The 144,179-nt window shown below is 37.6% G+C and overlaps 11 protein-coding genes and 1 pseudogene across 18 annotated transcripts; 5 read left to right on the forward strand and 7 right to left on the reverse strand.

The window, feature by feature from the left end:
- Window positions 1-3,380: 3,380 nt before the first annotated feature.
- On the reverse strand, window positions 3,381-27,271 carry LOC136249135 (histone acetyltransferase KAT2A-like). Of its 2 annotated transcripts, XM_066041080.1 has the most exons (17): window positions 27,075-27,271; window positions 26,662-27,021; window positions 24,635-24,825; window positions 23,610-23,798; window positions 22,121-22,458; window positions 21,418-21,519; window positions 19,153-19,226; window positions 17,803-18,011; window positions 13,965-14,091; window positions 13,474-13,584; window positions 13,336-13,416; window positions 7,788-7,962; window positions 6,240-6,276; window positions 6,103-6,175; window positions 4,922-4,962; window positions 4,359-4,443; window positions 3,550-3,659 (listed from the first exon to the last, which is right to left on the reverse strand). In XM_066041080.1, exons 1-16 carry the CDS (start codon window positions 27,201-27,203, stop codon window positions 4,359-4,361), a joined length of 2,322 nt encoding a protein of 773 aa, XP_065897152.1. In that variant the 5' UTR covers window positions 27,204-27,271; the 3' UTR covers window positions 3,550-3,659. The 2 variants fall into 2 exon arrangements, with proteins under 2 accessions (XP_065897151.1, XP_065897152.1); XM_066041079.1 differs by lacking the exon at window positions 4,922-4,962 and having other exon boundaries at window positions 3,381-3,659; window positions 27,075-27,266.
- LOC136249139 (partner of Y14 and mago-like) lies at window positions 27,091-28,034 on the forward strand (annotated as a pseudogene).
- LOC136249137 (CWF19-like protein 2) lies at window positions 27,915-30,358 on the reverse strand. The gene has a single exon (XM_066041081.1). The coding sequence runs from the start codon at window positions 30,314-30,316 to the stop codon at window positions 28,016-28,018; it is 2,301 nt and encodes a 766-aa protein (XP_065897153.1). The 5' UTR covers window positions 30,317-30,358; the 3' UTR covers window positions 27,915-28,015.
- LOC136249138 (N-acetylglucosamine-1-phosphotransferase subunit gamma-like) lies at window positions 30,301-36,551 on the forward strand. Its single transcript, XM_066041082.1, has 8 exons — window positions 30,301-30,475; window positions 30,519-30,651; window positions 30,857-30,900; window positions 30,958-31,012; window positions 31,350-31,527; window positions 34,732-34,929; window positions 35,216-35,347; window positions 36,289-36,551. Exons 1-8 carry the CDS (start codon window positions 30,331-30,333, stop codon window positions 36,490-36,492), a joined length of 1,089 nt encoding a protein of 362 aa, XP_065897154.1. The 5' UTR covers window positions 30,301-30,330; the 3' UTR covers window positions 36,493-36,551.
- A 1,138-nt stretch (window positions 36,552-37,689) lies between these two features.
- LOC136249147 (uncharacterized) lies at window positions 37,690-39,647 on the reverse strand. The gene has a single exon (XM_066041091.1). It carries the CDS (start codon window positions 39,581-39,583, stop codon window positions 37,787-37,789), a length of 1,797 nt encoding a protein of 598 aa, XP_065897163.1. The 5' UTR covers window positions 39,584-39,647; the 3' UTR covers window positions 37,690-37,786.
- Window positions 39,648-39,662: 15 nt separating this feature from the next.
- On the reverse strand, window positions 39,663-42,056 carry LOC136249146 (uncharacterized). Its single transcript, XM_066041089.1, has one exon. It carries the CDS (start codon window positions 41,979-41,981, stop codon window positions 39,717-39,719), a length of 2,265 nt encoding a protein of 754 aa, XP_065897161.1. The 5' UTR covers window positions 41,982-42,056; the 3' UTR covers window positions 39,663-39,716.
- LOC136249150 (peroxisomal sarcosine oxidase-like) lies at window positions 42,008-53,520 on the reverse strand. The gene is made up of 8 exons (XM_066041098.1): window positions 53,330-53,520; window positions 48,799-48,947; window positions 47,075-47,288; window positions 45,980-46,112; window positions 45,400-45,599; window positions 43,890-44,051; window positions 42,302-42,377; window positions 42,008-42,248 (listed from the first exon to the last, which is right to left on the reverse strand). The coding sequence occupies exons 1-8, from the start codon at window positions 53,450-53,452 to the stop codon at window positions 42,103-42,105; spliced, it is 1,203 nt and encodes a 400-aa protein (XP_065897170.1). The 5' UTR covers window positions 53,453-53,520; the 3' UTR covers window positions 42,008-42,102.
- Window positions 53,521-54,163: 643 nt separating this feature from the next.
- Window positions 54,164-74,913, reverse strand: LOC136249149 (uncharacterized). 6 transcript variants are annotated; one of them, XM_066041094.1, is made up of 10 exons: window positions 74,813-74,913; window positions 69,175-69,364; window positions 69,006-69,126; window positions 66,846-67,078; window positions 65,606-65,798; window positions 65,060-65,197; window positions 58,064-58,193; window positions 55,615-55,730; window positions 54,949-55,092; window positions 54,164-54,440 (listed from the first exon to the last, which is right to left on the reverse strand). In XM_066041094.1, exons 2-10 carry the CDS (start codon window positions 69,288-69,290, stop codon window positions 54,324-54,326), a joined length of 1,308 nt encoding a protein of 435 aa, XP_065897166.1. In that variant the 5' UTR covers window positions 69,291-69,364; window positions 74,813-74,913; the 3' UTR covers window positions 54,164-54,323. The 6 variants fall into 6 exon arrangements, 5 of the variants coding, with proteins under 5 accessions (XP_065897166.1, XP_065897169.1, XP_065897165.1 ...); XM_066041097.1 differs by lacking the exons at window positions 69,006-69,126; window positions 69,175-69,364; window positions 74,813-74,913 and adding exons at window positions 68,562-68,667; window positions 68,717-68,824; XM_066041093.1 differs by lacking the exon at window positions 74,813-74,913 and having other exon boundaries at window positions 54,165-54,440; window positions 69,175-69,383.
- An 8,839-nt stretch (window positions 74,914-83,752) lies between these two features.
- Window positions 83,753-109,647, forward strand: LOC136249144 (uncharacterized). Its single transcript, XM_066041087.1, has 15 exons — window positions 83,753-83,861; window positions 85,943-85,984; window positions 86,038-86,229; window positions 87,954-88,082; window positions 88,464-88,550; window positions 101,076-101,317; window positions 101,376-101,469; window positions 102,195-102,392; window positions 102,443-102,894; window positions 104,871-104,976; window positions 105,787-105,950; window positions 106,046-106,124; window positions 106,704-106,835; window positions 108,939-109,103; window positions 109,156-109,647. The coding sequence occupies exons 1-15, from the start codon at window positions 83,843-83,845 to the stop codon at window positions 109,434-109,436; spliced, it is 2,382 nt and encodes a 793-aa protein (XP_065897159.1). The 5' UTR covers window positions 83,753-83,842; the 3' UTR covers window positions 109,437-109,647.
- Window positions 89,467-99,300, forward strand: LOC136249148 (uncharacterized). Of its 2 annotated transcripts, XR_010698087.1 has the most exons (3): window positions 89,467-91,571; window positions 91,624-92,169; window positions 92,214-99,300. XR_010698087.1 is itself a non-coding variant. In XM_066041092.1 (2 exons), exons 1-2 carry the CDS (start codon window positions 90,480-90,482, stop codon window positions 91,903-91,905), a joined length of 1,374 nt encoding a protein of 457 aa, XP_065897164.1. In that variant the 5' UTR covers window positions 89,467-90,479; the 3' UTR covers window positions 91,906-99,300. The 2 variants fall into 2 exon arrangements, 1 of the variants encoding a protein (XP_065897164.1); XM_066041092.1 differs by having other exon boundaries at window positions 91,624-99,300.
- LOC136249142 (uncharacterized) lies at window positions 91,431-95,384 on the reverse strand. Its single transcript, XM_066041086.1, has 7 exons — window positions 93,962-95,384; window positions 93,864-93,911; window positions 93,113-93,816; window positions 92,837-93,064; window positions 92,530-92,758; window positions 92,423-92,476; window positions 91,431-92,256 (listed from the first exon to the last, which is right to left on the reverse strand). Exons 1-7 carry the CDS (start codon window positions 95,160-95,162, stop codon window positions 91,937-91,939), a joined length of 2,784 nt encoding a protein of 927 aa, XP_065897158.1. The 5' UTR covers window positions 95,163-95,384; the 3' UTR covers window positions 91,431-91,936.
- A 16,000-nt stretch (window positions 109,648-125,647) lies between the features above and the next one.
- On the forward strand, window positions 125,648-140,538 carry LOC136249145 (uncharacterized). The gene is made up of 15 exons (XM_066041088.1): window positions 125,648-125,793; window positions 126,770-126,808; window positions 126,875-127,072; window positions 130,480-130,614; window positions 131,780-131,863; window positions 133,451-133,599; window positions 133,662-133,749; window positions 135,000-135,203; window positions 135,263-135,696; window positions 135,974-136,079; window positions 137,285-137,448; window positions 137,529-137,607; window positions 138,155-138,286; window positions 139,738-139,902; window positions 139,955-140,538. Exons 1-15 carry the CDS (start codon window positions 125,778-125,780, stop codon window positions 140,248-140,250), a joined length of 2,289 nt encoding a protein of 762 aa, XP_065897160.1. The 5' UTR covers window positions 125,648-125,777; the 3' UTR covers window positions 140,251-140,538.
- Window positions 140,539-144,179: the final 3,641 nt, after the last annotated feature.

The raw sequence follows: 144,179 nt of genomic DNA on the forward strand, positions 1-144,179 counted from the left end.
ATGAGTGTACAAGGAAGTCACCATAATTATACACATAGCCTTGCAAATTCACTTCCTGCTAGTGAGTATAAGGATAAGTCCTTTATATTAGTACCTGCACTCATTTTACAAATTCTTGAACCTCTATATGTACACACTTATTATTGTTATAGCATAACAGTTGACTGGAGTACTTAACATAGCAGCTATACGTTACATTTGCAATGTTATTAGTATTCCCTATTTTTGGTTCTTTGCACCAAGATTGGCGAATAGCAATTGAATATTTTGATATAGTGACTTGTCTATATGGTTATGACAAGCTCATCCCTTTAGCTTCCCCAGCATAAGGGGAACAGCTAACTCACTTCCTATATAGTAATCTCTAAACATAGCTGAGGTAGGAAAAGCTTGATGTCATGTAAAAAGTCCCCCATCTATATTACTTCCTAAATTTTGTTAGTTCGTCAGCAAGTACACATTTAGTATACTGTGTCAGACCAAGAATCTTAAATCTTGGTCAGGTAATACATGCATCCAATGGGAATGTATATAGCTTGACTAGTATGTTTTAAAAAAAAATCTTTTGCTAATTAATGATGGAACATAAATTTTGACTTGAAATGCTGAATTAAACTTTAATGGGGGTGGCAGTCATCACACTTCAAAGAAACAGCTATAAACTATCAACAAAGCTACTGGCATAGCTTAAAGTGTGTGGGATGTGTACTTGGAATCCATTTTTCTAAGTGACCGCATCCAAGATATCAAAAAGTTTATAAGTTAGTAGCAAGAGTTCATAATATTTCTTGCTAGTAGGGAATGGATATTGCAGTAGAAAGTGCTTAAACAAGGGGGATCATCACCTGAAGTACAAATTTAAATAATTAGCAATAAATGGCTAAGTAGGGATTAAATCTATACTTCAAGTGATGGTCCCCTTGTTTAAGCACTGATCCCTACTAGCTTGTAAAATTCCTAATTCTTCCTTACACTTACTTGTTAACTTTGTTGTAGCATTATATAGTGGACTTCTGTTACATCAAAACGGTACCAGATGTATACAAGCCACAATAAAAGTGCACCAATATAATGAAGTCAGCCCCCAAACAATCTGTTTACTTCGACTGTGATACAAAAATATTATGGATAATTTTTTTGTTATATTCTTACGTGATAGGCCCATTGATATATGCTACTGCAAATTGACACCTTGTGCTGTCAGTGAAAAGAAATGGGAGGACAAAGTGATGCAGGTATTGTATGTACTGTGATAACGTGCCAAAAGGCACCTATCGGGTTAGATTGATGTCTGTAATTTTAACCTTTGTCGAGCTACATTTGTCTGAAGGCATCAATCTGTCAGTCAATAGAAAAACTTATTGGGTCACACCAAGCATTCATAATATTTGAATGGGACCTGTTGGTCACACTGAAGGCACTTTTGGGCCTAACCAATACTGCCAAGGCTCTGTGAAGCTAGTTTCAATTTTTTCATGGGAAGGTGCAAACTTTATGATCCCTACTACATTAAATAGTGAGCAAGAAAATGTTCAACAAACACATTGTGTAAAGTAAAATATCACCAAGCCACTTTGTTCAATAGAGAAAGTATAAAGGATTCACTTTATTTGATACTTATGAACAGACCAGTGGAGGTGTCAGAAGCTGAATTTTACACAGTTCAAACTTTAGGTTATACTGGCAGTTAGACAACCTCCTTTAGTGCTATAATATCATGTCCCAATTATAACATGAATAATTCCCTTGACAGTATTCTATTTGCCTGTGGGAGAACCCATCCACACCCTATAGCCACCATCAGATAGAGATAACTTAGTGACTAGACCTATACTATGGGAAGACATCCCATAACCCTTTTATTACAAAGGATGCCCATTGTTATACCATCACACAGTTAACAGCTCATATTATTTCTACCCAAATAAACTACATGGTACCTGCTGCTGGGATATCGATAGGGCTCACAATTACTACTACAGGGTGTGACTATTTTGATGTTTCTTTACATGGCAGAGAAAGTCGTGATTCATTGCCATACAGACGACGCAGTTACACACAAGCACCTTACAAAGGACAAGATCTAGCATCATATGACCCATTAATGTTTTGACTATTAACTTCTATTCGAATGAATTTCAGCAATTTATCAGTGTTTCTATCATAGCAACGCTAACAGTAACATCAAGAAAATGTTATTAAAGTCAGGGTAACCAGTCTATGACACATTGTCAAACACGACCACACAAGAACAATTCAACTGAACATGATACATTAATTATAAGTTACATCCACAGGAGTCAAAAGCCTATAGCGAGATAAAAGCTAGTTCGCCTTAGACGAATGTCATTAACTACTAAGATATTATACTCCTATTGTGTCAGCAGATGTCACTATGATTAATATATCACATTCAGGCGTATCGTACTTGTGTGTTCGTATTTCACAGACTGGCTTTTTTTGCCTTAGTGGGCTGTGATGCAATTAGCTGCTGTTGCTGTTCTTCCTTTTGAGCTCACATCAACACCTGTAATCTCTTTTGATCACAGAGATATACCTATAGCAGGATATTTACACATGATTTAATTATACGTATATAGCCAGGTTCACTAATGCACCACAAGCTGGTTAATTTTGTGGAAGTACTTTTTTGCTGCTGCAGTCTTGTAGCTATTCCTGCCTTACTTATAAACTTCATATTTGTTAGCTACATCATGAAATACACTAAAAAAAATGGATACCAGCAAACATCACTGGCTATACACTAACAAAAATTATAACTCAACTTTTGTTATACAAGCTAACATATACTCCGTCAATAAGACCACAATATACATCATTATACCTCTGCTACACAGCCTTGTGCATTAGTACTAGTAATAGCATGGGTAGCAGTGAAATTTGGGATAAATATCACGAGTGTTGTATTGGAAATTTACCATTTCCAATACAACAAGAGTGGAATTTCACTGCTACCCATGCTATTCCCAGTTAATACCATACTCGCTGCATATGCTGCATTAGCTTTGCTATGTACGCAATTTGTCACTGTGTACTAAACATGCGTCGACACTAATTGGCGCTACATTGTTAACATAAATTCTAGCCAATGAAATTGCAATTACAACTTTTTCACTGCTGTCAGTGAAATACGGGATAAATTTCACTGCTACTATTGAGACTTTTGTACGGGCAGTGAAACAGGTGTGGTATTATATCAAGAATTGAATACACAAGGAGATAAATTTGATACTCTAGCCACATATAATTTATCCTTGCCTCTATAGTTACAAAACAGCCATTAAAATATTTTTCCATTGTCAATGAATTTCTGTTTTTATGTATCTATATCACTATGTTGCTGTTATAATCCTATGTGATTCAGTAAAAAAATGTATCATTAATATAGTGCCAAACACTTTTGTACTTTGAAATGATAACAGAAATATAAAACGATGATCAGGTCATGTCTACCATTGCTCCAACTTCTTTCATCTTGTTGATGAAGAACCTTTCTACAGCGTTGGCATACTTGTAATAGTCTGATGATTTTTCATTGTATGTACGACAGTTTCTGAATATTCTCAACATGTCAGCTATGAACAATCTACAACATGAGTAGTATCCTGACTTGAGTCTCTCTGACACAGTGTGTAAATCTGTAGTAATAGAATTATATATAACATTAAGACTTCATTGTGGAGAAATACACTACATAATGGAGGCAGCCATATCAGTCTGTTTTAGTGCAGTGCAGTGATGTTTGGGGAACAAGGCAGTTATGGTGAATACACACCAGGTTGAAACAAAGGGGATTACCTCTTGTCTTAATGTTCTGATTTACGTGGCTTTTGTCACCCTTATTATTTGTCACACAGCACATACTTCAAACTGTAACTACTGTAGGATTACCTGAGCTACTGCCATTAATATCAGAGAGGTTCATTGGTGAACTTATATGTTTATCAAAGTACTTTCTTGATAAACAGTTGAAAGAGCTACTATGGTCTCTTTAATTTCCTATTGAAAGAGTACTCCCAGATTTGATTGTAGACAAAAATGTTTATCAACATAATTATAGGTACTGTATTAAACACAACTACTAGGTGTACGACATTTAAACAAGTAAACAGACATGCCATAATAGAGAATAAATTCAGCAGGGTAATGTTTTACATACGGTGGGCTCAATAACATAAAAAAAGACTACGCCGTGTGTGTTGAGCACATCAGCACTATGAAATTTTTTGATCGAGTTTTATTTAGACAGAATTAACATGCTCAGAACTTTTCTGCCATAAAATACTTCCCATTTATAGTACTCCTCCTACAATTCATTATCTGATACACACACTTACCTATGGGATATCGGATTGTTTCATAATAATCTGGATACTCATCTTCTTTAACTGGCTCCTTGAATGGCCATACATTGGGATGTCCCTGTTTACAAGTATTGATTACAGTGAAACTATAATGAGTTGATCAATGCTAGCACAAATCAATGGCGGATCCAGGATGGGGCATTTGGGGCAAATCCTCCCCCCTCCTTGTGGAGGAGCCAGCCATGCTTCTAATTAAAATAGCTACTGAACTTTACCAAGATCAGTTTATCAACTCATGAAAATATGTACATTTTACTAGCATTATCACAAATCACCTGAAACCAAAGCGAACCAAAGTCAAACTAACTGTAAAATAGTCACTCAGCACCTCCGTGCGTACTAAGTGCCTTTAAAAAAAATTATCGTGTTGCTGTTGTTTAAGACATTCAGAGCCTTTTTAAGACTTCACTACCATTTGAAAAGGCCAAAATGGCAAGAATCAACAGTGAGACACTACTAAGAGGTGATTATTTGCTGCTTCAAAAATGCAGCACTGAACTAGAGAATCTGGCTCTTCCCAACCATCTATAACTCACCCTATTTGTGCCCCTCCCCTTGCCAGCTCCTGGATCTGCCCCTGCAAATTATGTTCAATTAGACATTGTGATACTAAAATCTGACATTTGCTATAGTCCTATTGTATTAGTTTTTCATACTGTACATAAATTTAAATTCAGCCATTTTTGAACTCAAAATTCAATACACGATGAATACGTCACGCAGCACACGTGCAGTTAGCCAGTCATGCATTAGTAAGGAAAATGAGTAAGTCTCATACATGTGATCATGTGTACATTAAACTGTTGCCTGATGAACACCACATGCACTTTATGGATGAGCCATACAAAAGCTTCCACTAGTTCATGCATATACACTGTGTAGGAAAAACCATACGTATGTATCCCTTAGTATAAGCACAGGACACCGTCTTGATAATCAGGACACTTTAGGTCAGTATTGAGGGAAGTTTTACTGTATACTTTAAGAATAGATCTAGAAGGCAGTGATCTGTATATGTGACCCAGTCTGAGAAAATTGGTCTTATCGCCCATATCAGCAGATTCAATTTTTCACCCAGGACACAACGCTAAATGAATAAACTATCTAATTCCACAATCAAGACTTGAGTAGTCTGGTTTTGCTGGCTGATTTTCCCAAGCCCAGTGGCAATCCGTACGTGCAGTGTGGGGCCTTAATGGAGCTCTGGGGATGACTGTATGTGGCTGTACAGTTCTGTGGTGTTGAATAAGTACCTCTGCTGTGAATGTCCTTTCATTTAGCCAATTTTGAGACCTCAATGGCCCAAAACTTGGCCTAATTCATCACTACATCTTCCTTTTCAACTTTTAAGCACCATCTTGCCTGCCTCCCACCCCTTTTGCAGCTCGCCTGATATAGTCAACCTCAGTTTTAAAACTATCTAAAATGGCAGGAAATGGCTACTTGCACAGTGGATGCTCTGGAAGGTAAGGAGTTGGTGTAAAACATGTAAAAATTTGGTACACATAGCTTCAAGCATTGGCGAGCTATAACACACTAAATACTTAAAACCGGCATTTCTCGATACTTTTAAATAGGCTATAAGACTGGTTTTCCCAGACTGGGTTACATATATAAAAATGAAATTGTGATATCCTAAGTGTGGATGGATTGAATAGTTCAAAGTAGCAAGGTAACAAAATCAAATACACCATGATTTCACCCCACAAAGACATACCTTGACTTGGTTGAGAACATTCCTCAACACAACAGACAGTTTTTCTGGATCCTTGTCCAACTCATTGTGTTTGCTGTGGGAGAACGATCAGTGACAAGTAACAGGATGAGAAGAACAAGATACAATGTGAGACAAACCTGCTGTCTTCAGGTGAAGGCTTCCAACCAGTCTCAACTGAACAAAGAAAGCATTATGATGACAAATCATGCCAATAAATATATATATATCCCTAATAAGTGGTTATTATTACATGTAGTAGTGAGTCAATAAGGTGGCTTGGAAAAGTTTTTGTATGGTTTTACCATGAAGTTAGGGAGGTCTAAGATACATAATGCCATAAAGCAACATATGCTACCAGATATGTACAGTGGAACCTTCCTTAACGGCCACCTGAGTTGGCTGGTCACCTGCCCCACTGATTCCCAATCAGTTTGTATAGAAATAGTTTGCATTAAGTGGTCACCTCTATAGTGCCAGCTTTGTACTCCCAAGCAGCACTTTTCTATACAAAAGACATCTCACAAACTGGTCAACAACAACCATGATGGTGAGTAAACTACGTAGCTGTTCTACTTCATACTTCTACAACACAAAGAATGGCTTAATACTCACAGTTGTCTTCCTTATAGATAAGCTTACAACCACTCCCTCACTGTGGGACTCTAATTAAAACCCATCATAGAATCAGCAGGTTAACAATCGTGTTGTTATCAGTTCACTGGCCCAAAGATTAAAGGGCAAGTTCTACACTACTGCTACTGTATGTATAACCTGAGTATATAAGTCCTTGGAACCACAAAGGTCAAACCAAACATATTGCTGGATATTCACATAGGCAGCCACCTCTCTATCATGGCCAAATATTTGTGGCCCAAAGGTGACTGCTGTAGACAGGTTACACTGTATTAAGTTGGGATGCATGTAGCACAAATTTTAAGTTAGAACGAATGCTCACTTTACGCCTGCCTTATTGAACATACTGTTTCCATGGCTATTTATATCATGAAAACCTACCTTTCTTATCACGGCCTTAGCTCAAACTATACGTATATCAGCTTTTTCTCACCATTACCAGGCATAAGTGAACACAAAAAACTGGCTTCCACATAAATGCAGCTTACTAACATCCAATTTCACAGACAGCCTTATCATGAAAAGATGACTAGTTTATTGTCATTGTTTATAAAGCTTATAATAATAGTACAGGTAAGTCTTGTTAATATAAGAGTTCACTGCTAAGTAACATTTACATAAGACAGGAACCATAGTAATGACAATCATTAAGCCACAGTTTACACAACACTATTGATATCCATGGTAACTATTAGTGTGGTCAAGTTTTCACACATACACACACATACACACAGGAATGGTTATTCAGAAAGATAAAATTTTGAAACTAGGGAAGCAACAGATTTTCTTTTTTTCCATATGATGATGGATACATATTATACAGACCACTTCATTTACAATTGTTCAAACTATTGTACTACAATGTACGTATATCTTCATAACAGTACTCTAGTCCCTTTTTCTTTACAAGTGGGACAACTACTAAAGTATGCTAAGCTGCTTTATGGTTGTTTACAAGCATGGAACAATAGTGTTTGTTGTATGTAAAATCATTTGTTACCCAACATTATAATTACAGGAGTCACAAACAGTACACAATCTCACAGACTCACGTATCCCAGGAATCTCTTGTATGTCAATCCTATGGATTCCTTGGCTGAAAGTTAACCCAGTATGTACTTTTCTGATCTCAGCTTGCTTCCTCTCAATCAACTGTCTTATCACTTCCTTCTGTTTCTTGATGATTATTGAGAATTGAGTGTATGGTACTCTTGGGTTTAGTTCACACTGTGTAATGCAGACTTCATCAACATAAGATTATACACTTGTACTTATCTATCTAAATATGAGGCTCTACAATAACATATGTTCTATAGTATAAAAGACTTGTAATACAACACTTTTCAATGATGCATAATGAGTACTTGCATATTTAACAACAACTGTTAAACTAAACCATGACAGAACATGCTACAATTTCTCCCACAGTTACACAAATGGGATTGTTACTATTTAACATTCCATTATAATTTATATGGTTGCAATGTGTAACACTTAATTTTTGCATCACTTTTACATTAATACAAGTGGCCAGTTGTTCATACAGGGTGGTGATAAATTGATATTTCTACAAACAGCATAGAACTGTCAGAAATGTTGTCAAATAAAAAGTACACCAGTAACACATTATTAGTTCTATTCATGATAAAGATAACCTACACAAAAAATACCCTAACTTTTATGTAGATTTTAATGAAGTGACATGCATAAGCACATCATAAAACCAATTAGTCACATCATGACCAATGACAAATACATATAACTGATCATCAAAATGGTTACACAGAGAGATGGGATAACGCGTTACGTAATATATATTACAATACATGATTCTGAGTAATACAACGCGTTGCTTTTGGAAATGCAGTAACATAGCTTTAAGTTACTTTCGGAAACTATAATTTTTTACTAGTAATAATATTACGTAACAAGTAGCTAGAAGCGAAAAGTAACGAGTAACTTTACTGCGATGTAACAAGTGATAGTACAAGTAACGATGAACAAGTAATGCATTATAAATGGATTTTACTGCCAATTACCGTATAGCCTAAATATTTCGAGGGGCAAATATTTCGAGGTTGAGCAGTGTTGCTAAAAATAATTTTTTTTTGCGGATTTGCAAACACTCCCAAAATGTATTAGACTATATGGAGGTCTAAATATTTCGAGGGTAAAATTTTTGCTGTTAACACCCAAAAACGTGAAATCAGCGAAAATTTCTTCCTTCGAAATATTTAGGCTATACGGTATCCATTTTAGTATTAATCAATCACCTTAACCCATTAACCTTTCATCTATAATAGTGCTCAGGTGTTGCAATACGTGTGACTGATGTGCATCACGTAATTGCACGTGGTTTATATGTTAACATAACTTAGTTGTCTTAATAAAAAAGTAACTTAGCATGAATATAAATTAGTAACTTAATATTTGTAGCTAATACTATTAAGTTACTCTTTATTCTAAGTAATATGTAACTGTAATATATTATACTGATATAAAAGTAATATGTAATATATTACTTTCATGAAGTAACTTCCCCAACTCTGGTCAAACATAATGTGGCAACTCATTTACAACCAATTCCACATCTACATGCACTTCACATTGAACATAAGGTCATAATTTTACTACAACACTGTGTTAGTGACATGCAAATACGGTGATCATGAGGTACATCATGAGCTAAATCACAAGAGGCAGTAGTCTCACTATTACAATAATACAGCATGTTGAACAAATGAAATCAATGAACAAGGAAGGAATCTCTTCATATAAAAGGTTACCTGAATCATTTCACTGAACCAAAGGTGAGGGTATCTATGGTTACAAAATGCTACTCATTTACATTTTTAAGCTTCATACTTTATGACCTTATTCTGTTTCTAAGATATATATCATTAAAGGTTAAAACAATGTTGAACTATACTTAAACAATCAATTGATCACTAAGGTGAACAGAACTACAGAACTTGGTTCTGGTTACATATACAGGTACTTATAACATCTGTCCTTATAAATAAGTGAAATATTTACCTGCACGAAACAGACCAAACTTGGTTGAAAAATCTCACCAAATGTAAACCAACAAATATGTTTAAAAAACAACAATGAAACACGAGAACTGAAGTAAAACATAGTTCTGAAAAACACAACTTATTGGATCTAGATTGTTTAAAAAAACAACGACAACAAATCCGTGGTTTCTATAACAACAAACCATAAACATTATTGCTTAGCAACAAGTCAAAGATAGATATATACAAAAAAAATTATAGGGTAGCAACAGACATCCTCAATTGGTATCGCTAAATATGGGTATTAGAATATACATGGTGTTCCTATAAAAATAAAGGACATCATTCCTAAAACTACATCCTTTTACAATTAGTACTATATTACAAGAAGCAAAAAAAAGAAAGAAAAAAAACTTCCTGATTAAATGTAGTCCAGACGTCTATTAATTGTTAAGTTCATACATGGAATTACTATAATGAAATTGTCTCAAATTAGACTCCATTCTTTCAAGCAACCTTTTAACCCCGGCTACTAAATGAGACCAGTGACCAAAACCGGCATTTATATATGTGACTAGCATTCATGAATAAATGTCATACCTTGGTGTTGTTAGTTGCTACTCTCCTTGATGTTTTTTCTTAGCATATATACACTAGCATTGGTATCTGCCCTACGTGCAGGACCATTTCCATACTAACTAAGCATTAAACATAAGCACATTCATGACCCACAGCAGTGTTGAAACCAGGTAGGGTCATCCGGGTCAACCGGGTCACATTTTCTCCAGGTCATCCGGGTCCGGCCCGGTTTACAAATTATCCAGGTCTGACCTGGACTGGATCACGTGAGAAACAATACTGTTCGTTTGACGTAAATGCTAGTCGCATAGCTCTTTCGTGAGCCATGCCCACCTATCACATTACAAACATACGCTCAGCCACACCCATTTATTATTAAGCGCTGTCTGTAGCACGAAACCGTGTCTGTTGCTGTCTGCAAGCTTACGTGGAGCCACACCCACTAATCAATTATTGTACGAGTTGTATATAATCTAATCTTGTAGCAGGATAAGTACTTTTGTGAGCCACACCCACTTTAATATATCGGCAAATTGCAATACTAGGTATGCACGAAGCCACACCCGATTGCTGTCTGTAAACTCACAGTAGCTACGTGGAACCAAACCCACTGACTGATTTTAAATTATAAACTTTCCGGCTTAGTTTAAATGTCATATAACTTTTTAAATTTTTTTTATTTTAGTTATCACATAACTACTCGTTTACTCAACACGAATCCAACTCTCTAAACGTAGTCTCGCTCGCTCGAGACTACCTGAAACATAGCTCTTAACACATGCCTCGGCTTTAATTACTCCGGGTCAAATCCAGGTCTGACCTGGATTGCTATCCGGGTCAGTGAGTCATCTGGGTTAGCAAGCAGTAGTGACCCGGTTTCAACGCTGACCCACAGCATGCACCACTTTGAAAGTACATGAGCCTGCAAGAAATTATGATGAAATGAAGTGAGCATGCAGGTACTCCAGCAGTACTACTTGTCACTAAGCTAAGCTAAAACAACTGTAGTAATGTGTGTACCTACACAAAGGTGCAAACACATGGTGCTGTCCTATAGTATTAGGCTATACACAACTTGTATTTCCTGGCTTCTATTTGCCAAACAAAATTCCTACATTGTAGGACAGGTACCAATACTGTAAACCAGCTAGCTAGGTATTCTGATGCTACATTATATTTCTTTGTGTTATCAGTAAGCTAATACCTGTACGACCTACATACTGCACTGTGTGGCAGATACCAATGCTTTATCTTCTTGATGCGAGGAAATACAGTCAGTTCTCTCTTGCCAATATTAACAGTGTTTTCATAATCACATGAATTTCTCCACAATACAAATCCCTTTTAGGATACCCATATCCATTTATGCATGTTAGAAAAGCAATGAACTATGTAAATCCACACCAAAGACCCTTAATACAGTTAGTGACCAATACCTAGAAATACAGATGTCTTCATTGTTGTACTTCTGTATTTGAATACTTACAGCAGGTAAGGAGCCAAGCATGACTGTATGTGATGTACTAGTTGCATACTCTATTGTAAATGACACATGACCTATACTGAAAAACAACAATATTTACCAGTATCATGTCACATTCACTCACAGATTTCCAAACTACACACAAACACATTGCCCAACACAAACTAGGGTATGTACTCCAATTCACATATAGTCAAGGTGAAACAGCAATATACCAACATGTACCCACCACCAAACACAATGTAACCCTGACCCAAAGGACACTGTATACCCAATCCCACCCCCATCCTCCCCCACATACAAAGGACAGTTTCTGAGGTCCTCAAACCCACCCCTAAAAAAGGACAACCTCAGTAAAATTTAGAATGTCGAAGTGCCACTGTGGACCACACATACATGACCTATTAGCATGTGGTATTGTGGGATGACACATGGTAAACCCACAGGCCACACTGCTATCACACTAAGCTAACTTATCAGTTACCAAAAATATAATTTCTATTTTCAGAAAATTACACATGCAAGATACCAATCAAGTGAAGGTCAGATTTTAATCTTGCAAAGGTTAATATAACATGTTAATTTTTCATCTATGGTATAGAAAAGGTAAAAAATAATAACATAAGCACCCTGAGCAACCATCAACTTTAATTCATATCATTTGGTTCATGTACTCTTCTTTAAATTACCCTCTATTCACTCATTAACTTTGAACCTTTTAAATTTACTTTCTATTTGTGACAGTTCTAGACAGAAAGACTCAGCCAGAATTTGCTGCTTAAGCAATTACACAAATCTGACTTACAAAAACAGGAGTTAGTAAAAATGCGGAATGCGGAATAAGCAGAACTCATCTTTACAGATTGTACAAATACTTATATACTCTATAGTAATTGTACTTTATTTACCTTGTAACAGTTCTACATGGTGCGCCGTGGTAATGGATAAACAGCAACTGGGCGAGCATTAAATAGGACGAGCACACAACAAATCATCCTACATTCGCTAAACTTACTATAATACTTCTAAATTGATATTGATACAAAGCACTAAAACCTAGTTCTATTCTTAGGTCAAACTAGATGGCCTGCACGTGCATCCGACTGAATTTATTAGAGTCATACTATCGGTTAGTGGAGTGCAGTAGTTGTGTGTTGTCTTTAAATGGATTTCAAAACTCTTCAGGTTTGAATCAACAGTATATATAAGCAAGTTAAACAAAGGTAGATCGTTCTAGGATGATTGGTTGTGTGATTGTCCTGTTTAATAATGCACGCCCAGCTGCTGTTTATCCATCACTGTGGCGTTCCATGCAGAGCTGTTATAAGGTAAATAAAGTACGATTACTATGTAGTATATAACTAATTGTACAGTCTGCAAAAGATGAGTTTTGCTTATTCTGTTATTCCACAATTCCGTTATTCCGTGTTTTACTAACTCCCTACTTATTGATGACTGAAGAACAAAGTGATGATTAACATTTATTACTAGCAACATAAATTTTCCCACAATACAACTTACTTCCATAAGTGTAGCCCCTTCGTAATCTTTGATGTAGCCAAGATAAGCTTGTCGGGAAAGCTTTATGTCACGAGAAAATCCCTGAAATGATTTCAAAAGTACATGAAACACCTTGCAAGACAATATAGCAAAATTCACCTGTTTCCTAAAGTACCCAATAGCAGACTCATCAGCATATGTTAAGAAGTGTAGTATATTGTGTCGTATTGCATAATCCTTGAGGGTGTTCATCATGTGGGTCCCATATCCCTATAGATTAGCAGGAATTGTATAATATGAGCACAGTATGAATACATGCACATACGCAGTAGTACAGTACAGCAACTATATGATTATATGGTAATGTTTCTTTTAGAAAGAGATTGTAATATTATCTTGGATATCAAAACTTTGGTTAATGATTTAGTACTTTAAGTGCTACTAAGTAAAACTAAACAGATGACATATTACCACACACAATAAAGTTGCACCATAAACCCTCACGTCATTTCTAGTAAGACTGATTAGTTAAACGGTCATTTTATGAGCTACATATACAACTTTAATAACACAGATGGCATTTATATGAAGTAATACTTTAAGTAATGATTTACAAAAACTACTCTTACAGAATGGTTTCAATGGCTGACCTTGACTTGCTCATTGGCAGCAATGGCGCAGAACACAATCTCCAAAAAATTCTGCGTTGGAAACATCCTAAAACAAATCCCTCCAATCACGGTGTTCTCCTTGATAAGGCCGAGTGATTGGTGTTTTCTACATGACCAATGAAGCATATGAAAACTCCACTATTATGTATGCCAGGAAAACAAATTCACAAGAGAATACATGCTGAGTTGTGATAGTACTACCTGTGGATATATGGATAGTTAACTACACTAACTTTACATGTGAAGTACATTCTATCTTTATAAGCACAGGAATTGTATAATCTAGTGTTTCAAGCTATTAAAATTATAGGATGGTAACAATGACAATGGGGCCTTAGTATACGCTATGAATGGTGTTATGTTCGGCCATTGTAATGTTGAATATACTACTACCCACATATCATATTCTATTGTACCAATACTGGTATATTTACATTACAGTGGGTGGCATTTATTAAGTTACACACACAATGACATTTGTTCCTCAGGATGCATTACTTTACAAACTGCTTTTCACAGAACTACAATATAGGTGGGTTATCAAATAACATCTGTGGGAACCAGATTTAACAAAGAAATTTTAAGAAGACAAAAAAAATTGGATAATCTTTGTGTGACTATAGTACAAGTATCATACAGCTATTGAACACATAAAAAAAAACAATACCATAGAACACAATGCATGAGAAGCCTTTATTCATTTGATATAGGTGTTCTTAGGGTGTGGTGTGCTTTGTTATATACTATTAGAAAACCATTTCTATCACGGGCAACTTAGTCTGGCCAAAACAGTTGAATTGAGGTTAAGTAGGTGATTAAAAGCTAAACACGAGCACACATCCCTATCTGTCATTACCATTATTAGTCATGCTAGATAAATGCATGTCAACCACAGACCATGTTATTAATCAATTACCTACTAAGAAAAGGGGATGGACATATGTGGTCGAGTTTCCTGTATAGTTTTATCCATAATTGTCTTCAAAACATACACTGGTGTGTCATATGATAAAGAATCACATGAAAGACAATCAGGCTATGACAAATAGCCTATGCCCCTAATATGTGCAACCATTTTACGTTTTCATAAGTGGATTAAACACTAAAACTACATACACATTTCAAATAATGATAAGAGTATTAGACTTTATACAGTACGTAATTAGGCATTTGCATAATTATCAAATGGTACGGTCGTACCATTTAAGTAGGAATCCCGGTGAAATTTTTGCGTGCTGCCAAAAATTCCACCTTTAAAAATCATCCTAGAGATATCTTACGAGACGAAAATCACCTTTACGGAATAGTACTAGTCCATATTATATAGTTATACAACGGCCACGAGTGCTCTGCCTGATATAAATGCACGAACCTGAGGGCCGTCAGGCCCGAAGGCAAGTGCGTTTATACAGGCAGAGCACGAGTGCACGTTGTATAACTGTTATGTACCACTCACCTAATAGGTGGGGAGAGTCTCACAAGACAGCTGTAACACCTATAAAGGCCAGGTTTCTAACATCGATTGTGGGTAACCAAGCCGGACGTTGCGATGACGTTCCCCTGCAGTACTGCAGCCACCTGAGATACTGAAAGCTAGTACGCTAAGGGATAAATTATATCACTAACCTGCATTTGCTGTTCTACTCTCATCATGTAGTGCTCAGCATGCCAGCGTGATCACTCAATCGCCATATAGACTAAGCACCAGACTAATCACCAGACTAATCACCATAGTGATTCTCTCGAGCGAAAAAAAGCAGCTAAATAGACGGTTTAAGTAAACAAAACCTAACTACTAAATGATACTAGTCTAATTCTTACTATTCACACTGGCTAAACTTGAATCTGGTGGCATGACAAAACTGGGTACCACAATCGAACGTAAAGGTTAGTATTATTTAGTTTTATTGAGTAATTGTCGAAGTGGACTACAGTTTAATCTGGGCTAAGATGGCACCGACTAGTAAGGTGCATAAGTACGTTTATATATGTAGACTAGAGTTGTGGCCACCCACGTTGGCTTTTTCGATCGCCATTGGCTGCTTGTAAACATTATACGTATTGGTGACGTTATGGCCCACAATCGACCTTTACATGTCAGGCTATAAAAGAATTCGAGTGATCTGTGAAGTGTCTTTCCACCTATTAGGTGAGGTGTCGTAGTGGTCTTGGCTACCGGCACTTGTGCTATGCTGCACAAAACCGCAGCCAGTGCAATATCTGTATATTGCACTGCGGTCGGTGCATTATAACTTATAATGCACTCGTTGCAGTCTACAAAACCGCAACCAGTGCGTTATAAGTTATAATGCACTTGCTGCAGTCTGCAGCAGTGCAATATACAAATTATGGCACTGGCAGTGCCTTTGAACTTCCCACGAAGAGTGGTACATAGTACATAAAACAGCATTAAATACAACAAAACGCTTACAGGTGGCCGGATATAACCTAAAAAAAAATCACCCTGACTCAAATTTTAGCCTCACTGCCTCACTGATTGACCACAGTCGCAAGCCTAGAGCCCAAACGAAGCACGCACGGCCACCAGTTTACGCCACAATAACAAACTCACCAGTGGGATGTGCCTTTTGGGGTTCCAACGAGTGTGTGCCCTCAGCGCCTTGTCTTTTCTTTTATCTTCAATCAGGCTACTTGTCTTCTTCATCCAACGAAACCATATCGAGGCATTAATTTTCCGTATCAACACTTTTTTAAACAGCATAATAGACACCACAAGATTATTTAAGGCGCTTAGACTATGCTACTACTGTACGGAGGAATAGATTATATTCCTTACTGATATTATCTATGACAGAGGGTACTGTACGGAGGTACTGGTACTAGATAGCTTCACAATAGGTCACAAGATCATGCCCATTCTTCATTCTACGCATTATCGATCTATCGATTGAAACCACGATGACACACCCCTTTTGCACTACCTGTATTTCAGTGACCACGCACCTTAAATTTGGAAGGCTGACTCGACATACTCTATAATCGATCGAAACCACACCCTTTTTTTGGCAAGCGCACATCTTGCAGGCTACCTCGAGATACTCTAACACAGCAGTCACCCTAATAGAACAGTCACATGTTTATAGCTAGCTGTATGCCTTAACAAAAAAACTAAACAAACTAGTACATTAAAAATTATAAATTTAATCCAAGCGATAAAAAGTAGTGAAACAAGAGAAGAACAACGGTAGCTATTACAGCATAGCTCAGTGGGAAATTCCTACTTTGGCATTGAACACAAAATAATGGCTATATCATGCCAAAGTAGGGATTTCCCACCGAGCTATGCTGTAATAGCTACCATTGTTCTTCTCTTGTTTCACTACTTTTTATCGCTTGGATTCCTACTTTATTTTTAAATTTATAATTTTTAATGTATTCCTGCTAGACGATATCAGAAGGCCTTTAGACTGTTTCTTATGCTGCCATAATACTTCACAAGACCATCATTGATGCGTGAAGTGTTGACAAGGGTGCTGAGAACAAGTTGCCAATGAGAACTGTACCTTTTTAGATAAGCACCATGGGGAGAAAAAGCAGTCCTTACACTACTCTAATAGGGAAAGCCACTTGCTAGCTGCAACACATAATCTTAGAATTTAAAGCCCACAACCGCATAGATCATTATGTACGTAGGTGAGTTTTGTGCTTATAGCAATGCTGGGAATTTCTAATGTGTATATATATCCCACATGCAGGGGTGGCACATCCTCCAAATATACCCACAGTACCTACATCATTATCAAATCACTGGAAGTTACACCCACAAAGGACGTGGTAAACATTTTGTACCACTCACGGGTCAAACACAATCCTAGTAATGTACTCCTTAGGCATCCTGGGTAGCTGATGAGAGAAGACGTTCTTCAGTCCAACTAGCCATATCAGGTGTTGATCTGGAGGCTTCTCCTTCAAGTTGTTGTGTAGTATCTGAAACTTCAGAACTCCAGTACGTTCCTCTTCTTTGGGTAGCTGGTCCCTCGACACTTGCTCATTGAAGAATCCCGTCTAAAACAGCAATCATATCTAACACAGCAAAACTGTATGTACATATGAAACTTTACATTATTAGAACTAAAGTAGGCAGCGAGGGTGCTAAGTAAACCTAGGCAAAGTATGTAGCATACTGTACATCTGAAACAGTGTATTTGTATCTGACAGATATGTAGACGCAATAACATACCATCAAGAGTTCATAATATATATAGGAGGAGGACAGCCAATAAACTCTCATTGTTCAGTACTAGCTATTACTCCAATGGAACTCTTATATAACAAGCTTAATAATGGGCAATTATTCTGCAAAAAACCAGACTATGGGCGTATCATATTTCTGCGATAACGTAATCAATATGCAAACATGCATGCACGTACACAGCTACAGTATCACGATAGTCCAATGTATATGATATACATTGCACATCTAGTTACAAGTAATAGTACACACAATACATAGCTACACAACTTTCACATTATTCTTTGTACTTCAAACAATGAAGATGCTACACACATGATTAGAACAATTATCTTGGGAAAATGCAAGTGACACTGAAATATTTACAGTTTAGGGATTCAGTTAACACTTGCAGTTCAAAATTTGTTTGATTTCTTGAAGGATGCAGATGGACTGAGTTTACAAAACATATAGCAATTTTGTTGTCAAGATTTGTCACGGGCTTTTAACCTTCTTGTAGGTTCCTGTTAGGAATAGCAATTCCAATGAGAAGGTGAGGAAGTCAATGTGTTTAAGTGTAGGTTCTAGGTTGAATATAGAATTTCTGGGTCCCGGCTATTGTGGCACCTTTAGCATGTGTTTAGATACTACAAGATCAAGTCACTACTATAGATTTTCACTCTCTGCATGCATTTACAGGCTTTAGTGGGCTATACTATATAGCAGTCCTAATTCTTGTACTGTATCACAATACGGCCTTCTGCTTGCTTATTATACAGTTACTATGTAGGCAATGTTACACTTGTAACACTATAGTATATACAGTTACTCAGTTAGTCACAATATATGTATGTATACCATTCCTATGATCTACACCCTTAAGTCCCTCATATACCCAAGACCATACACAGATATTACCCACACATAGCACACATACACACCCATACCCACACACTACACGATTCCCATACACACCTCTGGACCAACCATGTTAGTTGACTCAGTTAGAGTAGCTACTATCTGCGAGGCCAACTCCATCGGGTCCTGACCTACATAAACCAGTACATACTCAAAAACACATAAATTTACCTACTAGGTATATGGTAATACACAATATGCATAGTACAAATATTATGGCTCTGGGACTATTCAGTACTAGAAATAAGAAACTGGAGGGCAGTTTTGTAGGCTATCAATGGCTCTATTGAAACTGTACAGTAAACTTGTGCGACAAAGTAACCAACCATTCATTTGGCCAAATGCATAACACCTGGTGCATAACTAGCATTGCTACAGACAAAAATGTCTTCTAAATATTTTATGTAGGTTTTATGAAAAAAAACAAGTGTTTGTGAGAAATGTGTCTGCATGTGTGCACGCATATCTGTCTGGTAGGGATGTGGGAATTATGCCTGGAATAATTGTAGGGTAGAAGAACATAAAAAACACTTTCGATATCAAGATACTATAATAGAGCAGTTATTTACTCTAAAGAACAAATGCCTGCCCAAACAAATATATCTTTACTGTCAAATCGTTATACCTAGACTATAACGTAATATAAATATATTGTTTCAACTATACATTTGGTTTAGAAAAGTGAAGAAAAGTTACAAAATTTGGGAATAATTTTCAGAATGATGAGTACTTTTTGGGAAAAAATAAAAGGATAATATCAATATCAACTTCTGAAGAAATAGAATAATGCTGAAAATCTTGAATATAATTCCCACAAGCAATCCACAAATTCTGCACATGTGATACAGACAAAGGCTTCAAATGGGTAATTTTATGTGCAAAATAATTCTCATTGATAGTATACCAGTGGGAATAAAGGAGGGCTTCAACGTAAATGGTACAGTGACCCATATACTTCACAAGCGGTATGTAAAAAATGTACAACACGATACAGAAAGTATCAAGTAGCTGAGAAGACCCGACTGTGTGCTTGTTTGAGAGTTTAATCCTTCTTTGTTGGAAAACACATAATATCCGGTTTGATTATACACAACTAATCTAATCAGTAAAGTAATTATAATTTTGGTGATTTAGATTAATATCGACTTATAATTGATGCAAGATAAATGCACGATTGTTCTTCTATTAGTTGCTATGCATGTTTTTGTGTTGAGTAATAATTTAAACCCACTAGCTGTAAAATCACTTTACAGTAACTATGACAAAAACAATACTAAAGTGGTTCCCTTTATTACGAGCTGTATTGGTACCACTTGATGATCACATACATTATCAAGGCTATTGGCCTCAGTCTGAGAATCCAAGCAGTAAATCTTTTTGCAACTGAGAGATAATTTCTTACTATACATCTTGTAGCTTAAGCACTGCCGTAACCAATTGAAAAGCTTTCTCACAACCATAACCACTGTTCATACAGTGTACTAGTCTGGCGTAGCCGACCCGCGCGCGTAGCGCGAGGGTCTGGTGACAGCCGCATTCAGTATCTGTGCAGATGGAATGCAATTAAATTTGAAAATACGCGCGAAACACTTGGACAATTTCCGGTAACAGAGCGCGACAGCTACTGTACTTGTACTTGAATGACGTCTATTTCCTCTACAAACCCTTACATTTGTGCTGGTTATAGAAAAGACATAAGAAGCTCGCCATAATCAGTGGCCAAATCGGAATAACGTCATAGAATGTTGTTAATTGGTCACTAAGTGATCTGATTGGACGCACCAGTTTTCCGTAAGGCTGGCACAGGTACTGAATGCGGCTGTCACCAGACCCTCGCGTTACGCGCGCGGGTTGGCTACGCCAGACTAACTGTGTACAGTAGTCTACAGAGATGTACTAACACAATAGGCAAGGTACTTTATCATGACCAGTCAGAGGAGGTTGGTCATAAGTCACAACCCTATGATATGAGAATACACAACCAAGGTGCTCAGGCTTGTTTAACAGCTAGGAATGCAGTGCATTGTACTGAGAAGGCTTGTAAGAGCCCAATTGGACATGGACACTGGTATGAAATATATGTCCCTTGGTCTCACTGGCATGCAATCTGTCCTTTACAGTATTACGAGGTGTCAATGTTGAATTAGAATGAACACACAGTTCACCACTTCTTTTGAGATCACGGGATGAATGATGACGCGTGACCAACCTCCTCTGATGACCACTCATACAGGTATTAAAAATTTATTGTGTCAATGACACTGTTTATCCTATACCATACATTAACATAATATTGCTGACTACTATGTACAATGTAAATACCTTCTATTTTAGGTCTCTTTGGTGGTGGTTTGCTGCCATCGTCTTGCAACAGTGCCTGATCAGGAGTGAAGCTTGTCATCAGCGAACTAGAGCCAAGTGAAGCTAGATAGAGACAATAAAAAGTACCAGTGACTAGACTACATCCTTAAACTAAGAATACTAAACAGTGTGCATCACCTGAAGAATGGCATGCTAGCAAATTCTTCAGAAAAACAAAGTATCACCTAAGAGCTGCAAAATATTATCCCATGCTTATAAACAAATACCCTGCAAAAAAAAATAGTACTAAAGTTTGGCTTGCATATAGGAAAAGAGTCCAATAAACCATTATAGGATGGCAGAAATGCTTTAGGTACTAGTTGAAATATATCATATGAACCTTAATAGTCGCAATACAAAACCATATTCCTAGATGGGAATATTTTAACAAAACAATGATGTCACACTTTTTTACATTGCTCACACATTTCGAAAACTGATAATTTTAACTAAATCGTTTCCACCCGGTCATGTTTTCATGACATTAATTATCCAATGGCTAGGTACCATAAGAGAATACAACATTTTAGTGCACACACCAAATAATCAGAAGACTACATCATTCAGCAACTATTCTCAAGAAAATACGATAATGTAGCTAGCTGGCTTGTTTTCCCAGTTTATGAGGAGTTGGCTAAAATTTTGAATACCACATACAGCTCACCTGTTCTGGCTATGGGATGGTATCGAGGTGAATCGGAGCTGGGAAACTCCTGAGTAAATATCTGTGGAGGTCCTGACCCTATCCCGGCTGGAGAACCAACACTGGTGAAGGGGCTCAACATAGAAGGCATTGGTGACGGGGTCATGGAATCTTGTTTTCCAGGCCCTGAGGCATTAGGATCATGTGATACACGGATTGATGATGACGTAGCAGGGGAAGGCACAGGAGCAGCTGGTGATGGGGTCTTGAGTGATGCAATTGCCTCAGGTGTCTGGTTGAAATCCTCTCGCCAAATTGGAGAACTGTTGAACAACTCTGCTTCCAGCAGAGACAGAAACCTACCAATAAACCATTGTCTATCATACTGGTCTAGCACATACTACTAATCTACTGAATAGTTATAGCATAATGCTGTACTAATTCTACTAAAACCAAAAAATACATCCACAGACATATATATTTCAAAATAATGTCACTAACATAAAATTAAAAACTACACCAATGAGGCAAATGGATTTACTACTGTGGCATAATGAGAAAACAAAAAAAAGTGATTCTGTGTAAGGACACTTACAATAAATATGCAAAAAAACCATTGAGCAGGATAGTACCATGCAATGGCCTGCAACAAACCTTTGTACCTTCCTACCTGAAATTTGAATATATATGGTGCTTGTATCATGCATGGTACATGCAATTTACGTTTACTTACCTACATGCCAATAGTTACGCTTGTCCGAAGGCATGAGGCAGGCAGTTAGTCAATCATTAATTATTTAAAATTTCATTGCTACTTATCAGAAGTATTTTTGGCTGCTCTGAAGATACTAACCAGTACTACCAAGGCACCATGAAGGTATTGCGAGGCTGGTTTTTCTGTCAATATATTTGTGAGAAAGTACAAACCTACATGATCTCTAATATTACAGCACTACCTGATATCACAAAGAGGTTTCTAGACTACACACTAACAAACTTGAACCCTGAGGAATCTGAAAGTACCAGAAGTCCAAAGGATAAATAATGACATACTGCACGGCATGCAGAACATATAATTGTATAACATAACACGTCATCATGAACTATAAAGAGTACTATGATTTCATTTCCTAAGGAAAACATATTATCATTACTATTTATCCTACATTGTGACATTCAGAAGTCAACTGATTAAATATTTACTGGTAGGCTGATATATCCTGTAAACCTCTGTAGTTCTGTTGGAAAACATGTACATATAGAGCTACCTTGGACTGGCTAGCAAACACAAGTACACCGTTTATATTATATGAGTAAAATGCATGTATGTTTTGTTTGTTGATTAGAACTAGTGGAGTACTTTAAGTTATGTATGCAGGACTGCAGGTACAATTCTAGACTGTTTGCAAAGGGAGGCCATCTCTTCCAGTGGCTTGTTGCACTCTAATGTATTTTGATTTTTCTACATGAAAATTTTCAAGACACAACACACTAACACACAAAAACTGACTTTGGAAAGTGACTTAGTAACAGTTTCTTTTCTCGTTGAAGTCTCTCCTGCTCAACACCGAACCTCTCAATCAGTTGCAACTTCATGATGGGGAAGATGGCACTGAGGAGGGTGCGACCGAATATTTGAGTGGCCTCAAACTTCTGTAGGCAGTCACAGAAGATGGGAATGTGACAGAAGCAGAACCACCTGTGTTAGACATATTGTGTAAAATGTGCACACAAGCAAACGAACATCACATTGCCTCCAGGTAAAGTAAAATTCTAAAACTGGACACTTTGTGACCTCATCAAAATATGAATGATAGTTTACTATATTGTCCATATTTGGATGGTAATTGCCTACCTCTCTGTATATACAGTGAGAGGATGCCATTATCATACAGTATAGTAGTAGTACTGCATATTAGGGACAAGCAAGGTTTGGACATGATCCACGATAAAATATCACCTAAAAACCTGCTTCGATTTTCCCTTACAATGACATGACAATATTGGTTGGGCAAAATCAAGCCTAAAAGTGCCTTCAGATCAACGCGAAACCTTTCTGTCAGTTGGTACAGAATTAAAATTATTATTTTTGGTTTCTATTGCCTGCCTACCTGCCTAAATGATATGTTCAGTCAAGCATAGCAGAAAACTGGCTGCAGCTACAGCCCTAGCTACTTCTACAGTAGAGTACTCCATGCTTCTGTTGTTTTTTCCTACTAATAGGTACTTCTGTCACTTGGAACCACTTGACCAGTTTTATTTTAGCCAAATGCACAGCACATTACACATCAGGGAACTGTAACAGGCTATCATAAAAAATGTCTACATTGGTGGCTAATTTCTTGTCGCAAAAATACAGAGGGACTTTTATAACTAAATGACTGCTCAATTAGAATGTTTTACTGACTGTAGAAATTTGTGTATGTTGTATTAGAATAATTGAATGTACTGCTGCAAAAACCCTTAAACAATCGATGGTGAAAGGATAAGAGTCTACTATAACACCTTGTAACAATACAGCACTAACACACAAACCTTGTGTAGCTCTCCCTGTAGATCTGAGCCATAGCATTGTCACCATTAGTAACTGACTTAGCATGGTTGGAAGGTGTCTCCAGTCTCCAGTGGTTAACACAATGAAGGAACATTTTTGCTAGTTCGTACATAGTGTGCCATTCATTCTGCGGCAGGTGGCCAAACTTGTACATTACAAAGTTGCTTACTGCCTGCAAAACAAATATATATCTGCTATCCCTTGATATAGCTATAGTATGTATGCATCAGGCTGGACACTCAAAAACAGTTAATAACTCACGGATGCAATTATACATGATCTTGAAATTTGGCTCAATTCCCGCTAAAACTATTTCAAAATCTTTTTTGTTCAAATATCTGACATAATATTTACAGCCAATCAAAATTTTCACCATACATTTCCTATGGAGAATCTATAAAAGTGCAGTGTTCGGTACAGCCCTTTCCCGAACTTGAAATGGAATCAAACTGTATGTGTCTGCTGTTGACACCTTTGCCGACACCATTAACCATCTGGCTGGCTGAAATGTTTAGTCTTTTGAGAAAAAATCCACTTTTTAACTGTTTTTCAGGATCCAGCTCAACTTGTACATACTATAGACAATGTGTCAATCATGTGTAAATAGTTTAAACTTGTGGTAAACAGTTTTTTGTTTGCTTGTTTTGTAGTACACACAACATTAATGTAGCTGGTTACTTTGTATAGTCAGTTGCAGACATGGGGACAAGTACATTTGAAAGTACTTAAGAAAAGTACAAGTACCTTTGAATATTCCAAGTACAAGTACAAGTACTCCAGCAATAACCAAGAGAGTACTTAAGTAAAGTATAAGTACATGCTGGAAGTACTCAAGTAAAGTACAAGTACATTTTGTTGTAGTAAAATATATACTGCATTCAGTGTATTGTGGTATGTAAGTGTACCTAGTGGGGTTGGTACTTTCAGGTTTTTGTCAACCATTTAATCTCTTAACCTCTTAAAATGCACTAACTTAAGCAGCAGAATTGCTTTTGTTTGCCAGAATGCTATGTCATCATTAATCGTGGCTACATGATACATAGTAAGGTTAGGGAAGGCACTAGAAAAATTGTACACTGTACCTTCATGCAATTTTGTTATGTACCCACTGTGTACAAACTACATACAATGTTTGCAGTACTTACAAGTACGTAAGTACTCAAGTACATACAAGTACTTAGCAAAGTACTTGAGTATAAGTACAAGTACATTGGGGAAATTAAGAAAGTATTTAAGTAAAGTACAAGTACTTTCAAATCTGTACTTAAGTGTACTACTTAAGTATAAGTACTCATGTACTTGGCCCCATGTCTGGGACTCAGTTGTGTTCACCTCTTTTTTTTTGTTACACGGGCTAGGTTGTGAAGCCCTTTAAAAGCCTGACTGTTTTTTGAAGAAAAAAATCACTGATACAAGCAAGAACAAGCGAGTTATGAGGCTTTAAAATATCCCATACATTTAGTATAGACGATTCAGGCACACAAAACATGTTTCCACCATTGGGAGTGAACACATGTTCCCCTCTTTGATATCAGTGTATTTGGCAGGCTCAGGTGAATGTGCCCTTCATTTTTCTTTGCATGCATAAGGGACACACCTCCTTTTAACACACCTTAATAGCGCATTATGGCACTTTTCAGAAACTCACTTTACCTGTATTTCAAACCTATGTTAAATGACCACCGTATTAGCAAAAATTGTAAACCTGCCTAGGAGATAACAACCTGTTTCTCATTTAGTTTTGCTCACATGGGTATGGAAAGACAAACATAGATACAAAGAAACATATGTACATTTTTCTGAAAACCATTTCAGGAACCCAGGCACGTGCACGCAGCTGGCTGGAATAAGCATGCGTCTAATTACAAACTTTTCCAATACAAACAATTTCAAAAACCAGGCATGTACCCATAGCCGGCTGGAGTGGGTATGTGTCTAGTTAAAAACTTAGAAATTTCTCTATTACAACAAACATGAAAAACTCAGTAGTATACAATAAAAGGCATACTTTGGCAATGGTGGGTTTTTCAAAAGGCGGCGTACCCAGGTTGTCACCAGCAAGAGTTGGTATCTTTGCTGCTAACATATGTTTCCTCAAAAACTGAAACAAGAACACATACATCCTCTTTGTATCTTGGTCCTCCTTCTCATTCTTCATCTGAACTAACAGGTTCTCCATGTCAGTCACAGTACATACTATCCTATCCAAGTCTTCTGAACTTAATCCTTGTAAGTCACTGACGTGTAGATCATATGTATGCTGACAAGCCTTACACAAGTCTAACGAGTTGTACAGTGGATTATCTGAATGTGTCTGACCACTAGGAGGATGCATACTACGCCATCCTTGACAGCGACAGCCATCTTGCTGTGAAAAGTTTATGGTTGATAGAAGTGCGTTAATTATTAGAATACACTAACCTTACAGTTGTTATACACCGATATACTTTCAAGCTTCTTCCATTTGGGGTACTGTTTTAGTTGGCTTTTTCTCTGGGCTATCTTCTGTAGTGTAGACCCACTGCGTCGAGCTTCTTTGGGCGCTGACATCTATGCTGACATGACGTTATTTTTGTACCCGCTTGCCCAAAATTTTAGCGGGGAATCGCGCTAGGATTTAGCGGGGAATCGCGCTAGGATTTAGCGATGGCAGAAGCAGGGGCCGAATTCACCAGAGAAAATGTTTTCAGGGGACATGATGGTCACTTGTACCTACCTGCAACGCAAAGACCTGACGGATCGTGGAGAAAGCCGCGGAGAGTTAAAGAAGGTTACATACCGCAGGATGAGGTACCAGCATATGAAAGTAAAGGCAAAATGCTAACCAGAGAGTTAGAAGAAGCTGCTACCGTACCCGTGGGGTTTAATTTTGTGGAGCAGCCTAACACAGAGGCCAAACCATTGACCAAGTCGCAGAAGAAGAATGCAAAACGCAGGCAGAAGGCGCCGGTGATGATGATAAAGAAACCACTAAAACTAGTTTACAACCGGTTGATCCTACTGAACAACTATCAAAGGATGTTTCAAGCCTGAAATTACAAGAGGAACAGGACAAACCACCTGGGGACCATACCCTGGATAATCCTGTACCGTCCGAGCAACCGAACCCATTGTCAACTCCTGTACAACCACCAGTGGTGGATAAAGAAACTCTTAAACGTGTCAGAGCTCTGCGGAAGAAACTAAAACAGATTGATGAACTACAAGCAAGAATTGAGTCTGGAAATATAGCAGTACCTGACCAAGACCAATTTGATAAAGTCGCCAAAAAGGATGAAATTTTAGCTGAATATGTGTCATTGACAGGAGAAGTCACATACTAGTTTAGTGCTTACATTTTGTGCATGTGTTTGATGAATTAATTATTTTTTAAGCTGTTGAGTCCAGTCATAGGGTTTCCACCACTCTGAGAGTTGGAGGACTTTCTCTTTTTGTCTCTCAAAATTCTCACGACGAGGTTTTCTCCACAGCCTAGTCTCAACATCTAACATTCCTCCAATAATTTCTTTACCAAAATAATGAGGAAATTTTGCTTTGTCTTCAATGACATGTGCGTAGCCTCCACTTGTACCAAAGTCCACAGCGAAATACGGAAAGCCAGGTGGAACAGAATTTCTGAGGCCTTTCTTACTTGTGTCAACCAGCTTCTTATTTTGTGCCCACTCTTCATCAGATTCCATGATTGCTTTTTTGAAGTACATCGGAGCCATAAAGCCTTCCTCCTTAGGAATAGGGATACACTCAATCATCATGTGTGCCTTCCTTTTGGTATCAGTATATGACTCAATATAAACCATATCTTGTTCCAGGTCACTAAACATTCTAGTCAGACCTTTCTTAAACACCTCAACTTCACTCCAAACATTCTCATCCAGGGCAGTAGAACATACTACATGTTGCATGGGGACTAGTAAACAATGTCCCTCTGTTAGTGACTCATAATCTGGTGCCGCAAGGTAGACATTGATACCTATGGCTATCATTAGATGTTTCTGTGCTCGTGAATTATCAAAGCAGTATTTACAATTGTCAAGTATCTCTGTCATCTGTTTGCTCTCAAGTACAGCAAATTTACGTTCCTTTTGTCTATCCTTCTCTTCATTGTGTTTACCTTTAGTGACATAGTCCAATGCATCATCAACAGTTTCGTCAGAGTTGGCTGCTCGTACAAATTTGCCAGCCATTTTGGCAATGGCAACTTGAGTGTCCTCGGCTGATGTGCTCATTTCTTCTCTCATGAGATCTTGTAAAGAGTAGTGATCATCGTCTGCAAAGTACCTCTCTCTTTTTCCTTTCTTGTCATGTGAGTGAGTAGCTTTACGTAACTTGTGACTTTTGCTCCGCGAGCTGTCATCAAAATCAGCTGGCCTTACATTACCCACCCGATCTGTTTTAGTAAGCACAACCACCTTATCTTTCTGTCCTCTCTGGCCTTCCTTTTGTCCTCTCTGGCCTTCCCTCTGTTTGCTAGAATATTGTTCCTTCCTGGCACGTAAAGTTTCTAATTCACGTTTGAGAGTCTCAACTTTTGCTGTATTTCCCATTAACTCAGCTCTCATTATTTTGGCCCCAATGGCATTCAGTTCAGCATCAGTAACAGGAGCAACCTCAGGACTGTCTGGGGGAGCATCATAATCAGTAGTCTCCATGGTAGCATCCTCCATGGGACTGTTCCTATCAGGAGGACTATCAGGTGCAGCAATAGAGTCATCATAGATCTCATCTGGTTCAGGAGCTTGTTCAGTTTTACGTCGCCAGCCCCGACTATGTTGTGGTGATCTGGTCGATGAACCAACACCAGCAAAATGAGATTTGGGAAGATGAAATCCACTAGTTTCTTCACCTGGTTTAAGAAAACCCCCAGAACTAGACTTCTTCTGTACCACTTGATGTCTCTCTGATGAGGACGTCTTTAAATGGGAGGTTGCTTGGGTATCTGAAATGTGGCCAGGATTAATACCAGCTGCTCTTAGCATGGAATGAATCCGATCCAGAGATCCCCAACGTTCAGCAGCTACTTCTTCTAAAGACCGGTCTTCTTCAGCTGCCTGCTCAACAGCTCTCTTGTATGCTCGTCTTAACCAACTTTTCCCTCCATCACCAGCTACAGTTTTGGGTTTTATTTCAGGAGCAGATCGTTCTTCAGGTAGACCTTTACCACCATCTTTCCAGAAGGGGTTTAATTCACGGACATGACTTCCAGGTTTTTGCTCTGCTTTTTTTGCTTCTTCACGTCTTTTTAGCTCTTTTTCCTCCCTTATTTCAGCTCGGCTAGTTGACTGTCCTGCAATAGAACTAAGTAATGGCATTTCCATCCAACTATCTCTTTGTATAGAAACGTCCTCTTCCATCTTAACTGGGCTAGATTCTGAAGGAACAGTACTAGTGTCCGGCTGTCCAGCTTCTGCCCACTGCTCTTCTCCCTCGGAAGATTCGCCACTACTGTCCGACTTATGGCGGGATTTTTTACTGTGCTTGTGTTTCTTGTGCTTCTTTTTCTCTTTCTTCGCCTTCTTTTTGGCCACTAGAGCTCCTGGTCGGTAAGCACCGTAATCATCACCTTCCTTCCTCCACCCATCTCTCTTTCTATTCTTTCTAAATTCTTCACGAGTTTCCAACAATATTTCGTCTTTAGGTACGTGTCTACCTTGTTCTGAAGACATTTCAGGAGCTACGAATGATCAAAGTCAGTTCGATTGTGGGATTTGCAGTGTTGCTGTTCGATTGTGGGATTCGACTCGGTGGGATTACTCCAGTGTACTTAGCAATGAACGATCTATTGACTTTACTTGTTGCGTTGGCTATCTTTCTAGCAGTGTCAGGTACGTTCTTCCACACGAGCTTGTTGTAAACTGTTGTGTGCAGGGGAGAACAAAACGGAAACAGTCATACAGTCAGAACCAACCAAAGAGTCAGAGCCAACCAAAATGCCAGAAGTCAAAATGGTCTCCTTAAAGATAGTACAAGCACCAGCTTTGAGCAGATTTACACCACTTCAGTAAGGAATTAGTCTATCCTATAGACATGCTTAGCTCTTTAGTTTGATTCTTGCTGCTGTATTGTGTCATTTTGGTTTTATGTTTGTATGTATGACCCTTGTATGTACAGGCTAAGCCTTTTAGTGTAACCATCTTACTTAGTACAATGATTATGAACTAGTGTATACACTGTCCTAGAGCTATGATGTTATCTTAATATTTTAGAAAGAAGGTGTTAGTGGCTAGGATGCAACCATGTGAATTAGCAGGTATGCAGTAAAAGTACTGTTATATTACAGTAACTATTCAGTGTTGTATTGTTGCAGCACCTAAACACCTCCTACTATTGAACAACACTTGCTACAAATTCAAACACAACAAGTGAGAGCATGTGTAATGTTTAGCCATGCCAGTGTTAACACTTATGATTAAGCATATCCACTAAATTAAAATCCCTCCAATGTCTTTATAACAACAGTGCTGTCAGTGAATAGGTAACCTATTCACCAAATTACCGTATTTATCCACATAGACACTTAGGCATTTGTTTCTTATAATACACTCGTGATCCAGCTGAAACACACGCACGCACGCACACACACACACACACACACACACGCACACACAATTATGAATTCTTACTGTAACAGTATGGTTTGTTGTATTAGAGTGTTTAAGTACTTAAATATATATTACCACCAAATTCTAACCGATCTAGTTACATTTACAACTTGTGTCCATTCCAAAACATTACTCAGAAGGAGGACACCACCCGGATATCTGGTTATCATGGCGTCCTGGGAATATGGAGTGACTGGATTATCGAGAATGACACATTTGTTGGAATGGTTTACTCTAAAGGGGAGAAGTGTGGTGTGATGGACCGACAAGCAAAAGTACAAATATATGATGTGTAATATACGTATTGTGCTCTAGTAAAAACAGGTGGTAGCCATGAAATATGGTTTGCTATGAAAATAATAAAATTGTGATTATTGTACTGGGTCATCTTTATCCCTTGTTTCCTGTAATCCCCCACATAAAATAACCACACTACATTTTAACTACTTGGATGCTGTAGAAGTTGAGGGAAGTAATTTTTGTAGATGGACAAATTTCAGGATTTTCGCAGTTTTATTTTCAAGGATCACTCGTTTTTCACTGAGGTTACCTATTAGAAAGCATAGAGCTAACCTTGATAATCATTAATTTTTGAGGATGAAAATTTTATGGACAGCCAAGCAACCACAAAATCCGTGAAAATTATGCCCCTCGAAAATTTGTATGAATATGATGTGTGAAAGTATTATTTTATGATAGAGGAAGGTATGAGTTAAGGTAAACCGGTTAGCTGTGCATATAAACATGGTGGCTAGGGGAGCTCCTCCTTTGTTTCATAATGCTTTTCAAGATCAGAATACTCTAATAGAACAGTCATATATATTCTAACACAGCATGCAGTTACATAAGTCAGGAGCTCATCGAGTCCGAACTTGATGAGCTCCTGGTCAAGTATAGCCACCCATATATTGTCTACAGTCATCTAGAGATGAATATAGAAGATGGCTTTAACATCACTGAAGCATTGCTCGTATACCAGGTCATGCCCTCTTTTACAGCTGGTTTAGATACCACTGGCTTATACAACAGTAGCATCTATCCCTCAATTCCATTCTATGAAGTACTTTAACACATGTGCAAAATAAAGGGCTACAGTGGATCAGTGCACCAATGAAATTAGGTATGGAGGTCTCTCGTACAAATTCACAGCAATCTTATGCTCAATGTTTTTTGTGTACAATTTTCATTCTCAATGACTGTTCTATTAGGGTATTTGCGTGTTTCTACATATTTATTAATAGAGTTTGTACCTTGGTAGCTTCCTGAGTCTACAAGAAATGTTTAGTGTTTAGTTGGCATGACAACACATTGTACTAATTGCGCAGTTTTAAAATCACAGAAAATCGCATGTAATTTCCTGTGCTACATGTATCAGGACACATGATATGTCATGCGGCCAAGTACAGCTAGTGCGGATGCGCAACAGACAACTGTGTATTTTACAGGAACCAAGAAAACACTGTTTTCATGTATTCGTAGCTCTATAATCCCTGAACAGAAATTAACTAGTTTTGCTGCGGAAACTCCCTCGGGGTAGGGCACCTCCTATTCCAAATTTGAGCTAAATGCACCCAGCCATAACTGAGACATATGCCTGTTTTTCTTCTTACTTAATCTTCTTGTGTAAATTTTCTTTTTGCACACTTTATAAAATTGCAACAATACGTACATGCTTAAGTTGATTTGCTTCAAATTTGGATGGAAGTAAGAGCATAATACAGCAAATTTACAGCCCAATTTTCATACAGATTGAACAAAGAATATGCAATTTTGAAAATCACAAAAGCGATTAATTTTGTTGTCACATTTACAGGGTAATCTACTTAATGGAATAACTTGAAAATTGGTCAGTGCATGAAGCTACTATCATAGTGCAAACCTTTTGTGGTTTGAAAGTACTGAAAGTATTAGCTAAGGAGATATAAGTAAAACCAAACATGAGAAAAAGCATGATTGAGATACACTAATAGAACAACAGTCAATGAGAAGTAAAAACATGTGCAAAAAAACATGGGAAATTTTTTTTTTCCAAGAGTTGAACCAGAGACCTCCACACCTATACCCAAGCCCTTTACTACTCTACCACTGCTGTCAGTTGCTCACCTCACTTAATTTCTACCTTATAAATATAAGTTCTGGTGTAGTACACTAGATATATATGAAAATAACCTATATCAAGTGTGTAGTGCGGCCAAGTATATCCAGCGTGGGCAAGCGACATACTCATTTTACAAAACCAGAAAATGCCGTTTTCATGTATCCATTGCAGCCTCTTACAGGTGAGACTCTTTGATATGCAACAGCTAATAATGAGGATGGATCTCATGTAGACGTTTCTGCTTCAGGATTCTGGGGAGGTAAACATCAGAAGGCAATTTTTGATGTCAAAGTGTTTAATGTTATTAATGCACCTACACATCGTGGTACCCAAGTATCCTCAATTTTCAATGTTTGAAACAATGAAAGTATGAACAATGTATTAGGGAAATTGAGATGGGTTCCACTTCTATTTTCAACATTAAGGGGTGGTATGGCTGCTGTACGTTACAGAAGACTTGCTTTCCTTGTCTCTCTTATTCTTATTAAAATTTTTACAGTGTAATATACATTGGCGGATATCTTCAGAAGGAGATGTCATATAGTTATGTGATATTATGGCTGCATTGCAGGATTAGTTATTCATTGTTACGTTCTGCTGTTATGTGTTTGAGAGGAGCTGGATCACATCAGGGCTATCCACTTTCACTAGGAGCACTTGACCTTGCACTAGCTAAGGGTCAGATGGCTCTAGCTCATTGATTGACATTTGATCTTAGTATTTGTCTAGCATTTGTCTAGCACTTAGTACTAGGAGGGTGGAAAGTTTTCATGTATCTGTAGCTCCATAGTGCTTATGTGCATAATTAACCATTTCTGATGTGGAAGCAGGAAATCTCCCATTCCTAATTTGAGTCGAATCTTCCCAGCTATCATCACGCCATCAAAATTTGTCTTATTTCAGTTCTTGACGATTCCTATAAGTAAAGGGGGAAAGGTTAAAAGGAATTATCAAGGCCAGCCATTGATAATTTCTGATTTCTGATACACATGTTATTTCATGGTAGCACTAGCTTTCTGTGTGTCTTGATGTCCTACAAACTTATTCTCCTTCTATTCCTTAGTTCACCATATGCTGAAAAGGATTGCCCATTATCAACATGTAATCAAATTCATCAGTTATATAGGTTCCATTAGCCTACAGTGTGTTGTGATTTATTCTTTATCCCTCCCTTATTCAAACTACAGTATTTGTATTAGAGACTCCCATAATCTTTATGGTCCTAACAGATCTGACCCCTTAATTTTTTGACTCTAAAACTGGATAACTTGGCTCTTTATCGCATTGGTCTGAAAGTGTCTGTTGCTACTAACCATTCTTCTTTAGTAGCTGTGTGATAGATATTGTTTATTCTTCTTTATCTAATACTATTGTTTTGCAGGTGTACTTCAATTGTAGTACTGTAGTTCAGCTCACTAACATCACAGAACCAAAGACATGTCATTATGAGATGTTCTTTCATACACCATTGGCCTGCTTCAAGGGAGCCATGCAAATATTTCAGCTACTTCCCTCTAAAGTCATGAAGAAGTGGGAAACTCTAGAACATGAGTACTATGGAGGAGAGTGGACCCTGCAGGTGAGTGTTTGTGTGTGTGTGTGCGTGCGTGTATGAGGGATGGGAGTAGTGCATGTGTATGGTTTGTACACAGATGAGTTCGGGATTATGAACTCGTGTTTGTACATGTGTAAAATTTTTGATAGACAAAGTTTTTGAGCTTGTTACTTAATGAATTGAACCTGCTATTAACAGAAATTGTGTGAAATCAGCATTACATAGATTTTTATTATGTAGACAATAAACAATGTGATAATTAGTGAGTGGGGTCTGGACAAATTGGTTGTAATATTTTTGTTTGAAATAGGGATTTAACAAAAAGAAGCATGAATTATTGAGAGAAGCAAACTTGCTAGTTCCTCTGCCTAGCAACGAGAAACCAACTGATCCACCTACCAGAGCTCCACCTGTAGTGACAATTGATTCATCTTGTGAAAAGGTCAGTAGTTCCGTAATCAGGTGTGTGTTTGTGAGTGTATGTGATTATAAAATGGAACATTAGTGATCCAAAATTCATGGGGACATCACCACGGTTCTAGTGATTGCAATGCATGTGTATTGTGTGTGTTGTAAGATCATCATTATTCATAAATCATACATACTTTTAAACATAAGTGTAAGGAAAATATTTTGAAACATTATACGGTAGCCTGCATTAGAAGTTTGTGAATTTGTCACGAGCATTCATGATACCTTCTTGAAACTGTAATTGCGAAGATGAGATGAAGTTTGTAGTTTTTCCAAAATTGTAGGGCTGCTTTGTATAGTTATATAGCTGTGGTTATTCTTACCATTAATGCCTACACAAGCTGGTAGGGTTTCAGTGTAAACATTTAAGTACTATTCATACTGCATGAACATTCATGAATATATGGCAACTAATATACAAGGTACTGAGTATTTGAGTAGGGACCATAGAAATAAACTGCAATAAAACAAGGGAGGTCATCTACACCTGCAGAGCTATACACTAGTGGACATTTAATCCCCACTTCAGGTATGAATTAAATAAACGTCCACTAGTATAGCTGTAGGTGTCGATGACCTACACATCAGAGGAAGGTATGGCACCAGCCTGACATATTTTAAAATCAATTGAAGAATTTAATGCTCACCCTGATTATCAACTACTGGAAAACATTGTTGCTGTTCCAGCTTTGTTTCACCTGTTATACAGCATTGCAATATGAAGAACAGTACGAGAATTGTCTCTGAAGTCAATCCAGTCACTACGGAAATTGTGACTAAACACGCACTCCAACTATCAACTACTGAGAAGTGGATGGCTATTCCATTTCCAACAAGTTTGAAATTATGTAGTGTTTTATTCAAGTTTAGAGTCAGTGTTGGTATTGTAATTTTTTGTTTTTTTATAACTAGGAAAAGGAGGAACTCTTAAAGGAGGTGGTTACCTTGAGAAGTGAAGTTACAAGGTTGACAAATATTCTGGGACTAAACACAACCAACACCACTGTTGATACAGCTAACAGTACATTACCAACTGTAAATACTACTGCTTCTGTCACTACAAGTTTAAACACAACTTCTGAAATTGTCAATGTTACCAATAATGATCCAGAGTGAATGTATATTTATTTGTTTGTGAATTTATATGCAAATAATTCGGTACTCACACTTTTGAGGCAAGTGAAATATTGGAATACATTGCAACCCTGTCTTATCAGGTTACCATGTAATGTTGACACTACTACCAAATGACGTCTTTGCAGCAGTAATTATAGGCAGACCCAGAGTAATGTTGGGAAATAAATCATTAATATGATTTATTTGGCATCGGTATACTGAGTGAATATTGCACACAATGGTAGCAATTGTAGATACTGTCACCCGCCTGCATGGTAATTTTAGAGCTGCATGCAAATTTATTATTGCATTTGATAGTCATGTGATCTGATTATTTTTTGTTTATAAGTACTGGTATGAGCACATGGTGTATTAATTGGAAAAGTAGTGAGTTTCTGGTGTTGTTTAGTGCCAAAAAGCATGGATAACTATGTAGTTTGAGTATCCATTCCAACCTCGGGCCAGATTTACAAGCAGTGGATCTCTTCAGGTAGCCATTGGTGAGCGAGATACATTAATGAACAGGAGTCCCTACTCATCTGACAATCTGTTATTAACATGTGTGGAACAGATGGAAAATTTGGACTGCATGCTCAGAGAAAATGAGGGGTCTGCAACACTTCGAATCTAACCTTCTATGAGATTTGAATCTTGATGAATCCCAGTGAAATCACAACAAATCTTATATCTCTACTAAATTTGAGAGAAAAGGCAATTAGTATTTAATGGGCTCCCTTTAATATTAAATAATAGATTTTAACAAATAAATAACCACCTGCCCACATGGTATTTTTTGCCTGATTAGGATGGGAAACAAACATTTTACAATTGTTGGCCTAACTCAGATGATTGCAATTACTGGTTTTGATGATACTCAATATTCAGCAAATAAGGTCACATAAACTTAATTATTAGTTTATCATCCTCCTGCACTCAAAATAGCAGTGCGGGAGGGCAGATTTTTATTTTTTATTAACTAGATAGCTGAATTAGCCAGTTAAAATGACTCAGAATGCAGTTGTCTTAGACTGCTCTAGCAAGGTACCAACTTTAAAAGGTGCTGGATGGCTGCACTATGCCATCAGTGGTGCAAAAAAATCCTTGATGAGGTAAGAAAAATGGTGATGCAGGCAGGGATGAGAAACTAATACTTAAGTTTATGTGGTCTAAAGAGTGCATTTCCTTCTATTAAATTCATCAACGTATACATAGTGCTCATTTAAAATGCAATACATTATGTAATAATTACTATACTGATACAAAAATTTACATATACAGCAAAGTGTGTAATGCTTTACATTATAGAACACTTATTAACAATTTTACCTACTCCTTTGGCTACACTACCTACTCCGTTAGCTATGTCTGCCAGAGGGTTGCTATCCTCTCTTTGGTGACTAACTGCAAGTTGTTGGGGTTGTTGGGATTGTCTCATCTCTCTCTTTAGTTCCCTGTTCTCTGCTTGCATATCGCGCATGTCTTCCTTCATGCTTGCAACACTTCGCTCCATTACAGTTTGGTTTTGTAGTTGTAGTAATTTTTTTTCTTCTGCCATTTGGTGATCGTGATTTTGTCTTATTAGTTCCATCGTGTCACGTTGCTCTTTAATCATTTCTCTCAGTTTTCTGTTCTCTTCTTGTTCTATTGTTTGTTTTGCTGATAGTTGCTGGTAAACTTCATTTCGGTTTTCAGAATAACTGGTTTGGTGCTGCAGTTGCTGTTGAAGAGATTTGATTTCTTGTTGCAGACTATCAATGGATTCTTGTTGTGACCTTGTTGCTGTGATGCTTTGCTCCTCAAAACTCTTAAGCAGATCTTGATGCTCTGATAAACTCTGTTGGCAGTTTTTAAGCATCTCTTCTTGCTCCATTTTCTCTCTTCTTGCTTTATCATATTTCTCCTTTGCCCATTTGAACAGCTTATTGGTATACAACTGGCAATGATTCTCGTGATATACATGTTCCACCATGCCAAGAAACTCCCTGCATTTCTGCTGACGGTAAGCATTATCTCCCCTCTTCATTCTTGACTCAACTGTCACAAAACGGTATTGGACATGCTCAAGTAGCCACTTCAAACGATCGGGGCATCTGGGGTTACTCAACCATTGAAAGATCTGCTGTTTCTGTTCACTCTCGTTGCTGCCCATGTCATCTGCATGAGTGTATAGGATGAATGCATGAGGCCAGAATGTACCAAGTTGATCTAGGGCATTTACAACACTCTCAGTGGAAAGATCAAACCTTGCTGTACCATTGAAGCAAATCACAATGGCATGTACTCCCTCTTGAGCATAGTAAAGAGCCTTTCCCAGGTCAGTCATACGCTGCTCTTCTGACTCATAAGCATCAGAAAAACCAGGAGTGTCGATTAGAAGAACTTTTTTGTCCAGTACGTAACAACTATGAGCCTCACTCTTGGTTGTCACAGATACTGCTCCTCCCTTTGTGTTGAACACATTTTGACCACAGAAGAAGTTACAAGCTGTGCTCTTCCCACTACCAGTAACACCAATCACCATGATAGCATAGTTGTGGTCTGTAGGGTAATTGTCCTCCATGCTGAGAGACTGTGCAGTGTTGACGGAAGCAGTGTGGCCAGTTGTGGAGTGGTATGGTGTAGAAAGAGGGGGGTGGGGCACTCGTCCTGAGGAAGGCTGAGTCATTGACGGGTAACTAGACGACAAAGGAGGTTGTGTTGTGCTAGGATATTGATGGGAATACATTAGTGGTCCAGTGTGAACTTCGTTTGGAGCACTGTATAATCTCTCCGTCCTTCCCGGTGGCATGCTGTATGGTTGTGGGTTGCGGTACATCTCCCTCGATATTCCCGCACCTGTTGGATTTGTCATTGGCTGGGATCTGTAGACGTACCTTTCATCCGACCCGTACGGAGGTGATAAAGGATGGGAGCGATGTTCATTCTGTTGCTCTTCTAATACGAGTTGTATTTGTTCCTGTGAAAGTACTGGTATAGGATCCCATCTCCCGCCTGATTGCGATTGTCCGCCTCCGTAAAGTGCTACGATTTGTCTTTTCTGACTAGCAGTAAGGCCGGCTACAACGGGATCAACTCTACTCCTGAAGGACATGCTTCAACTTAAACTTCACCGCAATGCATCAGCAAGAAGTGCAAGGGTAACTTTAAATACAAATTTTCACGTGATGCATATATTATATAATTGCATTATATAATTATATAATTTATACTCCTTTTAAAAAAAATTACATAATTGAACACAACCATTTTGCTGCTGCCTTGCCAACCGTGGGCAACATTATTTTAGCTCCCTCCACCATCATCCCGCTCATTGATGAAGAGCTGTTTTCTTGTTTATGCTGATGACCTTTTTCTTCTTGCATCATCTGCAACCTAGCATCCATGTAAACAACTTTGTCTCTCAGCTCCCGTCGCTCCTGATTACTAACCATTAGCTCATATCTTAGTTCGTCTAAGAAAACATCAACAGCTTCTTTCTTAGATTGTGATTCTAACTCAGCAACCTGTTTGGAATCTTCATTATACTTGGCTAACATTTTTTCTTTTGATGCATAATGGTCACTGACAACATGTTGGTGTTCTTGTCTGGATTGGTCCATCTGTTGTTGCACTTCTGCTACATGCCTCTGATATTTCATCCTCTCATCATCACGACAACTTCTCAGCTGACTCTCAAGATTATAAATGTATTGCTGCTGCCTTCTCATTGTATCTGTGTATTGCTGGTCCTTACGATGGAGGTCTCCCTCCATGTCCTGCACAAAGCTCTGATATTGCCACAAACTTCTCTGTGTCTCTTTCAGCTGTCTCTCATGCTGAATTTTTTGTTGTTTCACATGGTCATATTTCTTTTTAGCCCACTGGAAGAATTGGTTGGTGTACCGTTGGTAATGGTTATGAGCAGAGATCACCTCTATCATGTGTAACAACTCCTGACACTTGTCCTGGTAATAGCTTGTACTCATACTGTAGTGCTTGGATTCCACAGTCATTGTACGATGGGATACTTTGTTAAACAGCCACTTCATACGTTCAGGACATTTGGGGTGGTTTAGCCATTCAGTGATTTTGCATTTCCGTTCTTCTTCATTGTGTCCCATATCAGCAGAGTGGGTGTACAGTATAAACGTGTATGGCCAAAATGCTCCCAGAACTTCAAATTCTTTTAACAAGTTAGCAACAGAGCTATCAAATCTACGGGACCCATCAAGACACAGGACTATAGCATTGACACCATCTTTAGCAAACAGAATAGCCCTACCCAGTTCTGCCATACGAACTTCATCTGAAGCAAACTCATCCCCAAACCCAGGTGTATCAATAAACAAGACCCGTTTTCCTAAAATAGTCTGGACGTGTGCATCACTTTTAGCAGTAACAGCAATGGCACCACCTTCAGTTTCAAAAACGTTCTCACCAATAAAAAAGTTACAAGTAGAACTTTTCCCACTTCCTGTAACACCAACAACTAACAACGAATAGTCCACATTAGACATGTCCTCAATGGAAGATAACTTAAGAGTAATACCAAGAGATGTCAGATCAGTGCTTAACTGGGAGACACAATGTGAATCTGATGTGGTCTGGTGTTCTTCATGTGTTGATGACTGATTATTATGAGAAGATGTTGATTGAGCTGGCATCAGATGAGAAGAATAATTGTCACTCCAGTTGCTATTTGAGGCAGTAGATGGTGGTTGAATTGATCTCATTTCATGTGGTGACGACGCCCTTCTTTGGTCAGTAGTAAATGATGGCTGCTGCATGGAATGCACTTGTGAATACTGTTGTACATTTGATGAACTAATGGATCTGTTACTAGATCCCCTCCAATTACTTGATGGATACTGAGAGGTCACTGGTTGAGTGTAGGCTGGAATGTTAGGTGATGATGATCTCTTAAAGCCAGTGGCCTGAGATGGTGGCTGCATGGAATGGACTTGTGAGGTGCGCACACCAGTCATCTTAGTTTGATGAGGTTCGGTCCAGTTGACGTTTGACGAAGGTTGGTACACTGATCTGTTAGGAGGAGCACCAGTTTGAAGTGTACTAGAGTGCGCCTGCATGTAGTGTTGTGGTGGTAAAGTGCTTGGCTGTGCTTTAGTGATGTAATCAGTCACTGGTCTCCTAGGACCACTAGTAGTGCTTACCCCAGACCGTTGAATGGAGGGAGAATATCGTCCGCTATCAGAGTAGTCGACATTGGAAAAATTACTTGAAAATACACTTGAGGTGTGCCGTGGCACATTGTGTACATTTGATGAGTCTGTCCGTTCTACAGGATGGTTAGAGTGTACTTGCGGTTGAGACATCGCCGTTTTGTTTTCTTCCATTCTCTGTTCATATTCTTTCAAAACTTGTTCGGTCTCCGCCTTCGTGAGGCTGGGTAGTGGTTCCCATGTGCCTACCGGTTTTGGCGCTTTACCGTACAACGAAGCAATCTGCCTCTTCTGTCTGGGAGTTAATCTGTTAACAGAGTAGCGATCCATTACACCTTCTGCACCCCGTTCTGTTTATAACGTCTACAATACTGTGGTCACGAGATCGGCATAAAACTGGGAATCCCCCCACCATTCAGAATTATTTTTGTAACAACGATTTGGTGTTAATTTAAATTGTGTGACCTTGATGTGTGTAGTAGTCAGATGGTTTGAATCTGTTAATGGCGAATGGAAGAATATCATATGATAGGGGTAGATTCATTGTCATTTCACAGAGTATCTTGCCCACGACCGGAGCCAACTTGAACCCATGACCTGTAGGTGCAGTTATCTCATTTGTATTACACACAGTAAGTTGACAAACTTACCAGAAAATCCTACTCCAATCATGATATTACTGTATTTTGGATGTTTATCGATGATAAAATCATTATCAGGAGTTTTCTGCAAGTAAAATCAAACAGCATAGCTATACTGAGCTCACGTACTTGTCATGCAACACCGAATACCAATCAAAGCTCCTAAAGTATAGACTTGTTGTCTGCATGTAAGCATGTATGACTGTTGTATGACAATATGTAGCTACTAGTTCACAGATGGCTGCACTGACCATGCTGGAAAATTAATAATGTAAATCAAAAGAGGTTGGTCATGCGTCATCATTCATGTGATCTCAAAGAAAAGTTTAATTAGTTAATTAACCCATTCAACCCCAACATCTCAGTATCGATAAAAAGTATTCTAACGCATGAACTAATAACAGTTCCCAGAGTCGCTGCCCAACACGTTGTGTGACTTTTATAACCAAGAAACAAATGATTATGCAAACTTTTCGAGAATGTGACAAAGGACTGGCATAATAATGATGTTAATTTCAGCCGCCATGTTTTATCGTGTAATCACACGTAGTAAGTAGTACGTCACAGGGCTATGACACATGACCAACCTCCTCTGACCTTGAAAGTTCTGCATGCTACAAGTACATACACACATATATAAACAGCTAATATACAGATAGTTATAGGGGTACGTACAGTAGTGTGCTCCAATTGGAGGTTTGTATGGTATCAATGGGTCACATATAATAGCTGGTTTCTGTTGGTGCGATCCAGGTGACTAATAGGGGAAACCTTGTTGGTTTATTAAAACTGACGTTACAAAAACCATTGCATATATCATGTCATGCAACTATATAATTATTTCCAGACACATTTTGAACCAGCCAAAGTAGCTACAATGAAGGATTTATAGTAATAGCTAATGTAGGTGTTACTTATTTCACTTGAAATAGCTGCTTAGATTTTTGGGTGGTCCTAAGTCCTGTTGTAGAGAATAAAAGATGAAGTGAAAGGCAAGTGTGAACAGTGTTGGTAGTAACTATACAATATTAATTTTAAATATAACTGATTTTTGAACAAGGATAAATATGATTTGTAAAGCATAAACTAGCTTTTCATTTCTTCTGTATAATGCTCCATTCACTTGCATTTACTTAATTATAAATCTTAATGGATTGAGCAAGATTCTATTCCATTTACTCATATTACAAAACTCATTTACAATTCAATGGTGTTGGCACATGATATGCATAGGGTACTTAGTTACATGGATTGGAAAAACAAATAATACGAGGCTTGTGCTAAGAGTTATTATAGCCTGATCGCTACTTTTGAAAATATGGGGGCCTTCTAATCCAGGCCCATGAAACAACTAATTATTTGCCTTCATATACTTACGACAAAGATACATACTCAATCACTCTAATACAACATAGCTACAACCTAAGGTAGAAATACAGGAGAAGCTTATCTACATGCAAACATGCTGCACCTTGTGTATGTACTGCTATACAAATAAAGCAGTATCCTCATTATCAAAGTATATCGGTTTTTTTTGTGAGACTCTAATTCTACCATGTATCATCCCACCCTTATCCTCCCAGTAACTACCACTGACCGTAAGTATACATGGCTCCACTATACTGGGTGCAGTACTGATCCCTAGAAGATATTGTGTGATGAACTTCTTTGTCTCTTCTACTCCTTTCTGGTTAGTAGTATCAGCATCTCTGGCATCGGGGTCAACCTCAATGCCTCCATCATCAGTGTTATAGTTTACCTGTGCATGCATAACACCTTCTTTACATTTGAAGGCAAATATACACAGCAAACTTGGGTATGCATTCATAATAAAGTCCAATAAGGAAGTAGTTGTGTAAATTTGCCATTTTATGTGTGTGTGTGTGTGTGTGTGTGTGTGTGTATGTGTGTGTGTGCGTGTGCGTGTGCGTGTGTGTGTGTGTGTGTGTGTGTGTGTGTGTGTGTGTGTGTGTAATTATTTCATGAAAACAGCCGGTTTCAGGATAGCAGCAGTTAGAATTGCAGCAAAACATCAAATAAGATTAAACTGGTCACTGATAGGAAGTCACTTTACTTGAGACTCTCCCCTAGTCTTTAGTCCTGTGTATAATGGTTGCAATTATTACCAAGTCAAACATGGCTTGGCTTAGCTAGCATGTGTTCTCCTTGAAATTAGTCCACTACATGATAACACAAACATCCCAGAAACTTCACAATACAGAACAATGACATAGATAATTCACAAAGCAATTGGTAAGTATACAGAACATTGGAACCAGGGGTCAGTACTGCTGACCTGGTGGACCCAATAACTCGAATAGTAATCTGGTGGGACCCATATCAGACACGGATGTGAACTGAAGCTACCAAAATGCATAATCAACAGTTAATAAGTGGATGTGGATGTAAGTCTACGTGTATTCCCATAAGTAGGCTCACTTGATGCCAGACTATAGTGATGCCATGCATGCTCACTGAGAGTAGCATGCAAAAGTGGGTGTGGTTCTGCATATTCCTATACACACAGCAAACACATCCTATATGGCTCCACATAAGATTCTTGAGTATGTTCAACTGAATTTCCATCAATACTATTGAGCTTGTTAATTTATGATCTCTGGATTAGTGCTGAAATGAATAGCAATTTCTACTATTCGAATAGTTGTGAACAAAATGACCGAATATTCGATTATTCTTTAAGCTTATACTTCTATTGAATAAGTACTGAAACCTTTTGTTAGGGAGCAAGGTTAAGCCTAAACTATTTCTAAAATAGAATTTTTACAGCATACGTAGATACATCACTTCATTCACGATCTTAAGTTTCAAGGCTGGCTTTTCCATCTAAATACAGTGTACAAAGTGCTAACGATTATTCAAATAGTGTGTTAACGAATCGAATAGTGTCTTGCCGACCAAATAGTCAAATAACCGAATAATCGTTTCAGCGCTACTCTGGATCATACAGATGAGGCCCACTTGACCTGGACAAAAATAAGACCCACAAGACCTGGATAATCCAGATGACCTGACCCACTTACAACACTGATCGGAACAAAAGCAAAGACAATACATACAAACATATACTAAATGAAAGCAGTGCATACCTTTACTAAACCAGGATATTCAAATTCTGGTGTGATGTAGCAACCTTCAGATACATCATCATCTGCAAAGATAACCACTTCAAACCCTCTCCCATCATTATCAGGTAATGGAGTGATCTTCCAGTACAAGTGTTCCTTCCTAACAGTTCTCAGTGGAAGATCCAACCCAAGTGGCTTCAGTACCTTCTTAGCCCATGGACCTAATAGAAATAAACATTTAAATATTAATACAGAAAATCACAATTGTTACAAAAGTATTTATATACAGTGAAACCTCTATAATCCGACGCTCATTGGGATAAGAAAATTGTGTTGGATTAGCAAGGACGTCAAATTATTGAGGTAGTATTCCATAGAAAAAGACTTTTTGGTATACAAATTAAACGATGTCAGATTATAGAGGTATTCTGGATTACAGAGGTGTCAGATTAGAGAGGTTTCAGTGTAATTCTTTAGATCCATGTTACAACAGACTTTAGTCTTCCTAGTGGTATGTGTTCATGCCATCACTTTAATAGAGCACACACTTGTCCACATTGTGTATTTCAGACTACAGCACCAGTAGGGAATGCTTACTTACCAACGGTGACAACAATATTCTTTGCTCTAATGTCTTGTTTGCTACTGCTTTTTAGCACAACAACATCACCTGGAACAATTTCAGTTATTGGATGACAGTCAAGTAGTTTCCCTCCATTCTTGATGAACACATTCTACCAAAAGAAATCATAGAGTAAATAATTAAATGTGACTGGGCCTGCGAAAACAGGGCATGTGGGCACAAACTGCATCCTATCACATAACAGATGATATCTCAGGACCAGGATAGAATATCTGCATTCTGCAAGGTGTATTAAACAGTCAATTAAATGTTAAATAATGGCAGAAGATTGTGCAGCCATATATAGTATGATTGCATAAAAAGTTATAAATCATGAAAAGTAGCCAAATTTTATGTGCCCACATATTTTTGTAAGCTCAGTCACAAATGAAAAATCAATGTACTACACATTGCAACACTTATTTATAATTGAGCGTGATCTGACAAACAATCTATTGAAGAATATGGGTGATCAACAAAATAAAACTATCGTATACGTATCTACTTGGTTAAATTCTATGACATTTGTTACCTTAGCTCAAGAAATTGATGTGGCGACTATTCATACTCAACAACTACTTGATATTCGAAAATAATGTTTAAGCCCATAATTTTAAAATTGATTGTGGCACTGTTCAAGTGCGGCATTTAAATACGGAATGCACAAAAACTTTTGTGCCATCTGTCTACATAAACACCTTACAAGTACTACACACAACTGTGGATCTGTTATGCTATAAGGTGAGGATTCTAAAAACATTACAATACATATATGACTGTTCTGTCCGTGCTTCTGCTAGCCAGAGAAGAGTGCTAGAGGACAGTTCTGTTAACTAAATCATTTAGCCAAATTTCACATTGTAATAGTTTTTCCTACTCAACTGAGATTAAATGAGGTAGTTTAGTCAGATAAAAACCTTTACACTCAAAATTGTCATTGTAAGGCTCAAGGTATTAAACAGTGATCCTCACAAAAATAAGTCCTTGGGTCTGTATAATACTTCCCTATCCTCTATTCAAAGGCACATCACATGTAGGCTTAATGCCAATCAAAGACAACATTGCACACATTACCTGTAGAGCAGTCACAGCTTTACTGGCGGCTAATATTCCAGCATCTTCTTCATAAACACACTCAAAACTGTCAGGTAAATTAAGGTGGGGACATCTTTGTTTCATCTGTTTAGAATCCAGTACACTAATTGGTAGACCACACCTGTGCATGCTAGCAATAATTGAGCTCAATGTCTCTGAGTGTTTTGGGGCACAACGACCAAGTCCAGTTTTGCTGTACAACACACACAAAATATTTGTAAATAATAGTGTGTGAGCAAGTGCATACACATGCAGTATCCATATCAGAGTTAAATCTGGGTGTCATGTTTTGTCCAGGTCACATTCATTTACCAGATTTTGTGTGTGTGTGTGTACCAAATTTATTATTACTTGTTTGATTATGGCAACTTGCTTGACAATGATGATGAATCCTCTGCTGGTAAGTATATTTTGAAGATGATGAAAGGATGGGAGCAGCTTTGAAAAATGCTATGAGACTGTTCTATTAGAGCATTTTGATCATTTGGTGCTTCAACAACATTAATGCTACCAGTCTAGTTGGAATCGTGTCCAGTTTTTGCATACGAAAGTACTTCTTGTCGGTGTTACAGTTTGGTTAATATTAAACATAGCCTGCAACTACACATTGACCATTCACTCTTGCAAAACCTCTTAGTTATAAATTAATAGGTCCCAGCCAATTATTACAGTGTAATTTGAAAGCATAACCAAAATCACCAAGCATGGGACAATTTTCAAACTTTTAATTAATTAGTTTTTTAAATAAAAAAAATAGATATAACAGTATATAATAAGCAAAAAAAAAAAAAATTCTAAATAGAAATTATGAGCTTCTGTGACCTACACAGCAATCAGTGCCTCAGAAGCTGGACAGGGCTGGGCACCACAAATACACATAATTGCAGATCTCAACAAAGAAAAGTTTAATGTACATCTTATCACTACACCATAAGAAAGATGATGCTTAACGCTCAAAAGGTTGACCAACCTCTTATCAAACTGAGTGGCGGCATCACCCATTCCACCAGTGGTGGTGAAAATTAAAATGAGTAAATGAGGCATTTTCTATTTCATGAACCCATTGTTGGTATTCATGTCTCTCTTCCCTATCATGACGTTGATATGCAGAATGGAGGGGGCTGATTTGAAGAAAACACTTAATTACAATTTGCAATGCTTATGCCAAAAAAGAAAGCAAGTAATATGAACACATTATTTAGTGCATTTCATATGTGAAATATATGAAACTATGGCAAATAACTGAATTGTCCAAGTGCCCAAGGTAAAATTATACTGAATGAATATTAGAAGTTGTTATCCAATTAGTGGTAGAAGCAGGGGCATACACAAGAATTTTGAAAAGGGATTTCCAATACAGCTAGGTGACTGTTATATTAGAGTAGTTTATATTGCCTGACTGCTTTATTAGAGTATCTCGATCTTTTCACCAAAATCATAATTCAGAACTATTCGATAAGTGTTGCTATCATGTGAGAAACTATTATTTAACTAAGATAAAAGTTTAAAATGTGTCGTGTTCCATAATAGAATCCAGACCTGAAGTTACAATTTCTTAATGTTTCAAGTACTGTGTAAAATCCAAAGGGGTTTCCTGAAACCCCTGGAAACCCTCCTCGGTACGCCCCTGGGTAGAAGCACACTAGATATAAGACATATTTACTGGCATGCCACATGTTTTATTACAGTATTAACAAATTTACCTATACACAGTTATTCCAGACTCCTTCTCTACTTGTTCCCATAATGGGAAGGCCTCGATTGTCATCTTGGTGTAGTAGTCAGTGTTGTAGAGGTGTCTGGTGATCCGGGAACCACCATGGGAACTACCCCTGGTGTGACCAACATCAAACTAGCGATATATATAAAATGATATCATAGCATGTTAGGTATGTGTTTGTGTAAAAATAACTTGTCAGGTGTCTTGATGATACTCAGGTGTGATGAGACAACAACAAGAAATTTACAATTAGAAAAATGACATAGTTTGTATATACTATGAGCTTTATTTAGAACTAGCATTGGTACCTGCCCTATGTGCAGGACCATCTCCACATTGAACATTTTAATGCCACGAAGAGGGACTAAGCATTAAGCACCAGCACTGCTAATGTAGCTATGTAGGGTACATGGTGATGTCACATTTGTTAAAGAGCATGAGGTTTTCTTATGTCATTAATGATGCAAAACACTAAAGTTTATTGTTTGTGGTTTTGACAGGAATGTAGTTTAATTATTCAGTGCATCTTCCCTACCAGTGACTTCAACGTGCTGTATAGAACAAACGAAACTTTTGCTGCTTTACATGAGAACTAATGCAACAATAATTAATATATTGGGAACCAAGCATAAATATTAGTGTCCTATATTTGCTGTGTAGCATGTATGTCGATAGTGCTTTAAAGTACATGATCCTTATGCAGTACATAATAATTTATAACGAAGCATGCATTAAGGCTAGCTAATTAGTTAAACTGCATGTGAGCTAAGGCAATTGTATACAGTATACCCTACATTACATACAGGTTGTGTACACACGGTACAGTTTCAGTTTCTACATTTTGATGTTTACCTTACCGACTGTCACAAAGAGAAATGAACTTGAGCATAATTTAAAGTCAACACAATTTGCAGTTATAGTTACTGCATGGCAAGCAAAAGTTCAGAACTTGTCCTATGCACTTTCAGTCCTGATGTTGCAGTGACACATATACCTCTTGCCATACAAAAACCCAGTTTTGAAACACCTGCAGTGTAATTGACCAATAAGGTAATGTATGAATCTTTAGAGTGAAAGCATGTAAGCAGGATAGTGAAACAGTTGTGCCAGGTCAGATGCAGTTCCTCGGTGTAAACTATGGATCTGCATGGTTCCAGTATTATCATTTTTCAGATGCACAGTAGTATTTGTTCAATAATGCAAGCTGCCTATTACTACAGCAGTATTGAGGTAAGTCTGAACAAACAGTTTTTCATGTCAGTGCACACCTATGTGCTTAAAACAAAGATGTAGATATTCTGGATACTGGTGAAAGAAGCTTTTACCTACTCTAATACAACACACTGGACCAACACACAGATGGACAAATATGTTGGCAATTTGTCTGCCCTGTCCCAAAAGTGCTATAAGAGTCCCTATTATGTGAGGTAATTCAGTGCCAGTGCTGAAAAACTGATCATAAGAGTTTGTAGATGAAGACTTGCATGGAACAGATAGAGCAAAAAGGTGCATCAAAAAGGTCCCATAAGTGAAAAAAAAAGTTATGACCTAGGCGGGGATTGAACCCTGGCTGGTTATAATAACTTGGGGTTAAGGGAGGTGCACAAATCGCCACAGTTGTTTATCAGTGGTTTTGACAGGAATGTAGCTCAACTTTTCAGTGATCCTTCCCTACACCAGTGCCTTCATCGCCCTATAAAGAGCGAACAAAAGCACGTATTGATTTGCTACAACAACACTCGAGTTGCCAGATGATGGGCGTTTAATTTCGCTAAAGTCCCGCCTCGATACGTGCTTTGCATGCCAAGATATGATGAGCTAAAAGTCGTGTTTTAAAAAGGTGTTCACAAAAATGTACTGAGTAGAAAGAAAAAAATCTGTCAACACGTGGATTTGAACCCACGACCTCTTACACGCTAGTCAGGCGTTCTACCACTTGAACAGTATGTGCTGTGGTTTTCAAAGGAATGTTGCTCAAGTTTTCTCTACACCTTGGCCTTCTACGCGCTGTAGAGACCGAACGGAAGCACGCATGAACTCGTGATAACAATCTTAGAGTAGGCGGATGATGAGCGCTTCATTATCAGCACAGACTATGTCGATTCGCGCCAAGTCTGGTGAGTAAGCAGCGTGACCGTCAGACAGACAGACAGACAGACAGACAGACAGACAGCTTTATATATATAGATGTGTGCTAAATGGCTTGACAAAACAACTGCACATTTTCAAATGTATCACTACTGCCATTTACCACATGTATATACAGGCATATCTTATATAGTACATACAAAATTGCCAACAAAATGTTCATCCTTAGGTAAAGTGTTTATATGTGGTTCCCTAAAACAAACCTGTATCCCTCAGAACCATGTCCAACAAACAGTGAAGTTAGCACATAACTATTAGCCAGTTTGTTGTGACTTATACTTACACAGCACAATACTTGGAATAGTTGTGACTCAAACCGTCCAACGACAGCCCGTGTTTTAACTTTTAAGCAGCTGCCCTACTGCTTTAAACCAGCAATGATATACTTACAATACAGGCACAATCAAGTTCTTTCCATTCTGGCCTCTACACTTGGTGAAGTCTTTGCTGATACTCCATTTGTCAAAGTGTATGCTGATAATGCCCCAAAAACAACTGGCATTCCAACTGATCTGCTAATAACTTCTTACCGTCCAGACATTGTGATATACTATTCCTAGAACCCATATCTCCCTGCTGGAGTTAACTTTCCCTCTTGACTCTGCTTAGCATATTCAGGCTGCCCGAGACAGGAAACAGAATAAAGTTGAGTTGCTGGCTGAATTTGACTGCCTTAACATCGCTAATTACTATGAGACAATTGAGATAACAGTGCTGGGCCAATAACAGCTTTCTGCAATCAAGAATCTGCTTAATTTATTAAATTTTGTTCATCCTGCTTTGAATAGTTTAATAATAATTTTTTGCAGCACACACACACAGAAAAACCATCATGAATATGTACAACAAAACAAGAACAACAAAACTGTAAGCACAAATAGGACCACGAATGGAAGCAATGTGGACATCACAAGGAAAGGAAAAAATACAAAAACAAAATTATAAGATACAATAATAAGTACTTAACCTAATTAGTGTTCCACTCCTTACAATCTCTTGCTAGAAATTTTTTTCTAGAAGCCAATAATCTGGCAAAGGAGCATTGTCTAGACATTTCTTGATGGAAGATTTTGATGTACTCAGTGTTGGGAGTAACGCGTTACTTATGTAACGCGTTAAGTAATATTATTACTTTTGTGCTAACAAAGTAATATAACGAAATACGCTATGAAAACAGGTAATATAACGCAAGTTACTTTACTTACAAATGTAACGCGTTACATAAGTAATATAGTTACTGTAACGAGTCTAATATTACGTAATATTATTACTACAAGTAACGAAATTACTAATCTCGTTAGTAATCCTCTGAGTAATGCCTAACCACAACGAAGTAACGAGGCCTACTGAACGAAGCTTATTCACTAGCTTCTTACGATTTGCACATTGTCCAACAACGCAATCATGTCACGTGATAAGGTGGTAGTTTCACATGTAACAGCCTAAGGCTGTGGACACAAAGTAATATAATATGTAATATTATTACAGTTACTTTATTTTATGGGTAATATGTAACTGTAACTAAATAGTTCAGTTGCAAGTAATATGTAATATGTAACTAGTTACTTTTACAAAGTAACTTGCCCAACACTGGAAGAAAATGATTTCATTATAGTTCCACAAATGTAGCTACTTACAACATTAGGCCATCATTATTATATTGCTTGTTTCCCATCACCTAGTGTAACAAGAACTGATGCGGGTGGGATGTGATTATTGATTATAATTAATTATCCACTTGACTCTTACTATTTGAGTACATGACTGCTCTATTAGAGTATTTCGATCTTGAAAGGTGCTCCCTGAACAAGAGTGGAAGGACTCCAACCCTTTACCCCTCTGCTATGTTATATACACAGCTAATACATTTATAAACTTTATTACTCAGTCATTCTGTGCCTCCCTCTATCAAGAAATAGTGCATTCATGTGATCTATAATCAAATAACCAAATTTGGTGCAGCTACCTAAAATTTGATTTCAGGTGGTAATGGGAAACCGGCAAGGGATAAAATAATAATGATGGCCATGCTGGAAATTGAAAATGTTAATCTATAGAAGTATCAGGTAGAAGCCTGCCTTTATGAGTGCCGTCCAAAGACAAAACTACTACGCGATATGCCTGATTTGGCCTCTAGAATAATCCAGGCTGAAGTCTATAAAGAATTTCCAGTTCATGTCATGTAGCTAGTGCAGTGTTGGTACGCCCAGTTGTAACCAGTCACTTTAATAGTGAGGCCCCACCCTTTTTAACAACTATACGTACAGCTAAACCCAGTGAGGGTATTAATACTAGTACTGATAATTATGTAAGCCTAGCTCACTTAATATACCTATTTGCAGTTACCGAATTACAGCTAGCAATACCTGCTCAATCAGGACAACTTTGACTCCTTTCTTGATAATGTGGTAAGCTGCCGCACTGCCAATCACTCCAGCACCAATCACAGCAACATCATACACCACTCTCCTGCTGTGAGTGTCTGACATATCTTTCTGTGTAATTTAACTAAACGGCAATCAAACGTTTGGCGGGATTGATGTGCATTAAATAGATAGGCAATCCGGCATTCTAATAGAACGCACAGTAGTATACCAGTAGCAGTGCAGATCACCAGTACCATGTTTATGGAGACATGCTTCATCACTCCCTCAAAAAGTTTGTGCAGCAGCAATAATATTAATATTAGCTATACATTATGTCTTAAAGTAAGGGGGTCAAATTAATTACAGTGCACCATCATCATTAGTTCAGTAGCTATGTCACTGTCATGGTAGACTACTATGTACATGTTCAATTCTCAACATCAAAAGCTCAAGTCTAGTTAACAATGTTGTAGTGCCAACCGTTAGCTAGCTAGTGGCCACTACACTCTCTCAGCACCTAGGCCTGAATTTGACAGTTTAGCTAAAACACAAGTGGTGTATCCTTTAGCTATTAAAAGACGGCCAGACCCAAACCCTAACCAACCCTTAGATAGCAGAGGGCACGTTGCTATCTATGGAACCAATTTTTATACTGTAGTAGCTATATTTACATCACTGCATTGGGTAAAAAAAAATTGCCTACCGCTATACTGGGATAGCTTTAACAGAGAAATGTTCTAAAGCTCTTCCTTTTTGAACTGCTGTCCTAACATGTTGATTAACATATTCCATCACTGTGTCATCATCATCACTGACCACTACACAGTATACTACTACAAGGTGACACATTCTGTTGATACAATTTCAATAAATGTTGAAACAGAAATTAGCACAGGATGCATATACCATGTCATGATATAACTTTCAAATCTCTATATACATAAAAGATTTGAACAATTTTTTTAAAATTTAATATCTAACAATTCTATTTCAACTATTGGTTGAATCTGTTCAAGATGTGAGTGAAAATCTTCAGACCAATCTTCATGTTAGACAGTGAGCAGTATTCATTGTCATTATGGGCAACAGAACTGTGTCCATAACCACATATCTACAAAGGAAACGATAACATCATTTGACCAAATACACAGTGAAACCCCGGATACTTCAGGAGCATGATGTGAAGTGTCCTTGTTATAGAGGTGCCCTGATTACCATCATGATTATCAAGGTGTGTCCATATTTATGATGTGGTCCTAACAATGCAATAAGTACAACACAATTCCAACACAATATTTTCCAAAACACTCTAATTGAACAGTCGTTCACTGTTGTGTAGATGCTCAGCTTACAAACATGATAGAACTGTTACATTAATAATATTGCACATAACTTCATTGGGTAAAATCATCTCATTGCACACTATACAGCTTTGTGAAGTGGATGACATGCATGCCTTAATTATCAGTGCTGTTGTAATATAGTGGCAGTGACAGTAATACCCAGGAATTAAATATTGAAGGTATTATTCTAGCCAAGCACTTTGAATTTGTACTACTTAAAGATAGCATGTTTACAAATTTAGTGCACAAATTGGTAATTATAGCCCTGACACCAACCTGTATATCAAATCCAGCTTCTTGCATTTCCCCAACCAGAGGTAGACTACCAGTAATAGAGTAAGGTCTACACTCTCCAATCACTGACTGAGTGGCCTCCCTCAATGATGTGTGTCCAACACTATCTAGTTGACAGGCAACTCCCTACAATACAAGATGTAATTGCATATACACAAATGCATAATTTTGTGAACAAATGTGCAAGCAGTATAATCATATACATGCATGAGTGCAACACATAGACCAATTGTATAACACAAAATATTTGAATACGGATTAGGGATTACTGCTTTCAAAAAACGTGTGTGTACTTATGTATGTTTGTCAGTACATACTCATAAGCCAAAAAAAAATTGATGTACTATTGCAAGACAAAACTTATTATCTAAAGGAAATTTAGTAAGGGATTGCATTAACTTAACTGGGTCCCTCAAGTAGCACAATATGAAATTGTCTGTGAAGGTACACATACAGTTGCATGTCTAGAAAAGTTCACAGCTATAGATAAAATCTCACAAAAAATGTTTTATATACATCTACACAAAATGCATGTACAGGAGAAATAAGGCATAATCTTAATATAGGCACTATATATAGAGAGAATGCATAAATTCACTGGCACAACATGGCACATGTGCATCTATATAAAAAGATACTCCCTCTAACTTTAAATGGTTCTCCATCCCAGATAATTTCTAGTTCTCCTTTAAAGTCACCATCTGCAATACTGATGTCATACTTGCTGCATGGACCACGATCGCCAGATACCAGTACACTAATATCTGTAAAATTATTAGTACATTGTAGCCTACAACATGACATTTAGTATGAATTATGTATCATCTATGATCCAACATGGTGCAAGTAAATCACATTACTTATCAGTATGGAATCTGATCTGCTCTCTTCAAGCGAATATCATAACAATTCGCCATGCTGGTCAGCTGTGGACAATCTTTAACATTGATGTTTGAGTACAACAAGGAAAACAATTCAGTGGCTACTCTATGTTGGAGCTGGTTTGTCCCTTGGACATCTAGGATCATAAACAGGACAAAATAGACAATCAGGAAATAGATTATCAAGAGATTATATCAGAGTTGCGGTGTATGGGAGTTGCCTGTTTTACTGAGACATAATTGAATTGAGTGTATTAGACCTCATCACTAATGTCCTTAAAAACTGTATAGGCTAAAGAACTTACCAAATCAAATGGTAGGTAAATATTTGACTTAGTTTTCAACGAGAATATTCTTAGCAAGAAACTGCCCAGAATGGTCAGAGGATGCTTTAATGTCAACTGTATTATGTTTATTATTTTATATTTAATTGTTGTATATAGGTTTTTTCTTGCTGCACTCACTTGTGGGGTAATGCTGCCCCATCTGTGGTAGTATGTGTCCAAGTTATTATTTTTCTGTAGTTGCTTCAAGTTGATTTCATAAATAGTATGATGGTTCTTCCCCTACAACAGACACTTTGGCAATGACTGATTTTGAGCCTTTTGTGGAAGTAAAATTATTAGATTGATAGAGGTCTGTAGGGACTGAGGTTAACATGTACAGTGTCCGACAGCATTGAAACCGGGTCACTACTGCTGACCCAGATGACCCGGATTAATTAAAGCCAAGGTGTTCGCTAAGAGCTATGTTTTGGCTAGTCTCGAGCGAGCGAGACTACGTTTTTAACGTTCGATTAACATATTGAGTAAACAAGTAGTTATGTGATAACTAAACAGGTAAGTTTATAATTTAAAATCGGTCAGTGGGTTTGGTTCCATGTAGCTAGACAGCAATTGGGTGTGGCTTTGTGTGTACCTAGTATTACACTTTTCCGATATATTAAGTGGGTGTGGCTCACAAAGTACTTATCCTGCTGCAAGACTAGGCTTGACCCGACTAGACTATATACAACTCGTACAACAACAATCGATTAGTGGACATGGCTCCACGTAACCTTGCAGACAGCAATGGACACAGTTTTGAGCTACAGACTGCAGCTACTAATAAATGGGTGTGGCTAAACATATGCTTGCAATGCGATAAGTGGATGTGGCTCACGAAAGAGTAGTGCAACTAGCATCAATAAGTTTCCATGTCGTCAAACTAATGAGTTCGTTTCTCACGTGATCCAATCTGGGTCAGACCCAGATAATCTGTAAACCGGGTCAGACCCGGATGACCCAGACAAAATGTAACCCGGTTGACCCGACCCGGTTTCAATGCTGGTGTCCGAGTGTCCTTTATTTGGAGGTCCACTGTATGTTTACGTAGTACTGCAAGACAGCATTAGAAGCTCAAGGGAGGGTTTTGTTGCTTTATCCCTCAGTCTCCATTGTTTGACTCGTGTTTTGATATAACATAATAGCACAATTCATACATTAAAAAATTTTTTTGTACCATTGAATCGTGCAGTGCAGCAGTACTGTGTAGTAGGGATCATAATAATGGTTTTGTTTTCCTACCCAAGAATATCAACAGAAACCAGCCACCTCATGGCACCTTGGCAATGTTGATTGGGTATATATAAAATAGCCAAGATGTGAAACAAAAGTCCAACCCCAGGGTGAAAGATGTGAAATCAAAAGTGGTATACCAAGAAATTGTTTGTATAATCACTGTTTATGTTATCAGTACAGCCATTTCTTGGCCTCTACTTTTGATTTCACAACTTTTTGTGCTTTGGCTTTTTTGGGACCACACCCTAAATTTACTGCTTGGCTGTATTTGTAACTGCAAGCCCCAAAGCTGGCCTACATATGTAGTTGGTTTTACGGCTTTCTTTTTACTTGTCTTTTTTCAAATATAATAATTTGTATGTGACTAGCTATGTGTTACCAACTGCTTGTATAGTATTATCAAGAGTTCATTGTATTATGAACTCTTGGTACTATCATGCAGCTAAATGGTGAATAGTTATGAATAGTTTATTCCAGTATTGTACAACCTATACCAAAACAGCCAAGCAGCTCAATATATATAGAATCAAAGGGAATAAATGCTTTGTACTGCCTCAGCATCAAAATTAAGGTATTTGCAATCAGGACTATAATTATGTTGTGTTTTCCTTTTGATCTGATTTGTCAAAGCAGTATATGTGGATGGGAATAACTCACTTTTATTCAGTTCAGCAACATATCCCTCCAACTTCTTCAAACACTCAGTGATGTTATAAAATGGAGTCAGTCTGATATCACCTTGTACCTCAGTCCAAGGTGGGATCTGGTTTACTCTACCTTCAGCTGCCTACAGTGATGGAGCATGTCTTGAAGTATTAAAGGTACAGTAGCTATACAGTTAAAATGCTAGGGGTCCGGGAATACTTTTGAGCATAACAATGGGGTAAGAAGAAATGAGAATTATTCCAATATTTTGAAGCAATGTTGGGACAATATACGACCTGTACCAAAACAGCCAAGCTGCATGTAAAATGCGTGGCCCTCGATAAAACCAGTTTTAAGATGGTGGCCAAGAAATGGTTGCAATGATGTTAATGCCAATCAATTTTTGATGATCAGACTCATCATTAAAATGGATGGGAATTTATATCATTACAGCTATTGTTTGGTTGCCACCTTTGATTTCACAACCATTCACATAGGGTGACTTGTTTGTAACATAACTAAACTTTCTACAGGGTGACTTCTGAATTCTCAATGGAGTGACTAGTAATGTAGCTGAAATTTCTACAGGGTGCTCTCTACAGGGTAATTTGTAATGTAGCTGAACTCTCCACAGAAAGACTTGTTATGTAGCTGAACTCTCTCTACAAGGTAACTTGTAATGGAGCCGAACTCTTTGCAGGGTGACTTGCAATGCAGCTGATGAATTCTCTACAGAGCAACTTGCTTATAAGTAAATTATAACTGACCCCTCTACAGGGTGACTTGCTTGTAGCTGATTCAGAACTCCCTACAGGATAGTTTGTTTGTAGCTGAACTCTCTACAGAGAGACTTGTTTTAAACTGAACTCCCTGATACACATGGTTGGTTTTCACAATATATCCCAGTCCTATTCTTCTAAACCATGTAAAGGCCTTTCTAACATAATCAATCCATCTACACACTGTTTTTCAGTTCATTCCCCTAAGCAGTTTGTCTGGTAGTTGTGTCACTTTTAATTAGCAAAACTTGATTGTGCAACTGTTACGCATTGTTGGTTTTTGCACTGTATCTTCATGGTCTTTACCACGATTTCTTCCAAGCCAAAAAGGTTTGATATATAGTTAACCTATGCATGTACTGATTTTTAGCTTCTTCCCATAATGACACAAGCAGTTTACCCTGTAGGTGTGACAATATATTGATGTTATTTTTTACAATCCTGTTTATTGGATTCAACCAAAACTTTGTACCAATAAAATTATCCTTTAAACCATTTCAAAGCAATTGGATAATATGTTTACATTCTATGGTAGCTTTTATAAGTATGCGAAAGATGAAGAAGAAAATGTTTAGACCAAGATACGTATTCTAACAGCTAGCAGAATAATTCTCTACTCTACTACTATCATACAGTATGACAGTACTGTTGTATAGTAGGGACCACAAAGGAGTAGGTGTGGCCCATGAAAAAATCACCCAAAAACCAGCCTCACTTTTCCCAGACGATGATGAGGCAGTATTGGTCAGGCAAAACTTAGCCCGAACAAGCCTTCAGATCGACCCGAAATGCTTTCACAGGTTGCTATAAAATTAAAATTAAATAAAAATTTAATGGAATTTTCTACTGACTGACTGAGTAAGTAACTGACTGAGTAAGTAACTGACTGATGCCTTCAGACAAGTGTAACTTGATATCGGCTAAGGCTATGGGCTTTATTTTTTCACTGTTCGACGTCACTTTGGCCTGAGAGGTGTCTTTTGACATACCGCAGTACATACAATGTATTCTTCATGGACTTACCAGTGTCCTCCTTTGTGTCTCATTCATCTTTGCTGACAGCTAAAAGTGTCAATTTGGTGGTAGCACATGATGGTTTCCCTTCGTAACAGAAATCATCCGTATTTTTCATAGTGGCTACTTTGATTGCAGAGGTGCTTTTCGAACAGTTCTTGATTCGTACTACTGTGTAATGGGTTGAGCATAGCTAACAATGAAGCGTAATGGATACTTCACTTTTCAGATGATAATTGATGTAACTGGGGCACCCATTTCTTTCTTTTGATGCTGTACGCATGGATTGCAGGGGTACTTTTCTTGATTCGTAATGCTGTGTAATGGGTCTAACATAGCTGACAACGAAGCGTAATGGATACTTCACTTTTCAGACAATAATTGATAAAGCTGGGGTGCAAGGCGCCATTTCTTTCGTGGTATGCGTGGGCTCACCAGTCATAATAATATATTACAAAAAAAAGTTAACAAACAAGTACACAAAAAAATTTTGAATTTTCAACTAAAGTAGGGACCATAGCACATCAAAAAAAGTACTGAAACAAGCTGGAGTTGTTGCATGATATTAAATCACAATAAGAAGTGTTATGTCCCTACTGTGCATTTCTGTTATGGTATCTTGAGCACAGTAGGGATATAACACTTCTTATTGTTTTACTGTGATATAATATGATGCAACTACTCCATCTTGTTTCAGTACTTTTTATCGATGTGCTATGGTCCCTACTCTAGTTGAAAATTCCAATTTTTTTGTGTACTTGTATATAGTCACTGTCCATATTGGAAACTAAAAGATAGTCTAATAGACAAAACCTTACCATTACAAATATTCAGTACCTTTTAAAGAGAGAAATGGATCCTTGCCGATATAGTAGAGCGGCTTAGCTAGCAAAAATGAGCAAATTGTGCACTTTATACAGAAAGTATGAAACTTGGTACATAGTATCTACCTACTATGAAGTGTATTTTGAGAAGTGGAGCCATCACAGATTTGACCTTTGGTATCCTCTACAGTTTATTTTTGCTCAAAAATAGTGACCTTTGTCTATATATCACCCATACAACACTCAATTTGCTCGAACTAGGTGCCAAATTGAAGACCTTTATCCAAGAAACAAGTTGATACTTGTTGCAAGCTCATAGCTTATTTAATTTCAAAGTTATGGTAATTTTTACCAGCAGCAAATTCATATAAATCCAACCGCCCATGCAATTACACTCTTCATCAACATTCTTGTTTGCCACTCAATTTTTATTTTTTAGCTAATCATGAGCACTGCAGGTTGCATATACAACTGAAAAGTGGAGAGATATCCAGGGGTGGGGCATGTATCCTCCTCTCTTGTGGTAGTTAAATATAAGTTCATAATTATACGTATGTTGCTCTATCAATGGTTTTAACTACAATGGGGCTTCTGTAATAGTTCATTTGTCGGGGGGGAGAGGGGTATGCTTTTTTACCCCCGTTTTACCCTCTTTGACAAATAAACTCCTTAATCTATAAATCAAAATCTCAGTGAATACATCAACAACAACTGTAATACTGAATGAAATACATGACATGTGTATTTTGCCTGGTACAACAGCCCAGAACTGTACCTGAGAATGCAAGCATGAGATTGCTTCTCGTCAATCTCAGGTACTGTAGGTCATTCTCAGGTACTTGAGAAGTTGTAGCTGAGTATGCACCTGAGGGAGACTAAAACATCCTGGGTGCATGGCATTCCCCTTTAGATGCCATGTGTACAAACTAGCTATGAACACAAAGATCTTTATACCATCGTCCCCCATTACTGTCATTGTGTCTCCCTTTTAGTCATTTCCTAGATGAAGGTCTGACTGATAGTACTGTTTCTAAAATCTGTATGTTAAATTTTTATTGCTGTAAAGCTTTGGAAAAAGGCTTTTTGAAGTCATTAGCTTTTTAGTTATATACTTGCAAACATGGAACACATTTTGCTATATAGAACCAAATTGTTAAACACAAATTGTCTAGTTGGTTATGCCCTCAGACTCCACCACATCTTGGGTGTGTGTCTCTCTAAAGGCAAATATATATTTAAGGGATAGAAGATGTAGGTATAGTTCAGGATCATAATCTCCCTATAGTCAGTTCACAAAATTAGCTATTAATATGGTATGTTAGATACGTATAAGGCTTTTAAGGCTTTCAGAAAACGTGACTGATAGTAGCATGCATAACCTTAGAGCTTTACATATTAAAATATTATTATCAAGACACACGGTAGTGTGTCGTGCAGCCAAGAAAGCCAGCGCACCACACCGTGAGTATATTTACAGGAAGAAACAAAATGCGGTTTTCACGCATATGTAGCTCCATGCTCCCTTCTTGAATTGGTACTATTTTTATACTGCAAACGCCCTCCACCTTCAGGACCCCACATACCAAATTTCAGCAAGATTGCTTAACGCAATCGTGAAATATAAGCCTTCAAAATTCGGCTTAATTTCTTCATTTTTTTTTTCTTTGTTTAGGGGGCTCGGGGGGCTAGATTTTTCTTTTCGCACACTTTACAAAAACCATTATAAAACGCAAATGTGTAACTCAATTGTCTTGAGCTTTGGTGCACTTTAAGAACGTATTGCGGCACAATCATGTACCAAGTTTGGTGCAAATCTGATTAATATTCATAGAGCTATGGACTTTCATTTACGTTAAAAAAGGACAACTTGTTGTCATGCCTACAGGATAAACCACTTATGGGAATAACTTTAAAATCGGTATGCACGTAGGTTAACCATCATAGCTCAAACCCTTTGTGGTTTAAAAGTAATCGCATTGACAGCTACAGAGTTACAAGGCAAAAACCAAACAACTGTAAGTCGCGGGGTCGAAATACTCTAATAGAACAGTCACAACAGGTAAAAATTAAAAATGTCAAATAAAAAGTTACTTACTAGCGTTCAAACCAGAGACCTCCATACTGGACACCCAAATCCTTAACCACTGAGCCACTGCTATCACAGTTGATCACCTCACTTTACTTCTACTATATAAAGGAAAATTCTAGGTAAAATCTACTCAATAATCAAGTTCATAATTTCATAGATCTTTCATAGATCTACCAATGGATAATCTAGATTGTTCTAGAACATTCTACAAAAATTATGAAAGCGCCGTGTCGTGCGGCCAAGTATAGCCAGTGTGGGCGGGCGACATACTCGTTTATGGAACCAGAAAATGCCATTTTCATGCATCCTTTACAGGGGAGACCCGGCCTTTGATATGCAACAGCTAATAATGGGGATGGAACTTGTTTAGACGTTTATGCTTCAGGATTCTGGGGAGGTAAGCAAACATCTGAAGGCGTTCTTTAATGTCAAAGTTAAGGCTATTGCACCTTCATATCGTGGTACCCAAATATCCTCACCATAGTTCATCAACATTTTGCTGGAACGTGAGAAGCAACGGAAGTATGAACAATGAAATTGAGATGGGTTATTTTACTCCACTTGTATTTTCAACATTAAGGGGTGGTATGGGTCATGCTGCTCAGTGCTGTATTTTACAGAAGACTTGCTCTCCTTGTCTCTCTTCAGAAGGAGTAGTTTCATATAGTTCTGTGATGTCAGGGTGGTGGCAAGAGGTGCTGGTAACCCTGGGAATAATAAAAAATCTAAATAACATGCATCCATAGCTCCAAAGTGCTTGAATGGTATAATTAACCATTTCTGCAGCGGAAGCTTCCTCAGTGTAGGGCATCTCCCATTCCTAGTTTGAGTCAGATCTGCCCAGCCACCATTGGCACCTTCAAAATTCATCTTATTTCAGCCATGCAGTCTTCGATGATTCCTGTAGAAAAGGGAAAAAAGTTAAAATGAATTATCAAGGTCAACTATGGGCTTTGGAACTTGCAATTACAAAAAGAAGTGATATCCACACAAGCTGTGAAAAAAGGTGCAGCCTTAAAAAGCCTGGGTGAAAAAAGTTGTGAAATCAAAGGTAGCGGCCAAAAAATGGCTGCAATGATGTTAATACTAATAAATTACAGCCATTATTAAAATTTAAAATTTATAAGTGTTAACATCATTGCAACCATTTGTTGGCCGCCACCTTTGATTTCACAATTTTTTTTCACCCAGGCTTTTTAAGGCCGCACCTTTTTTCACAGCTTGGCTGTTTTTGTGTGGATTATATATACAGAAGTAAACAATAGCCATAAACAACCTAAAATTTGAGTTTAATCTGATGACAAAACTACATAAATTATGACGTTTGTTGATTTATCTCACAGGGGTATTGTACATAACCCCTAAGCCTCACTCCTGGATATCTCTCCATGTTTTGGTTGTATATGTAACTTGCAGTGCTCATGGTTAGATTAAAAAATAAATAATTGAATGGCAAACAAAGAATGTAGATTAAGGGTGTAATTGCATGGGGGATTGACTTTACATGAATTTGCTGCTGGTAAAAATTACCATGACTTTGAAATGGAATATGCTATGAACTTGAAACAAGTATCAACTTGTTTCTTGGATAGAGATCTTCAATTTGGCACCTAATTTGAACAACTTGAGTGTTGTATGGATGATATATAGACAAAGGTCACTATTTGTGAGCATAAAATGAACTGTAGAGGACACCAAAGGTCAAATCTGTGATGGCTCCATATCTCAAAATACACTTCATGGTTGGTAGGTACTATGTGCAAAGTTTCATACTTTCTGCACAAAGTGCACAATATTTCGCTAAGCAGCTCTACTAGTAGGCTAAATATCGGTTGGAGCTAGTCTAGTCCATCGTGTAAAGCTTGCAGTGCTCATGGTTAGATTGCTCCTGCCTTTGACTCACATTACCAGGACACAGCTTTGGTAGAGCAAATGTATCTTTCCAGAGTGTTCAGTGATACGGCATGCAACCTTTGCAAATCATGCAATAATGCTTTTTCTCACAGTGCCAAAATATTCACAAATTTAATTTTAGCGAATGGCCTCAAATGCTAAAATTAACATCTCACTATAAACCTGGTTTATGGTATGAACCCATGTTGTTCAAAAACTGTCATCACTTCAAGCTGTGATTACTTACAAATTCACACATTGACAATTTCTGCCTAGATGGTAAAACCACACCTTCATATTTCTGTGATTGCACAGTAAAAATATTAATGTGTGAGAATGCACAGTGGTATTGTGATACAACCACAGTATTGCTACATACATCTGTTAAGGCATATTTGTAACTGCTTACTTTTATCTGAGTTGGCTTCATGGTAGAGGGGTCAGCAAACAAGTAGTCCTTCTCGGAAGAGTGTGGTGGATAATCCTGATAGAATCTCTTCTGTATGTAAGTTACTGCATCCATGGCTAGCTCCAAACTGTTCACACCCTAAGAAGTCCACCATACATGTATGTAACCTTCATATACGTACATAGTGACAGTTCATAATATTATGAACCCTTGATGGTAGTTGCTATACCACAGTAGAGTTGCTGAGATTCTCTCATATAAGACATGAACACAAACTTGTGCTCAATCTCATGTACTCACGTTTAACACACACACACACACACACACACACACACACACACACACACACACACACACACACACACACACACACACACACACACACACACACACACACACACACACACACACACACACACACACACACACACACACACACACACACACACACACACACACACACACACACACACACACACACACACACACACACACACTACTGCTGCTACTACTACTACTACTACTATACACACACACACACTTCACCTTATGAGGCAGTCCAGAATGGAATAATCTTCCATGACACTTCAGTGTCCACATGACAGCAGAAGCAGTACCTATACAAGGATGAATGTCAGCAGTATCCACCCAATAAACTGGTCCATCCTTTAAATGGTCCAACTTTCCATGCTTCAATAACATATCAATCCCAACACCAGGTATCTTTGTGCTCTCCTCACTGTAGGGTCAAGAGAACACAGTAGAGATATAAATGTCATATTCTTGGGAGTCTAGGGGAATAACCCAAAATTTATTATAAGCTCTGAAATATATATATACGTATTGTAGACTATTTTCATTGTGTAACCATTGTTGCAACTTACAAAAGCATGTGGATAGAGTAGTTGACTGCTCTATTAGAGTATTTGATCTGTTGCACAAGCATTGACCAATAAACCTCCCTTTCCACCACCCATATATGTATGCTCTAAAAAACTTCACAGTTGACAGTACAAATCTGGTACACTAGTCAGCTGCCTTTTCTTAGTATCTAAATAAATTTGCACATGTATGGAAGAATTCTGTACAATTGCCAAATTTTATTGAAACACTCATATGATGATGCCAATTATGTCCAGGTGGTTTCATTGAAAGTATTTGTTTGTGGATGGATTTTGAATCACTAACTTCACGGAAAATCCATCAAAATGCCTGGTACTACTTATGCTAGTATTTTTCAATGTAAATAAACTATTATCGCAGTAATATGTTGATAGCAATAGGAGGGAGTAAGAAATAGAGAGCATAATCATATGGCTTTATAATCCAAATTCAGAGATCAAGAAAATGATGGTTGCCCATAACAAAGAAGAATCGCCCTGCTTCCTAGGCACTGATTCACAGATGAGTGATTTAGTATGGATATATATATATAAGTATTGTTTGTGTCTGATATTGAGTTGAAAACTTGTTTTATATCCATGAGCTGAGGTGTTGAAAATGATAAACCTCACGAGAAATTGCAGTGAGGATTGTAAAACCATTGCTACATGAAATAGTGGTATGTTCTTATTTATTTGAGGCATACTTTCTTGGCCTCGCAACTCACTACTGTGAGTCTTGATTGGTCAATTTTTAGCCATTTAATTTTAGATGAATGCTGAATGTAATTCTTGACAAATAAAATTTGGAAAAGACCAATATAGAGCTATAGCAACACAGACCTCCAGATATTCTGAGTGGTATTGTACTACTTGCATACTTACTTAACACATGAACAACTCATGCTGCAATAAATACAGCCACTATTTTACGCTTCAGTTTTGGTTTCTTCTCAGCCAACTGGATAAACAGTTCAGTCACCATGGCAACATGACCCAGACAATCAGTAGTTCCTCGTCCATACAACTTGTCCCCTTCAATTTTCAGTTTAAATGGGTCATGTTCCCAAGTATCAGGGTTAGCAGGTACAACATCAAGATGACTACCAACGAATGACACTGTACCCTTTTCATGTCCCTACACAGAATACATACAAACCAGAGAAACACAGTGACACCTCATTAATAGGACAGCCTTTGGGGCCAAAAAATGTGACCTTTGCCTTAGTGCCCCCATAAAGCTTGTGACTGCCCCAGGGAGTACTGGAAGAATGCGGCCTCTCAGAACAACTAAAGGCTATCAAGGCAGTAGTCATGACGCTGGCCTCAACATCAAAGGGCAGGCTCAGGCCAAAATCAGTGGAGATGTTGCAAAATTTCAACTAAAAAATTCTGCTTCTTTTGACAACATACAGCTATTCACACTGCCACCATAATCATCATTATCACAGAGTGCCTCCTGCTTGGAATGAGGGAGAGTTGGCTCTCAATTCCTGTGGTACCCAATCCCTTGGATGTAGTGGAAGGGCCTACTCTCCCCATGCTATAACTATTACTGCTGAGGCTTGGATTTGGGGAATTACATTAAAGTTGCAGCAAAAGGTGGAGTCCTCTCCATTTCAGTCATATACCCAGTCCAAGCAAGGTAGTTTTGGAAATTAGGTCATGGCAAGGTAATGTGGGATTACTCAGGTCTAGGGTTTGATATAATCATGAATGGCTAGAGTGCCATGGAACAGGCTGGTGCATAGGTGGTGGAAACGTCCCCACTTGGACAATGCTTGCAAGAAAAGATCAAGATACTCTTATAGAGAAGTCAGCTGCTCTAATAAAACAGTCACCTTTACATTTGTAAGTACATATGCAGAGCTAGAATATAGTAAAACAGGCTAAAATAGGTGCTCTGGGCTTCTAAACTATGCTGGGGGCAAGCCTCCAGACCCCCTAGAATAACAACATATCTGTTGTATGCTTCAAATTGCATTGGGTAAATTTTGTTGTCAAAGTTAGCCCCCTCACTCTTTGGCCTGCTTCACCGCCCCTGGGCTGGTGAATATGTGATGCCACTGTATGTTATTATTTACTTACTAACTGCTAGAATATGGAAATATACTATAGCAGCTATCCCCTGACAAACATACACCCATGTATCTGTTGGTTGTTGTGTAGTCTGACCCTGACCATACACATAGTGGCAATGTGGCACACCTTGTTATTACTGCACATCTAGGCTACAGTATATGGCAAACAAACAATCCCTTAAGTCTATGGATTTAGGCTATTGGGGTTAGTTATGTACTCACCTTCTCCCCCACCCTCACACAAAAAGAAAAGTGGCCTAGATAGGATCCCCAATGAAAAAATTGACTTTAACAAAATAAATGCAAGATGCTTAGTTTGTTATGCTGATATTCGAATCACCACAAAACATTAACGTTATGCACAATCATTCTATTGAGAATTGAGTACATCATATTTTCAAGCATTGAATTTACAGTACGTAATATGCAAGGAGTGGCCCTAAGTTTCTATTTTTAGCTGATGTTATCTAGGGCTGTTGTACTCACAAACATGCATAGTAAATATAAACATCTAAAAAATTGAGCTGCTCTGGCACTCACCATACAACAAGAGGTGAGCAGATCTTCCTCATAGCAATGCAATACATATCTGATGTTCACTCAGTCAACTCTGCAAGTTTGAAAATAATTGATGATTGTTTGCTATCTGTATGAAAATGATGGATTTTAGCACACTTTTAATACCTTTTAGTCACCTATGCGTGCACATCAACACCTTCTGTGGCATTATGGAATGATCATGTTGGTAATGCTATCTACAATTCCACCTTTTTATTGCAAATCATGCAATACGTGAAAATATGGTGTGATGATTTCTCAATCTTAAAACATTTGTAGTTCCAGTTTTGCTGATGTCAGCACAAGTTAAACGTCTGGCAGTGGTAAAATATTTATTTAATGAAAGTCAATTATTTTCATTGGGAAGCTTAGCCTAAGCATGCAACTAGATTGCCTTTGGAGTAACACCTCGTACAATGCACTCACGTTGTCATATTCAATCATTAAGTTGCCTCTTCCTTCAACGTATGTCACATGATCCACTTTTAGCAGCCCACCCTTCTCCTTCGTGTACGGCTGTAGAGCATCCAGTAAGTGTTTGACCGCCCTATAGCTCTCACTACTCAAACAACCTTTTTCTCAATAGGATTCAAACCTGTTTTCTTCTGGTACAAACTTCGGTGGGTTGTCTTGTAGATATTTCGTTTCACCAATCAAGTTGGCGAGAAGCTTCACGTAACGTTCCTCATTGAAACCAAATTCTACTGCCATCACTGCTGACCTCACCGATGACGAGGTAAATCGGCACCGACCATTGCATTGGTGACCAAAGAAGTTTTTAGAATCTGCGGCAAAACCATATAGATAATTATTTTAGAGGCGCCTATTGTGTATGATATGCTGGGGTAGCAGTTTCAAGTGATTTTGCAGTAAAGAAATGGTAAAATGAGTATTTGTACTACTAGTGAGTACTTATTTGACTAATAATCTGATTTTTGTGTACTGAATTTAAACTTGGTAGCAGCTCATATAGCTAAGTGTAAATATTACTTGAAGGCTCTGGTCACTGTAAAGTGTTAATAATAATAATAATAAAAGGGGGATTCCATGGAACCCTTTGAACCCCCTTGGATCTGCCCCTGTATCTGTTACTATAAGCAATGTAGCTACCACAGTATTGCAGTCAGCAGTCTAATGTGTTTCGAAGCAGATCCAGAGAGGCACATTTATTATATTCTTCATTCGTTTGCTGGCTTATTTATTAGTCTCATGCCCAGACCACTTTGATCCCTTTTGTATTTGGGTGGGGGGAAAAGGATCTGGTGTAACTCCAATAGCCAATTTGTTCTGCACGAACAAGATGCAACACAGAAACACAAGTTTTCAGTGCTTTGTTTGGGGCTTGTTTGCAACCCTTAAAACGACCCCCAAAATCTGGGGATTCAAAACAAAGTGGCTGTTGAAGTTACACCAGACTCTTTTTCCCCCACCCTAGGGAAAAAGCAGTCTGGGTACTTACTATATGTGGCATCTGCATGGATAGCTAACATGGTTATGCCATCAGTTTGTCTAATTTTGTGCAGCACAATTTCTGCTGTTTTGTATCTATACTTCCTGTAGTTTTGTGCCACTGCTGTTGTTGTTGTTGTTGCTGCTGCTGTTGTTGTTGCTGCTGCTGCTGCTGCTGATGCTGCTGTATCAGAAACTGAAGCAGCACCAGTAACGGTATTTATTGCACAATGCTGTTGCTACCCATTTCTTGATAGGTTGCTTGTGGCTGCTGTTTGCTTGCAGCTGCTGCTTTGCTAGGTTGCTTTGGCTGCTGCTTACTTCTAACAGTTAACAGCATGAAGCAGTATGCAGACAACAGCTTTAGTGGCAGTAAGCAAGCAAACAAGCTGGCAGCAGCTCCATAAGCAACTAAGTCAAATTAGCAGTAAGCAAACATCAACTAGCTAGCAGCAGTGATGTGCAAACAAACACCAGTATCAATAAGCAAGGAAATAACAGAAGAAAGCAAACAAACACGTAAACAGCAGTAGCAGAAACCTATAGCAGCAGAAAGCAAGCAAGCAAACAAACAGCAGCAGCAGCAGCAGCAGCAAGCAAGCACACAGGGTAACAGAGGCGTAGCCACACCTGGGCTAACCCGGGATTAAGCCCTGGTATTTGAAGAATTAGCCCGAGTAACTGAAGATAAAGCCCTAGCAAATTACAGGAAGTATAGTCTTACCGAGTTAACTTAAACACCTAAATCATATTCTAAACTATCTATATACTTACCACAGTCAGTCCTTTTACTAATCCCGCGGTGCAATGCTATACACAAGCTTGCATGCATGAAATCACCCACAATCAAATCTATAAACAGTTCATAATCACGTGAGTTACTAGTTCAATAATTATGTCAAAACAGGAATTGCCAACCAACTTACCCTTCTTGATTGCCAGAACAGAAGAAAGATAAGCATCAGTGATATAATGCAAGGGCTCAATGAATTAATTTAAAGGGACTACCATCCAGTCATGATAGCTTGGCAGCTGCAACAATTCATTGCAGCTAGCTACTCCTGAACTTCCATTTAAATTGTACATGCATATAAGCCATGCTTCTAATTATATAGTCTACTCTATGTACAGCCATAGATTATCTTTAACCTGACAGGCTCAAAAGTAAAAATTTTCATACCTATAATAACTACATGCGGCATTATTATTATTAAGCTTGTAAAAATTATGCTTAGGCTTAAGGCTGGATGCTGTAGCTATTTATACACTCAGAAAATAATTTGAAACTAGCATAAATGTTATAATGCACTGCACACAATTGCTGCTAAGTTGCATATGAAAATTAATGGCTCCTTTTAGCTGCTACATATAGTTGCATAAACTTCACATTTATGCCCTCAATTTTCCTCAATCATCCACTAACTCCTGCATACAAAATACTATTTCAAATTAGCTGTTTTTGATGCAAATTGCATCTGAGAGTATCTAAAATTTCAAAATTTTCCTGGGGGGCATGCCCCCAAACCCTCTAGAAGGCAAAATGCGAAAGTGCCTACTACTTTTTGTCCAATATCTTATTGCTATATACCAATACAACAGGGTACCCTGCATAAATCTTATCTGTAGCCCTGGTCAACATAAATGTCTGGCTACACCACTGCAGGGTAAGCAATCAAATATGGATGCAACAGTAACAGCAAACAAGGAACAGCAGCAAGCTAGCAAGCAAATCTGCAGCAGCAAGCAAAGAGCAGCAGTAGCAGCAAGCAAGCAACAGTAGTGTGGAGTAATTAAGTAAGTGAGCAGTACAGCAACAAGCAAGCAGCAGCAAGCCGTGAGCAAGCCGTGAGCAAGCCATGTAGACTATACTGTATAAACTCACTATAGTAATCATTCAGTAAGGGAATGTAATGGGACTCTGATCAGCAAGTTCATGGAAAATTTACAGATGGCAACTCAGGTAGCTTGTTAAAAAATTGACCTCTGTTGTGGTAAACGGCATGCTTCAAATTAGTAACTATCCTAGGACCACTAATTAGACATAGTAGTCACAGTCAGTGCAGATTCCGAGGCATATCTGGGAGCAACAACAATAAAATGGAAGTGATCATTGCATTGGAGGTATGTGGTCCTAAACATTTATATTATTATATCAATGCAAATTGGCTACTCTCAAGACTTCACTGTACTAGTTTGGCAGCGCCTGCCCCAACAGAAGATACAGATGTCACCTGATTTGTGTGTGAAAGCAGTAAAATAGATAGTATAGTGAAGGAATATACAAGAAGTGGCATACTAACACGTACATTCTCTGTATCCGCAAAACTCCTGACTGTACAGATTTCTTTGGGAGTATATATAAACTATGGAACATTCTGTTAACATCTCTAAAGTAAGCCACACAAATGGGCTAATGTACAGATACATTCATAACAGTACTGTGTAAGGAACCTGTATTGAAAAATTTGGCTGGGCCTATAGTCAAGTTTCGCGCACTTTTATTTCCTGTTCAACTCTAGCTCAATACTCAAAATTCTTTAAATCAGTTAAACAATTGCCTTGCTCTTGCTACACAAAATTCAGCACTCAATAAGTGGTCAAAATATATAGCACCTGTCTTCCCCTTGTGCTATATATAGCTCAATACTCAAAGTTCTTTAAACCAGTTAAAATATTGCCTTGCTCATGCTACACAAAATTCAGCACTCAAAAAGTGATCTCAAGACAAAATATATAGCATCTGTCTTCATCTTGTGCTATATTAATCTTTCGCCTATTCTTTTACGTGCTATATTTTCATATAGTACTAGTGCCAATTGCTTTAACTAATACTTTTAGCTTGTCTGTGCCTGGATTGCTGACAAAATACTGTAGTTACGTAATGTATATTGACTCAAACTTCGCATGTGTATACAATATGGGTTGAATATCTAGCTGTTAGCTAGCTGTCAAAACATTACGGCATCCAGGTGGAGCACGTGCTTAGTGTGCTACCATATGTGGATAGCTTGCTGCTCACATATGCTGTGGACCAATTGAGAAACTGAATAGTACCAAGACTTTTGAATGAGTGAATTGTCTAAATTTTCTTGCAAATTAAGTATATTTTCTTATCAACTTTCCTTATACTCTTGGTTAAACACTGCGGGCATTTATTACCGTAGTTTGATGTGGCAACTATTCAAATTTGCCCATGACCGATGCTCAAAAACAATGTTGAAGCCCTATGATCATGTCACCACTCAAGTGTGGCTACTAGTAAAGGTGTAGCATCTAACCAAGTAGATATGGTATCCTGTAACAACTCTAATTTAAAAATTCTTTTTTCTTCTTTTACTTGTTTGTAAACTTTTTTTTGTAAATTCATGACCACTAACACCCTCACATACCAACAAATAAATGGTTAGTGTTGGTCACACAGGGGCAGTGGAGCAGGCCAAAAAGTGGAGGGACCAACTTTGCCAATGAAATTAAGTTACACAATGAAATTTGAAGCATACAATGTTATATACTTATATTTATGGAGGGCTCATATTTTAGAATCTCTGTGAATATTCACTATGTTTTTGCAAACAAATTATGCAGCTATAAAAGCGACTGTTCTATTAGAATGATTGTTCTATTAGAATGGTTGACTGCTCTGTTAGAAAAGAGAGAAAAATACTAGAGTATCTCAATATTTTCTTACAAGCATTGTCCAATGGAAGTGGGGAGCATTTCTATGTGGTTGTAGCTAAAAAGAAAAAGTCTAGAAATGCAAGCAGTCAGTGGAACTTTGCCAGTAATTAGGTAACAGCACACTAGTACTAGCACATACAAATCGTTTAACGATATAATACATGTGTATTATATATTCTTGGTGATGTAGAACAGCTCACTGCACTGTATCAACTTTGAAAACATGTGTATTCCATTATGTTGGTGCAATAATATTCTCTCTGTATGTGCTTCATGTTCTGTGGGTAAATAGCATTAAAGACTTCTGTGTATAAATTCAGCATTAATTTTGTGTTAATTTCAGTGTTATATAGTATACCAGATGCTTAGCATAGAACAACTGAAGTACAGTTGGTAATTTGTGGATGGTATACTTGTATATATACGATTTTATTTTTAGTGCATTTGCAATAATTTAGACTCAAAAAGGTTGTTGTAATGCTTCATTAATGATCTGGTCTGTGTCTGGCACACATACAGTAGGTAATACATATATGCCCATATGTAGCTGTACGATATACATGTACAATACAAAAGCATATACATAAAAGGATATGGCACATCAATGTCAGGATATATATGTACATGGAGTAATAGTATCAGTACAGTGTGAAGGAATTCATACTCAATTGATATCAATCTATGAAGCCGTTGGTTTCAATAAGAAACCTGCGTGGTCATTAATATGATACAGATAACCTTCAACTGTAAATGAATCAATGCCATACATATATGGGCATCAGACTGCATGTGGTTTGGATTATGATGAATGCATTCATAGAACCTCATTGAATCTTAGCAAGAACTAGCTATATAGACCTATATATATATACATTGGAACCTGTGGCCAGTTGTTCAGAAAAAGCCACCATACCACAAAGGCTAACCACTTGTACAATGCCTAATGCATTGACTGACATATATGTGACTGGATTTTGGAAAAACGATCCAAATCGCACATTAGAAGTTCCGAGATAAACGGTTTTAAAGAATTGAAGCCAGCATAACTCTCCAAGGATAGCAAGCACGCGTATGAAATTTACACAAAAGATGCATCAATCTGTTACCTTTCAAGCCACTTCCAGTACTTGTAGCTGCTTGTACAGTTTCCCGCCAAATAAGATAGAAAATCTGAGCAGTTGGACGAGCGAAGTAGTATCACGAGTGCTCACAAAGGGGTGGAGGTTGGGGGGTGGCGGGGTGGAGGTTGGGGGGTGGCGGGGTGGAGGTTGGGGGGTGGCGGGGTGGAGGTTGGGGGGTGGCGGGGAGGGCAAAAGACCTCAAAATGGAGGCAGACCACGATTGGAGTCCAGACACCAGATTACAGGGCTGTGCTGGCTCCTTAGTGGCTGATATGTAGCAAAATCAGCAGAGAACACGTCTGGCCAACATTATAAGGCTGTCCACCAGTAAACCACTGACTCTTGCCAAGCCAGGTCCTACACAAGGCCTGAAACCGCCATTTGAGCACTCCACACCACCCAGAAAAGACGTGTGTAAAAACCAGCCTCGTGTAGTTTGAGTAGTGCTGAGGGTCAAAACTTGTAGTACGATAGTGTAGCTATCCACTGGTGGTGTTAGTTTGATTTTGCCTGATGTGCGATTTGGATCGGTTCTGTGAAATCTGGTCACATATTATATGTTAATCAAAACTATTGTCTCTATGTACATGACTGGCTCAGACAATTCAATTTCACTGTTCTACACTCATTTTATGTATAAATTCTACAACTGCAACACTGGCTTGTTCTTGTTGGTTATAATTGGTACCCAACTCTCTTAAATTTTTTGCAATTTTTTGTGGTACAGTACCAAATATAGGCAACTTTGGTGCTAATGTAACACCACTTTTAATAGTGAATTCGTTATTAATTAATTGGCTATATAATTTTCAAGGAAAACTAGCTTAACGTTTCACAGACTGGCACAACAGATGTTTATATAGCTGTACTGCTTTGCTAGTAGTTACTGTTGTAGAGCTTATAGTTTTGTGTAATGACACTGACATTGCATGACATCTAAATCAAATATACTATACTAAAAAACCATACTGTATGGTCTTCCTGGTTTTAGATAGTTACGTATATATATACAGTGCATGCTGGCTGTAGTATACATCTATATACTTTACATGATTCATACAATGTCATGCTAATACCATCACCATATAAGCAAGCTATAGAGTTCATTTAATTAAAGTATTATGAACTCTTGATGTACGTAATTAGCTATAATATGCTTGTGTGCATCAGTAAAACACAAAAACACAAAACTCTAAACCATTAGTTAATCATATGTGAATGGCTACAGAATTAAATGTAGTTGTGACTTGCATTGTGCGATTTCTCTAGCCATGCAAAGTCTAGAATTTATTATAATTGATGCTAGCAAAGCAGCAACAATATAAAGTGCCAAAATTTGACTATATAGCCATGCAGTAGCCAAATACAAAAATATATAGTATGCTGATACCATGCTCCTAATCATGCTGGCAAAATCACCTTCACCTCATGATCAGGCCCAATCGTGGGACTTTTATGTGTGTATATATTGATTATTTATAAGGAGAGCCAAAGCTTTTATTAAGAAAAATATGTGGCTTAAGTTAAGCATTTTCAAACAGTGTGTTAAGTATATCAATCAGCTTAATCAAACACTTTCTGTACTATTAGGAGCACCATGAATTCCTTTTAAAAAAAGCTTTGACATAAATGTGGCACTAAAAGTGCTAATTACATTAATTTTGGCAAAACACGCACCAGTTATAATCATGTTACTTGATCATGTCTTGAAAAAAAAACAATATGCAAAATAAACAGCAAGTTTCCTGCTCCATTTTTTTGCAGATTGTGACCCCAGTTACGTATGCATTTTGCAATTATTGCACCTACATAATATGATAGAAGACACTATCCGTATATTCATCCATCAACATTTAGCTGCTTACTGTATAGAGCACTCATTACCTAAATAAAATTTAGCAAACCATGTTGATTTTTGCACAGTGTATTCAGTTTGTGAACTGACTTGTTATGTTTCAGCTTATTACAATGAAAAACCATCAATATATTCAGTATATCTCACACTTATTCATTTAGTAATAATGGTACATGACCAAGAAATCACCCTATTTAAATCAAAATTGTTTACACCAATTAAATTTTACATACGTATACAGTATATAACTATAATTGCACGGTGTGTCCATGCACAATATATTCATAATAATCGGACTAAATTGGTATGTAGAGCGGTGACAACTTTCTCGTGATAATGTAACAATGCACAAAAACACATTTAATGAATTTTGTTTATTACCTATAATCATTATGTTAGAGTCATATATCAGATAAGTTAGTAAATTATTGAAAAGAGCTATTTTGTAACAGTAGTTAATGGATACAGTATATGGTTAAAATAACATTTATTATGGTCAAAAAATAAACAGTTCAGAATTATCAGGCACACATCAGTTTGGTATGAAATACAAGGATTTTTTGAGCTTTGGTTACCAATATAAATTACTGACAGTGCATGCAGGAGCTACCTTCATGCATGAATGCATGTATTATGGCATTGAGCAGTTATGTATAAGCACGACCACATGAACACAAAACTAAATAATTTTTAAAAACCTTGCAAAACTCAAGAAAAAGGCTTGAATTGAATGCATAAATGGATTCTACTCCATGTACATGCAAAAGTAATGGTATAACAGCCATAACTCCATATAGTTGCATGAACAACCCGGCTGGGAAAGTGAAATGCTTATTGTCTTGTGTTGGTTGTGTGATTACCTTGGAAGGTAATCTATTATGCCCAAAATTCAATTGATAGAGCTTTAAAAGAGTTGATGAATGTGTTTTAGAAAACATATAATGAATGAGTATCATGCTGTAAAACTATATCTTAAACTGTTTTGGCCTACTTCAAAGACAGCTGAGCTTTATAGCAACTTCATCACGGCCAAGAACACCTTATACATTTTAATATAAGTAAAATCTTGCGTTGTTTAAGATCATACCCTATTAGAAATCACTACATATGTTCAATGGAAAGATGGAAACTAAGTTTATCCTATCTATATTAGTCTTTAGATGGTAATTATACTACTTTTTTGAAGTTGCTACATTGTTTTTCTTCATCAATCAAATAATTTCAGGATACTTAAGATTATACATACTGTGATACTGGTAAACTTTGTCAAGAAACCACCTCACTCTCCTTCCAGAAACAATTGAATATAGTTCCTAGAATAGAGGGTGTCATCAGGATTTTTTAAAACAGGTTTCCAAATCTGACAGCAGATATGGAGTTTCTGATGCTGCAGGGCACAGCATCCAGCTGCTACGAGACCTTGAACATTAATTTTAAAGGTTCAATTTCGGTGAATCATCATTTACATTTGTGAATAAGTACATTAATGCATACAATCATAAAACTCTCTGGGGGCTATGCATGCAAACATGCACTGACTTGACAAATCATATACGCTATATTTACAAACTGGCCATGGGTTTTCTGGCCACAGGAATAAGCAGACCTCGATCCCTCCAATTATGGTGCACAACATGCTTGAGGGAAATTAAACTTGGTTTTAGCTGGACTGTAGGAGCTCCCACACAGTTTTAATTGAATGGCCTGTATTTACAATTTTGCAATGTCTGGTCTGCAGCTGCATATAAGTATTCTTTCCCAAAAGAAAAAGAAAACCACATGCAACTCCTATAATTGCTTTCCAACAATAGAGCTCCTTCTCACTTTACTATACCTGTTAATACATGTCATTACATGAATGCCCTGAGTATGCTTAACAGCATGCTCTGTTGGAGTGAAACACCTTATAACACACACACACACACACACACACACACACACACACACACACACACACACACACACACACACACACACATACACACACACACACGCACATACACACACACACACACACACATATATATGTTACAGTAATATCTTGTTTACCTTATTAGAGATTGCTACACACTATGCAAGGGAGAAATGGAAACTATAAACTATAATATTATGGCTTCAGATAATAAACCTTATTTATAATGCTACCATTAATGTATGTTTTGTGATGATTTTAAATTGCTACATTGCTTTTATAGAAGTTCCAATATAGTTTCAGGATACTTAAGGTGTCTATGCATACAAAAATGTATACTGACTTAGCTAATAATATGTTATACTGGATTTTCTGGCCATGGGAGTAGACAGGCTTCCTGTATTCATTATGGTGCACAAGATGCATCCTATCAAACTTGGTTGTAGCTAGACTGTAGACAAGTTCTCAATTGAATAGCCTGCATTAACAATGTCTGGTCTATACATGTAAGTATTCTTCCCCAAGAGAAAAAGAAAACCTTAATTTACTACTCCTATAATCGTTTTCCAACAATAGAACTCCTTGTCACTTTAATCTGTTAATACATATTATTACATGGATTCAATGCTCTGAGTATGCATGTTTAACTACTGTGTTGGAGTAAACTTTTTTCGAAGAGGGCTCATATCCCGTTGCTAGCTATCAACTTCATGTTACTATAATTATTGTGTGCTAGTCCTCAGTTACGTATGTTCATTGCTTGCAAGCTAAATGTGGTGTGTTTGGTTCATCCAACTTAGAAATTTCAAGGGGCCGGGGGTGATTTCAGAAACCATAGAAGTAGTAATAGCTGCAAGTACATAGACTAGTATGGGTAGAGGGGTAGAATAGTTAGCGCAACTGAATCACCAACGGCACCATTCCCATTTTCATGCATTGATTATTACTGGTGTTGTAACCATTAGACGTATTGTAGATGATCGAAACCAGTGCCATAGAAATGTAACATGCATGTTGCATGTTATAATGATTATGTAAATTAAAATATAAAATATTTCAGTTACTGCTGACTGCTTTATTAGAGTATATATGACTGCTCTATTAGAGTATCTAGGTCCTCAGGAGCTAAAGCCCTCTGAAATAGCTAAAGTGAAGGAGCTCCATTTCCTTCCCCCTTATTACTGCTTGTAGCCATATTTAGCATTCTATTTCAAAACAGCATGCATGAGTATTTTTAGTTTGTCAAAATATTGATTAGTTGAATCCGTGAACTTTACCATGCCCGAAAGAATGACACTTGTAGCAGGCGCCCATCTACTGTATTGTTAGTTGTCACTGATGCATGAGTCACCTACATTCCACAATACCTTAAAAGTCATTCCACCATACCTTAAAAGTTCCATACAAGTGGATGATATTGATATTAAACATACATAACAATAGACTGAAACAATTAGCTAATTACAGTCAGGTGGGAAGTGGGAGTGGTGGAGAAGAGTGAATACAGGTGCTGGTGGTCAGGGAGGAGTGAGAATTGGTAGCATAGTATGTTTCAGTCAGTGGGTGAAGTGTAGTTCAGAAATGATGGGGTGGTGTTACATTCATCTCTGTAAAGGAACTATTAGAATTAGGTTGAGTTACCGTGCATATTGTTCAAGACCTTTCAGGTATGCGAATTGAATTGGATGAGCTATTGGGTTACAGGAAATGGTTGGTGATGCACAGAGTGAAGTGTCTTAGGATTGATCAATCATGATCATTTGGTCAACAGAAGAAAATCTAGATCAAAAATGGTAAATAATTGCTCTTGGCTTATGATATACGTAGGCTGATGGCAAATTGGAATTTCAGTGAATGGTGAATGTGGTAACTAAAGTGCCCCAAATGATGTAGTTGTTCATCAGGTGAAGTTCCAGAAGAAAGTTTCAGCAACTAAGAGAGACTGAGACCTCTAAGGGTACCAATGTGACCAAAGTTTGTCCTACTTTCTGCTCCATGACAGAAGAAATGACCTCTTTAAATCACTGGCACTTGCATGCATGGTCCTCTTTTCTTCTTCACAGCAACCCTTTGGGAAATATAGAAATCAACTCTCTCTGTGTGAGTTGTCTTTATGAGGATCCATATCTTCAGGCTCCAATCAACTGTGAGTGAAGAATACACTTTGTTGACAGCCTGAGAAACTGCAAAATGAATATATATTATCAGTAGAAAACATGGAAGCCAGATGCTGCTGCCAACTCAGGGTATTTAAAGAGAGTGGCACCAACTCCCTATCCCCTACATTCTTCTTCACAAATCTGTTCACTCTCACTAGGCTGACAGTTACCTCCCTGAACAACATGTTGGGACACTCCTCTAAGCAACCCTACCGGACAACCCAGCAGCCAATCATCCTCAGAGTGAGGATGAAGAGCCCAAAAATGTAATATTATTACATCGGTATAGCTAACATGCAATTGAACACTCGAGATGATGAAATTCCTTGCCTGTAGACAAACCACTTCGCACTGTACCAAACTAAATAAGAAGCCAAAACTTTAAGATGTGGTAAGTTTTTCCTCAAAACACAGCAAAGTTTCTGTGATGTACCAAATTTTACCCTTGTGTAAGAAGCATGGTTCCTGCACGTGTAGGGCAACATTAAGAAACTTTGTAGGAAATATTCCCACACTGTTGAATTTTGTAAGAAAGATTCCTCCTACACATGACATATTGTGTAGGAATAATTCCTACAAGTGTAGGAATTATTCCTATATTTGTAAGAACAATTCTTACACTTGTAGGAATGATTCCTACACTTGTGGGAATTATTCCTACACTGCAAGAAGATATCTTACACTTTGTGCCATGTGTAGGAATCTTTCTTACAAAATTCAACAGAGTGGGAATATTTCCTACAAAATTCTGCAAAATTCTCAATAAAGCTCTACACATGTAGGAATCATGCTTCCTACACAAGTGTAAATTCCTTCCAGCACTTCGCCTCAAAATTATGATTTCTTATTTAATTTGGAATATGTTTGTAGCAATAGAGCAAAGGATCTCTATATGTTTGAAGGTGTCCAAACACTACAACTATAAGGGTGAAAACCTGCCTCCTGCTGCCTCTAATAACTCCTTGTGCCAAGCATCTTTCTCCATTAGTTTTCCCCTCTGAGAGCTGCAAACCAAGTAGTGAACAAGTCAGAACTCCAGAATGGAGTGCACTTCTAGTGAAACATCAAAATTGTGTTGGATGTTCATTGAAAAAATCTGGATGAAACACATCACTATGACCAAGTCTTGCAGCAGATTCTCCGGACACCCGATCAGTACCACATCCTATCAGGTGTATGATTACCAAAACGATCAACCAATTGTCCACAAATATGCAATGGTGAGTCTGCATCTGGAATGCCCAGCCATGTAAAGCTGGAGAGCAGCAGGTAACAAGTGCATATGGAATTGCTATAGTCCAAGTTGAGACACTGTACAAGCTATTAAGGGATCACTTGAAGCCAAACAACTGAGAGGAGTCTGATAAAGCTATAGAAACAAGCCCGATCTCGTTGAAACAAAACTTCTGAGTAAAAATGTCAACAAGACATAAAAGTTACACCGCAATACCGCAATAGCTACTTCAGGTCATTCCACAGTACCTTAAAAGTCATACTGCAATACCTTAAAAGTCATTCCACAATACCTTAAAAGTCATTCTGCAATACCTTAAAAGTCATTCTGCAACACCTTAAAAGTCATTCTGCAATACCTTAAAGTCTTCCACAATATCTTAAAAGTCATTCCGCAATACCTTAAGGTAGGGTTGGGCAATATTGAATTTTTGTGACATGCGATTATTGCATGAGTCATTTGATACGATAATTGCAAGATTGCATGTGAAAATTGAAACACAACTAGAAAAGTCCATATGACTGCTTGTTTTCACTGAGAATTAGTTTACAAATACAATTTCTTTGCTAACAAGTTAACCAATTGACATAATTAGAATAATATGCATGAGCTGCATAAAATATGAGGTCTAGAAGAGACAAAAATTAGATGATAAATGCGATAATTATTGCAATATTCGATAAATATTGCCTATGCGATAATATTGCGAAGGCAAAATGCATGCAATAATGGTATTGCGAGCACTTGCTTAGGCGATATTGACAATTTATTGAAATATTGTAAGTGTCCCTAATATGAGACAGTACGTATTATGGGACACTTTGATAATTTGAGCTATAATTACTATTAGGCACTTACTTCACTGCATGTGCATAGCATGCTATAAAGGTGTTTTGACAAGCCAGTTCTCACTGACAAGTGTGTAAAAATTTTTAGCTAAATAGTGCATAAATCATGGGAGTTATTGAAGATGTCAATATAGCTTAAAAAAAGCTTACTTTTGCTGTCTAAAGATGACCCTGAAATGCAATCGTGTGTAGCATCTTATCTTCATAAAAAAATAATGTTGTTTGAAACATTCAGTTATCTATTATCCAAAAGGTAGAAAAAGTAATCACTCAGCTAAGGAGATAGTTTTGGCATGTTTCAGTAACTTCTGAAGTGAAGGAAACACATACAGTGGTTATATCTGCCTCTGCATTGGTATTGTGTACTGCACTGACTGTTGATATACTTTGTTTTTATTAAAAGATGTATTAGTAAATGTTTTAGTGTACCTTCACATAAATTAGAAGCCATTTGCAACTGAAAGCGCTCATAATATGATCAGCTGTCTCATAATTACGGACATTTACATGTCAGAAGCAATACAAAGAAATCCTGCTCTCATGCAATATCCGTCAAAATTTAATATTCTATATGCAACATATTGATGCACACCTGGTCCAAATTTTCATGCTCTCTGCTCCAAGTTAGAGGATATTGAAATATAGTTTGCATATTTCTTCTGTCTCTTAATACACTGTCTCATAACTATATGTACACTGACAACATTGAGACACCTTACTAGCTCTCATCATTGGATCATGCTATATGAATAAATTTTTGACTGCATGAAGTTAATAGACTAATTGATGAGTCTTTGGTCTGGAGGCTACTGATGAGTTATCTGTGTGCAGTAATATTCAGTCATTTAAAAGTCATTCCGCAATACCTTAAAAGTCATACCGCAATACCTTAAAAGTCATACCGCAATACCTTAAAAGTCATTCCGCAATACCTTAAAAGGCTGCACTTCAATTTTGTTGTTGTTTATTCTCGTCAAGATCGGTTGTCGTTGACCCGGGCAAGAGAGATGAAGTTCCAAGTTTCAGGTACGTATCTATACACTACGCTCGATAGTCTCGCGTAGCCAGACCACTACTTTTTTCTTTTCATCAGTGCATGTAGTGTAGTGGTCAGTATAGTGGTCTGGCTACGCGAGACTATACGCTCGAGGGTTCCGGCGCTATCATGTTGGGCCCGGCCGGTGCTATACTGCACTGTACTGGATTTATACGGTTATCCATTCAGTACGTGATTCACAAAAAGTTTTCGTGTTGTTGGGATGTTGCTAATGGTAGCTAGCTAGCTACAGACACCCCGGCTGAGGTGGTGCAGATATAGTTCAGTGTATTTGCTTAAATAACTGGGTCATTCACCATTCTGCCGTTGCAGAGTCGCTATTCGTAAAAACATGCACACTAAACTGATTTGTAAATGTGTACATGCTGTAGGCAACTCCGTATAGCGCATAGTTGTCAGAATCAAAATTAAGTACAAAATGATGCCATAAAATATTCCTAACTTTATTCTTAATCACATCGATTGGAAGGGATAGATCAATTGTAGGTAAAGAGTTCCAAAGTCTGGGTAATCTTCTGAAATATAAATTCATTATGTAATTTCTTGGAGAGAAAACAGCCATTAATTTGTTGTGTGATGATGATCTGGTGCTACTAGTAGTAAATGATATGTAATCTAAAATATTAAAATTTTAAGCTGCAGTAGGATTTTTTAAGGATTTGATAAAGAAATAAATGTCAAAAATCAAGTTGGTACATCAGAGGTAATGCTTAGCATGCTTACGCATACAACTCGACAGCCATAGAACATTACAGATGCAGTTATGTACATTTAAAGAACTGCACATACTGACACTATTAGCACATAGCGCTTTGCATTGCAAGAAGCAACTTGGAAAACCGCGATATACGTGCCACATCATGCATGAGCTATAGCTAGCTAGCAGCATGGGCTAGCTAGCAGACTAATGATGAAACCTCACTAAGCAGTTAGGTATTGTAAATCAGGAAAAATTCATCGTCAAAAAATTTTCGTTGCTGGCTGTATCGATGAAAAGGTTGTATACAATCACTGGACTGGACTAGTGGACTGGACTGGTGGACTGGACTACTGGACTCAGGTATTTTCCCTTTTTAACCAAATATTTGGGCAACTGGTTGAAAGTATGTTAGTCTCATGTAGTTAGACCACTCCCCCACACATAAAGAAACCCACACACAAACCAAAGAAAGGTGTGATCATGCCAGACTTGTCAACATTGCCCAGCTTCAGCTATGTACAGAGGTTCTAATAGTTCTTGCATGTCAACAAATCTAAAACAGAAGTCACATGCGGTAATTAAAGTTTAAAGTTCAAAATGGATCAATTTGATTGGTTGAAATCTTGTGCATGTGATTTCACTTGTTATTGCCGTTGTGCAAAAACTATAGAACCTTTTTATCAGCTATTGAATAGCAAGACAGTTAACTGTCGCCACTTAATTTAGCTGACTCCATGACTATAACTTGCATGGATACTACAACACTACATACACATGTACTGTATGGTTTGTACTTCATGATAAGACAAATGGTAGTCGTACAATACAGATTATGCCAAGAGAAAGAGAATTGCACACAATTCTAAGATAACAGACAGTACCAAGTAGACAGATTCACCTGCATATTTTACATTCAATGTAGTAATAGCTACGACCAGTTGCCCAAATATGTGCTAAAATGAAAAACAAACAAAAAAAACTGAGTCCACCAGTCCAGTCCACCAGTCCAGTCCACTAGTCCAGTCCAGTGATTGCATACAACCCGATGAAAATGACGAATTATTTTCAACTATAACACATACAAATATTAACGTATAGCTATATAGTTATTCCGTCAAAAAATTTTCGTCAATCATGCTAGCGATGAAAATATGTTGCGTCGAAATTTTAATAGACGAAAATTTTCTATGCCGAAAATTTCCTGATTTACAGTAGATACAGCTGTCATGCTGGCTATGTCATTGTGTCTATAATGTGTTTACTAAAGCTAACTACATACTCAGTTCATGCATTGGCACCAATAGAATAATTGTTAAGGTTATGCCTGCAATTTGAACATCTCTTCTGTAGTGGTGTTAATTGCAGTGTTCTTTGCACAGTGCAAGACACAAGGTACAGTGTGATTAGCTACAGCTGTCTGTCAGTAATGTTACATACATGTACAGACACTGGTGACACAAATAGACCAACATGTCCTGAGCTGCAGCAAATGGACAGGTTTTCTTATCTTGATTGTGATGGAGATCAGTTTGATGAGGAGCAGTGTATCAGTGACTTAGTTTGTTTTTGTGTTGATGAAGTTACCGGTGACAGGACCAGTGATAGAACAATGACAAGACGAGAAATTTCGTGTGATGGTAAATCATAATATATATTATAGTGGATATGTACTTAGGATATGGGAAGCTATATAGTACTATATCTAAGATGTAATAATAACTGAAGAGGAGGTGTTGCAATGATGTAATAGTAATAGTTAAAGGTGAAGAGAGCTGAGATTTCTATGTTGGTTCATCACCACTATATAGCAGTTCATGAATTTATCTATTAGCTACATGACAGCTCTTCAGTTGTGTATGTTAACACTTTGTACTTTGGTAATATGAACTATATAGTCTATAGATACATGTACTTCTGATCATTACACACTTCCTATATTTTTGGTAATGGAATGCTGCAAACTCCTACATATTTGCACTCTACAGTATTGTTTTCTCATGCTAAGTCACATGATATGCTAAGTCACACGAATAAAGTTATTTTGTTCCTAAAGCAAAACATGTTCATAGGTGTTATGGACAGGTGGATAAAATAATATTTTAGGTGGACAATGCTTGTTTATGTTAGATTATGGACAGGTCCTGCACACATGCAGGACAGATGGAATCTCTTGATTTGGAACACTAAACTTTATGCCTGTATTTGAAAATGGAGTCAGACCTGTTAGGACCAAAATAATTTTTTCTTATTATGGAAGTTTTTTCTATTGTTTTTTTAATTGATTGCCTTAATTTGGAGAGTTTGTTAACTGTAGATAGATACCTTGCATAGTTTGATAATATAATCCTTAGTATATATAGCTTCTTCAAGGTTCCCTGTATGGAGCATAGTACGTAATTCAATCCTGAACCACATGTTATGTATGTATGATAATTATTTTTGTATAACAGTACTGTGAATGGGTATAAAATGACTACCTATATAGAAATTGGATATTTAAAACAAGGGATAAGGGTTCGTAAAACACCATGAAACAGAAAGGGATGACTGATTAGGTGATTTAGTAGAATCTGCTGGAAATGAAATGTGACTGGATTTTGGAAAAACAAGCACATCAGAAGTTTCGAGATAAACGGTTTTAAAGAATTCAAGCCAGCATAACTGTCCAAGGATAGCAAGCACACGTATGAAATTTACACAAAAGATGCATCAATCTATTACCTTTCAGGCTACTTCCAGTAACTTGTAGCTGCTTGTAGAGTTTCCTGCCAAATAAGATAGAAAATCCGAGCAGTTGGACGAGCGAAGTAGTATCACGAGTGCTCACAAAGGGGTGGGGGGTGGTGGGGTGGGGGGTGGGGGGTGGTGGGGTGGGCAAGGGCTAGACCTCAAAATGGAGGCAGACCACGATTGGAGTCAGATTACAGGGCTGTGCTGGCTCCTTAGTGGCTGATATGTAGCAAAATCCACAGAAAAAAATGCCTGGCCAACATTATCAGGCTGTCCGCCAGTAAATCACTGGTTCTTGCCAAGCAGGACTGCCACTCGAGCTCTACACACCACCCAGAAAAGACATCTGTTGAAACTAGCCTCGAGTAATTTGAGTGGTACTGAGTGTCAAAACTACTAGTACAATAGTGTAGCTATCGACTGGAGGTGTTAGTTTGATTTTGCCTGATGTGCGATTCGGTTTTGTAAAATCTGGTCACAAATGCTTTATATATACAGTCTTGCATGCTTGCTTCACCTGAAAAGAACTTTTATTCCTTAGTGACAGTTTAACCAAGCTTATAATTGATGCCAGTGTATGTGTACTTAACATTTGAAACAAGAATACAATTATATGTTATTTGTGTAATAGATGATGGTAGTAATGATGGTGACCGATGTCCTAGTTTGGAAGATACTGTCCGAGATTGTGGTGGACGTACCTGTGTCAGAAGACCAGTTGCTAATGAAACATGTTTACAATGTATAGAAGGCTGTCAGGGTGAGTTATTTCATACTACAAAGATACGTAACTTGGTATAGATGGACCACATTTGTACACCATTCAGTTCCAATCACAGTAACAATGAGTCATATACATAGCATATGTACACATAAAAGATGTTACAATGAATGGTGTGGACAGTGTGAATGTGTAATTTGTGTGAATTGGCTAAGCCAGATAGCTACTGGCACAATAGTCACTCGTGTGTTTTTCAAACTGTAAAGCACTGCAGCTGGATTGCATGTTTTATTGTGGTGATTATTTTTTTACTATTTGAACCAGTAAGTTGAGCTTTGTATGACACAATTCAACATTGATTGTTAGCATTAACCAGTGCAGTAAACACTGTAGCTGATGGTAAGTATTGTGTTACTGTAGAGCCCATGGAGGACCCTTGTAGTGACTGTGATGATGATGAAGTGTGTGTTAGAAGTGGAGAACTTGGAGAGCTTGAATGTGAAGAAGGTAATCAGATTTTATGACTATACATGTGACATACATACATGTGACTGCAGGGCTGAGCAAAAACCTGTCATTTCATATATTTTCAAATTATTATTGTTTATTTGCTATCTAGAAGGATAGGGAGTCTTGTATATTGGTATAAAATACAAAAAAAATGCAATTTAATTTGTGGGCACAATAAAGGATATCTATGTGTGCAGAAATAAAAGATTGAGTCTTGTGACCTGGTGAGCATAAAAAAAATGCTGTCATAGATATTATTTCTTATCAAGACTCACGGTAGTGAGTCGTGCGGCCAAGAAACTACAAAGCGCACGCCCATATAAAAGACGCGCAGCCACTACTGTGAGTTATTTACGTGTAGGGAGAGTTTCGCAAGATTATGCAACATCTCTCAATAGGTTTGTATTGCGTTACGTTTTTAAAAAATCTTTGGGAGTCATTATAGTCTTGCGACCTCACTAAAATAAAAAATAGGTGTATTTCACTTTCCTTATGTTACACCTAGCATCACGTTATACCAGTCAACATACCCGTGTTTGTACAGTCCATCTAGCACTGTCATTATCTAATTCTGGTTTGTCCATACGCTAAAGACAAAGACACGATGTGGACACAAGCCCCAATGTCTGATAAACAAGTTGTGAAAACGTGCAGAACCGTAAGTTCCCTAGGGATGGCATTTTAAGCAGAAATCTTTTAGATTCAATTTAGTGCCATGCCCCATGCAAGTGTTTATAATCGCCAGATGTCTTATAAACAAGGTGTGAAGAGCGTTCATAATTTCCAGATGCCTTATAAACAAGGTGTAAAGAACGAAGTCACTAGGGAAGGTGTTTTAAGCATAATCTTCAATTTCTCTATTTAATTTTTAATAGATTAACCACAAAGGTCAAGGTGAATACAAAATTGAGGCAACAAGCCTATAGGGGTTACCACCTCTATGTAGTGTGTACCATGGAGTTTGTGTTGTGACTTTCATTAACCATTATGCACATACCATGGTACAAAAAAAATTTGTAATGGAATGTGGTTTGGCAGTGACTGTATTGTAACAGATTGCTGGAATGTGGTTTGTGGTTTGCCGGTGACTGTGTATATGAGTTGTGGCTGGTTGTTGCACACAACTTGCACAATATTCAAATGTCATGGATAAGATGGCCGCAAAATCCATGAAAATTTCTTGCATTATGGTAAACATACAACAATGCTATTACAGCATGTAACACAACTTCAATCAACATCAAGACATTACTAAAAATAGTTTTAACACCAGTGATGATTTCTTGGATGTCTGCATGATGACACAAGATTAAGTGAGACTTGAAAAAGAACATGCAAGCAGGCAGTGAACTTTACCTTAAATTAAACACACAAGTAACTAACCTGGAACATCGGTCGCAACACCAGAGACACTTGCTTGGATATCTGACGACATAATTGGCCTACAAAAATTAATAAGTGGGCATTACCAATATATACCTAACATGAAAACATTTTTATAAGCACGGCATGAAAACTGACAGGGGTATTAGTTTGGTACCATCATAACAGCACCCCTGATCCAGAAATAATAAACAACTATATTCCTTAGTACTTACATAGACTGACCTGGAAATTCACTACACCCTTGATATCACTACAGTTGATCCATGTACAGTTGACAATTGAGAACTATAAAAAAAATACACAAGATAACACAATTCCTCTGTATGTAAGTAAGCAAGAGTAAATAATGGAGAGGAGAGTGTCTAACTGTACTATAGTCTAGTAAATATGAGCCCGTAAAGTCTTATGGCTTTGCATAAAAAGAGCCGACAAGTGTTAATGAAATGACGTCAATTGTATCTAAGGCATTAATATACTTTCAATACAAGATAGAACGGCGCCCGTGTACAACTGCAGGCCCCAGGAGCGTAATTGTTTAAAATGGCGACAAGTGAAACCAGACGCTCTTCGAGGCTCGCTTCCAGGAAACAGGATTCTTTAGTGCATCGTGAAGAGGAAACCATTCCTGCTCCAGTGAAAGCGACAAGGAAGAGAAAGAAGTCTTCGGTGATAAAAGAGACAGAAGTGGCAGCTGCTAGTAGCGAAGCCTCAAGTGAAACAGTTCATAATAGTAAAGGCGCGACAGTAGGGGAATGCGAGAAGGGAACTAAGACATCGGACGAGCCACTTCCTAAGCGAAAGACTAAAGTAATGAATGTCAAAGAACGCAAGTTGTTGATAAATTATTTGGATTCAACCAATGACTCGATCCTGGCAGCTGCTGTGAGGGACGATTTAAAGCAGCAGTTACTGGCAGATAGCTTGAAGAGTTTAGCAGAAGTGCTGTGTACTCGAGAACAGTTATTGGCTACACTGATATCTTGTCATCGTAAGTGCTTTACTGAATTGTATGTCGACTGCAAGAAGACGTCAGACCCGATGTTGAATTTTCAAATAAGCTGGTATAACCAATGTAGTGCATTTCTGTTGAGTGAAGAGCATGATATTGCAGTGCTTAATTTGAAAGAGCTACCCGGATGTTATGTTAGCAATGCCAGGGATGCTTGGTTGCACTTCTGTTCAAATAATAGTGTGCCAGTTCCTAAGAGCAACCCAGTAATGATGACAGTATCATCAACCATTTACAGAGTGCTTTTAGAACGGGTAATGAGTTTCCAAGAATCACTAAAAGCTACAAATGCAGTTGCAACATCAAGAGAATACACAGACGGCAATGATGTTTATTATCGATTTGGTGGAGCCGCTATATGTGACATGCTCAAGTTGCATTATAAGCAAATCAGGAGCTGTTCTGATGAGCAAAGGGATTGTATTTCTCAAGAAATTGTTGTACTACAAGCTATCAATACAAAAGATAAATCAAACGTTCCAGAATATTTAAAGTACCGAGATCAGGGATTTATGTACTTTCCCCATGTCACTTTTATACCATTTTTGAAGGCTGTTGATGATTGTGTGAAAGGAGTGGTCAATTCAAATGGGTTAGAGGAAAATGGCTCTGATTTAGTTCAGGTGAGCTACATTCCCAAATACCTAACTTTGTCAAATGTGAATTTTTTCATAGGTCGCTCACAAAATTCTTGCATCACGTTCAGACATTCAAGAAATGTTTCAAGCTGCTTTGGAACAGCGATTACCAAATTTCAGTACCATTTCTAAAATAGCAGTTAACAAAGTGTATGATGTCCTAGTGCGAAAGTTATGCAACACGCGGATACAGGAGTTCATCTCATCAACAAAGCAGCAGATTGCAGCAAAAAAAGGATTGGCGTCTACTGTTGATGTGAACCTACGTACAACTTTACTGATACATCGCACAAAACTGGAAACTAAATTAACTACATAAGTACATGAACAGTTTAATTCAACTACAATAGTTAAGATCTGTTACTGCTTTCAGTTTTGTTATAAACTTTTTTCTTTAGTCCCAATTCTGCAATGGAAATGCTCTGGTCACGGTAGCCTGCACCACTGTGGTGCTCAGAAACAATCTGCTTCATCAGATGTGCACCTCTAGCAGTGGTGTAATTGACAGCATCCAATTTACCTCCGGCAATGTGTTTATATTGACTAAAGAGGCTCTCCACCGCAGAACCAGATATCCGTAGTGGTGAGACAAAATATGTTGGGTATGCTGTCAAAAACCATTCGCAGAATGCTTTGAAACCATAGAAATCTATACGCAGCAAATCCCAGGCTAAAAATGTAAAATGGAAAAAGTAAGCTATACATTCAAGGTGAAGAAATGGGTGTGTAGTGTATAATGTGCATGTGTGAGTGTGTAATGTGCGTAGCGGTGTGTGTGCATACATGTGTGTAGTGTAGTGGGGTGTATGTATGCATGTAGGGACCAGTACACATACTTTGCCAAGACAAAAAGGATTTCTGAGTAACACTAGTATGCTGGAAACTGGGATCTGAAAAAAAAAAAAACATTGTGATATAAAAATAAATTGTAGTATCGGCTTACCTTGATCTAAAATATAAGTAAGCCACTTTGAAAAATAAGAATATCCGTCTTGTATATTCTTTAGAACTTTGGAATCCATGCTGTGAATGCGATCATGGCTCAAAAATCCTTGCTCAAATAGTTTGTTGCATGCCTCCAAATAAGACAGAGTTTCAGATGTAGTACTGGCATCATTTGGAGGTGGATTTTGATGTATGTAAGCATACAATTCCATCAAAACATTCTCTTGCTAAAGAAGGAAGGTAAGTAAATGTTAATTAACCATAATATGTTTTTATAATTTATTTACCAACATAATATACGATACCTGCATGATTTTGGCTGGATGAACATTAAGCTTCGTCCATGCATCTCGCAAGCAATGGGCCTCTTTTAAGCGTGGCACCATTCTAGTACATCCTTGGCCTACCCTAGCTATCTCTCGCTTGTACAGATCAGTGATTGTGTTCCAGCCAAAAGAGACTCTGTCACCACGCCTAAATTCTTTAGTACCACCATCCTTGGATGAAAATAACGCATTTATCATGTTCTTTAACTAAAGAATGACACGTATGAATACATCAACCCAACACAATGTATATACCTGGTGGGATGGGCAAATGAGCCAAAATAATCTTTGAGGCGGGTTGAAAGGATTGATCGTCCAAGGCTCAATCTTGTGTTTATCCTCCAGTTGCTCATTAAGCGAATAAGCACCATGGAAGCCATGACAAGCCTTTATGGCTGAAATGTTACTAGATGCGCCATCACACACTACCAAACTGGTTTTAAAACCATGGAATTGAAACAACCTGATTGTTTCTAAAACACACGACATCACAAATTTAGCATCAACAGTGGAAGATGATGTGAAGTATGGCCCAAGTATGTCGTACCCACTCGTCAAGTCACGCCAAAGGAACTGTAAAACATAAGATGTTTGCTTGGAATCAACTGGATCAGTTAGAAGCTTGTAAACATCATTCAGTGAAGCCTGGTCTTTTGCCGTCATTGCAAGTCCCATCAATGCATTGCTTCTGGAGTTCCAAAGCATTTGGCAAGCAACCTTGACCTCGTCAAAAATTAAAACTCTATCGGCCTTTGGTTCTTGCTTTCCGTCCTTAACAGACTGCTCTTTGAAGGCGACATAGTGAGTCACCTGATCTGCTATACAGTCACTTCTGGCACCAGGATCATGCATAAAAGCACCAGTGTAAGCCTTTAATGTTGACTGGCAGGGAAGCTGTAGGATATCAAAACTCTTGAGTGCCTCATATGCTGCAGGACTTCTCAAGTATATAGCCAGGGCTGCAAAAGTACTATCATTTAGATGCACAATAGAAGTATTCCCTTACCCATTCTAATGGTGATTAAGCTCCATCGGTTTCCTCTGTTACTAGTTGCTGCAAGAAAGAATGTAAGAGGCTATGGATGTAGCTACACCAACACTTACCATTAGCTGCTTGATCATTAGCGAATTGTTGAGATTGACGTTTTTTATCAGTAAACCAAATCTCTTTCATCAGATTTCCCACACCATGCTCATTTCCTTCCTTCACCAACTTTTCTAAATCATCCTCCTTAGTTCTTTCAACAATAGAACACATCTCGTCGTGTTGTTCCTCATTTAACGTGACCTCATTTTCTGCATACTTCGCCAATTTCCTAGCTGTTGAATTACGTGCATACTGGGCATTTTGTCTCCTTTTCAGTTGGCTGGCAGGAGACATGTATGACAATCTTGCTCTGGATGATGCACTTTGTCGTTTAACTTTCCTTGAAGGACTTTCGGATATTTTCCTCCTCTTCTGACACTCTAAGTCTGATATCAAGCGCTTGCAGAATCCACAACGGACTTCAGTAGAGGCCTTTTCACTGACTTTAGCATTCGGTGCCAACTCAAACCACAGCAAACATTTAACCGAGTCAACTCTTGCAAAGGGAAACTCCGTCTGGCGGACACTCTTAACACGAAAACCAATAACAGCACGGTATTCAGTTTCATATTTCTCAGGATCTATTCCTGGACAAAACTTGTACTGAGATCTAACAGAAAATTTCAAGCATACCATGTACAAATCATCAAGGCTTGTCAAACTACCTGATTCCCACCTTCTCATCATAATGTAAGCAGTATAGTAGTTGTACTCCACAGTTATCAGAACACGAGATAGCATTCCAAATGGCGGATGATTATGCAAATGCCGCTGACTTATTTGCAACAGTGGTTGTTCACTTCCAGTAGCCATTGAAAAGTTCAGTTCTGGAAAGGTATCCACCAGACTTAAAGACACTGACTGAAGGATATTGGCTTGTTGGACGAATGGTGGATCAGCATTGCTGCTGGAGGTAGCACCCCTCTCGGAATTGAGATTCTCCACAGCGTTTAACTGTATTTCTTCGTCATAATTGTTGCCACCTTCTTCCCTACCAACGCCTTCATGGCCATCCGGTTCATCGATATCGATCACACTCGCCGCTCCACGGTCTTCCTTCTCGTCTTCAATGTCAGGTTCATTTGACGATGCTAACTGTTCTGCGGAAAATCCTTCTGTAATAGCATCATCTTCTTCATTAAGAAAGGTTCTTTCAACTTCTTCAAATAAAAACCGTTGCCTTGTTCGTTTTCTCGACGGCGTTCCTTGAGCTTCCATTTTCCATAAGAAAATACCACAATCGAAATGCACATGTGATGAGGGCCATGCGGCCGTTTAGTAAGAAGGTCCAGTTGTTAATTGACGTTATCGACACTTGGTTAGTAAGCAAAATTATCCTACAGTGCACGTTAATGCCTTACCGCGAAAGCCATAAGACTTTACGGGCTCATATTTACTAGACTATAGTACAGTTAGACACTCTCTTCTCCATTATTTACTCTTGATGTAAGGAAATTCATGACTTCCTACCTGGTCCAAAGTTATGTATTGACCACATACAACTGCTACTGCATACTATGACCAGATTACCTGTAAAAACTGACAGGCAGGCATTAAATACAACACGCCCAAAATCTATGTCACTTTTCACAAATGACACATTTGAGGATTACAAGTTGGCCCGGCAGCGACCTTACTACACAGTAGACAGGTTTCACTGTACATAATATTTAGTTATTTAGACCAGTATGCAATGCGGATTAAGTATACATTGTTTTGTACAAGCATCATGTACATTAGTAGGCATTCCAGCCTGATTTTTAAATTTTGGAAAATGGACTTTTATTATGCTCAATAGATAGAGTATTGAATGCCGATCTCAGAAATATATAGTTTGTTGGGTTGGAATTAGCTGCTTAGGCATGCACACTACTTAAAAAAGGTATATTTTTTCTCCGGGGCTCCCCATACATTTTAAAGGAAAAATGGCACAATTGAATCAGGAAGCCATCTAGCAATCTGGACTGCCTTGAAACTGCAGTTGCTTCTAGCTGCAAGTTTGTACATGTAATGAGAGTAACTTGGGGTCTTATCAGATCTCGGTGATCTTTGTATGCTTTGTGGTGAGCAAATTTGTTTCACCTATTGCACACTTCTCAATACAATGGTGTATACCCATAGGCAAGTGGCTATCTCAAGTAAGTAAAAACATCAAGTTAACAACTTATAAAGGTAAACAACTAAAGTGGAGGTACCACAATGATGCAACAATACCTAAGTTTAATTACAGCATTGTTATGCCGACTTTGAAGTGGTTTGTATTTTTGAGCTGATGACACAGCCATCAGAAAATTACTCTGGAGCTGAAAATCGCTAACCTGAGCGAAGTAACTATGCACTTTAAAGTAAGCACCAGTGACTACCTTCCATCCGACAGCATGTTTTTTAAAGTTTTAAAGTATTCTACATACATTACCAGGATTGAAAAGATTTCACAACAACACAAAACTTACTTATATGTAACACGCACGACAAAACTAAGATTTTCATGATGATCAGCGTGTGGACAAACCCCATAGCGATTTTCATCCTCATTGGAGCTCGCACTACAGAGCAATTCCAAGCTAAACATGAGTTGTTATTTTGTGCCAGGGTTCTATTGGGGAATATACGGAGAATTTTTTTAATTTAAAAATCTCGGATACTGGAATGCCTAACATTAGCTTACTTCTTCCACCTACAGTTCCAGGACCAGGACTTCTAAATTGGCACTATAGAGTGACAATACTGACTGAAAGTTATTTGGTCTGTACGTGTACACCTTGTTGACAATCCATCCATGAGATAATTCCAAGCCGGATAATACTGGTATTTGCTGCTACTCAAGTTGGTACTATCAGAAGTTTTCAGCTTGGTCTCAGCGAATTTGCACTAGTCAGTGCAGACATCTGACAGCTAGTCTAAAAACCAATCGCATACACGTGGTTAATTAAAAAATATATATATATTTTAATTATTTTATTCCCGCCTACCACCCCCAGCACAAAAGGCATGTGTGCTGGACACAACTGAAACAACAATAATGGGGACAATTAAAAGTCCCTAGGGCCACTTACAAGGCCCAATTCTGGGGAAGCATCAGATGATCTGTAAGAGATATGGAATGGCTTCCCCGGATGCACATAGTTGTAGACCTTAAAAGAGAAAAGGACAACAAACAACGAAGCCACGCAAGAGTACTGCTGTGGTTAATCAGTGTGAGGCGATGTGGCACTTTACATACTAGCCTCGATCATCTTTCTTCACTCCTCCTCTCGTTTATACTGAACCTCCACTCCTCGTTTCATTACTGAACCTCCACTCCTCTTTTCGTTGCTGAACCTCCACAAGAAGCTGAGTACACCAGTCTTGACTTTTAATATCCATTCGACTTCTTCAAGCGGTGTACGTATGTTAGTTTCAAATTAAAGACGCTTCACCACTCCATTTAAATCTAGTTACAATATGACAAATGTTTATCATTCATACTTCCCCTCTCAAGACATGAGACTGCCATCAATAATTAAACCGCGTATCACATGTGTTCACTTGACGTGTTACAGGGACTTTCCATGAGATTCCCCTAAATAGGTCACGTGATCATTGTCAGTAGGGTGGAACCGTATTTAATATCTATGGTGAAACTTGTTCTTAGTGATGGCTCTACAACGCGATACGCGTATTTATTATTTTAGTATAAGCTGTCAAGAATTGTTAGTGCACTGCTGAATTATTTTTTGTGTTTGTGCACTGCTGAAGAAATGTTTAATTATTATTTGTACTTCCCTTTCAAGACATGGACTGCCATCAATAATAATGTAAATCGCGTATCACGTGTGTTCACTTTTCACTTAAGGTGTTTAACAGGCAAGAGATTATCCCTAAATAGGTGAAGTGATAATTGTCACTTGTCAGTCAGGTGGAACTTATTTATTTCCAATACTGCACCATGGAGCTTGGCTTTCATTAATCATTATGCACATAACGTGGTGCAACAAAATTTGTAACGGATTGCTTGAATGTGGTTCATGGTTTGCCGGTGACTGTGTAGTGGGGTTTTTCCACACAGCTTACTTTTCTGTGTATCATGCGGCTCCAATAGTGAGAGCATCTGTGTAGAGGCAAATTTGTAGGGTAAACAGGATGTCATGTGACATTCGTGATACAATGATATGTGGTAGCCTGTTAGCAATGATCTGTGATCTCTGATGTTATTGTTTCCTTGAGCAAGAAATCACCCAGTTGTCCCTAAAGTACTGACTCAGCCAGGCCCAAGATGCTGTTATAGATTTCATGGATGTCTGCATGACGACACAAGATTAAGTGAGACCTGTAAAAGAACAAGCAGACACTGAACTTAACCTTAAACACACATTCAACTAACCTGGAACATTGGTCGCAACACCAAAGACACTTGCTTGGATATCTCTGATGACAATCTAGCAGTCACTGAATTAAAAAGAGAATGTATATACAAAAAAATCAATATTCCAGGCTGGTAGATCCTCATGGCTTAACTATATATGGAGTGACATGTGTAATAAATGGGCACTAAACAGAATGTACAACACAATTATCTTTTCTGTAAGACTTTTTAACATGTAGTAAGGGTACTACCAGCTCACCTACAACTACAAGAGCATTTCAAGAGATGTGATATTAACTTGTTACATCAAGCACAACCAATATGTGGTGTATGTGTGTGAACATGCGTGTATAGTGTTTGCATCTTTTGTGTGTGTCTTGTGCCTGTATTTGATGTGTAAGCATGTGTATGTAGTGAAATAAAAATAATAGTATGATGTATGTGATCTCTTTTTTAACCCTCAGCAAAGCATCTTGCTCTATGAGTGACAAACCAAGTTGATAAGTTGTCCGCAAGACACTACGGCCACTATGGCAGTGGCCGTAGCAGGTTTTATTCATTGAAAAGTACAGAATGATTGATATTCTCTAATAGAACAGTCGGGCAATAAATACTCTAATAGAACAATCATCGAACAATATAGCTGAATATTTAAATCTCTGTCTGAAAGCACTCCTAGATCCCATGCAATCTCAGAGTTGCTATTTCAAGATGGTTGCATTCCCCAATATTACCTAGAAAAGCATGCTTTGCAAAATAAGTGCTGTACACACATCTTTGATAACCCTGACTATAGCCATTACTTGGCCTGATCAGTAAATCGTAGTAATTTCCACTGGATCTTGTCATAATAAAAATTAACAGCTACTATAGGATTGTATGTTATATGCTCACCACTTATCAGCAGATTTGTGTTTGGTCGCAACACCTCTACAAGGCAGAATTCATCATACACCCCCATGGCTTGAACATTGAGTCTATAAATTATATAACTGACAAAAATTTGTGATATCCCCCCCCCCCCCCCCCCCAAAACATCTTTGCTATAAAAAAAGGTGCGTCCAAGAAACTACAAGTATCTGTACTCCTAACAGCTCAACTGTAGAAGAAGAGTCCATGATATTAACTGATAACCAAAGGAGCTGATATCTGGAGCGGCCAAGAATCAATGTTACTACAGCTGACTATGATTACCAAAGATTTACCAAGTCCATGCAAAAATACCTTGGCTGTAAAACAAGCAAATAAAAGTAACTGGCAACCAAAACAGCTGATATCTGAAGCAGCCAAGAATAAAATTTAAGTTGATACAACTAACTACAATTATTAACTTGCAACATTGAATCTTAATCATTCGACTGTCATTCACCCTTGCTACATCCTAAATTAATTCTTTGTAACTCTAATTGGCTGGTAATTTGGCCGCCTTTTTTTCTTTACACTGACTATTGAAAAAGGCTGCCAAATTACCAGACAATTAGAGTTACAAAGAATTAATTTAGGATGTAGCAAGGGTGAATGTATAGAACACAGTTGAATGATTAAGATTCGATGTTGCAAGTTAATAATTGTAGTTAGTTGTATCAACTTAACTTTTATTCTTGGCCGCTTCAGATATCAGCTGTTTTGGTTGCCAGTTACTTTTATTTGCAGCCAAGGTATTTTTGCATGGACTTGGTAAATCTTTGGTAATCATAGTCAGCTATAGTAACATTGATTCTTGGCCGCTCCAGATATCAGCTCTTTCGGTTACCAGTTAATTTCATGGACTCTTCTTCTACAGTTGAGCTGTTAGGAGTACAGATACTTGTAGTTTCTTGGACGCACCTTTTTTTACAGCAAAGATGTTTTGGGGGGGTGTACATTACTGAGTACTGGAACACATTTGTTATCCATATTACGGTACCGCTCAAATGTAATGTCGTTTCGTGCAAGTGCAAGCAATTACTAAACTTGCTAATTAAAGGGTGTGCCACCTGTGTCTTTCAGCGTTGAAACCGGGTCGGGTCATCCGGGTCACTTTTTCTCCGGGTCATCCGGGTCTGACCCGGTTTACAATTTATCCGGGTCTGACCCAGATTGGATCACGTGAGAAACGAAATTGTTCGTTTGACGACGTGGAAACTTATAAACGCTATCGCGTAGCTCTTTCGCGAGCCACGCCCACTTATCACATTACCAACATACGCTCAGCCACGCTCATTTGTTAGTAAGTGTAGTGTGTAGCACGAAATTGAGGGTATCTATGGTGAGGGGTAGCTATTGTCAGTAGGTGAAGACCTTTTTTTTTTTTTTTTTTTGGTCTTCAACCTACAGCTAGGCTGAAGTTGCAATATTTACTCAACACGAATCGAACGCTCAAAATGTAGACTCGTTCGCTCGCTCGAGACTAGCCAAAACACGTCTCGGCTTTAATTAATCCGGGTCAAATCTGGGTCTGACCCAGTGGGTCATCCGGGTCAGCAGTAGTGACCTGGTTTCAACGTTGGTGTCTTTTGCAAGTATTGCAGACTTGCAAACGAAATGGGTGCCACGCCCTTCAATTAGCAAATTTGTTAATCGTTTGCACTCATGTGAAGCAACGTTACATTTGAGCAGTAGTGTACCTGGGTTAGGATAACTATATCAGGTGGATTAGAGAATTGTGTTATAGAGTAGACTCTTTTTTAAGTGCTTCATTATTTTTTTGTTATTTCAGTTAAAAGATAACCAGTATTTGATTCCACTGGAAGTATCACCGTGATTCTGTCTTTGACTTTTAAATGTTTGTGGTTAATTATTTGTAGTGACCATTCCGGATGGTGGATTATGTATTCCCGAGGATTTGTATGATGATGATGATGATGATGACTATGATGATGATGATGATGATGATGATGATGATGATGATGATGATGATGATGATGATGATGACGACGACGACGACGACGACGACGACGACGATGACGACAACGACGGTGATGATGATGATGACGATGATGATGACGAAGAGTATCTTCTATCAGTTCTTCGGTTCCGTGAAATGCAGGTAATGCACACATAAAAGATCCATCCAGGTACATGTGTTCTTATATTTGATACTATAGGATGTTGATGGTCTTGAATGTGGAGATGGACAAGCATGTATGAGGGCTGCCAGTGATGCAGATGGTCCAGTCTACAGATGTCAAAACAGAACAGGCAAGCTTAAGTACCTGTTTCTTTGCATTTTTATGACTAGAAGGTGTTCTAGCACAATCTGTGAATATTATATAGTTATAAACACACTCATACGCATATTTTTTATTGATGTTCAGTTTCTATTTTTTAGCTGGTTGCTATATTAGAGTTTTCATTTCTGTGTGACTGCTTTCTAATAATATTCATTAACCATTTCTGACTGTTCCATTAGAGTATCTTGATCGAATTAAGCAATCTACAACTGTTAAAGCTTTATAATCACCTCAAAATGCCAGTATAATTCCTAATTCCTTACATACCTATTATGCACAAAATACATGATATTCTAATAGAGCAGTCATGCACATGTGTACACTGTATGCTATAATAAAAACTAATTAAAGTTAACAATGAAGTAGGGATCCAATACAAAACATATGATGGCATCACAGCATAGCTGTGTTTCATAGTGACCCTTCACATCCTATCTAATCCAGATTGTTAATGGAACTAATGCTTACAATTAATCCCCTACGTACATGTTTCACCTGGCATTAAAATGACAATAACACACAGAATAAGAATATACACCTTATAAGTGGTAGCAACCCTTAAGTCTAGAGCTTCTTAAGATTGAATGTCTCCATATGATTTCAGTATAATTTTGTTTCCACTCCTGCTTTTCATTACCCAGTAAGGAGGACTTAGTTGTACATGTGTAATGAGTCATTTCTTAATCATTTTAGGGCCATGTTTTGAAAATGATGGTCGTCCAGTTGGAGATCCCAATTCTACTGTTGTGCTGGAATGTGAAGATGATGATGGTACATATGAATTACGACAGACCAGCCGTCTAGAGCGTTGGTGTGTATTCCCAAATAATGGATCAGAAATCCCTGGTTCAAGAGTAACAAGGCCTAGTAGAGTGGACTGCAGGAGATTTGGTAAATATACCCTTTCAATGATCTGCTATGATAATCTTTGTGCTTCACAGTATCCTGTGTAGTCTCCATCAATGGTCGTAACTATAGAATTGACCATGATGATGATGGCATCACTGTTGAGAATAGCATATGTGAACGTTGTCGCTGCAGTAATGGACAGTTTGGATTCTGCAGCAGAGTTAGATGCCCATACGTAGCTGATGCTGGCACTCAGTCATGTACAGTTGATGGAAATGCAGTTGGCCATAGACAGACCTTTGAAGACGAATGTAACACTTGTAGATGTTTGAATGGAAGAGTGGTGTGCACAGATCGTGACTGTGATGATGATGATGACGACGATGATGACGATGACGACGATGATGATGATGGACCAGATTGCAGCAGGATGCCTTTTGCTCCAGTGTGTGCAGTCAATCTACGCACATACCCCAGCAGATGTGCTGCAGTTGAAGATGATTTTGAAGGGCTCGAAATAGTCTCAGGAGCATGCACACGAGAGGTATGTACATACATAAAAATCACATGAATTTGTGTAGTGCTGATACAATGTAGTGTATATATGTGAAACAGTTCATTAAGTAAGGTTTTATATGTGTAGTAGAGCGGCTAAGCAACAAATTTTGATGAAATCGTTCACTTTGTGATAAAAGCACCAAATTTTCTGTGGAAGTTGAGTAGGATATACTAAATCATTTGAGATACGGTGCCATGTCAAAATCATTGCCTTAGGACATGTTTTGGAACTTTAAAATTAAGTTATAAGCCCATTTCTAGCTGGTCAGGAAGCCGTGCAAGTGCATTTAAAATCTTTTTTGGTTAAATAGCATGAATGTATCTCAAATTTACAGGTGTAATCAGAAAATCTTTCAAAATGCGGTAAAATAACCTGTTTTTAAACACTTCTAATGGAGCCAATATTTCAGTGTTAAAAGTATAGGCATGGTCCAATAGAAATAATATATCGTACATCTGTGGCTTCACATACCATGACCCTCCCTGCTTCTTAACATGGCAAGCTAATGACCTGGATGGATACCTCCCTTGATCAGCTTTTGTATCCCTTGCTTGTCTATTCAGATGCAAAGTTTCAGTATATTTACCACTGAGACAACTCATAGCACTTTTATGGCTTCCCAATACATTTTCTATTGATTTTACTTTTCAGATTGTTTGAGCATGATATGATTGGTAATTTTAATGGCACCGTATCTAATATGAAATAGTATGAATTAAGCAAATTTTGTACCAAGTTTGGTGCTTTTATCAAACAGTGAACGATTTTTTTTGCTTAGCCGCTCTACTAGTGTGTTTCTCAGGAGAAATATACTAACAGTGCAACATGACACCATTGATCTGAAATGTGTGAAAGTAGCAGCATGCATGTTGCTTTTGTATAATCTTTTGTTTTTCTTCATTAATAATGCCACTGTCACTTTAAAGTTACTATGCTTATTATTGACCATCAAAAATAAATGATGACATCATCTTACCTGTGTGGGGGACCCATTTATCCCTGTTCCCATTTACTTAAGGGCATGACTACTACAGGATATGTGTAGCAGCTACTAAAACATAATAAACAGATGTTAGAGGTGCTTACAAAGTGATGCCTATAGTTGATTCCACCTTACGGTAGTCATGGTGGTGAGAGGTTTATTAATGGATTTCAAAATGTACAATTATGTCCATACACCTTTATATGACCATAAAACTTTATCTCTTCTACATATGCAAACTTTACATCCTAAACCTGCCTTGACAGAAACTACCATTCTTCCCTCAGCAGTGTTGGGAGTAACGCGTTACATAATATTATTACTTTTGTGGTAACTAAGTAATATAACAAAATACGCTAGAAAAACAGGTAATATAACTCAAGTTACTTCACTTACAAATGTAATGCGTTACTTAAGTAATATAGTTACTGTAGCGAATCTAATATCACGTAATATTATTACTACAAGTAACGAAGTTACTAATCTTGTTAGTAATCCACTGAGTAACACCTAGCCACTACGAAGTAATGAAGCCAACTGAGTGAAGCTTATTCACCAGCTTCTTACTTATAAACAAGATTTGCACATTGTCCAACAACGCAATTATGTCACGTGATAAAGTGGTAGTTTCGCACGTGACAGCTTAAGGCTGTGGACACAAAGTAATATAATATGTAATATTATTATAGTTACTTTTTTCTATGGGTAATATGTAACTAACTAAATAGTTCAGTTGCAAGTAATATGTAATATGTAACTAGTTACTTTTAAAGGGTAACTTGCCCAACACTGTCCCTCACTTACAATGTAAAGTACTTAAGGTCATGTGCTATAATTACTACATGGATCAATATATCCCATAAAACAATTTATTCTAAAGAGCATCGCAAATTTGTATATGTAATGGATTATAATATGCATCATGTGATTTATGTACGCAACATTGGCGTGTCTTCATTGACTTTCTGTCATTCCATAGACTGTTTGTAACCTTTACCCTTGTGAGGATGGATACCGTTGTATACCATTATCTGCCTCATGTTCAAGTAGAAGAGGTTGTGATGGAGAGGACTTGAGAAAATGTGGTAAGATTATCCTACAGTTACACTATTATGTAGTGTGCGTGTGACCGGATCTGCAAGAACTCCACATGTTAGTGCAGTTTTCATTTATTACATTTTTATCTAGGTAGCCAAAGGAAAACTCAAATGAAGTTTTAGTTCTGAAAGTCAAGAACTTTCAAAGTTACAACAGAAAAGTCGATTTGTACTGTGACAATATGCAAAATAAACTACAGGCACATAATCAAATGGTCATAACTTACAAATGTAGTCCTCTACTGAGATGTAACTTACACATCGGGTTCTCCATGCACTGGTGATTCAATTGTTGGGTAAATTTTGTCTTCCAGGCCCTTCCAACAACCAGGGTGAAGGTGAAAATGTTAGGAAAAAAAACAATACAAAACACTCGTCCAACGCAACGCAGACTAATGCTCATATTTCCCATCTCCTGACACCAAACAAAGATTTTTGAACTCCTCTTGATTTTGGCATCATGATACTATCAAGGTTTTTGCCAATATCACCTTCCTTCATTGTGAAACAAGCGCTCAAATTTATGGCATTGTTTCAATTTTGTAAATATTTTACCCATTGTGTTTATTGCATTCTACTGTAAAATTAGGCTTGTGCTAACATGTGGGATTCTTGCAGATCCAGTCACATAGTATTGCGTTTTAATTGTATTGCATGTGTGCATGGTTACAAACAGGCAGCATATTGATAGATTGTTAGTGTCCTCACTTGTTTTTGTTTTTCCCAGACAGCAGACTGGGCAGCTCTTGTTTGCATATGGTCAGAATGTCATTAGGTTTTTTTTGTTGTATTTTACAGTCAATGTCTCTCGTCTAAGATGTACGGAAACATCTGGTGCTGCATCACAAGTGTGTGGTGAAAATGGCCGCACTTACACAAGCCTCTGTCATTTGATACAACAAAGTGACACTCAAGTGCGATTCCAAGGTCCCTGCAATCGTACAGACTGTCCAGATTCACCTGTAAGTAGCTACACATTTTGTTTTCTGGTGAAAAGTGCTTACTGTGAATCAAAGTTGCATCTATTACTGTACATGCATATGTGCATGCTACACAGGTGTGTGGAACTGATGGTGTTACCTACCCAACTATCTGTGCTCTAAGGATCCAACCAGATGTACGGTTTGATTACAGAGGTAAATAAAAAATTGGTATATTTTAAGTATTAATTAATTCTTGCAAATTTTATGCTAACATAGATATCCAACATATGAAAAAATGTTTTAGCCTTCAAAATCCTGGCTAAAAAAGAAATCAAAGGTGGCAGACAAGAAATAGCTGTTGTGTTAATAAAGTTTAATAGTGCATAGCCATTATTAGCTTTAACATTATTGCGACCATTTCTTGGTTGCCATCTTTTCACCCAGGCTTTAAATTGCCACATCCTTTTATCACAACTTGGCTGTTATTTGTGTGTGAATTTCACTTCTTTCATGCAGTTTGGTAATGTACTATATAGTGGAGAACTCCACAATCAAGGGCACAATAGAGAGAGAGAGAAAAGAGAGAGAGAGAGAGAGAGAGAGAGAGAGAGAGAGAGAGAGAGAGAGAGAGAGAGAGAGAGATGCATACCCTACATAATGCATAATTTAGAAGTTTCTTTTGATGAATAAATGGCAAACTATACAATTGCTTTGATATGTTATTGGTGGATGCTGCAGATTATACAACATAATTCCTATTTCTATGTTGTGACATAAAGAATACTTTTACAGGTGAATGCATGATGCCAATGAGCAGAACTGTCAGTGATCATTGTGCAAGAGTACGTAGCAGTAGTCGATGTACCATGCGTCGTAACTGTAACAACAGGATCATGCCATCAGATGGATGTTGTCCTATTTGTGGTAAGGTATTTAATGTACTTGCTGTGGTTGCAATGTTTATTCGTATTTCACTTTTACATGAATTGACAAATATAAATATAAGAATATGGGATGCATATTATTTTGTAATTAGTAGGAACATATGCTCTAATACAGCACTCAGTCTTTGTACGTTTACAACAGAGTATGTTCTAGAATTCTCTTTGCTAGAGCTGTTGAACTGTAAACTTTTCATATATTTGCCCAAGTTGGATAAATTCTTTTATAGGTATATAGAAATTAAGCAAGTTGAATAACTGGTAGCAGGAGATTGTCATTGGCATGTAGTTACAGAATCCACCAATAAAGCACCTGTTTTTGCACTGTGAGTGACTGCTCAATTAAAGCATTTTGATTGCTCGTTTGCTACACTTTCTACACTTATTATTTTCAAACAACAAAAGTTTGCACTGTATGATGGTTTGCCTACATACTGACTGATTTTCAGATTTTTCCAATAAGCAGCTTAACCTATAGACATGACGACAAATTGAATTGCCTTGTGAAAGTTGTATACACACATATATATATATCTGAATAGCAGTTTGAATTTATCTAAAATTTGGAATTGAATGCCCTGAGGAATTTTGGTATGTTCCGTTGCAGCACAATCAAGCTAAAGGTGCATGAAACCAGGTTTTTTAGTTCCTGTGTAATACACACTTGTCTGTCACATGCCCACTTCAGCCTTCCTTAGGTGACCTGATTTAAAATGCATGTATGAAGGCTGTGTCCTTGAAAAGTAACATGACCAATATGCAGATAAAACTTATTTTGGTGTTACTGAATTTCAATTTATTGTGTGCATTATGGCTTGTCAGTTAATCTGCAAGGCATAATAATTTACTTTATTTTCATGTGAAGAATTTTCATGATAAAAATTTCATTTGAAAATATTTTTGTGTGAAGTAAGCAAAACTAAATTAATGTAAATGAACTTTATTTACATAAAATTATAGCTAATACTAGCTGGCTGCAGATCTTTGTTTGCATGCATTGGTGCATTTGTGATAGTAAGTATGCATTTACAAGTGGAATAATCAAGTGTACACTTAGATAGGTTGCTACTCTATTAGAGTCAAGAAAAACTTGTGTAACTGCTCTCTTAGAGCATGTCAACCATGTCTTTTTGAAAATACTCTAATAGAGCATTCACTGATTTAATTTTCCAAAATTGGTATAAGAAATGTTAGAAGTATACTGTGTAAGCATAGGAGGTAGGACATGACGTCACAATAATTGCGTGACGTTTGCGTACTGTACATTTTTAGCATAGGGTATAGTTCTAGTAAACTGTGAAAAAGTAATTCACTAGTGTAGAAATCGTTTCATGTGATGAGCTTCATTGAGCTCCAGCGATTTTACGATGAACTTTGCAATAGACATTATTTAGAATAAAATCTGATCTTATTTTCAGGTACCTGTGTTATTGTTTGCTGTATTCTTAGTCACTAGTAGTAAATGCAATCGACTTTGGTGTCTACAATGATGTAAGTAACTAGTACATTAGTTTTTTTATCATGCAATTATCATTGGAATTCAATTACATTATGCAAAAATTGTATGCGTTATGACATCATGTCCTACCCCCCTGCTGTGCAAGCATAATGGGAACACTGATAATTGAAAATTTAGGGAAATTCCTGAAAACATTATGGACAAAATTTTGAGCACATTAGACTCGGACCTGAAGTAGATACATCAAGACGTTTCAGATAGACTCATGTACTTGATTATGCATAGATATGTTCATCTGTTAGTGGAGAGGGGGACCCCCATTTCTCTGCAAGTCATGTTGCTTTAAACTACATGCATCCAGGTTCAGAAAAGTGTATAGACAGATAATTTCCCTGAATAAATGTGTGGAAGAGCATAAAATGCACACTTGACCTGATTAGTCTTTAGACCAGTTGTCCTACAGACCTTCAGCACTTGTGCTGTAAAGCCTTAATAAATAAATAAATAGATAGATAATCTCCTCTATAAAATGCCACTGTATTTAAAAAATAATTGTAAAAAATGTGTTATAACTTTAAGGAATCTTTAATAGGCAAAATTGTTTACAACATAATGATTCCCCTACAGGTGGTGGAGTTAGTGTAGATGTTGATGATGAAGGACTTGAAGTGTATACGGATGCTTTTGATGATGTAGCAACTAGCAGTCGTTTAGAAGAGGTGATAACTGATTCAGATGTGGTCAGGGACAGCAGTGGCAAGTGCAATGTCATAGCAAACTTTGCTTCCACTGGTAAATAGTTAACAAGTACATTTCCATTGATATTCACTGAATGTTGATACAGGTAATCTTGAGTTGTTGTATGAAGCTGTGCAAGACTTTGACGGAGATGACTGTGCCGCAGAAGCTAGAAGGGCTGCTATGGCAATCAATGACTTTGGACGAGGATCTGTGAGACGTCGTCGCCAGGCACCAGCAAATGATGAAGCAGATCCTGTCTTTAATTTTATGACGGTTGCAACTACCATTGATTCTGCTGATACTAACACTGGCGGTGGTGCTGCCTTCTTCACAATGTCTTACACCATTCTTTTTGCAGCTATGCTGTTAGCAATCTTTATATAGTGACAGTTTTTCACATGCATATAGTATCTGTATACACATACATTACACTGATTTTGTAAGCTAATTTTTCTATCGGCAGGACCGAACATTTTGACAATCATATAACTTTTATTTACAATGTATTGTGCTTATTATTTGTGGTTGTGCAGTTGCACCCCCTGTGTTGTATCAGCCTTGTGGCTGTCTTAAAATCCAAATCCAAACAAGTGTATGTAGGTGACAGGGTCAAGCGTAATGTCATACTATTTCTTCTATCTTAATGATTTATTTTGTAGCCAAGTAACGTTCCTATATAGGTGTTTTGTGAACTATCAACTTTTCATTTGCTGTGTAATGTATGGCTAGACCATTTGTAACTATACATACACTTATAGGCACACGTGACATAACTAGTTTACCAGTTAGGCACTGGAGGGCAAACGTAGATGGCAGACTTGCCCCATTTCACTTTAGGATATACTTGTTCAAAGATATACTGTACACTTAGGCTACTAAGCTCATAGTAAACACCTCATACAGGCTCTGCTTTCTGTGTTCACCTAACTAGCTGTTAAAGTAGTTAAATACATCAGCATTTCCCTACTACTTAGGTGGTGGCCTCTCTGGTTTGACTCCCAAGTGTTAGTTTGACTTGTGGATCAAGCTACAATGGGTTGGTTTTTTCAGCCTTTCTAGATTTGTCCTGTTTCATTTTCGGATGCTTCATACAAAGATTTTTTGCTTAGGCTCCTAAACACCTCGTACAGGCTCTACCTTTAATGCCTAACTAAACTAGATAAATACCAATACACTCTGCATGCTAAATAATGCAATTGCATGGATGTAGGAGGTCCTCTAGATGTATATGTATATACCACTACCACTTTTTAATACCACACATGATAATAATTCATAGCAAATGGCTATTATGTGACCGGGGCTGCGAAAACAGGGCATGTGGGCGCAAACTATACTCCATCACATAACAAGTCATATCTCAACATTGGAATAAAATATTTGCATTCTGTTATTAAGCGTTCTAGCATGGCTGAAAATTGTATGGCCATAGCTTAATGGAATAAAAAGTTATGAGCAGTGAAAGTTTGAAAAGTAGGCAAATTTAATTTTGTGTGCCCATATGCCCTGTTTTACAGTCACATATCATCAGATCACATACGCAATCACAAGTACAATCACAGTCACATACACAGTCGCATATCACATACCATGGCCAGTCACATATATAGCTGTTCCAAGTGCAAAATAAAAATGACACATGTGCAGCTACAAAACACCAAACTACATACATGCAATAAATATTTAACATTTACACACAGCATATATAATTAAAATCAATCCCATGCATCGATACAAGTGTTGAAAAGTACAATAATTAAAATCTATATATTGTATGTACATTGTTAGATGATTGTCATTTTAGTGAGTCAAGCTAATTTTTGCAGTCTAGTTTAATTATATCAGTGTAATGAATTTTGCATTTAAACAGTTTCATTATCAATATTCTGAGTATAAATCTTTTGATATCCTTGTTGTGAGAGAGTCTGTACAGTTTGAAAAATTCCCATTTGTAACTGATGTTCTGGCCATGTCCATGTGTGCAACATACTTCAGAATTCGTGTGGGAGGGGGTTCATGTGAAACACTGCATGCTTGTTGTGTACAGAATATTGGAATGACAGCACAAAGGGGCATGCTGATCTTCCATGCTTCTTTTACAAGACTCTTCTACAATGCACCTTTAATCCACCCACTAAGACCAAGTGCCATGTAGAAATACTACATATAAAATGTATAGCTAACTATTGTGACACGTGGAAATAGAAAAATGTCTCCACACATATCTACTTCTGTAAACTTGACATTGGTTCATTTGTGACAAAAAAGAATCTGAAACAAATGTCCAATATACTCAAATGTCAAACACAGACGAGAGCTTGTTCCACCTTGATTGGTAAAATACACCTGTATGTAGCATTAGTGACTGGCATACACTACATCCCTATAATATACAGCAAATCTAACTCTTTCAACCAGTTGTACAATTTAGACTGTATGTAATGATATTACCACACACACGCACGCACAAATGCATGCACGTATGCACATAAACACACACACAAACACACCTATAACTTTCTATGCAAATGTATATACACAAGCATTACAACTAAGCACTAGCCTGTTATGCTTTTAACTTTACATACTATGATATGCTGCAGTGCATGCTCAAAATTTTAACCTATATTGTGTTCATATAATTATGCTCAAATCTATGCCTTTCTTTCTATGCATTACTAATTAATTTCCCAGACAATAATAACTTTTGGCTTACAAGCAATTTGTAAAAAAAATATGTTGTTTCAAAAGAAGTTAACTGTGTCATATACTTAATTAAATACAGGCTAATAGCACAGTCATGTCAAATAGGGTATATACATACCTGCAGCTACCTGCTCTATCAGAGTTATATACTGAGTATTGTATTAGAGAGTAGATCACTGTGAAATGCATTTTCAAAGGCAAGGTATATACAGTACAGCTATTGTGCCTATTACACTAGCATTGTATGTGGTTAATGTTTCAGTCACCTATTAAGCAGAGTTAAACATGTAATAACTATGGTTCTATATAATTAGGCACATCAGTTATACTGGCATAATTTTTGAGTATCGCAAATTTATGTGTATGCATGTTCTGTTCAAACCATGCATTCAAGGGTGTACTGATAAACAATTAAAATAATATATGATTACCAAGCTCATGAATACATTCAGAAATTTTTACAGGTACATAATTTTTGCACATGAGTTACAATAGCATATAAGAAGAACCTATATTCTGAATGAATATCAAGACACACGGTAGTGTGTCGTGCGGCCCAAGAAGCCGGCGCGCAACACCCGTGAGTATATTGACTGGAAGAACGAAAATGCAATTTTCGCACCTCCGTAGCTCTGTGTGGCCTTGATGAAACAACACTATTTTTGCTGTGGGAACGCCCTCCAACTTCAGCACTCCACATTCCAAATTTGAGCGAAATCGCTTCAAGCGTTCCCGAGATATGTGACTTCAAAAATTGGTTTAGTTTTTTCGTTTTTTTCTCTTCTTATTCTTCTTCCTCTTTTCGCACACTTACAAAAACTGCTATAAAACGCGAACGCCATATCCGATTGCCTTGAAATTTGGCACACAGAAGGGGGATATAACGGCGCATCTTCGTACCAACTTAGGCTGGAATACGATAAACAGGCAAAGAGTTATGAGCGATTATTCACGAAAAATAACACCAATATGTTGTCACGACTACAGGGTAAACCGCGTATGGGAAGAAGCTGAAAATCGGTGGGTGAATAGGTTAACTATTGAACCTCAAACCTTTTGTAGTTTGAAAGAAATCGAGCTAAACACCAGGAAGATACAACGAAAAAACCAACAGTGTGTAACAATTACGCAATCGAGATTAGCTAATAAAAAACGACTACTTGCCACGCCTACCAGATAAACCGCATGGGGTATTATTATTATTATTATTATTATTAATGGATGGATATACAAACAGGGTTACAAAAATAAAGTTTAGGCACTAGGCCTCCATATCCTATGTCACTCCAATAATTATCAAGACTTGTAGAGATTGTTGGTGCTGAAACAACTTCTGCTGGCAGGGAGTTCCATGTATTTATCACTCTCTGGGTGACAAAAATTCGACCTTAAAAGTAGACATGATGGTTTTTTGAAAAGTTTCAAGTGGTGTCTTCTTGTGTGATGCACATGCAGAGCTTAGAGTAAAGTACCTTGACCAGTCGACATCATAATAATCATGTAAAAGCTTGTAAACTTCAATTAGATCCCCTTGTTGTCGTCGACAGTAAAGAGAATAGAGTCTGAGTTTTCTTAACCTTGACTCATAAGGTAGTTTGACTAGTTCATTCACAAGTTTAGTGGCCCGCCTTTGTACATTTTCTAGAGTGTCAATGTCCCGGGCTAGACATGGACACCAAAGCTGGACACAATATTCTAGCTGTGGTCTAATATAAGTTTTATACAGGAAGAAAATCGCTGTACAGATGGAATAATCATCTTAGAAAGGCTCTTCAATGGTGTAGAAGAATCAGACTTAAAGCCACGGAGTTATAACACGAAATCCAACTTGGTGTAGCAAGTGCGAGATCAAGATACTCTAATAAGAGTATAAGCAGAGTTAAATGTATAATAACTGGTTCTATATAATTAGGCACCAGCCTATCAGTTATACTGGCATAATTTTTGAGTATTGCAAATTTATGTGTATGCATGTTCTGTTCAAACCAGGCATTCAAGGCCAAAGGTGTACTGATAAACAATTAAAGTAACATTATTATAATTACAGTGGAACCTCCTTATCCGGACCTCTATTATATCTAGGTATCTCCATTGTCCAGACAGCTCAAATTGGTCATGTGGCTTGTATTTTATTGACCACATTGAAGTTTGGTTTAGATGAAAGCACATGCAAGGAGGGAGCCTATAGCTGTTTACCTGTTTGGTGGCTTGTTTATTCTACTAATAATAACTACCACTTGGTTGCTAGGTGGTAATGGACTTTTAAAGCCCAGGGGAGTGACCATGAATCAGGGCCGGAGGAGGGAAAATTGAGTTGGTCAGGCCATTGACTATAATGTTGAAATTGCTACTATATACATGCCAATGAGAGAGGAGCTGTTGCACAGTGTGCGAAGCACGAGCATTCTAGGGGGGTTTGGGGGCATGCCCCCACAGGAAATTTTTGAAAATTAGACACTCATATATACAATTTTAGTGATATTTCACTGCTAGCTAGCTACATAAATATGCTCAAACCTATCTGTTGTTCTTCAGACTTTCTATACTATATGTAGACCTGACATACAGGGGACACAGCATGAAACTTGCTGTATGGTTCATTTAGTTATAGCTAGCAATTAGAAGTTCAAGGGGGGTCTGGGGGTGCAACCCCCAGGAGCTGCAGAATTTTTGCAATTTAAAGGTTTGAAATGCCTTAAAATTTAAAATTGATGCTAAATTTTAAATAAAACTAGCCAGCAACTTGCAACTTTCCCCCCAAATTTCACAGGGAACCCATGCAGCATGGCCCCCTTTAGCTAGGATATAATTACTATACAGTGAATTCACACAGCTACAATAAAAAGCTATACTACACAGCTACAAAAATACAGTATACTACTATACTGGCTTGCATGAAGTGAACGGATCATCACGTACTATACTGGTGGACAGTCACGAGACTAATCAGTATTCGAAAATGGCTCGATGTGGGTGAGACTGAGAGTTTGCTCAGTATCTCGACAGGACGAGTGGGTAGTTGAAGAGGAGTGATTTCTATTCAACATCTCATCCAGATGGCCACCATGTAATGTATGGGTGTACAGCTTCTTGCCTCGGAATGAGTCGTCTGGTTTGTCACTGCCAGCCCTTCGCCCAGTAAAAGGAGACAAGCCAAGGAATGCTAATGATTATTTTATGAAGATTGAATTGTGATATAAGTGTGCTGGTTTAGAATCAAAGAAGGCACCTGCCTTACACGAGATAAATGCCAACTGTCAGCACACGTGATACTGTACGCATAGAACCCACAATCATTTCTGTACGAAACAACACGAATGTTATGCTGTACTGTAAGGTAATCGGAGGTACTATACGTGTAGTTCTGTGCTTTAGTTAGGCTGAGAAACTAGGTAACTACTCGTGTCATGTATTTTCAATAGCATCTGTAAAATGTACGTAGCTACATGTAGATGTGATCGTCCAAAGATTCCATGAGAGTAATGTAGTTCGAGCTGGTCAGCTAGTTGGTTCAACTCCAGATTATTGGTCCGGCTCAGGCCTGACCAACCGGACCGTCTCCTCCGGCCTTGTGAATGTTCTGTTGTGATTTCCCCTCTGCCCACTAAACTGCATAGCACTAAGTGATAGCAATAACAACATTACTTGTAGTCACTTTAGCATAATAGCATGTTATTCTTAGTTACAGACATTTCTGAGATATGGACAGTAGTATGCTTCAGACCGCCCGGATAAGAGAGATTCCACTGTACCAAGCTCATAAATACATTCAGAAGTTTTTACAGGTACTTAATTTTTCTTTTAAATCGTATATGAATTACAATAGCATATAAGAAGAACCTATAAAATTATTCTGAATGAATATAACTGTTAATTTGTGCTAAAGATACTTTCCCCTGGAAACCTTTTCTTTGGCATGCAGTTCATAATTATAGCATGCTCTAATATATGGTAATGTCAAGTAGTTGCTGATCATTCAATTAGAATGTGTCAGATTTTTCCATGATTTACATTTTCATGGGTCAGACTTAGCAGTGTAAGTTGTTATATATTTATTTTGTGCTTGAATACTTCAGGCTGATAATAGGAGAGGCTCCTATCAAGACACACGGTAGTGTGTCGTGCGGCCCAAGAAACCGGCGCGCAACACCCGTGAGTATATCGACAAGAAGAAAGAAAACGCAATTTTCGCCGCACCTCCGTATCTCTGTGCTGCCTCGCTGAAACAAGACGATTTTTTTCTGTGGACACTCACTCCAACTTCAGCACTCCACATTCCAAATTTGAGCGAAATCACTTCTAGCGTTCCCGAGATATACGACTTCAAAAATTGGCTTAGTTTCTTCGTTTTTTTCTTCTTCCTCTTGTCGCACACTTACAAAAACTGCTATAAAACGCGAACGCCATATCCGATTGCCTTGAAATTTGGCACACAGAAGTGGGGTATAAAGGCGCATCTCGGTAGCAACGTTGGTAGGAATACGATAAACAGGCAAAGAGTTATGAGCGATTATTCACGAAAACTAACACCAATATGTTGTCACGCCTACAGGGTAAACCGCGTAAGGGAAGAAGCTGAAAATCGGTGGGTGAATAGGTTAACTATTGAACCTAAAACCTTTTGTGGTTTGAAAGAAATCGAGCTAAAAACCAGGAAGATACAACGAAAAACCAACAGTGTGTAACAACTACGCAATCGAGATTAGCTAATAAGAAACGACTGCTTGCCACGCCTACCAGTTAAACCGCTTAGGGTAATGCTTTGAAAATCGCTGTATAGATGGAGTAGTCATCTTAGAAAGGCTCTTCAATGGTGTAGAAGAATCAGACATAAAGCCACGGAGTTATAACACGAAATCCAACTTGGTGTAGCAAATTCGAGATCGAGATGCTCTAATAGAGCGGTCATCCTAATAGAGCAGTCACCCTGAAGAGAATTCAAGAGATCAGCTAGAAACAAGTAACCTGTATAGAGATCAGCTACAAACAAATCGCCCTGTAGAGAGATCAGCTAGAAGAAGTTACCTTGCAGAGAATTCAGCTACAAAGAAACCATCATGTAGAGAGTTCAGCTGCAAACAAACCACATGTAGAGAGTTCAGCTACAAACAAATCTCCCTGTAGAGAGATCAGCTAGGAGAAGTTTCCTTTTAGAGAGTTCAGCTACAAACAAATCTCCCTGTAGAGAGATCAGCTAGGAGAAGTTTCCTTTTAGAGAGTTCAGCTACAAACAAATCACCGCGTAGAAAGATCAGCTAGAAGGAGTTACCTTGTAGAGAGTTCAGTTACAAAGAAACCACCATGTATAGAATTCAGCTACAAACTAGTGACCCCGTAGAGACATCAGCTTGAAGAAGTTACCTTGTAGAGAGTTCAGCTACAAAGAAACCATTCTGTAAAGAGCTCAGCTGCAAACAAATCACTAATATACAGAATTCAGCTACAAACAAAGCACCCTGTAGAGAGATCAGCTAGAAGAATGTTACCTTGTAGATAGTTCAGCTACAAAGAAACCATCGCGTGGAGAGTTCAGCTGCAAACAAATCACCTGTACAGAATTCAGCTACAAACAAATTACCCTGTAGAGAGATCAGCTAGAAGAAGTTACCTTGTAAATAGTTCAGCTACAAACAAATTACCCTGTAGAGAGATCAGCTAGAAGAAGTTACCTTGTAGATCGTTCAGCTACAAACAATTCACCCAGTAGAGAGAGCAGCTAGAAGAAGTCACCACCTTGTAGAGTGTTCAGTTACAAAGAAACCACCCTGTAATAAATATATGTATTATATAATTTGTACATTTACTGATAAAATCAGAAATATTTAAAGTAAATCTTTTCTTCTTCCTGTGGTAAAGAAAAAAGATATGTTTAAAAAGTCCCAAAGTTGGCCATAGGCCGGCTTTTATACAAATACAAAAAGAAGTGAAATCTAATCCAAAACAGCCAAGCTGTAAAAAAAGAGTGCGACCCTCAAAAAGGCTATGGTGAAAAAAAGATGTGAAATCCAAGGTGGTGGCCAAGAAATGGCTGTGATGGTAGGTTAATGGTAAAAATTTTAATAATGATAATACAGGTGAATTTTGTGCCAATTGACCAAGCGGCACCAAAATTCACCTGAATTGTCGTTATTAAAATTTTTACCATTAACTTACCATCACAGCCATTTCTTGGCCGCCACCTTGGATTTCACATCTTTTTTCACCATAGCCTTTTTGAGGGCCGCACTCTTTTTTTACAGCTTGGCAGTTTTGGATTAGATTATCATATTACACTATATGTGACTGGATTTTGGAAAAACGATCCAAATCACACATTAGAAGTTCCGAGATAAACGGTTTTAAAGAATTGAAGCCAGCATAACTCTCCAAGGATAGCAAGCACGCGTATGAAATTTACACAAAAGATGCATCAATCTGTTACCTTTCAAGCCACTTCCAGTACTTGTAGCTGCTTGTACAGTTTCCCGCCAAATAAGATAGAAAATCTGAGCAGTTGGACGAGCGAAGTAGTATCACGAGTGCTCACAAAGGGGTGGAGGCTGGGGGGTGGAGGCTGGGGGGTGGCGGGGAGGGCAAGAGATAGACCTCATAATGGAGGCAGACCACGATTGGAGTCCAGACACGAGATTACAGGGCTGTGCTGGCTCCTTAGTGGCTGATATGTAGCAAAATCAACAGAGAACACGTCTGGCCAACATTAAAAGGCTGTCCACCAGTAAACCACTGACTCTTGCCAAGCCAGGTCCTTCACAAGGCCTGAAACCGCCATTTGAGCACTCCACACCACCCAGAAAAGACGTGTGTAAAAACCAGCCTCGTGTAGTTTGAGTAGTGCTGAGGGTCAAAACTTGTAGTACGATAGTGTAGCTATCCACTGGTGGTGTTAGTTTGATTTTGCCTGATGTGCGATTTGGATCGGTTCTGTAAAATCTGGTCACATATACACTATACATCTTACAATTGTAAGATGTAGCTATATATACTTTTTTCTGACTGTGCATTGGCACAAGTTGCCCTCAGATCACATAAAGCAATATAAGAGTTATATATACACATGCATGTTCATGCAGTGCAAGAAATCACATAGCAGTTAATGCATTAGCTACCTTGCCCTTATAACTACAAAACATTTGGAGACACCTTGCTCCTATAACTACAAGACAGCCTTATACTGAAGATATTAAAATATGTGACCAGACCTGCAGAAGGGGTCTTGTAGTCTTTCCTGATTCTCAGGTTTGACTAATCATAACTCCTCATGTTTTCAACTTATCACCTAGTATTATTATTATATTATATATATTATATTTGTAGGACTCACGTCAGTGAGTATGTTACAATAGAAAGGCAATTAAAACTACATACTACAAAATAAAGCTACATAAATTTACAATGTGGTTGAGATCATTAAAAGTGTCTACATTATTACAAATTATAATATCTTCAGTTAGATTGCTCCACAATTGAATCATACTAGAAAAGAAGCTGTACTTATAAGCATCCACAGTTGAGTCTATCTCAATGAATTCAAAATCTCTGTCCCAGGTATGTCTTGATCTATATGTTACATAACTAGGCAGCATGACATCAAATGATTGTAAATAGTTTTGTGTAACATCTGTAGTCTTAGGAATTTAAAGTGAGCTTCTATCGTATTCCAGTTAAGATGTAACAGCATTATTGGATACACTATATACTAGTTTGGAAATAGTCGTTCATCACGAAACGAGCTGCACGTCTTTGTATAGCTCCAGTTTATTCATAGAGCGCCTACTGTGAGGAGCCCAAACTGCAGCTGCATATTCTACTACAGGCTTAACATCAGTAAAATACAAATCTTCTTTAATTTCACATGAGCAGTTTTTAAAGTTCCTTCTTACAAATCCTAACACTGAGTTTGCTATTTTGCATACATTATCAATGTGTTGGTTAAAGCACAGTTTATATAGACACCTCCAGGTATTTAGCGCACTCAACAACAGTAAGTTTCTTACCATGTAAAGTATAGTTAGCATGAACAGGGGTTCTTTTAAGAGTTACTGAAACAACCATGCATTTATCGACATTAAAAGACATCTTCCACTTTTCCTCCCGTAGTTCAAGTAGTTGTAGGTCATCTTGTAAGGCTCTGCATGGTGTCTGCCAAAGTATCAGTCCTCCTATATAGTACACAGTCATCAGCATATAAACGACAAATAGATGTTAGATCTTGCAAAATATCATATATATCAGAAATAATAAAGGCCCCAATACGGAACCTTGTGGGATGCCACTTAAGACATTACAAGGGGTGGAGGTACACCCCACATGCAACACTCTGTGTTCGTCCATTCAGAAAAGATGAGTACGTCATTTCTTATGCCATAATGATTCAACTTTAACAATAAAAATTAATAATGATGATGGGGGACTTTATCAAAAGCCTTACTAAAATCTAGCAAGATTAAATCTGTTTGGCTCCTCTCATTTAAATTGTATGAGAGATCATGGACTGTTTGTAGTAACTGTAGCTCAGCAGAATGGCGTTGTCGAAATCCAAATTGCATGTTTGATAAGATATTATTTGAATCCATGTGTGACATGATGTTACTGTAAATTATGTGTTCCATAACCTTACTACACACACTTGTAAGCAACACTAGCCGATAGTTTGATGGGTCTTTTCTGTTGCCTTTTTAAAATAATGGACATATTAATGCTTTTTTCCAATTTGATGGCACTGAACTTTGGCTTAGCAAAGCAGAAAAAAGTAAGCTTAAGACAAGGAGATACCTCAATTGCCAGAGCTTTCAGTAACTTGGTGGGGATTCAGTCAGGACCTGAGGACTTGGTGGGATCAAGATCACTGAGTACCTTTGCAATGCCAGATACATCAAAATTAATAGATGGGATATCTTGATATGGGCATCTTCCATGCATGGCAGTTCAGAGCTGTCATCCCTTGTAAACACTGAAGAAAACTGTTCATTTAATACCTCAGATTTTGTCTGGTTATCAGTATAATTATTCCCATCCTTATGCAGTATTCCCAGGCTGCAGTAATCTTTTCATAATGATTTTACACATCGAACAGTCTTTTCTTCTTGCCATTTTCAAATTGATATGGGTCGTATAGGGTATTGAACATGTATTTCCTAAAGGCTCTTCGGCATTCCTTTGTATAGTCTTTTAGTTCCTTATAGTGTGTCCTATCAACAGGTGATATTGTAAATCTAGCACGATTATAACTAGCTTGTTTCCATCTCCTCAACTGCTTGATATGTCTAGGTTGGCGATTGTTGTTATTTTTCAGTTTAGATGGTACAAATGTGTACAGTAGAAAAAGATGTTTATCTCTTAAACACGTCCATAGAATTTCCATACTTGTTTCATCACAAAATTGATTGCAGAATTCTCTAGTAAAATTACACATGTTTTCCCTCAACTCAGACAAATTAGTACTGTCCCATAAGTAGACTTTGTAGCTCTTAGATGAATTATAAAATGTCTCAGGTTCCAGTGTTACTAACACAATCTCATGATCACTGATACCGGGAGCAGAGTAACATTCCTGCACCAGGGTGGGTCTGTTTGTAAAAAAATAGTTCTAAACTATTTTCATTGCGAGTAGGAAAATTTACAATTTGTGTGAATCCAGTCATGCATCATGTCAATTGCCCGTTGATTAATCAGAAAACAATACCTATAGCTTATTATTGATTCATTTGACCAGTCTATATTGGGTAGGTTGAAGTCTCCAGCACAATAGATAGTAGTAGCATTTGGATATTTTCTTGCAGTGTCAGTAATAAGACTACATAAATCATTAAAGTCTAAATCTGTACTAGGTGATCTATATATGCAAATTATGATTTGTTTGTTATCGGGTAGATAAACTGATACTATACAGATTTCCAGGGTAGTGTGGATTTCCAATAGCTGTGATTCTAAATTTTGATTTCACACCAAATCACTGTTTTGTGTTTTGTTGTGTATTGTTTAGTTTGTAGTGTACTGTATAGGTATAGGTATATGTATATATGTATGTTTGTTTTTATAGGCGGACACCTTGTACAGGCTTTGCCTTTTGTGTATGCCTTCCTTTTTGGTAAATTGATAATAATAATAATAATAATAAAACACCTCCATAGTAGTGAACGTCATGATAATGACAACATACAGGAATAGCTACAAGGTAAGGTAAGGGGGGGGGCCTAGACTCAGGGGTACACAACTACCTGAAACGCGATCCCTGGCAAGACAAAACCGTAAATTACAGTTTACACAATTACAAGATTAACTAAAAAACAGTTATAAGTTCCATAATATCCCACAATTCTGCACAATTCTGATGAGCGAGCATTGAAATGGCAACTTGAGCAGCTTGTTCAAAAATAGATCTAACTGAGCATTTTTGTAGATGACAAACTCTACAGAGTCTACATAAATTAGATATTGTTGATGGCAAGAAGTGACCTAGACACCCAACTTCAATTGTAATTAGTTCAACAAATAAGCCTGCCAGTACGCTCAAGGTCTGAAAGTAAAGGACTATAACAAGCTACTTTCCAGCTGCAAAGTGTTGTTCTGTACTGGTAACAACTGACAGTTCCAGTAAGATAATGCCATCATCAGAAATCAAAACTATATCCAGCCTACTTGACTCAAAGAAGCTTGGTGGAACAGTGCTAGCCAAGTGACCAGGGAGATCGGCATAAAGTTTATAACACAGATGGTACGTTCTTCTCAGCGGGCAAGTTACTTTGTAAAATTAACTAGTTACATATTACTTGCAACTGAACTATTTAGTTACAGTTACATATTACTCATAAAATAAAGTAACTATAATAATATTACATATTATATTACTTTGTGTCCACAGCCTTAAACTGTCACGTGTGAAACGACCACTTTATCACGTGACATGATTGCGTTGTTGGACAATGTGCAAATCTTGGTTATAAATAAGAAGCTGGTGAATAAGCTTCATTCAGTAGGCTAGGCGTTACTCAGAGGATAATTAACGAGATTAGTAACTTCGTTACTTGTAGTATAAATATTACGTAACATTAGACTCGTTACAGTAACTATATTACTTAGGTGACGCGTTACATTTGTAAGTAAAGTAACGTGAGTTATATTACCCGTTTTTATAGCATATTTCGTTATATTACTTAGTTACCACAAAAGTAATAATATTATGTAACGCGTTACTTATTACTCCCAACACTGGTTCGTCTGCAGGCCATGACAAAAACCTGTAGGACTGACTCGTGGCGCCAGGTATATCTTCCCTGATCAAGAGCACTGCATGAGTAGAGCAACCAGTTAAAATATAGTTGGTTATAGGCTGGTTTGAACAACAAAGAGGATATACTGGACTTACAATTACTATGATGTTCCATCGCCGGAATCAAGTTCGTTGGGGTAGGAAGGGTGTCACACCGAGCACGCAAGAGAAAAGACAGTTGTTTTTCAGGTAGACCACATATCGATTTGGTGCATCTGAAAAAATGGTTCATCATAGCGGATGTTCCTCCATGCAACACTGCTCAGAACTGACCTTGACTTTTATCGTTTACTCGATCGTTTACCACGTCTCTGGAACTCATTACCAAAAATAGACCTCAGTATCTCTGTCCACAAACATTATTAAACACAAACTCAGGCTGTACAACTAAATGTGGGATCATTTCATGCGGCAATTCAATGAAACAAACGTTCGTACCTTCCATTACCTCTGTCCCTGCTGCCACTGTTCAACAGCGTCGCCATCACCAATATTATGCAGTACTGCATGTTATAAGTAATTATTTACTGTAATTAATTGTAGTAGAGTCACTGGCAGCACTTGTCAGTGGCTTTCAGTATCTTTTCTTTGTGTGTACTGAAAAACAACAACAACAATAATAATAATATCAACCTCCTCCATAGAGGACATCGCTGCTCCAAAGTAATTATGTCCAAAACTTTATTGTGACAGTCAATGACTCAAGCTGGGTCTCCCAATGATTGGCATGACAGGCACACAAGTGTGCCAGGTGCGGGTGTTGTTCTTAAAAGTGGCATTGGATACAGCAGCTTTGGCAGCTGACAAGGCATCAAAAACAGCTACTGGTACATCCTGACAATCAGGAGTCAAAAGAGATTGCCGCAGTTCAGTAATCAAAGGGTCAATGGAATGTTCAACTGCTAAAATGAATGATAATTTAGCTGACTCCTTAAAATGTGGCAGAAAAGGAAGGTCCAAAACATCTGGATGAAAAACCGTTGCTGGTGTACAGTAGTTACGAGGAAGGTTTAACCATCGCTTCACAAATTTTCACTGATGACTGAGAGGCCTGAATGGACATCATAGATAGTCTTTCTACAGCAGTGTGAAAATGAAGGACAGATGTCACAAAACTTGATTCTTTAGGATCCACACCTTGTTACTCCCCCCTGATAGAGCAATCATTGATAGCTACATTGTAGACACGTCAAAATTTGCTGTTTCATATTATCAGAGCCAATTTACGTGTAGCTGACAGAGAAACACCGATGGTTTTGCCTGTAGAAATTTAGTACAGTTGTCGCTACCGGCAGATGTTAACAGTGTTCCCAATATTCATTGAAAAGTATTCATTGAAAACTGTGTGGAGGACAACTTGATGGAGGACACAACACGACGACCATTGAAATGAAGAGACACACATTTAATTATATAACAGGTTGGAATTCAAAACAGCACGGTCATTCCGAAATACAATATATGAAGAAGGTAAAATCTCACTATTCACCCAGATATTACACCATACAAACAATAGTATTATTTTAGGGTATATAGCTATAGCTAATGTGACCAAATTTCAGGGGTACTATATTCGTAAATCTGTTAATTTGATAGTCATTTGTCATGGGAGTTTGTCATGGGATCATCAGGTCTCAAATGTATGTAAGAAAATGTCATATTATTTACATATTATTAAGTCACATGGTAAGGTTCTTAACCGTCATATTACCAAGTTACTAATTGATAGTTTAGTATTTTTACATTTAGCTTATGCTCTGTCTGTCTGGGGGCCATCAGTTAAACAACAATCAGTTCAAAGATTGCAATGTTCCAGAACAGGGCTACTAGATTATTGTATCATTTGCATTGTTCTGATCATGTTACGGTCCACTATCGTAGTGCAAAATGGTTACCTTTTTCACAACTAGTTAAGTACCACTCTGTATATATAATGTTTTACCAATATCATCATGATTATGGACGAGGCATACCACTTGAGCCTCCAATTCAGTTTGGCAAGGTATCTAAGTACCATACTAGAACTAAGGAAAATTTTGCACAACCATGCACTGAGATGTCACTTGTCATTTGCTCAGTCATTTTTTTTGCAACAGAGGTACACAGTATTAGAACTCCTTACCAGCAGACCTTAAGGATTATGTACAATTTGATGATTTTAAGGAGAGTGTGCAAACTTACCTTTTATCTGTCTTGTAACAAAGTAGCTAATTTTGTGTTATTGTGCTTGCTTACATAATGTATGACGTTGCATTTTGTCTGTAATATTATATATATATGTGTATATATATATATATGCATGCATGCATGAATGTGTGTGCGTGCGTGCGTGCGTGCGTGAGTATGTATGTAACTAGCTCCGATCAGGGAAAAACGGCCATGCCAACTGTCAGGAGCTTTATAAATCAATCAATCAATCAATCAATCAATCAATCAATCAATCAATCAATCAATCAATCAATCAATCAATGCCAAGTATATGCGGGACCTGGGCCACATTATCACTGATATAGCTAGTCTCGTGTCCCGACGCGGACTAGCGTCAATGGTGCGGTTTGTGCATTAGCGCTGGCCCGTGTATCCAGCCCACTGTTTGATCACATTCTTGGAATTCCGAACAATCACAAACAAGTTCAATCATACCATAAAAAGTTACACTCCAATTCAGAGCTTGAGCCATAAATTCTGCGTGCTAGTCGCTATACAATTGTGACCTACGCTCGGCATCGTTGGTGGATCAGACAAGGAAAATGAAGTTCACTTCAGGTGCGCTTAATTGTAGATAGCAATATAGCCTATACTGTTGCCTGCAACAGTCAGATTGTAGCTAGCTATAACTTATACGTGTACGTAGCTATAATATCATGGTTAATTAACACTCGTTTACAGTGCTGATTGTTCTGCAGTTGTCGTGACGCGCCTGTCATCCACAGCCGTGTGTGCAGGAGTAGCTAACTATAGCTATCGTCTGGCGTATGCTGAGCCAGGGACGATTTCGCAGTGCAGCCAGACCGCTTTCTCTTCTTTTGTCATTGGGTCTTCCGACCCAAGCAATGAAAAAGTGCATGGTGCGGCTGCGCCTACGCCCGGCAGCGTGAGACTCGGCTTGCATTGGCTAGTTTACTCCGCAGTCCATGAGCTGAGCCCTATAGCTGCGGAGAAAATGTTTAAAAGAAAAGCCAGAATTTTTTCTCAAGACTGTAAGCCAATCATATATGATTAGTGGTGACCTCGGTGGTGACAGTAAAGGGTCAGGAGCACATGCATACGTGTGCGGTTTAGCTCCATTAGCTACAAGTTCAGGAAGGGGACGTATAACAGAGTAAGGTTTTATGGCCTCCCCATAGGAAATGATGGTGAAAATTTTGAATATTGCACCAAATTAACATTTGAATGAAAAGATTCGACTATTATTATTAGTGGGTCAAGCAGCAGTATATTGGCTGCTACAAATGAACCAATTTCAAGTACTTACGTAATTCCGTCCATGCATGAGCTTATAGTTTATTAAAATAAGGACCCAGCTCAATGCGTACATACTATAGCTATAGATAAAACTCCATGCACCGCTGATACTACTGACATACAGTAGCTGATCCGTAGCTATGGGATTGGCACATATAAAGCTTATAGTAATTAAAGCATGCCAAACCTATTTTGCAAAATGTAATAGCTACCTAAATAATAATTATAATATATAGGCAGCTATCTAACTGCATGTCATTTTTAATCTTTTTTGCAGTGATATTAGCTGTGCTCTTTGCCTCCTGCTACTCTCAAGGTATTTTGTACTGTATACTGTATAGATTCTTAGTTGTCCAGGGTGATCTTATTATGTAATATGCAGACACTGGTACTCGAACAAGGCCAACATGTCCTGAACTACAACAGATGGACAGATTTTCTTTTCTTGATTGTGATGGTGATCGGTTTGAAGAGGAGCAGTGTAGAAGTAACTTAATATGCTATTGTGTTGATGAAGTTACCGGTGACAGGACCAGCAATAGAACATACACTAGAAGAGAGGTTGAAAGTGGGGAACCTTGTAAGTTATATGTTATACAGTACATGTTATTATGCAAAGTAATGTGAAATGATACTATATATTAAAGTGAGACAATTTGTAGGAGTTAAAACTCAAAAAGTACATATGTGACCAGATTTTACAGAACCGATCCAAATCGCACATCAGGCAAAATCAAACTAACACCACCAGTGGATAGCTACACTATCGTACTACAAGTTTTGACCCTCAGCACTACTCAAACTACACGAGGCTGGTTTTTACACACGTCTTTTCTGGGTGGTGTGGAGTGCTCAAATGGCGGTTTCAGGCCTTGTGAAGGACCTGGCTTGGCAAGAGTCAGTGGTTTACTGGTGGACAGCCTTTTAATGTTGGCCAGACGTGTTCTCTGTTGATTTTGCTACATATCAGCCACTAAGGAGCCAGCACAGCCCTGTAATCTCGTGTCTGGACTCCAATCGTGGTCTGCCTCCATTATGAGGTCTATCTCTTGCCCTCCCCGCCACCCCCCAGCCTCCACCCCCCAGCCTCCACCCCTTTGTGAGCACTCGTGATACTACTTTGCTCGTCCAACTGCTCAGATTTTCTATCTTATTTGGCGGGAAACTGTACAAGCAGCTACAAGTACTGGAAGTGGCTTGAAAGGTAACAGATTGATGCATCTTTTGTGTAAATTTCATACGCGTGCTTGCTATCCTTGGAGAGTTATGCTGGCTTCAATTCTTTAAAACCGTTTATCTCGGAACTTCTAATGTGCGATTTGGATCGTTTTTCCAAAATCCAGTCACATATAAGCTTGTAACAAGGAGATTGGTTCTTAGCTGTGATGTAACAATGCTTTAATACCTATTTAATGCTTCCTAGCATGCATGTTTATCAGCTAGCTAGTAACTTCATAACATCAACAGTGTCATGGTTTATCAGTTTACACTGCTATTGCCTTTCTCACATTACCCACAACCACAATGGTAGTCATCCTACTATAACCAAAACCACATTGCTGGTCAGCCTACACTTCTATACTTCCCATTTCAGCCTTGTAAGTCCATCTCCATTAGAGGAAAATTCTTATCAGTTACTTTATCATGCTTTGTCACATGATCTAGAGCTTGTGATATGTATGGCTTCCCAGACAAGGCACAGATGGAATTCATGAGAGTTAAGAACTTTCCTGCACATATCCTAGCAGTATCCTGTCAGCTGAGTGTCTGTTTTAAATCCGGCCGGTTATAATGTCAGTTTTGCTGTGGTGCATTATGGTTATTTGATGCTGCCTAACATGTTTACCAGCTAAGCTTGATGCATTTCTCAATTTACGCACATATAGATAAATGCTCACAACCACAATGGTGCATGGTCAACACATAAAAACCACAATAATGGTCAGCCTGTACTTCCCATTTCTTAAAGGCTTGTAAATTCATACTGTGATCCATGTCAATCTGTGTAGTGTCATTCTTAATCACATGATGGTACAGCTTGTGACATATACAAGTTCCCAGAACAAGATACTTGTGATTATGGAATTCATTGGTAATAATTATCTATTACACACATATCAAGTATCCTGAAAATGTAGATATACTGTATACTGGGAGACTTTTGAATGGTTAAATTTTCTTGAAAACAGCAATGCATTTTTGAAAAAATATTTTTTTGTAATTTATCAGAAATAACTAGCTAGCTAGTAGCTACAAGGACCAATATTACATCTTAGAAGTGACAATCAAAGAAAGTAAACAAAACAAAGTTTGAGTGCATGTTTTCTACTTTATCAGTTAATTATAGGCCTCAGTATAAAGCTACTGGAAGGTGACAACATGATTCAAACTATTCCACAAGTGACGCCATGAGTCTTGAAGCCTAAGAGCTTGAGAGAATCATTATCCTAGCCTGAGTGAAATGATAGCAAACACCTAGAAGGGATGAAAAACACCAACTAGTCATGGCTCAATCAGCAGGTAAGACCAAACAACATGTTTTAAGCTACAAAGGAGGAAGAGGTAGCTAGACACGGTTCGACCAAAGCCATTATCAATATCAAAGCAACAAATTCTACTGTATGTGATCAACGTAACCATTGTTAGCTTCCTCCAATCAAGTTGACTTCACAAATCTTTCTAGTTAATTATTAATGTTGATAATGAGAACAATCATACACTATTTGCATATGGTTTCAGTATAGAATTTGTGAGGTAATTATCATCAGTTTTATTCATTATTAACACACAATTTACATGCACATGCACACCACACAAACTAACACACACCTGGCCTGCTCAGCCTGTCATAAGACAATGGCAGGGTCCTATATAGATCTGAAGAACTAGCACTAATTTAGGTTGAATAATACTATCATCGCTAGTGTCATTTGTGATAAATATTGTTGTCTAACACCCTTTAGATAGTAGGGTTTAAAGTAGTGTCCTTTAAATAGTCAGGGAAAAAGTGTCCTTGCTTTCAGCTACTCTGGGACCTAGTTAGTAATGATTCACAAACCCAGAAGATATTGCTTCTACACTCCATTGTTAACATTAGAATGCAATTGATTAAACTCTTGCTATTAGTTGCAAGGACCAAAACTTCACAATCAAACTCCGTTTCCTTAAATACTGTAAAACTCACCCAGCACAATCCAATAGCTGGTAATTGAGCTGCTGTACAAATGTATAGCGTAGTTTGAGTCGTGTTTTCAACTTGTATGACCACACCCATTTATTAAATCGCATTGATTTCGCACTACATGCCATCTTATGTAGCGCTGCATTGTTTCTCCAGTCAAATATTCCCTCAATCTTTGTCTATCTTCGGAAATGAGTGGAGAATTTATGGAGTTTTACTAAAAACATAGTGCTGCAAGGTGCGCACAGAAACTACGCCAGAAGAAATCCATATTTGAGATTTAATTAGTTTCAATAGAATGAATGGTTGAACTGCAGTACTGTACTAAAAAATCATTGTTTTCTGGGAATTACAGCCCGTATCTTGTGATTTGCAGATATTTGATGGATTTTTGCCCCCAACAGAATTTACCACCACTGCAGCTGTATTCAAGTGAGGGTTAGTCCAACATGTAACAGCAGTTAGCAAAATTAATTATTTTTAAGATGCCAATTTTTATACATTGGAAATTCTACATGTAGCATTAACCATAGTAGAGTTATCGACCATACAAACCAGCATATAAGTAGAGGAAGAGTTGGTCTATAATGTGGTGTTGTAACTTGTTTGCTTTAGTGTACATAGTTCTCCATAATTGCAAAAAAATATCCATTAAACTGGAAATTGTGAGGTAGCTAACTGCTACTTTAAATTAAGAACATGTATACCCCTTACAGTTGTATCTGTTAGTGGTTATCTCTTGGTGATAGTAATACAGTTCACAATGCTTCATGCTTTTAAGTGTGGGTGCAACTATGTTTGCATAGGTGACGCCCCTGATGATGATGATGACACTAGATGTCCTGCTTTAGAGGAAGCTGTTGAACGTTGTGGTGGACTTACCTGTGTCAGAAAACCAATTAGCAATGAAACATGTTTTCAGTGTGTGGAAGGATGTCAGGGTGAGTTCACTAGTATTGTAGTTTTGATATTATTTCACTACGAAGTGCCAAATACACTAGTTGCCTTTACCAAAATTATCAAACGCCATCCAAATTCACCACTAATGACAACATTCGTTTTGTATATTGCAGCATATTATATCATAGTGTGATAGTACTGTATGGTAGGGATGCACTTTTCTGCAAAAAAATAATATTGACAAACCAGTCTTAATAACATACCTAAGGTATAATCAAACACAAAGGTGCCTTCAATACAACTTGAAACACTTCCAATAATAAGTTTCTATTTTAATGTAGTGGAAACTTTTGACTGACTGACTAATCAATGCTTTTGCAACCACTTCCATTCGGATTATGGAATTATAGATATTACAGGAGTAAAGCAAGATTTCTGGTAGTGATTTGTCCTTCTAATCTGACTAAGAAGTAAAGGTGTATATACCTTAATTTACGTACTGGTACAGAAAGAATCTAACTGTGACTGGCTAAGCAAAACCTGGCTGTTTTTACAAAATTCTGTTTTGCTATGAAAATGTATTGGAATAAAAATACACGTGCATAATAAACTTTACGTCTTAATCATATCGGTATATATTGAAACAAAGCTCAAATCAATAGACCTATACACCATCAGATTTGCTTGTTTATGGAGAGTAAGAAAATCATTGTTTCATGTGTGTACAGCAATAGGAAATGTAGTATGGGCATTTGTTTACAATGTCATAGAAATAAAGTTTACCGTCATCATTTCTTTGTTGATATGGCCTGAGGAGTACAGGGGAAGCACTATACATATCTTGTGGGATTTTCCAGTTCATGGTGAACAGATTGAGCCAAGTTCCATTTTCATAGCTTATTCCAGTCATGAATTATGGGTGATTAATTAAATTCCTGTAATTTATTTGCTGAATTGTTGCTGTACAAATTAAATTATAGCTGTTCCTCAAATGTCTAGCACTACAACTCCAAGACTATTCATCATAGACTGAAATTTTGGTTGTCCACTCCTTTGTTACTATAGATAACAAAGAAGAAGGAATTTGAGGAGTGTGTGAAAGCAACTAGTTTTTGTTCAGCCGATCACAATTATAAATGCAGTACAGGATGAATAAGCTATAAACCAATAAACAAAGCTAGTTGTTATATGTAATGAATATTGTAGGAGGTACAGTTGACATTTGTAACTGTGAAGATGATGAAAGGTGTGTTATAAGTGGAGAACTAGCACGTCGGGAATGTGTAGAAGGTAAGAAGGTAATCATATTTATATATCTCAAGCAAATAAGTTTAGCTTAGTAAAAACCTGCATTTCTCTTTGTGCATGAGTAACAAGGTTTGTAGCCATTGTGTGTGTGTGTGCGTGCGTGCATGCGTGCGTGCGCGCTTGTAATGTCTATCTGTCTGTCATGCTGCTTACTCACCAAACTCTGAGCATGTTGACTTATTCCTTGAAATGCTCATCATCCAACTGCACTGGGATTCATACTGCACGCTTCTGCATGCTTTCATTATTTTGTCCGCTACAGCATTTTGAAGGCCATGGTATAAGGAAAACTTGAACTACATTTCATTAAAACTATACCTTTTTGGACACACATTTTACAACTCATCTTTTAGGTCATAGTTACTCGGCATCCAAATCATATATCAATTCGCACACCCATGATCTGGCAACTTGAATATTGTTGTTGTAAATTCATGCCTACCTTTGTTTAGTCTTTACTCTGCATTGAAGGCACTGGGGTAGGGAAGACTCACTGAGGTATATTACTGTCAAAACTACAGGCAACTTTGGTGTTCACACACCAGCCTATTAACATCCAACCTGGGTTCAAAACACTTGTGTACTGAACCTTTTTGGTAACGCCTTTTTGTTTTATATATACCCATTTTTATATCCACTAACTATTATGTTCACAGTTTTTCAGCACTGGAATAGAATGTTTTGCAACATATGGGACTCTCAGAACACTTTTGTGAGTAGGGCCTGATAGGGCATGACATTTTTGTCTGTCTCTTTGTCCTGTGTGTTGTGTTAGAGTAGGTAAAATTTTTTGTGGGTTTGTACTTTGTTTTTTTGCTATATAATTACACCAAGAGTTAATAATAGTGGAGAGGAGAGTATCCAACACAGTTTAGGGTCTCTATAAAATGATTCTGAGTAAAAATCAAAATGATTCCATCAGACGTGTTAAAATGTTCACACTGACAGAACAAGGAAAAGTAATGATGATTAAAACAATCTTCACCTACAATAAATATTACAAATTACAGAGTTTTTCAGAAAGAATCCCTTTGACTTACTCAGAATCATTTGTAGAGACCCTACACTATGTTAGATACTCTCCTCTATTATTAACTCTTGCTTACACTCTCCAGAATATCTGTATCTTTTAAGCATATAGAGGTGCAATGGTATACAAAACTGTAAAAAGTTACAATGCAAGCCATTAGGCTTTGTTCATAGCTCATTATTGCTGCAGTAAATAGTGAAGAAGTACAGCCTACATTACATGGTAGGGCAGGTACTTCTACGTATGCACAATAGCTGTATTACTGACCTTCATGCAGATAGTTTGCAGCTGTGAGAGGCGTGTGCAGTTGCTTCCCACCTCCTTTCATTTTATCAGGAGCTGTTCGTGCCTTCGGCGCTTATAGTCTGTTAGTGTACAGTGTAGTTGTGGTCAAGTATTTTAATGGATCATTTGCTGTATTACATACTAGCTAATAAGAATAGCTAACTATATGCTTAGGTAATTCAAGTTAACCACCAAAATGGTCACCAGCGTTCTTGTATTGTATATTTTTAAATGCTTATGCTTGATGTATATAGTGATGACTATTCCGGAGGGTGGACTTTGTATTCCTGAGAGTGACGACGACAATGATGATGATGACAGCGATGATAATGATGACAGTGATGATGATGATGATGATGAGGAGGCTTACCAAAATTCAGTTGATACCCTTCGCCTCATGCAGGTTAACTGGTTGTACACATGTTAATGATTCTTACAGGTATATGTGTTCTGATGTTTATGTAGGAAATTATTGGAGAAGGATGTGGGGAGAGGCAAGTATGCAGGAGGACTGCAAGTGATGTTATCATGTACAGATGTCAAAATAGAACAGGTAAGCTTAGTTGCTTCTGTGAAATTTTGTGAATATAGACAGATGCTCAAACACAAATAGAGTGAAATGGAAATCAAAAGCACAATGATTACAGTTGCTACTCATGTATAAGTGGATATTTAGTTACCTAAAAATCCAATGCCTAGCTGTGTTGTAAATAGTCATTGTATACACAACAAATAATATAGCTTGTGAGTTGCTATTGTTTATTGCTAGGCTTAATGTCCACTAATGAACTAAAGTAGACTGCTCTATTAGAGCATGTGACTGCTCTATTAGTGTATTTGCATTTCAGAGATGTATCAAAAAGATTATGTATCACACTGCAGGAAAAAGTTATAAATTATTAATCCTAGAGCTCATCAGATTGTTCCAGAATATTCCCTAGTTCCTAATTATTTGCACTACCTTTTGTTCCTAAAATTATTCCAGCAAAATAGATGCATGTCTAGTTATTACAACCACAAGTGCAAATTATTGTAATAATGGAATCATAACAATTTTGGTGTCTCAATTATGCTATATATACATATATATATTCTTCTAACAAAAGTTCATAATATTTCTATTGGGGGATCTTAGGCTATAACCTGTGCATACAGGGAGGGTCAGAATAGAATGGATGGATTCTCAGTGTTGGAATTCATAAAGTGGTATATTGGGGGTAAGCTACTAACCATTGTAAACCACATACATAATATATAGTGGTACAATAAACGTAAGCAGTACTCCTGGTATATTTTTAGACATGACCTTTGTTTTTGGTACCAAGTTAAAAGTGACACTTCAACTGTGAAAGTTTTCTGCAAATTTCTGGTAATAATAATTAGTCAGATACAAAGTATTATTGAAAATTTCCATGTCTTAGACATACCACATTGCACCACACTTGCTGAGCAGTAGATGAGAGTTATTCTGAATGAGACTGATGTCAGTTTTCAGTAGGTGCTCATCTTCCCCGAAAATTATTTTCTACATGCAATAATTCATCTCACATTCTATGTACTCTTCCATCTTAACATGATTAATATTATGACCAGCAGGTTTTAAACACATATAGTATAACTGTTAATAAAGATTATAGCAATCAATTATTGTAGTAGATCAAGCAACTTTTAATGAAACTTAGGCACATGCTCCAGAACTCTTTCACATTTTAAATTACAGATAATACCGATAACTGACATTTATTTTATCTGTTCTTAGTCTGTAAATAATTTTATTTAGTCCCTTGACTTGTTTTATTTTAGGACCATGTTATGAAAATAATGGTCGTCCAATTGGAAATGATGCTGCCACTGATGTGCTTGAATGTGAAGAAGATGATGGTACCTATGAAGTAGACCAGTCCAGTGATACTCATCGCTGGTGTGTATTCCCAAATAATGGAACAGAAATCCGTGGTTCACGTGTACAAAGACCCAATGATATTGATTGTGATAGACTTACAGTTGGTATGTCTTATTAAGTGCCAAATAGAATACTACACAATCATTACATATGTATCCCATAGTATCCTGTCTAGCAAGGATTGCTGGTCGTGACTTTAGAGTTAACCATGATGATTATGATATTATTATTCGGAATAACATATGTCAATTTTGTCGCTGCAGTAATGGACAGTTTGACTTCTGCCGCACAGTTAGATGCCCATACATGGAAGATGACACTGGAACTCGCCCATGCATGTTTAATAGAACAACAAGAATTGCTCACAGACAGATCTTTGAAGATGGCTGCAATACCTGTAGGTGTTTGAACGGAACTTTGCAGTGTACAGATCGTGATTGTGATGATGATGACGACGATGATGATGAACCAGATTGCAACAGGATGCCTCGTGACTCTGTGTGTGCCAGCAATCTACGCACATACCCCAGTAGATGTGCTGCAATAAGAAATGATTTTGAAGGGCCCGAGATTATCTCAGGGGCATGTACACGAGAGGTACAGTCATATATCTGTGAATTATATGTCTTGTGTTCACACATTATGCACTGTCTTTGCTTGTCTTTACTTTCTCCCTAACTGTTTTGTAGTTGCCTCAAGGATATAGGGCAAAGCCTTGCATTAAGTAAAGAGGACCAGGTCTTTACATCCCAAAATGTCAAAAATCAATTTGTATAATTATTTGTTTTACAATTTCTAACATCAGGTGACTTCTCTTAAAAGTAACTAGAATTGTATTATTGTTATATAACAGAGACATTTTCATCTTCTCTAGAGTGCATGTGGTCTTTTCCCTTGTGAGGATGGATATCGTTGTGTATCACTATCTGCTTCATGTTCAAGCAGAAGAGGCTGTGATGCAGGAGACTTCAGAAAGTGTGGTAAGATAGGCTTGTAGGTTAATGTATGAAGTTTCATTTAAATGCCAGTAAATTGGCTTAATTTTTCACAACTGTTTTTTTTTAATGGAAAGTGAGGCACACGTACACTTTGTATGAATGGTAAACTTGAGTCTCTGTGTTATGTTTCATAAGAAAACAGTCAATAACATATATATTATACCATAGAAATTAGCCTATGCCCCGGCATAGTGTAAAGGACTGTGAGTCACACATCACCACTCATAATGTCACAGTACAACTAGTGTCATCATCCACACTTGGTAAATGTGACTGGTGCCTTGAACTGCTGCCTGAGGGCAAGGATAACTGTTCTGCATGTTATAAAAATGTCAAAAGTTATTAAAAAGCCATGCAATGATACATTAAGTCGTGCATTAAAATACAGAGATTTCTGGTGCTTAGAAAGTTAGTTCAATGAGCAGTATATCCCAGCTGAGTGTTCAATGATTGGCCATGGCAGATATGTACCAATTATAATGATATTTAGTGCTAATAATGACATTTCCTTCATGAGATAATAGAACACCTTAAGTTGCACAGTTATCCTGGCCTGTTTTTAAAGTCCTATATGCTTTTCTGTGCCATTTTTTATTGCAAGATTGCAACTTACTCATCAAACAGGGTCAGAGGACAGTAAACAGCATCTATAAATTTACATATTTTGATGACATGTAACATGCTAAACTTCCAACTTTAAATGGTTAAGAGAATTAAGACTTCCAGTTGGTTTCATTTTGACCTAGCGTGGTTGTTAGCTATAGCTATATAGCTATATAGTTATCACTCATGATCAACAATTGAGAAGACATTTTAAAGTGCAACTACCCTGAAAGCCAGTGTTGTTAGTTCATCATTGTGATATGATTCAAAATGTGGAGCCCAACCATCAGCAACTATTACAAGTGCCGGTCATTTCTTAAACAGACACTGACATTTCGGCTTTGGTTTTGGTAAGCTGTATGGTTAGCTTTTCAACTAACATATATATTAACCACTACATGCTGAAGCATTGTGAACCCTAAAATCTTTCTGTGGTGCTTTAACTATAGTGAAGTTGTATTGTTTTCCATGGAGTTAAATGTTAATGACATATGTAAGCTGCAACAGTAGTATAGCCCACCACTTTATTGCACTTATAAACTCTTGTATGGACCGTGTTGTTATGGTTTTCTTGCATTATGCAGTTAATGTCTCTCAACTGAGATGCCCAGACATGCCTGATGCTTCAATGCAAGTATGTGGTGAAAATGGCCGCACCTATCCAAGTCTCTGTCATTTGGTACAACAAAGTAGAACTCAAGTGCAGTATCGTGGTCCTTGCAATCAGGCAAATTGCCCTGTTTCACCCGTAAGTGCATAATAATATTATATTTATAATTTTGTATGTGGAAGTACCTACAATAATTAATTGCTGTGTATGTTACTCAGGTGTGTGGAACTGATGGTATTACCTACCGTAGTATCTGCGCTCTAAGGATCCAACCAGATGTACGTTTAGATTACAGAGGTAAAGCAATGTTTTTGTGTATGTTAATTATTGGTAATCAAAAAAGCAAGAAAAGTGGTCACGAAATTTATCACAGTTTTAGTACTTTACACTACTGTAATTGTTGAATTTCTATTTACTCTTAAATGAATGAAAATTTTACATAGAATGTAATTATATAGTTTTATGGTTGGTGTCACAACTGTAAAAATAAAAAGAATAATTTTGCAAAGCGGATAATGTGGCCAGCATAGATTATTATCCTATGATCATATCTATGATGCCAGTGTTTTACTACAGAAATATTCTTGCTACATACAAGAATATTTGTTGATCTTCAGTCTTCATGAACTCAACACAATCAACATGTGAGAATGCTCCAGCTGAAAATCCAATCTTTTGTAAAATCTGTCATACATAAGTAATACCATATAGCATGAAAATTTGAACAATAATAACATTTACCATCTTGCCATATAATACTACTAAAATAAGTCGAAAGGATATTACAGTTTATGGATGTTGTAGTTTTTACAATATGGTTGTGATATCAATATCATTTTTACAGGTGAGTGCATGATGCCTATGAACAGAACTGTTAGAGATCATTGTGAGAGAGTTCGTAACAGTAGACGATGTGCCATGCGTACTGGCTGTAATGACAGGGTTATGCCATCAGATGGATGCTGTCCCATATGTGGTAAGACATTTGGCGCATTGACTATGAAAAACATATTGCTAATGTGGTTGAAAAATTTGTTTATGCATGTTTAAAAATAAAATTAATGATGATGGACAAAACAAGTAATGCAATAACTAAATAGGTTGCATTGCACCACAATGTAAAAAGTTTAAGCTATACACATGTACAGACCAGCTGTTTGTGGCAGAAAATGCTTGTCAGCATGTCTTTTTGTTACCATGCAAATGCAAGAATTGAACTAAAAGGGAATTTTTTTTGTTGAGCATTAAAGGAAATGTGTTCTGGGGAAAGTAAGCTTCCAAGGTGTTTCATCATGTGGATGGTGAGGAATATCTCCAAAAAGTTTTCTCTGAGGAAAAGGTAGCTATACAGAGAAATAAAAGTTTGTGATAATTTTCAGGATCCTGCTACCAGGCTTAATGAATGTAACATACAATTGTATATAGCAACCATAATGCCACCATGATGCATACAGTACAGTAATAAGGATCATGGAGGTTGGCACATTCTGACAAAAAAAAATTCACCAGAAAATTCCATCAGAGTGCCTTGGCTGAGGTCAAAAGTTCCTTCAGTGCAACCCAAAATGTTTCCAGCAATTTGCCATTTCTACTGACTGACTTACAAATGTCTGCAGACAAGCATAACTCAATAATGACTAAGTCTAGGGGCTTGATTCTTTCCCTGTTAGTCGGCCCTGTGGGTGCCTTTGACATGTCACAGTATGTACAGTGCATGCTTCATGGACTTAACTTTTTCCTCCTCATTTTTTATTTTCATTTTTATTTTTTGCATAAGATGTTGATTTGTGGTAGTACATTGTGGTTCTGTGTGGCTCTGCTGACTAACTACCATGTTTATCATCTGTATTTTCTATTGATTGCAGAGATACTTCTCATACTGTACTTCATTTAAAACACTGTGTAATGAGTTGAACAGTGAAGAGTAATGGCCCCTTTACTTCTCAGTAATTGATGGTTGGGCACGCATTCAGATGCAAAGTTAATTGTCCAGTGCCACGCATTCTTTTTTTGATGCAGTTCATCCGTCATAATTATATTACAAAAACAATTCAAAAATTCAGGGATCATGGAAGTAAAATAGAGTCTATACCTACAGATATAATCCCTAATTCAATTCAGTAATGGCTACAAACTAAAATTTAGGGATTAAATATCTACCAGATATAGACAACTTAATTCCCTTGTTTCACTATACTTTTTGTTGATTGCTATGATTGCTAATCAAACATCAAATTCTTGTAAAAAGTCAACTTGTACATTATTAATTATATATTTAAGTAACATGACTTATACAGTGTACAGTAACAAGTAGATGCTCTAATATTAATTTTAATGTGAAAATTCATGACTATATACTTATGATTTAAGCTACATATACATACTAATAATATAGTGTTGTTTACTGTAACACCATGATGCCTACAGGTGGTGGAGTTAGTGTGAAGGTTGATGATGAAGGGATAGAAGCGTACATTGAGGCCATTAGGGATTTAGCAACTAGCAGTGCTCTAAAACAGCGAATCACTGATTCACGTGTGGTTAGGGATAGCACTGGCATGTGCAATGTTATAGCACAGTTTGTTTCAACTGGTGAGGGTTTAAATAGCTAATTGCCATTGATATCCATTCAATTATGATTTAGGTGATCTTGAATTGTTGTATGAAGCCAGGCAGGCTGCAAATAGTGGTAACTGTGCAAGAGAAGCTAGGAGGGCTATTGCGGCAATCAATGAGATTGGAGACAATCAAGGCACTAGAACTCGTCGACAGACTTCAACAGGCGATGAAACAGATCTCATTTTCAATTTCATGACAGTTGCCACAGATCTTGATGATTCTACTAACACAAACACTGGAGGTGGCGGCGGTGGAGCTGCTTTCTTTACCATGTCATATGCCATCCTTTTTGCAGCCATGTTGCTAGGACTAGTTGTGTAGTAGCTGACTATTTATTGACATGTACCACTGACTTTCTTTAAGTGTTGTAACTGTGTTATATATTAGCTATATTACAGGCCTATATTTTTATTATTTGCCAATGTAAGTTACATGCAGGTGGCAGGGCCAACTGCCTTATAACATTGTATCTTCTTTCGTTTGCTTAATCTAAATTTTATGTACATACATACAAAATAATGTACTTTTAAATTAATTGCACTCAGGCTACTGGCACTGGTTGCCAGTAGACCTTCAATACATGCACATATAATTTTTTTCATCTACTAATGTTGCTGTACATGTATTATAATATGTGACCGGATTTGCAATAAGGGGTCATCCACACACATCCAATTCTATGAACTTTGGAAGACTGTTTAAGAAAGATGCACGCCTGAAATTTTCACCATCCATTAATCTATGTTGGTGCACAATACTAATCAAATTTTAAGGCAATAACTTTTACCAAACTGAAATTATGAATTGTCAGAGTTGGTAAAATGGAAGTGTGTGGAAGACACCTTTTCACAAATCCAGTCACATATAATAATATACAGATGTTACTAACTGCTTCACACATGGTTTATGTGTTGTGATATCACTGTATTGTGAATAAAATTGCTTATGAGTGCATGTGCAATATATATATATATATATATATATATGTACTCCCTTCATATAACATACTAGGTGGCTGTGATGACACTTGTACTAAAATTGCACACTTAATAGGTTTTCAATTATAATTGCAAGTTGGCTACTATATTATACAGTAGACCTCATTGTATATATATCTACAAGTGCAATGAAAAATTAGAAATTAATTTTTACATCTATCATGAAATTTAAAAATTATGATGATAGTCATGCATTAATCTTCATCACCTCTAAACACTTGTCATGATCTTACCGCAATATGCCATATAGTATCATAATTTTTAAATTTCATGATAGATGTAAAATTAATTTCTAATTTTTCCATTGCACTTGTAGATATATATACAATGAGGTCTCCTGTATAATATAGTAGCCAACTTGCAATTATAATTGAAAACCTATTAAGTGTGCAATTTTAGACAAGTGTCATCACAGCCACCTAGTATGTTATATGAAGGGAGTACATACATTTTATCAGCAGCTACAAAAAAATCTTTGATGTAGGTGAATCATGAAAAGCGTGATGCCGAACAGATTCAAACCTGTAATCCTCCCATGCATTGTGATAGACTAAGTTGTGAACCACCAAGCCACAATTCTGCAACCTACCCTTGTGTGCCTCTTCTACCTTATATGCAACTCAAGAACAAACTTGTATAAAGAACCTACACTCAATGAAAAAGAAATAACCAAAGCAGGGCCATAGCCAGACTTTTATCTGGGTAGGTTCTTTTAGAAGAAAGGTGGACCTTTATATGGCATGATGCAGATTACATTATGGTGTGCAAAGCACACCCAGTATGCGAAGCATGCTGTAACTAGGGGCATGCTCCCCCCAAGAAATTTTTTGAAAATAGATACTAAAAGGTTGAATAAAAACCACAACTTTTAGGTAAGCTCAAGACCAGCTATTTGGATGACATTTGGGAAAATATCTCTACTGGTACTATACTGTAATTATACCGTCTGTACATGCATGTGTTTAAATATAAAATGTTACAGTGAGTAAGAATGGGAAAGATTGAGCGCTCTGTCATGGGGCAGTGGAGCAGAACAAAGAGTGTCTTAAACAATGAAATTTATACATTGCATGGCCGGGAGTTTACGAATGCTATTCATGGGCTCTGCATGGGGGAGGGGGCTTTTCCACCAAATTTTTATATTTTGATAAAAGCTCTAGTTTAGACGATCTCAATATGTTTTTGTAAATAAATTAAGTAGTTATATACAGCTTTTTAAAAAAACGTAATTGTGACTGTTCTATTAGAGTAACTGTTCTATTAGAGTGGCTGACTGCTCTATTAGAGTATCTCGATCTTGGCACTGAATATGCTACTCGGAGCACTTAATTTAGCTTCTTATTAATGGTATTTAGTAAAGCTAATGGATTTTTGTGACTGAAAATTTAAACTCGTATACTAAAATTGTGGACCTCCCCTTCCCTGGCTACGGGCCTGCAAAGCTGAAACCAACCCTCGATATTATTTATATACTAACTAAGATTTGCCTGTTAAGTATAATGATGTCTTTTAAAAGGAAAGAGTGTTTAAAGCAAGCTAGGGTTGGAGGGCACAAATGGACCAGCCCTAGCTTATCTTGAACTCTACCTTCATAGCTACATTATATCAACTGTACCCCTGAGTCTGGGCCCCCATTTTCTCTTGTATGTTGTCATACTTTCATGATGTTATCATCATTAATCGTATATACTTATTTTGACTGCTTATCCATTTGGCTTATTGTATATATAATCTAATCAAAAACAGCCAAGCTGTAAAAAAAGGTGCGGCCCCTAAAAGGCCATGGTGAAAAAGATGTGAAATCCAAGGTGGCGGCCAAGAAATGGCTGTGATGGTAGGTTAATGGTAAAAATTTAATAACGACAATTCATGTGAATTTGTGTTGGTAGGTTAATGGTAAAAATTTTAATAACAACAATTCATGTGAATTTGTGTTTCGGCACCAAATTCACCTGAATTGTTGTTATTAAAATTTTTACCATTAACCTACCATCACAGTCATTTCTTGGCTGCCACCTTGGATTTCACATCTTTTTTCACCATGGCCTTTTAGGGGCCGTACCTTTTTTTACAGCTTGGCTGTTTTTGATTAAGTATCACTTCTTTTTGTATTTGTATACCCCAAACTATGGCCGGCTTGCTTTTTTAACCTATCCTTTTTCTTTACCACAGGAAGAATAAAAAGACAAAGCAGATTTTTAATACTTCAACTGCTTTTGATTTTATAAGTAATTTTACAAATTATACGTATATTTATTGCATGTCTATTATTCCCTACTGGATAACTTGTTCGAAGCTGATCTCTCTACTAAAGGAATTGAAATGTAGCTGAACTCTCTACAGGGTGATTTGCTTGTAGCTGAACTCTACACAGGATTCTCTCTAGAGGGTGAATTGTTTCTAGCTGATCTCTTTACAGGGTGATTTGTTTGTAGCCGAACTCTCTACAGGGTGATTTGTTTGTAGCTGAACTCTCTACAGGATGGTTTCTTTGTAGCTGGTCTCTACAAGGTGACTTGTTTCTAGCTAATCTCTCTACAAGGTGACTTCTCCTACTACAGGGTGACTTGTATCTATAGCTGAACTATTTACAGGATGATCTGTTTGTAGCTGAAATCTCTACAGGGTGATTTGTTTGTAGCTGAATTCTCTACTGGATGATTTGTTTCTAGCTGATCTTGCTATAGGGTTACTAACTTGTTTCTAGCTGAACTCTCTACAGAGTGGGTTCTTTGTAGCCGAACTCTCTATAAGGTGACTTCTTCTAGCTGATCTCTCTAAGGGTGACCTGATCTCTCTGCAGGGTGACTTTTATTTTGCTGAACTCTCTACAGGGTGATTTGTTTGTATCAAAACTATCTACAGGATGATTTTTTATACCTGAACTTTCTACTCTCTACAGGGTGATCTGATCTCTCTACAGGGGGTGATTTGTTTGTAACTGATATCTCTACAGGTATAGATTTGTTTGTAAGTGAACTCTCTACAAGGTGATTTGTTTGTAGCTGATTTCTCTACAGGATAAAAGATTGGAATAACAGTTATTAATAGAAACAAACTGGAATCTGGTACTAAGGTAGGCTTGAAGCCAAAGCCACAAGCTACCTAAAATGTTAAAGTTATGAAGTTTGGACAAAAGATAAGAATGGGAAACTGAATCAAATGCCTTACTGATATCTAAGTAGATGGCATCAAATTGGTCATGAGAAGAAAGTGCATTGTGTAAAAATAGAAGTAGCTGTTGAGTGGTAA

Source organism: Dysidea avara, chromosome 3 (genome assembly GCF_963678975.1).
Source record: "Dysidea avara chromosome 3, odDysAvar1.4, whole genome shotgun sequence".
NCBI classification, from domain to species: Eukaryota; Metazoa; Porifera; class Demospongiae; order Dictyoceratida; family Dysideidae; genus Dysidea; species Dysidea avara.

Excerpts from the sequence above, each read along its gene's own strand:
- LOC136249135 (XM_066041079.1), bottom strand. The coding sequence starts at position 27,203 with ATGTCAGCGCCCAAAGAAGCTCGACGCAGTGGGTCTACACTACAGAAG. Across the intron at positions 23,799-24,634 it reads TACAGGGAGAGCTACACAAG|GTGGTTCTGCTTCTGTCACA; the intron begins GTTTGTGTGTTA and ends TGTCTAACACAG. Across the intron at positions 6,277-7,787 it reads ACAAGAGATTCCTGGGATAC|TTGAGACTGGTTGGAAGCCT; the intron begins GTGAGTCTGTGA and ends TTCTTTGTTCAG.
- LOC136249137 (XM_066041081.1), bottom strand. The coding sequence starts at position 30,316 with ATGTCTTCAGAACAAGGTAGACACGTACCTAAAGACGAAATATTGTTG.
- LOC136249138 (XM_066041082.1), top strand. The coding sequence starts at position 30,331 with ATGATCAAAGTCAGTTCGATTGTGGGATTTGCAGTGTTGCTGTTCGAT. Across the intron at positions 34,930-35,215 it reads GAGGAGAGTGGACCCTGCAG|GGATTTAACAAAAAGAAGCA; the intron begins GTGAGTGTTTGT and ends TGTTTGAAATAG. Across the intron at positions 35,348-36,288 it reads TTGATTCATCTTGTGAAAAG|GAAAAGGAGGAACTCTTAAA; the intron begins GTCAGTAGTTCC and ends TTTTATAACTAG.
- LOC136249147 (XM_066041091.1), bottom strand. The coding sequence starts at position 39,583 with ATGTCCTTCAGGAGTAGAGTTGATCCCGTTGTAGCCGGCCTTACTGCT.
- LOC136249146 (XM_066041089.1), bottom strand. The coding sequence starts at position 41,981 with ATGGATCGCTACTCTGTTAACAGATTAACTCCCAGACAGAAGAGGCAG.
- LOC136249150 (XM_066041098.1), bottom strand. The coding sequence starts at position 53,452 with ATGTCAGACACTCACAGCAGGAGAGTGGTGTATGATGTTGCTGTGATT. Across the intron at positions 47,289-48,798 it reads TCTGGAATAACTGTGTATAG|CAAAACTGGACTTGGTCGTT; the intron begins GTAAATTTGTTA and ends TGTGTTGTACAG. Across the intron at positions 44,052-45,399 it reads AATATCCTGGTTTAGTAAAG|GTAAACTATAACACTGATGA; the intron begins GTATGCACTGCT and ends ATGCATGCACAG.
- LOC136249149 (XM_066041094.1), bottom strand. The coding sequence starts at position 69,290 with ATGGCAGTAGAATTTGGTTTCAATGAGGAACGTTACGTGAAGCTTCTC. Across the intron at positions 69,127-69,174 it reads TTTGTACCAGAAGAAAACAG|GGCGGTCAAACACTTACTGG; the intron begins GTTTGAATCCTA and ends TGAGAGCTATAG. Across the intron at positions 67,079-69,005 it reads TAATGATTGAATATGACAAC|GGACATGAAAAGGGTACAGT; the intron begins GTGAGTGCATTG and ends TATTCTGTGTAG.
- LOC136249144 (XM_066041087.1), top strand. Across the intron at positions 86,230-87,953 it reads ACGAGAAATTTCGTGTGATG|ATGATGGTAGTAATGATGGT; the intron begins GTAAATCATAAT and ends TTTGTGTAATAG. Across the intron at positions 101,470-102,194 it reads CAGATGTCAAAACAGAACAG|GGCCATGTTTTGAAAATGAT; the intron begins GCAAGCTTAAGT and ends TAATCATTTTAG.
- LOC136249148 (XM_066041092.1), top strand. The coding sequence starts at position 90,480 with ATGGCGACAAGTGAAACCAGACGCTCTTCGAGGCTCGCTTCCAGGAAA. Across the intron at positions 91,572-91,623 it reads ATGGCTCTGATTTAGTTCAG|GTCGCTCACAAAATTCTTGC; the intron begins GTGAGCTACATT and ends ATTTTTTCATAG.
- LOC136249142 (XM_066041086.1), bottom strand. The coding sequence starts at position 95,162 with ATGGAAGCTCAAGGAACGCCGTCGAGAAAACGAACAAGGCAACGGTTT. Across the intron at positions 92,759-92,836 it reads ATCCAGCCAAAATCATGCAG|CAAGAGAATGTTTTGATGGA; the intron begins GTATCGTATATT and ends TTCCTTCTTTAG. Across the intron at positions 92,477-92,529 it reads TACTTATATTTTAGATCAAG|ATCCCAGTTTCCAGCATACT; the intron begins GTAAGCCGATAC and ends TTTTTTTTTCAG.
- LOC136249145 (XM_066041088.1), top strand. Across the intron at positions 126,809-126,874 it reads TGCCTCCTGCTACTCTCAAG|ACACTGGTACTCGAACAAGG; the intron begins GTATTTTGTACT and ends TGTAATATGCAG. Across the intron at positions 137,449-137,528 it reads CAAATTGCCCTGTTTCACCC|GTGTGTGGAACTGATGGTAT; the intron begins GTAAGTGCATAA and ends TATGTTACTCAG.